The 131,467-nt window shown below is 44.9% G+C and overlaps 2 protein-coding genes across 2 annotated transcripts; both read right to left on the bottom strand.

The window, feature by feature from the left end:
• Positions 1-13,459: 13,459 nt before the first annotated feature.
• LOC117355438 (lymphocyte antigen 6E-like) lies at positions 13,460-30,085 on the bottom strand. Its single transcript, XM_033933972.1, has 3 exons — positions 30,020-30,085; positions 17,659-17,781; positions 13,460-14,449 (listed from the first exon to the last, which is right to left on the bottom strand). Exons 1-3 carry the CDS (start codon positions 30,069-30,071, stop codon positions 14,274-14,276), a joined length of 351 nt encoding a protein of 116 aa, XP_033789863.1. The 5' UTR covers positions 30,072-30,085; the 3' UTR covers positions 13,460-14,273.
• Positions 30,086-77,299: 47,214 nt separating this feature from the next.
• LOC117355364 (lymphocyte antigen 6E-like) lies at positions 77,300-130,646 on the bottom strand. Its single transcript, XM_033933806.1, has 3 exons — positions 130,517-130,646; positions 84,531-84,650; positions 77,300-77,697 (listed from the first exon to the last, which is right to left on the bottom strand). The coding sequence occupies exons 1-3, from the start codon at positions 130,566-130,568 to the stop codon at positions 77,495-77,497; spliced, it is 375 nt and encodes a 124-aa protein (XP_033789697.1). The 5' UTR covers positions 130,569-130,646; the 3' UTR covers positions 77,300-77,494.
• Between the last annotated feature and the right edge of the window lie 821 nt (positions 130,647-131,467).

Genomic DNA, 131,467 nt, shown 5'->3' with positions numbered 1-131,467 from the left:
GCTGCTCCCTGTGACTCTGGGCAAGTCACTGAAATCCCTCAACCGACCCAATGTGAACTTCTAAATTCAAAAAAAAACTTTCTGTTTGGCAAAAATTTTAATTAAATTGAAAAGCCTCAGAGCATGGCTCAGGACTTGAACGTTCTCACAACCTCCCCCCCCCCCCCCCCCCCTGTTACCAAACTCTACTATAACTTAGTTCAATTCAAATCTTTTGAAAAGCTTAATTCAAGTCAATTCGACGGATGATTGAATAAGCTGACAACGTAAGTGAGGAGGCACTGATTAGGTTTGTGCGGACGTTCAAGTCCTGAGCCGTGCTCGAGGCTATTTCACCCCCCACCCACCCGAGTTCAATTTCATTTAATTTATAATTGTTCCAAACAGAATTAAGAAGTTTATATTTATTGCCTCATTATTATCTTTTACGTGCAATTTTGTTGGTTTAGTGGAGTTTCTATTTTCATAGTGATTTTTCAAGTCACTTAAGGGCTCCTTTTACGAAGCGGCGTTAGCGTTTTTAGCGAACGCAGCATTTTAACACACGCTACGCGGCTAGACCTAACGCTAGCTCAATGCTGGCATTAAGGCCTAGGGCAGGCAGCAATTTAGCGCGCTATTCCGCGTGTTAAAGCCCTAACGCGGCTTAGTAAAAGGAGCCCTTAATCCCCCCATTGCTCCTGGTACATTAAATAGAGTGTGATCCCACCAGGACAGAGAGGAAAAAATGGTTGAGTACCTGAATGTAAATAAATACACTTCTCCCTCCGTCTTCGCTGTGATAGGGGATTAACAGAACCGCAAATACAGAAAAAACGCAAATAACTTTTTCATATGTTATTCGCTGTTTGCTATTAAAAACCACTGTGAATATAGTGAAACCGTGAATAACATGGTGGGAGACCTGGTCTGTTCCTGAAGGAGAGGCAAAACACGGTGAAGAAAGTGCCGGGAATCATAAGAACATAAGAAGTACCTCTGCTGGGTCAGACCAGAGGTCTATCGCGCGGCGGCCCAACAGGTCCAGGACCTGTGTAGTAGTCCTCTATCTATACCCCTCTATCCCCTTTTCCTTCAGAAAAGTGTCCAATCCCTTCTTGAACCCTAATACCGTACTCTGTCCTATCACGCCCTCTGGTAGCGCACTCCAGGTGTCCACCACCCGTTGGGTGAAGAAAAACTTCCTAGTATTGGTTTTGAATTTGTCCCCTTTCAACTTTTCCGAATGGCCTCCCGTTCTTGTAGTTTTCAAAAGTTTGAAGAATCTGTCCCTCTCCACTCTCTCTATGCCCTTCATGATCTTGTAAGTCTCTATCATATCCCCTCTAAGTCTCCTCTTCTCCAGGGAAAAGAGTCCCAGTTCCTCCAATCTTTCTCTATCTCTCTCTATTTCTGTCTCTTTCCCTTTCTCTCTCTCTCTCTCTCTCTTTCTGTCCCTCTCTACTCTCTCTATGCCCTTCATGATCTTGTAAGTCTCTATCATGTCCCCTCTAAGTCTCCTCTTCTCCAGGGAAAAGAGTCCCAGTTCCTCCAATCTTTCTCTATCTCTCTCTATTTCTGTCTCTCTCCCTTTCTCTCTCTCTCTCTTTCTGTCCCTCTCTACTCTCTCTATGCCCTTCATGATCTTGTAAGTCTCTATCATGTCCCCTCTAAGTCTCCTCTTCTCCAGGGAAAAGAGTCCCAGTTCCTCCAATCTTTCTCTATCTCTCTCTATTTCTGTCTCTTTCCCTTTCTCTCTCTCTCTCTTTCTGTCCCTCTCTACTCTCTCTATGCCCTTCATGATCTTGTAAGTCTCTATCATGTCCCCTCTAAGTCTCCTCTTCTCCAGGGAAAAGAGCCCCAGTTTCTCCAGTCTCTCAGTGTATGAAAGGTTTTCCATACCCTTTATCAAACGTGTCGCTCTCCTCTGAACCCTCTCGAGTATCGCCATATCCTTCTTAAGGTACGGCGACCAATATTGGACGCAGTACTCCAGATGCGGACGCACCATCGCCCGATACAACGGCTGATGTCATTGGGGGGGGGAGGAGCCAGCAAGCTAAAAACCGCGAATGCTGAAACCGCAAATATGGAGGGAGAAGTGTACTGAAAATGCTGTAGAGAAATAAAATTCCCGTGTGTCTAAGGCCATCAGGAAGGGGTTATTTCAGGACAATCACCACTTCATGTTCACTCCCGTGTCAGGAGGAATTTAGTGCATTTCTTTTTGTCAACCACCCTGAAAGAGAATCAACATTAGCACAAAAGGTTTGTTCAGCCTCTCCCCGACTCCATGACACCTACCAACAATGGGGAACACCTTTATTGAGACAATGCGAGGGTTAGTAGGGGTCACCACTGTATCTCATCTACTTCCCTCAGCAATTAATATTCTTGTTCACTTGTTTGGTTTGGTTTATTTTTTATCCCTTGAATATAGATATATAGAAGAGAATTCTTTAACACAAAACCCACTCTTCTGTTGTATAATCTTACTAGCTGATGTCCCGGCGTTGCACGGGTATTTAATTATAGCAGTAACACTGTAAATGGATTCAAATAAAGATACTTTATAGTGGTGAATGAAATTATTGTTTTACAGCTTAATAAAAAGTACAATATTCAAATTATAATGTGAAATATTTGACAAAATGAATACAATACAACTAACGCAAAACGTGATTATAAACAACAATTTTAGTTTCACCTCCTGGAGCAAGAACATATAAATTCTTGGGTGAACCCACCCTTGAGCAAGCAACATAGAGTTGTGGGCCGCGAGACCCCCAGAACATATCACCCCAGGTAGTGAGGGATCTGCATACCAAGTTTCGTTCAAATCGGTCAAGCCGTTTTTGCGTGATCGCGGCACATACACACACACATACCTCCGATTTTATATATATAGATATATATGTATATATTGTGGGGATTATGGGTTCCTTTTACTAAGGTGCTCTAGCGTTTTTAGCGCACGCAGGAAATTACTGCATGCTAAGCTTCTAGAACTAACGCCAGCTCAGTGATGGTGTTATGATCTAGCGCGCAGCAATGCAGTGAGCGCTATTCCACGCATTAAAGCTTTAGCGCACCTTAGTAAAAGGAGCCCTATGTAATTAAGTTTAAGTTTCAAGTTTATTATTAAATTTGATTAATCGCCTATTCAAAATTCTAGGCGATGTACAAATAAGTAAAATTACAGAGTTAGGGGAAACAGACATAACTAACATAAAAGACTAAGTCTACTAAACATGATAAAAAACCAACTTATACAAACATATTAAAACATAGGAAAGAAATACAATCTGATTATAAAGAAAAACAATTAAGGTTAAAAAAAATAGGAAAGGGAAAGAAAAAACAAAAAATTTCGGGAAGATAAAAAATACAAAAAGCGTATAAGCAATTCATTTATTCATTGAATGCATCTTTAAAAAGAAAACTCTTAAGTTTGCTCTTAAATCTTTCCAAGTTTTTTTTCCTCTCTTAAGTAAATTGGAAGGGAATTCCATGTTTGTGGAGCTGTAACGGAAAAAATTGATTGCCGCCGTGTATTGATAATTTTAAGAGAGGGAATGACCAATAAGTTTTGGTCATTCGTAATCTGGATGTTCACAGCTGTCTGAGTTTGGAAATAATCCTGCCCCGTCAACCTATTGTGAACTATCACTGGTCTTAATTGTCTTTCTTTTAACACTCTTTTTTTGTATTTTGTATTTTTTAATTATTGTATTATTTTAAATAAGGTCTAAAGCAGGGGTGTCAAAGTCCCTCCTTGAGGGCCGCAATCCAGTCAGGTTTCAGGATTTCCCCAATGAATATGCATGAGATCTATTAGTATACAATGAAAGCGGCGCATGCAAATAGATCTCATGCATATTCACTGGGGAAATCCTGAAAACCCGACTGGATTGCGGCCCTCGAGGAGGGACTTTGACACCCCCCTGGTCTAAAGTGATAGAAATCTGTCAGCTACCACTCAAAACAGTACTTCTGCTTTCAGTTCATAACTAATATTGTTATTTATCAAAGCTTACTTATTATATGGAGCTTATGATGCTTAGCTTATGCGGTACTGCTATGACGATGGTGCTGGCAGTTCCTAGCTGTATTGGAAAGCTGTCAAAATGGCTCAGCTGATATTCACAGATTATAGCTGGGTCACTGATGTTTTAATTTCACTCTTTGAGCCCAAGACCACAAAGAGAGAGTGGTTGATCATTGGAACAAGCTTCCAGTGCAGGTGATCGAGGCAGACAGCGTGCCAGACTTTAAGAATAAATGGGATACCCATGTGGGATCCCTACGAGGATCAAGATAAGGATATTGGGTCAGTAGGGCATAGACAGGGGGTGGGTAAGCAGAGTGGGCAGACTTGAAGGGCTGTAGCCCTTTTCTGCCGTCATCTTCTATGTTTCTAAAGAGTGAAATTAAAGCATCAATGACCCAGCTATAATCTGTGACCTTTTTTACAATTTTCCAATACAACTAAGAACTGCCAGCACCATCGTCATAGCAGTACCGCATAAGCTAAGTATCATAAGCTCCATATAATAAGTAAGCTCATGATATGGAGATAGAAGAAACAGATTTGCCCAGTATGGAAGGAATGGAGATAAGTTCATCTTTTTTCATGATAAAGGAGGCTGGTAGAAACTGGATTGTTCACCAGATCAATGTAAGGCTGTAATTTTGTGGAACTCTTCCAGGCCACCGGGCAGCCATTTTTGTTAAGGGAACTACAGGAGAGGTACAGACAGGAGTAGAGGTAGGATATAGGAATAGTCAGGGACCACTGCACAGGTGATAGGCCTGATGGGCCGCCGCAGGAGCTGACCGCTGGGTGGGATGGACCTCTGGTCTGACCCAGTGGAGGCAACTTCTTATGTTCCCTTCCTTGGACCACTAAGCTTAATCCCAAGGGGAGTTGGGCCTGGCAAAAGAAAAGTTTGCAGTTTGGACAAGATATTTTTCTTTTCTGATATTGAGGGCTTGGAACTGAAAATTTTATTTTTCTGAATGCTGAAATGATACACAAGGGGACACAAACCTGAAAATCCCATCTGAAAGTTTGGTTATGATTTATGAATAATAAATGATAGAAAGAAACTGCACCATTGTTTTTGGAACTCTTTATTTATATCAATACCAAGCTACCAAAAGAACCCCACAAAACCGCTCAGCTGAGGTTTGTGTGCACTAGGGAAGGCCACTAGCTGAGCCAAGTTTGGCCACGCCCAGTCACACCATATTGATATCACTGGAAAGCTCAGGTTATTTGCTTCCATCTGCTGGTAAGGTGGTGTAATCGGCCATTCTGGTCTGGTCTGGTAAGATTCAAAGTAGTCACGGGCGGGCTTGTTCTGCCAAGTTTGTTTTCATGTATTTTAGCGGTGGATTATCAAAAGTGCTTACCAATGATTTTTCCGAGTTTTCCAGCAGTCTCCAATACTGCCATGCAAATGTAGTGCAATGAGGTCATTAATATTAAAATGATCACTCCAAGCGATTCTCTATAATTGCTGAATGATTCTCTAATCTCATTGTGTCACTTTTGAAGCCAAAATTTGCTGACAGATCTGAGCTGTCATTGTCGTACTTTCTGATCAGTGCCTGAGTGCTTATTGGCTTAGGGACTAACAGGAAAGTAAGGTTTGACAGCTCAGCCCCCCCCTCGCAATAATAATAATAATAACAAATTGAAGATTGGAAGGAGAAATGCCCACTTCCTCCCGCTGCAACGCACTCCTCCTCACCCCCCCCCCCCCCCCCGACAACTCCCGTACCTCCAACAACCCCCGTCACTTCTCCCTTACCTTAACCATGATGGCTGGCCAGAAGGATGCCTACTCTCTCCGGTCTGCTGACCTTCCTCTTCAAAATGATGGGCCTTCCCCTCCCCGGATGCACTGGGAAGAGTATAAAGCTCTTATTGGTCCAGACGCCTAAGGGCTTCCCATTGAAGGGTCCTTAAACAACCTAGGCCATTTTGAAGAGGCGGGCCAGGTGGCTGGAGGGAGTAGGCATCCCTACGGCCATATATCATAAGTAAGGGGAGGGGACAGGGGTCATTGGAGGCCCAGGTGTTTGTGGGGGAGGGATTGGGCAACTCTCATGCTGCCAGGTAGGGTCATTGCTTGGTGGCAGGAGGGAATGGGCATCTATCCCACTGCAGGGGGCTGTTGGGTGGGGGGTTGCTTGACTTCGGTGGCATTTTTTTTCATTTATTCTGCACATGTGCCCTTCGCTATCACCAATGATGGCACATGCAAATTTAGCGAACCTTTGCTACTCTCTGCCAACCTCAATTGCAGGAGCATTGTTTGTTTTTTAAAAATTGCTACAGTAAATGCTTGACAGAAGCCCATCAGCTTTTAACACATATGTTTGAGAATCTAGCCCTGAAGTAGCTATAGGCCACTGGCAGCAGTTTGTACATGCAGCCAGCAGCTGACCTAGAAGCCTTCCCTCTGACGTGTTTACGTTTTGCGTCAGAGGGAAGGCTTCTGAGTCGGCCACTGGCAGCATATAGGAACTGCTGCCGGTGACCTGAAAAAATGGGTACGTGGACTGGAAAGGGAGGGAGCGAGAGAATCTGCTGCACAGGCTGTGGGAGTAGGAAGGGAGAGAAAGAGAGAAATAATCTGCTGGACAGGCTGGGAAGGAGGTGGAAAAGGAGGGAAAAAGAGAAAGATGTCCTTCCGCTTTGGGCTCAGGTCCGCCCAAATTTGTTTGTCTGTCTATGCCACTGCCATGGAGAGAGTTGCAGGATCGAATCTCTGGTCTGGAGTTTAGATTCCTGATGCAATGGTTATTTCACCATCGTGGTGTAGTAAGGGAGGACAGGGGGGTGGACCGCCCCAGGCGCCATATCAGTGGGGGCACCGGCATCTCTCTGCCCCACCCTGTCCTGCCACATCACACAACACTCACATCATCCCTTCCCCCCACCCTATACCTCTGTAGATCTTCACTAGCGAAAGCTACTTTTCCTGCCTGTTGCTCACATCAGCCTAGTGCCCCTCTGAATCACTTCCAGGTCACGGGGTCAGGAAGGGATGTCAAAGGGAAATCCAGTACTGGTGTGAGGAGCATGCCGGAAAAGCCACTCATGCTGACGAAGATTTAGAGGTATGGGGAGGGGGAAGGGAGAGCGTGAGGGTGGAGTGAAGGGCAGGAAGGAGCGGGAGCATGGAGTGGAGGGTGCAGGGTGGCCCCATTGCCCCTAGCGCCACATACCCTTGCTACGCCACTGTTCACCATGAAATGCTGGCCAGAGTTGGGTGAACCTCGGCAGCAGTGTAAGGCCAAGCTAAAAATAAGTTCACCAATCAAACTATTTTTGAATTCTTTCCTATATCAGCAAATTAAAGGTTTTTGATTGAAGGGGCTTTGGGCACTTGAACATTAGACAAATTAAGAAGTTTTCTATTTTTAGAAAGCAGGCTAGGACCTTTTTATTTACCCAGTCACACTTTTACTGGGTCAGCATTCATATTTTCTCCCTACCTTTCTTCTGACAAGTGTGCACAGTTCAGCAGACCCCGGACCCAAATGCACAGAGACGATGCCTGTCTTGAGGACTCCCTGCAGTAACTGAAATGCTCAGAACTCTCCTTTGAAACTTGTCCCTTAAAAACCCATTCAGAGCAGCAGCAAGCAGTCCGGGGTCAGTGCTTCTTAAACCTCCCCACCCCCACCCTCCAGACTGTCCGCGGCATAGCATACGTCCGGGGGACTGAAGGAACTATAGTATAGGGCTCATAATCAGAACTTAAATATGTCTAAAAACACGCCCAAGTTAGCACTTGGATGATCTAAAAGACAGATCATCCAAGTGCCGATAATCGAAACAGCTTTTTGGACGCATCTAGGGACATTTTAGGCCTCTGAATTTCGCTGTGCGCCCAGAGCTGAAAGGGGCATTTTTGGAGGAGTGGTTAGGGCGTGATGTGGGCCGACCTAGACTTAGTCATCCTGCAGGGATAATCGAATGTTTGACGAGACTGCATAGACGAAGCTTATACGTTGTGAGTTAGACAATGTTAAAGCAGGTATAAGTGCCAAAAATGTATCCAAAGTGACCAGATAATCACTGCAGGGACAAAGTAAAGACCCCCACACACTCCCCCCCCCCCCCATGTTCACTGATTCCATCGCACTCCCACAAAGTTCAGAATAACATTGTTTGTACCTGCATCTGGAACATCAGCATCTGACAAAGGAAATCCAAGTAAAGCTGCACAGAGGTGGCTTAAGTAGTCGGGGGGGGGGGGGGGGGTGGAGGGGGGCTAGTGAACCATAGAGAGGAAGACCCAGGCCCTTAAGCCACTCTAACCACTACATTAATGGTGGAAAATGTGAGCCACCAAAAAAACACAAAACCATACTGTACTGCCATATAGGTGCCACCTGCAGCCATAGGAGCTTTGGGGTTGTGGACAGGTGGATATAGTGTGTTTTGGGGGGCTCACCATAACCTATAAGGGAGTTGTGGTGAGATGTTTATGTGGCATCCTTTTTGTGAAGTTCACAGCAATGCCCGGTAAGGTGCCACACTGCTTTGGTGCCATATCTGGGTGACCAGTGCGTCACAATTCTGGCCCCTCCCACATCCAAAATGTCTTGTTCTGGGCATTTGGGTCTTGGATGCAATTTTGGTTGAGAATGTGGTATAAAGATAGACATAGTGGTGGTCTGGACGATCAAACGCCAGGATGTACAGATAAGAGGATTTAATTAAAAAAAAAAAAATTCTAGTTGTACTTTTCGAGAATGGACATTTTGTCGCTGCCGACTTTGGCGAACTAGTGTCCTACATCCAAATCGGACTTAGATGTATCTTTTGATTATGGCTCTCCCACGTATCTGAAAAGTCAGTGATGAGAAGAGGACAGTTAAGACCAATGCAAATCTTAAATGAAATAAATATATACATTGTATTGGGTTGCACAATGCAAGTGAAAGAGAAAAATAGAGAATATAGTTCCTGTGTGACTGACATTCACTCTCTCTCTTTCTCTAGTTGCACAAATAAACAATTCATTGATCATATTTCTATAAAGCAAGGTTTCCAAGGACTTAGAAAAATGACAGCAGATAAAGGCCAAATGGTCCATCCGCAGCATCCACTATCCCCTCCTCTCCCTATTGGCTAAGGCTCTTAACATTTGCATCTCCTCTTCCTATAGGCTAAGGCTCTTTACACCTGCATTGTGAGGTCAGAGAGCTTTATGGTTATAGAAACATGATGGCAGATAAAGGCCAAATGGTCCATCCGCATCATCCACTATCCCCGCCTCTCCCTATTGGCTAACGGCTCTTAACATTTGCATCTCCTCTTCCTGTAGGCTAAGGCTTTTTATACCTGCATAGTGAGGTCATAGAACTTTATGGTTATCATAAACATAGTAAAATGATGGCAGATAAAGGCCAAACTGTCCATCCAGTCTCCTCCTCTCCCTAAGAGATCCCACATGCTTGTCTGGTGCTTTCTTGAATTCAGACAAAGGGTTCCTTTTACTAAGGTTCGCTAAGGCTTTAATGTGTAGAATAGCGCGTGCTACATTGCCGTGCGCACTAGTCCTTAACGCCAGCATTGAGCTAGCGTTAGTTCTAGAAGCGTAGTGCGGGGTGCGGCGTGCGGTAATTTCCTGCGTGCGCTAAAAACGCTAGCGCACCTTATTAAAAGGAGCCCAAAGTCTTTGTCTCCATCACCTCTACTGGCAGACTATTCCATGTATCTACCACCCTTTTTGTAAAAAAATATATTTCCTTAGATTACTTCTGAGCCTATCACCTCTGAACCTCATTCTACGCCCTCTCACGCTGGAGTTTCCTTTTAACTGAAAGAGACTCGCCTCATGTGTATTTATGCAGTTCAACTGATTTTTGGTTTGAAAAACTGGGAGCATATTACGCCATATCAGAAACTTCATTGGTTGCCGATTAAGGCCAGAGTTTTGTTTAAGTTTGCTTGTATTTGTTATAAATCAATGTTTGGCTTGTCACCTGACTACCTTCTTTCCCATTTTACTTTGAACCACTCACACAAGTTCACACGTAGAGTTTGTTTACATTTGCTTCTGTTAAATTATGTTGTTATAAGAGATTTCTTGAGAGAACTCTCTCTTTTCAGGCTGCTAAACTGAATGGTTGGTTTGGAAAAACTATGCTAGGAGCTTCCTCCTATCTTGATTTTATGAAAATGATTGAAGACCCAATTATTTCATAAATTTGTATCCTAATTGTATTCTGTCGTCTTTTTAAAAATTTTATGCATTTCTTATGTTTTATTATCTGATCAGTTTTTATTTGTTGTGAACCGCCTAGAACCATTCCTGGTCAGGCGATATATAAAAATAAAAATTATTATTATTATTAAACATCTCTATCATCATATCTCCCCTCTCCCGCCTTTCTTCCAAAGTATACAGATTGAGACCTTTAAGTCTGTCCCCAAACGCCTTATGACGAAGACCACACACCATTTTAATAGGCTTCCTCTGGACTGACTCCATCCTTTTTCTATCTTTTTGAAGGTGAGGCCTCCAGAATTGTACACAATATTCTAAATGAAGTCTCACCAGAATCTTATACAGGGGCTTCCGTTGAATACAGCAAAAATTTTAGCAAGTGCTTATCCATCTTTTCGTGGCCATGACTCCATAATGGTGGCCATTTTAAAACTGTATGCCTGTCCGGAGGCACAGGATTTACGCTAGCATTCCTTAATAGAATCTAGTCTCCCAGGTACATTAGATAGATTGTGAGCCCACCGGGACAGATAGGGAAAATCCTTGAGTACCTGATTGTTAAAACCGCTTAGATAACCTTGATAGGCGATATATAAAATCCTAATAAAAACTTGATGCCATTATAAAATATAAAATAGGTTCTCCCTGTGCTTACATCAGGGTGCTTACATCCAGGCGTTCCTTTTTACAATTGCCACCATATTGTCGGAACTGTGAGGCATATTTTCAACCCTACAATGTCATATAGTGGAGTTATTACATTCCATTAGAGATTTCTATTCCGCCATTACCTTGCGGTTCAAGACAGATTACAAAAGAGTTAAAGAGGGTGTTTTAGAAAAAGATTTCTGGTCCTTTTTGGGGAAAAAAAGAGTAGAGCAGGTTGATTTGGGTAGTTCTGTTTGAAAATTGACCCTTTTGTATTTGAATGCAAGAGCAGAAGACAGGAATGAAGACTAGGATTTTATTAAAAGCATTCTTATTGCCCAAAGTCAATCTGAAGTATCAAAAAACAGTCTCCTGAACCACCATCCCCTATAACAGAGGAAGTCAGTTTAGAATTTATTTATTATTATTTATTCACAATTAAAAATCACATTCTGTATTGCATTTCAGACAGATGTACAGGAAATTTAGGTCAACTGGAATCTATTTATCAAGCTCAGATAGATTAAAACAACTCCCTCTTAGGCAGAACATTTCTGTTTCAGAGACGAGAGCAGAAGAGGACATTTCTCTGTTTAAATACACATTCATTTATTCTGTGCTTTAACAATTTGGGGGATAAAAGCTAAATTGTAGGTTCCTTTATAAAGACATTTAGATCTTAAAAGAACGAACTTTACATAGTTTCATTAGTATAAAGGTCTTTTAGGATCAAATTCTAGAAACAGCACCATAAGTTAGGTAGCAGTGGGCACCCTACTGCAGTCTAACATAATTGCTTTAATTGGTTTTAATCGGCGTGGTAATTGACCTTGCCATTAAAAATCGCCTAACAGCTTTTTAATAAAAGTAGGTGCCAGTAGACGCCTATGAAGTCAGGCATGGTAACTGTGTTTATGTAGGCGCCTAGAGGTGCCTAAGGTCAAAGTAGACATGGTTATGAGCAGAGATGACCTTAGGCACCACTTTACATGATTCTCCATCAAATGTAGGTGCTCGTAATGCAGACCATTAAAACTCTAGCCTACATTACTAGTGTCTAAGTTTTTTTGTAGGCGTCGGTAACCATGATTCTGTAGATGATGCCTAAGCGTGATTGACACATGGACGGTGCCGTTTTGTTCGCCACTGTCCGATGTAGATGCCATTTATAAAATCTGGCCGTTATAGTTTTAAAACTTGAACTTTCTGCTAGAGATGGCCTCTGGCAGGCATATCAGGTTCTGACTTAGTCTTCATTCCCGCATACCCTCCCCATTTCCACCCATCCCTAGCTCATTTTTTTATTTAAAGTCTTAATTTATAATCAATTATTCTAATTAGGATAACAGAAGAACTATTTATTACATATTCTTATTACATTTCATTACTTGCTAAAAATCAAACACTAAAAAAAATCATACAATATAATCCTATACTAGTCTAATATTCATAGTACCTTAATAAGGTTTAATTAATCAGTTCAATAATAAGATGCAGACAGTAGCAAGAGGGGTGCTATCTAGTCTTTTGCATTGTCACACGTATGATTATCTCCCAGTTGGCAAGAAGTTATATGTGTGTGTCATTGCAAAGAGCTCCTAGCTCTCATAGAGCAAGTTTGTTCCCTTGAGGCTAGAGTAGCAGACATGGAGGAACTGAGGAAGACAGAGAGTACATAGAAGAGACCTTGTAGAGATCTTGTAGAAAAGTCCCACCTTCAGTCTGGGAGCCCCAAAACAGCCTTGGAGGAGAGAGGTCTCATAAAAAGAGAGCATCACCCTGGTTAAGTAGGAAATAATCCTATAGCCAGGACCTGCCCACCAGGGGATGCAATATCTTCTCACACTGAGAATTTGTCTCCAGGGGCTTCTGCCCAGGAGGAAAAAGTTAGGACAGCTTTTGTACTTGGTGATGTGATCATTAGACATATAGATAGCTAGGTGGCTGGTGGGCATGAAGACCACCTGGTCACTTGCTTGCCTTGTGCTAAGGTGGTGGACCTCACAAATCACTTAAGAAAAGAGACAGTTAAGAGGAGATATGATTGAAGTCTACAAAATCCTGAGTGGTGTAGATCGATATTTACTCCATCAAAAATTACAAAGACTAGGAGGGGGACACTCGATGAAGTTATAGAGAAATACTTTTAAAATCAATAGGAGGAATTTTTTTCACTCAGAGAATAGTTAAGCTATGGAATGCATTGCCAGGGGATATGGTAAGAGCGGTTAATGTAGCTGGTTTAAAGAAAAGGTTTGGACAAGTTCTTGGAGGAAAAGTCCATAGTCTATTATTGAGCCAGACATAGGGAAAGCCATTGCTTGTCCCGGATCTGTAGCATGGAGTGATACTGCTATTAGGGTTCTTGCAAGATACTTGTGACCTGGATTGGCCACCATGAATATGGGATACTGGGCTAGATGGACCATTGGTCTGACCCAATAAGGCTATTCTTATGTTCTTATTTACATAAACTGGAAGATTTCAGTGCAAATTTCTGCAGAATGTAGATAACAGGGATAACCAAGAGGAGGTCAGAAGGCTATTCCTGTTCAATTAAAATGCATCCCTTCTTATGGAACATTCCAGAAAGATCTTAAGACCTATTTATTTGAAAATTATGTAATAGGTATTAGCTGATATAAAGGTCTTTCATTCATGGTTTCAAAAATGTTTTAATTTTAAAAAACTATGTTTGTGTTCATTTTATCATGATGCGATTCCTGGTACTGACCAGTCTATTAAGGGTGATTTAAAATTGCATTGAATTCCTGTTTGGGATATACTAGTGATTCTTAAGAAATGATATAATATAATGTCAGGGTTCAGCAGCGAGGTATCCAGTTGAACAGAAGTTATCCAGTTGTCTTTAAGTGGCTATTCAGGCCACAGTTGGATCACCTTAGCCAGTTCATGCCGGGACAGCAAAGTTTTTCAACCAGGCTTTGGGCCTCTTTTACAAATCTACGAGTGCGAGTGCCGTGCGGCAAATGCTCCGATGCCCATTCAGTCCTTACAGGCATCGGAGCATTTACCACAGCGGCCCTCGCTATCGGGCTTTGTAAAAGACGGAGTTAATCAGGTAGATTTAATAAGATAGTTCTGATTGACCTGGTTAAAGTTAAACTGCGTTCCTCGCACACCTCTTGCTGCTTCTGTATTTAATTGGTTCAAATGTAGCGAGCCAATGAGTTGCCTAGATGCAATTTCAGGGCGGAAATTTCAGAGCGGGAAATTCAAAAGGCAAGTTTCATTTGGTAAACTCTCAAAGTTAATCAGATACATTGTTCTTTTTAAGGTCCAGATTTCTGCGTGTAAACCAGAGGTATAATACCAATTTGCGTCGGGAAAATCTCTCTGACACAGATTTTGCTCTTTGGGTGAAGACGATTAAACTGCTCGCAGCATGGTGCCGATGAAACCCACTGAGACAACCAGGGCCAGGTAGCTGATTTTCACGCTCGTAGCTCCATTCTTGTTACAAAGGTCAGTTTTGCAACACGAGATAAAAATATCTTTGTCAGGTGCAGCACAGGCACCACATGTTTTTTCCACTCCAGTTAAACCTAAAGGAGTAAGGTTGAAAGAATAAAGACCATTATTCTGAACACTTTGGTAAATTGCATCTACTATATCTCTCACCCCCCACCCTAAGGTCTTCAGAAAAGGCTCACTGCTAGGCCCAGCATTTGTCTGTGTGTGTGTGTGTGGGGGGGGGGGGGGGAGGAGATAGCACAGTTGCCCTGGGCCACACAGCTCTACGGGGCCCCTGTGAGCCATCCTTCCCTTCTCCCCGCCCAGTTCTGAAGCCCCCCTTCACCTGTAAAAATGCAAGGAGGTTGCCGGCATGGCAGCGTTTCTCTAGCACTGCTCCTTGCCTCCTTGGCAAAGTTCCTCTGCTACGGTTCGCCCCCCCCCCCCCCTCTGATGCAACTTCCTGTTTCCACTCAGGCAGACTGTGGAAGAGGAACAGTGCTGAGGAAGCTGCAGGCAGCACCAGATAATCGCTACTGTGCTGGAAACCTCCTTGCATTTTTACGGTTGATTGGTGGGGGTGGGGCTTCGGAATCAGCCTAACCTACACCGAATCACCATATATGGGACAAAAACCGTACAAGTCTGTCCAATACCGGCCTTAGTTCTTTCATTTATACCATATGTTTTCTAATTAGAGATCCTCTGTGTTTATCCCACACTTTTATGAATTCCATCACCGTTTTCCTCTCCACCACCTCCCTGTTAGGACGTCCAAAGTGCCGACTTAGGCTGGTTTTTGGACGTTTTAAAGTTTTGATGATGCCCCTCTAACCCTATACTCCTACAAACTCAAATGCAAACAAAAAAGCGGAAATAATGTTTATAGCAAAAAAAAACCAAAAAACCCCAAAATGTAAAATGGGTTCCAAGTGAAAACTTCCAATTTCCTGGGTATTTTATTAAATAAAAACCACACTGAGCCTAAGGTTGTTGTTTTTTAATAGCACATATAAGAGAATTTGGGCATAAACATATAAATCTTGGCACATTCAGTGGCAGTAGCCATTTTTAGTCAGAAATATACTGATTTTCAGCTGGTGGCAGGCTTTAACCGCACTCCCTGCTGCTGGCGCTGAACCTGGCAACTGGCATTGAATAGCCATTTTTATTTTTGGCCAAAAAAAGCAAATAAGTTGTGAGGAATTATTGGAAAAGGCTAAGAATATTATAATGCCTCTGTATCGCTCCACGGTATGACTTCACCTTGAGTACTGCATTCAATGCTGGTCGCCGTGCTTGGAAAAGAGACAAGTGAAGGGAGCTAAGATTGAAGTCTACAAAATTCTGAGTGATATAGAATGGGTACAACTGAATTCATATTTTGCTCCATCAAAAATTGCAAAGACTAGGGAACATTCATTACAGGGAGATACTTTTAAAATTAATAGGAGGAAATATTTTCTCACTCGGGGGAAATTCTATAACAAGCGCTTAAAATTAGGTTTCCATAGGTGCCCTACTGATGCCTAAGTAATAGAAAAATGCTCTCAGAAATGGCAGTGTTGAAGCACCTACCAATGCCTATATAAAAGGTGGCTGAAATGGCCGCTGGAATCATGGCTAGGTAGTTGCTTTAGGCTGCAGAACGCCAAAGTAGGCTTGGCCAATGCTGGAAGTGGCATTAGGCAAGCTAAAGCGGCTGCCCAGCCGCAATTCATGTCAATATAGACGGCTGAAATGTAGGTTTGGAAAACCCTGGCCTGCATTTTAGCTGCCTATCTTTACCACTAGACTGCAGCAGCTGATCGTGGCAGGGGAATTCCACCCCTTCCCCCATCAGCTGAACGGCAGGGATTCTCCAAAGCCGCGACTCTGCAACCTGCGCCCAAGTCAGATTGCCTGTCAATCATTCGAGGGTGCTGGTTACAGAATCGTGACTTTGGGAAGTTCCTGCCGCTCAGTTGATGGGAGAGGGAGGAATTCCTCTGTCGTGATCTGCTTAGTGGCTGCGGCAGAGAACCCCCAATCCCCACCACAAGTCAGCTGGCAGGAGGGATGCCCACTCTCTCCCGCTGCCACCCCAGACCTCCCAACCCACACTGTCCATGCAGGAGGGATGCCCACTTTCTCCTGCTGGAACCCCCCAAAACAACCTCCAGTAGGAGGGATGCCCAATCCCTCCTGCTCCACCCCTGAAACAATCCCCAGCAGGAGGGATGCCCACACTCTTCTGCCGGCAGCCCCTCCCTAAACTCATAACCGCCTAAACACCCTCCCTGAAACTCACCCGGACCCCCCTGTACCTTTATCTGCTGGAGGGATGCCTGGCAATCTATGTGGGGCGGTCTGGTAGGAAGAATTGGGTATCCCTCCTGCCGGCGATCTACAGGGGGTTTACCGACAGGAAGGATTTGCCATTTTTCTGGCCTACATTGTACGCATCTCCCACTGGCCTAGGTAGATGGGTACGGCCTCCTAGGTCTGCCTAGGGCTACTTCCAGGCCAAACCACACCCACACTGAGCCTTAGGCGAACTTAGGCGGGCTTGCACGCCTCCCTAGGCTCCCAGAGGCACCTCCAATGTAGGCGGCCTGCCTTGGGAGGATTAAAAAAAAAAATAATAAATATGCTTCCCGATTGGCTGGTTAGATAGCTGTAGGACGCCTACTACCGCCTAGAATCGGGACGCCGTTTATAGAATCCAGGTCCAAAGGCCTAGATGTAAATAGTTGAAAGTTGAACACTGCAAACGAGATTTCAAGTAAAGTTCAAATGATCAATTTTCCATCAGTCTTGGCTTCATTCCTTCTATTTAAATGACAGACTGTGTGGAGTGATCGAGCCACGGCTAAAGTTATCCTTTGGCCTACTAGAGTGAGGCCTACGCCCAGCTCGAACTCAGACTTTCTTTCTGTTTTGTTTTGGTTACAGACTAGTTGGTGCCCCGACACTGTGTGAGTGTGATCAGTTACACTAGTTTCAGAGACAGAGTAGGCACCTGGTACAAAGTCCAAGGGCTAAGGTATCCCAACTATCTTGACCCTTGACCCCTTACTGTGGTAGCATGGCAACTGAAGTGTGGACTCTTGCGTGTTTCCTTTCTATTTATGCTGTTGGATTAAAGGATCCCCCTTGAACATTGAGCAGTACCCCACAGCTACTTTCTTCTTCTGGGTTTTGGCCAGGTACTAGTGACCTGGATTGGCCACCGTGAGAACGGGCTACTGGGCTTGATGGACCATTGTCCTGACCCAATAAGGCCATTCTTATGTTCTTTGTTGGGAACGGTGCAACTTACCAGCTTCGCTATACGTCAACTTGGTCTGGCAGACGTCATCTGCACCTACGCATTCGGCAGTTGCTGTCTGACATTTGCTGTTACTCGTCTCACCTTTACAAGTGTAACATTTCAACGAGTGAACTGGAAGAGAGAGATTCATATCATGTTATCTATATGTACTGTTCCAATGAAAATTACAATCTGACAGAAACTCTGTCACCTCCCTCAATTTTCTGAGGTCTATAGAAAATCTGTCTTATTCTTGTTCAGGGATTTATTAGAGTTCCTTTCGTGAATAAGACAACAAAGCAGTTTACAAATGAAATAGAACTGACATGAAAGGGAACACCAAAAAGAATAATCTAGAAGTATCACAGGCTGCAAGTGGAAGCACAGTAAATCTGTCCACCCCATCCCACCCTTCCAGTAGAGCTCAAGGGATCTCACCCCATTTGTGGTTTCAAAGGAGAGTTGAATGAAGTAAGTTTTGACATTGTACAGCACTATATATTATTCAAAACACACCCGAGGGGGCTAATAGTCAAAGAGATTCAGATGAAGTTATCCAGATACTTGTAAATGGAAATTTATCCAGATATCTTAGGCTCACCGTATCTGCAGCTGACTTGTCCAGATAACTTGACCTGGATAGCGGCTGAAATTATTAGCTCCTATTCCCACTAATGTTCAAACATACAAGAGGCCACTGCAAAGTTCTCAGCCCAACCAAGAAGAGAAGGATGGGGCGCCATGAAACCTACCAATTGTTCCACACTTTTCTTGACACTTTTCATTTCAGTGAGGCAAATGCATCTAGTACATGGGCACAAGTATAGGGAAACCAAGCCATTGTGACATCACTGATGAGGTTGGCTCTTAGGCATTGGTGGAATGAGGCATTATGACATCACAATAGGAGGAGCCGCTGAAAAGTTCTCAGCCCAACCAAGAAGAGAATGATGTGGAGCCACGAAACACAAGTTATTCCACACTTCTCTTGACACTTTTTGTTTCAATGATATGATATGAAATGAAATGAAAAGTGTCAAGAAAAGTGTGGAATAACTTGTAAGTTTCCTGGCTCCACATCAGTCTCTTCTTGGTTGGGCTGAGATCTTTTCAGTGGCCCCTCATAGTACCATAATAAATGATGGCAGATAAAGACCTGAACGGTCCATCCGGGTGGGCTGGAGCTCAAAGTTAGTGGGCCTGTGTCCATCCGGGCTCCAGTTATATCTACACCACTGGTTTTGGGGGGGGGGAAAGGCATTGGACTAGCACATGTACTTTTGGAAGTCAAACATACACCTATGGCTTTCCTCACATCAACTCACCTAAATATGTTCACAAGAACATTTCTTTTTAATATGGCCAGAAGTACGGACATTATGGAAACTATGCAAACTTTGCACCACATTTTAGAAGAGCAGTTTCCTATCAGACTATTTGAAGAAGACAGTTGTATGTAGGTAGATGCATCATAAAATATAGACAGATAGATACATGTGAACAGTACGGGCCAGATTTTGAAACTGGCTCTGGTATCAGTCGGTACCTCCAAAGCTGGTGAATGTCAATCAAACACTGGTGCTGGTTGCAGAATTGTTGCCAGGTCAAACGTAGGCACCGGACATATAGGCCATGGTGTTGAAGGCCTACATGTTTGACGTGAATCATGTCTACAGAGGTGACTACCGGCACCTAAGGCGTTACCTATGCCTCCATCGACCTTAGGCGCAAGTTGGTGCCTTCGTGGATAGAAACATAGTAACATAATGGCAGATAAAGGCCAAATGGCCCATCCACTATCTCCTCCTTAACCTATTGGCTAAGGCTCTTTACACCTGCATTGTGATGTCATAGAACACAGTAACATGATGGCAGATAAAGGCCAAATGGCCCATCCACTATCTCCTCCTTAACCTATTGGCTAAGGCTCTTTACACCTGCATTGTGATGTCATAGAACACAGTAACATGATGGCAGATAAAGGCCAAATGGCCCATCCACTATCTCCTCCTTAACCTATTGGCTAAGGCTGTTTACACCTGCATTGTGATGTCATAGAACACAGTAACATGATGGCAGATAAAGGCCAAATGGCCCATCCACTATCTCCTCCTTAATCTATTGGCTAAGGCTCTTTACACCTGCATTGTGATGTCATAGAACACAGTAACATGATGGCAGATAAAGGCCAAATGGCCCATCCACTATCTCCTCCTTAACCTATTGGCTAAGGCTCTTTACACCTGCATTGTGATGTCATAGAACACAGTAACATGATGGCAGATAAAGGCCAAATGGCCCATCCACAATCTCCTCCTTAACCTATTGGCTAAGGCTCTTTACACCTGCATTGTGATGTCATAGAACACAGTAACATGATGGCAGATAAAGGCCAAATGGCCCATCCACTATCTCCTCCTTAACCTATTGGCTAAGGCTCTTTACACCTGCATTGTGATGTCATAGAACACAGTAACATGATGGCAGATAAAGGCCAAATGGCCCATCCACAATCTCCTCCTTAACCTATTGGCTAAGGCTCTTGACACCTGCATTGTGATGTCATAGAACACAGTAACATGATGGCAGATAAAGGCCAAATGGCCCATCCACTATCTCCTCCTTAACCTATTGGCTAAGGCTCTTTACACCTGCATTGTGATGTCATAGAACACAGTAACATGATGGCAGATAAAGGCCAAATGGCCCATCCACTATCTCCTCCTTAACCTATTGGCTAAGGCTCTTTACACCTGCATTGTGATGTCATAGAACACAGTAACATGATGGCAGATAAAGGCCAAATGGCCCATCTACTATCTCCTCCTTAACCTATTGGCTAAGGCTCTTTACACCTGCATTGTGATGTCATAGAACACAGTAACATGATGGCAGATAAAGGCCAAATGGCCCATCCACTATCTCCTCCTTAACCTATTGGCTAAGGCTCTTTACACCTGCATTGTGATGTCATAGAACACAGTAACATGATGGCAGATAAAGGCCAAATGGCCCATCCACTATCTCCTCCTTAACCTATTGGCTAAGGCTCTTTACACCTGCATTGTGATGTCATAGAACACAGTAACATGATGGCAGATAAAGGCCAAATGGCCCATCTACTATCTCCTCCTTAACCTATTGGCTAAGGCTCTTTACACCTGCATTGTGATGTCATAGAACACAGTAACATGATGGCAGATAAAGGCCAAATGGCCCATCCACTATCTCCTCCTTAACCTATTGGCTAAGGCTCTTTACACCTGCATTGTGATGTCATAGAACACAGTAACATGATGGCAGATAAAGGCCAAATGGCCCATCCACAATCTCCTCCTTAACCTATTGGCTAAGGCTCTTTACACCTGCATTGTGATGTCATAGAACACAGTAACATGATGGCAGATAAAGGCCAAATGGCCCATCTAGTCTGCCCATCCACATTAACCTTTATCTTTTTCTCTCTCTGAGATCCCATGTGCCTATCCCAGACCCTCTTGAATTCAGACGCAGTGCCAGAAATGTAGGTGCCTATCTTTTTGTAATGCAATTTTAATTGCTTTTAAATGACATAGCCAATTACCGTGTCGCATAAAGGCAATTAAACCAAATAAGTTAGATGGCGGCAGGGTGCCTCCCGCCTCCTCTCTTCCAGAATCAGGGCCAAATTTCCATGTGGTAGGACACAGATAGCTAAGACTTGAAGGATCCAATTCACTTGGACTTCTCTCCCCTTCAGAGTTTATGAGAGAAAAACTCAATCAATCAGGCCCTTAATTTGCAACAGCAATTTCTATTTATTTAGAAAATGATCACACGAGAAAACAGGGAAATTTTAAAACCCATTTATACATAGAGGGCAGAATTCAGTAAATTACATTAGAGATTTCTATTCCGCCATTACCTTGCGGTTCAAGGCGGATTACAAAAGAGTTTTAGAAGGAGGGTTACAAAGGAAGATCTCTGGTAGATCATGTAGTTTCGGGGAGTCGGGAAGTTGATGGGAAGAAGGAAGGAACTTGTGGTGTTAAGACTTTTTCAGGGATTTCTTGAAGAGTATACCGTAGTCTTTATTTCTTTTCTGAATATCTTGATGCCAAAACAGTTCAGTGCTATTTATTTATTTATATTCTTCTCTATATGTACTATTCAAGACAGATCTCATATACGCAAACAAATTCAAATAAAGATAAAATAAGAATAAACAGCACAGCATCAAAAATAAAATCAAAATAATAATACAAACATGCCTTATATAGAATAGTGTTTAGCATGGATCCTGTGCCTAGTTTTTGGGTGCTGGACTTACACCTGTTAAAACTTGGAGTCAGTGGCATACCAAGGGTGGGGTAGGAGGGGCGGTCCAGTTCGAGTGCATGCTCTAAGGGGGGGGGGAGGTGCACAGCTGGCCCACCGAGTCCGGAACCTCCCGCCCTACTCTGCCGTTGCTGCTGGTTCAGGAAAGCAGTCACGGCAGAGTAAACTTTAAAATCAGTCATGATGGAACCTTCCTGCACCTCACCGTGGTTGCCAGTCTACTTCCTCCGACGTCACTTTCTTATTCAGGAGCAGAGCCGGCAGCCGCAGGGAAGTGCAGCGAGGTCCCGCGATGACTGTGTTTCAGTTTACAGCTGATGCTGCTGATTTAGGAAAGCATACCGGGGTGGTGGGGAGGTGAGGGGGCAAGATACTTGATGGCATTGTTGTGGAGGGAGAAAGGAGCAGGAAGTTGGTTTGGAAGTGTGGTGGAGTGAGAGAAAGGGGGCACAAGGTGATGGAATTGGTGTGCAGGGAGGGGGATAGAGAGACAGAAAGGGGAAGGATACTGAATAGAGTGTTGGGGGAGAGAAAGGGGGCAGATGCTGATGAAGTGGGGTGAAGGGAGAGGGAAGAGGCAGATGCTGATGGAAGAGAGCTTTAGAGAGAGAGAGAGAAAGGGTAGACATTGGATGTTTGTGGGGAGCGGAAGCCTATGCTGGATAGAAGTGGGATAGAAGAGAGAAGGAAGCAGATGCTGGATGGAAGTGGAGAGAGGGTGCAGACACTGGATGGAAGTTGACAGAGAGGATGTAGATGCTGGATAGAATTGGTAGAGAAAGAGGGCACATGATGGAAGGAGGGGATAAATAAAAAAGGGCACATGCTGGATGGAGGGAAGAGGATAAAGTTAGTGAAATACTGGAGGGGGTGAGGAAAAAAAACATGGCAAGCTGTAGGTAGACTAAGTGAAAAGAGAAATTGAGGACTGAATAGTAAGAATTTAATCTAGACAGATGCAGAAAATAAAATAAGAACAATGAGGGAAGAAAAGGAAAGGGTGAAATGCCAGGCTATGAGGGTGTGGGAGAAGGAAGGGAAGGAGAGAAGAGGAGAGAGATGCCAGACCATTGGGGAGGAGAGGGAAGGAAAGAAGATGGATACCAGACCAATGGGAGTGGAGGGAGAGATGGAAGGGGGAGGCATAAAGTTTCTGGAAGGGGCATAGAAGGAGAGAAGATGCCATACAGAAGGGGCAGAGAGAGTGTAGACGGGGCATAGAAGGAGAGAAGATGCCATACAGAAGGGGCAGAGAGAGTGTAGACAGTGGATGAAAGGAAGAGAGTGACAAGAAGATGAGGAAAGCAGAAACCAGAGAAGACAAAGGTAGAAAAAAATTTCTATTTATTAATTTTTTTTTGCTTTAGGAGACATGTGTCACTATTTCTGTGGTGTTGCATTGTATGCAGAGTCCAGCTTCTTGGTGGTTCAATTTAACCTTTGTCTATGTATTTTTATTTTATCCCCCCCCCCCCCCCCCTTTTACAAAACTGTAGAGCGTTTTTTAGTGCCGGCTGTAGTGGTAACAGCTTTGATGCTCAGAATTCTTTGAGAATCTGAGCTGTTACCGCCATGGCTAAAAACTGCACTACAGTTTTATAAAAGGGGTAGGGGTTAGTTTGTGATTCCATATTCCATATTAGACAAAGGTGTTTTTTGTGTTCTGTGTGTACAAAAGGCATGGTTCTCTGTTAGCCTTGACTGTGCAGGAACGATCTGTACTAGTCTGGCTTGTTTTAGTTTTACAATGGGTGTACTAATGTTCTGCTGCTCACTGCAGAATGTAAGATGCTGCCTTTTCCGAGGTACGCTCTTGTGCGAAGTGTGGATTGTTACTAAAAATCATGTTTTTCATGTAGATGAAGGGGGTGTCAAAAAATGATGGGCCCCGGGTGTCGCATATGCTAGGTACGCCACCGCCTGGAGTAAATTCCAATGCCAAGTTTAGGCGTGGTTAGGCAATATGCTGTAACTGTTTGCAATGTCTTCTATGCCCCCTTTTGAGAATCGTGCCATGGGAGTTTGGTGCTGTTCTTTTTTTTTTTTTTTTGTAATTCTTTATTGATTTTCAATTCGAGTACAAAGTGCAAAAAATGTTACTAATATATATTTCAATTTCTATATTTTGAATACCATTCTCCCAGGAGAGCTCAGAACGGTTTACATGAGTTTATTCAGGTACTCAAGCAGTTTTCCCTGTCTGGCTCACAATCTATCTAATGTACCTGGGACAATGGGGGGATTAAGTGACTTTCCCAGGGTCACAAGGAGCAGCCTGGGTTTGAGCCCAGAACCTTAGGGTGCTGAGGCTGTAGCTTTAACCACTGCACCATTCTAGAAATCAAAATAGCAAAAGTGATCCAAGTGTAGGACAATCCAGCCATTGTGACATCACTGATGAGGTTGGCTCTTATTGGTGGAATGAGGCATTATGACGTCACAATACCAGCTCTGGCTATCAGAGACTGAAGCTGTTCACACTATTTATTTATTCCATTTTCTCTACTGTTCTCCCAGGGGAGCTCAGAAGGGTTTACATGAATTTATTCAGGTACTCAAGCAGTTTTCCCTGTCTTCCTGGTGGGCTCACAATCTATCTTATGTACTTGGGGCAAGGGGGGGGGGAATTAAATAACTTGCCCAGGGTCACAAGGAGCAGCATGGGTTTGAACCCACAACCCCAGGGTGCTGAGGCTGTAGCTTAAACCACTTCACCACACTCTCCCCCATTTTATCCACTCAAATAATAATACAAAATATATATTTTCTTCCCCCCGCACCCTCCCTCCCTCCCTTCCTGAATATGTGTGAGAATTAAATAGAAATTAAAAGCTTATACAATTAATCAGATTTAACAAATTCTGTTAATGGACCCCAAATAGCTTTAAATATTGTAATATGTCCCAGTATTTCCGAATTCATTTTTTCATATCTGTAACATTGACACAAAGTTTCCCACCAAAAGGAAAAGTTTAGCCTGTCCCAGTTTTTCCAATTCCTGGTGATCATTTGCATGGCAATCCCTGTCGTAATTATAAGAAGTCTGCTTTTATACCTGTCTAATGGCTTTTTAGCTTTCAACAATGTCTTTAAGAATAGCATGTAGACAGATGTGCATTCAAATTTTAACATGTGTCTAGAGAATGACACGGTGGCGGTTACCCGCGGCTAGCCGCGTTTAGCCGCGGGTAACCCGCCAAAATGGTGACCAAAAAAAAAATGGTCACCGCAAGTTCGGGGACAAGGCCATTCACCACCCCGTGGAGCGGTGAATGGTAGCACGGGGCGGTGAACAATCTTGAACGCGCGGTGACCGAGCGTTTGAACCGGCAGCCCACTCTCTCCCGCCGGCCATCCATGTATCTCCCTCCCTCCTTTTCCCTTACCTTTTCTTCTTAAAATGGCGATTTCTATAAGGCTACGAGCTGTATTACAGCCGGAGCCTTGAGGTCGCATTGCGTTGCCTGCTGGTAAAAGTCTCCTCTGACGCAACTTCCTGTTTCTGGTTGCATCGGAGGAGACTTTTCTAGCAGACAACCCGACGCGACTTCAAGGTTCCGGCTCTAATACAGCTCATAGCCATATAGAAATCGCCAGTTTCAAGAAGAAAAGGTAAGGGAAAAGGAGGGAGGGAGGGAAATGCATGGCTGGCCGGCGGGAGGGAGCTGCTGGACCGCGTGAAGGGTGCTGGGGGTGGGGGGATGGGGAGGAGAAGACGCTGAAGACGGGAACGGGGCCGGGGCGGTGAAAGAGGCAGCGGGGCGGTGACGGGGCGGTGAAGGTGACAGCAGAGACGGGGACGAGGCGATGAAAGGGACAGCGGGGACGGGGCGGTGCAGAGGATGGTGGTCCAGGGACGGGGCGGTGACGGGGACAGAATTTTTCCCCATGTCATTCTCTACACGTGTCAATATCAGTAACTGGTTGTCAGTTATTGATGGTTCGGAACTCATTATCCAATTTATTTGCACACGCATCATGTAACTGTGTCCCAAAGTTGGGTACTCAACTTCGGCTGCCATATATAGAATTCAGGGGAATAGAGCATCATTTTGAAAAAGCTTCCATCGTAGATTTAAATGGCCAACTTTCAAAAGACGAATGGCACCAATTCTGGTCATTAGGCCCCAGAGCTTCTATATCTTCACTGGGGAGTGTATGGCGCAGTGGTTGGAGCTACAGCCTCAGCACCCTGAGGTTGTGGGTTCAAAACCCACACTGCTCCTTGTGACCCTGGGCAAGTCACTTAATCCCTCATTGCCCCAGGTACATTAGATACAGTATGAGCCTATCAGGACAGATAGGGAAAAATGCTTGATTATCTGAATGCAAAACCACTTAGATTATAAGTGGTATATAAATACATAAATAAAGATTCATCAGTTAATCAATGTTCTTTGTACAACATCGAGCATTATGCACTGCAAGGAAAAACTAAATTCTATGCTTCATCAGCTATGCCGGTCTATGGGAACTCTTGTTCATCTAATACAGTGGTTCCCAAACCCTGTCCTGGGGGATCCCCATCCAGTCGGGTTTTCAAGATATCCCTAATGAATATGCATGAGAGAGATTTGCGTACCTGTCGCTTCCATTATATGCAAATCTCTCTCATGCATATTCATTAGGGATATCTTGAAAACCCGACGGGCTGGGGGGTCCCCCAGGACAGGGTTTGGGAACCACTGATCTAATATATGGATGTGACTTCTTGCAATTATTCTCGGCAGACGTTTGGAAAGTAATTCGAAAGATATTTAAAAATTTTCTGGAGACGTCAACATAAAACATGTCATTTAGAAATGTCTTGCATTACGGAGTGAGCTTTCTCCACCCGATAAAGCATTATTTGACTTTCTAATGTCAAAAGCGTTGAAACTCATCGCCAGCCACTGTACAAACCTGGTGGAACGGGGTCATTTTATTTCAGAAATACGAACAAAGCTTTAATAAAAATTGTTTAACTACAGCAGGCAAAAGGAAGTCTCTTATCTAATATAATAAAACGCTAGGCTGCGCATGCGCACTTCCTATGTGTGTGCCGGTTTTCCGTGAGCTGTAGCGACACATAGGAAGTGCGCATGCGCGGCTTACGGTCTGGCCTGGAGTCGGATGTCGGCCGCGGCGGCCCGAGTAGGATGTCAATCCGCCCCTTCTGCTGACCGGACAAGTCGCCCTGCTGCGTCTCTTCTCGGGGCTCGGAGGACACCTCTCAGGGTGGTCGGGGCCCGGGCTGCTCGATCCATGCGTCTGGCTGGCTCTCCCACCAAAGCCCCCCACGGTGGCTGCTCCTTCCGCATCCGGCCCCTCATCCAAAGCCTCCCCGAAGGCGGCAGCCCCCCAAAGAGCCGCACCAGCGTCGGAAACCCCTCCGACGTCACAACGTCAGAGACAAGGCTTCCGACGCCGGTGCGCCTCCGGAGAGAAGCCGCCGCCGCGGCCCCGAACAGCAACACAACATTTTCATGGGAGCCAGCCCTTGGAGAAGGCCAAGAGGAGACAACACCGTGAAAAGCTCCAACAAGGGAGCCAACCAGACCGCGAGTGCGGGGCCGCTGTAAGCGGGGATCGGGTGAGGAGCAGCCACTGCCTGCAGTTTTGAAATTTGGCAAGGGAGCTGGGCAGAATGGGGTGGGGGACTTCTAAAATGTAAGGCTGCATGGTTTACAGATAAGGGAGAAGGGTTCCTAATGGACAGTGGGGAACATACAAGTAAGGGAGAAGGGCTACTGCTGGACAGGGGGGGGGGAGCAGGAAGTAAAGGAGAAGAGATACTGCTGGATATGGGGAGCGGGAAATGGGGGGGGTGATGCTGAACAGGGGGCGATAAAAGGAGAAGGGCTACTGCTATATAGGGGGAGCAGGGAATGGGTGGGGGTTCTGCTGGACAGGGAGGAGGTAAAAGTAAGGGAGAAGGGCTGCTAGCACCCGTTAATGTAACGGGCTAAACAACTAGTAATGTATAACCAATGACATCTCTAAAAAACATATTCATTCATTCTGTATAATTTTATACAATAAACTGCAAACCTTGTACATGATGCAGGCAATAGTGTGTGAAAAGTCCTTCCAATGTTGAGCCAAGGGCGCTGTTAATATCTCTCTTAAAATACAACTTCTATGTTCTATAATCCTTGTTTTAATCTATTATATTACCTATTTATTTTATAATATATCTTTCCTTCCTTCTTTTCTATTTTTTAAATTCTTTTTAATGGAATAATTGGACCATTATAGTAATTAATATATTGATACATTTGATAAAAAATTTTTTTAATATATTGTATTTCTAAATATGTTGGTTTTAAATATTGTATTTGTACTTATTAGGACCCCTGACGAAGGTTAGTCCGAAACACGGACCGTGTTGGGTCCCTTACCTGGTAAAAGGTTTTTAATCAAAGATTTACTTGTCATAATAAAGTCTGCCTGCATCGTGTACAAGGTCTGCAGTTTTTTGGTTTGTTTGTTCTGGATTGTTTTACACTGCAGACAGTTGAACCTTGGTTTCCTCCTTGGTTTTGGTTTGTTGCCTTAATTTTATACAATCACATCTTTTATTTTCCAAACTAACAGAATTATGGAATGGAATCCCCCTTACTTTAAGGGTCTCTAGCTCCATTCAAATTTTTTTTTTCCGCAAATCTCTAAAAACAATTCTGTTTGCAAATCATTTTGGAAATCGCTCTTTTTCTCCTTGACTTATTGGATCTATCTTTCTTTCTGTTATCATCCTGTATTTTTTTTTTTTTAATATTGTTAACCAAGCCGAGCTCTTTGTTTGGTGATGACACAGTATACAAAGTTAAGCTTTAGTTTAGTTTAGTTTTACAAGCAGCTCAGATTACTTCTTGGAACAAGCTTATTGTTCACCTTTGTTAAATCTGTTATAGCTGCTTATTTTTTGTTAGAAATGTTTATTGCATTGTGTTCATTATTTAATAAAAATATATGCAAAAAAAAAAAGCTTCCTTCATGCAAAGCACATAGAAGCAGGATCTTGTAAAATTGTACAGAGGTATATAAGCATAATTGCAACTATTTTTATGTGGTCTTGTGCAGGTGTGCCCAGGGGCACTTGGGCACAGAGGCGATTATGTGTGCATTTTCTATAATCCCATGAATACAAAAAACTACTTCTCTGAAAATGTGTCACCAGAAATCTACACTGTGGTGTGCAAAAGAGGAGGAAAAGCCTCAGAAGTTAAAATCGACACCTATTTTGTACGATCACTTGCATAATATTCTCCTGTGGACAATTAACCCAAACGCGATTTGATAGTGAGAATTTACTTCACTTGTAAATGTGTGCTGGCACTTTCCAGGGGGTAATTTTGAAAGGTAATAGGCATATAATTTCTCTCAGAGAATTGGTGTAAAAATTGCTCTAATAATGTCCTTGAAAGAGATGAACAAAACAATATCCTCAAATCTCTTTCACCTGCATGCATAGGACAATGTATTGAAGGAAATAGGGACAACCAGAGTCACACCATTAAGAATTATCGGCCCCTCCAGAGAGAAGTGTTGGTCACTATCACCTCCCTCAAGTGCAATATTTTACACTAGTGAAAATAGATATAAAAACCAAGATAATTAGAAAAATATTGCCAACTAGTCCTCTAGACCAGTGGCCTCAAAGTCAAACTCTTTGCAGGACCACATTTTGGGATTTGTAGGTACTCGGAGGGCCTCAGAAAAAAATAGTTCATGTCTTATTAAAGAAATAACAATTTTGCATGAGGTAAAACTCTTTATAATTTATAAATCTTTCCTTTTGGCTAAGGCTTAATAATAATATTGTCATTTATAGCTAAAGAGACGTATGATCGAGAAACTGTTTTATTTTACTTTTGTGATTATGATAAACAAACCGAGGGCTTCAAAATAGTACCTGGCGGGCCACATGTGGCCCCCGGGCCATGAGTTTGAGACCACTGCTCTAGACCCAGGAAGGTAAAAATGAATATAAACCAGGATAATTTAAAAAAATATTGCCAACTAGTCTAAGTTATCTTGTAGACCCAGGAAGGTAATCAGAGATGTTGCTTACCTGTCAGCAGGCACAGGGCTACCACCACAAGGGAGATCAGAAACGCCTTCATTTTCACAGGTTCCTCTGAAGCTGTGGGGCTGTTCCTCAAGACCTTTATATCCCCTGAATTTGTTTTGGGTTGCTATGACTATTCTTTAAAACACCGTGTCAACGCACACATGCAAAAAAAAAACCCAATAAATTTGTTTGTTGAATCTGACAGGCTGCCACTGAATGTCACTTCCCCTGTGTCTATGGACAGTCTGTACAGTAGGGAGGGATTATTTCAGGACAAACACCAGTTCATGTTCAGTCACATATCAGGAGGATTTATTGCATTTCTTACTGGAAAGCACCCTGAAAAAGAATCAACATTAGCACAAAAGGTTTGTTCAGCCTCTCCCTGACGCCATGACACCTACCAACAAGTCACGAGGCAGTGGCCGGTAAAAGCAATGGGGAACAGCTTTTCTGCTCCGAAATGTTATTGAAATTTTATATACGTAGTAACGTACAATAAAGCAGTTGAAACATATCAGACAAATTGCTCATAACACCTATTAACACAAAGCTTAGGATATTATAAGACGAAATCCTTGAAATCCATTTGCAGAGGGTGAAAAACCAACATCCATCCACATCTCCATTCTTTCACTATAGTTCAACTATTATCTGCAAACTCTTGTCCGGGCGCCCATAATGATCTTGATGTGGCCCCTTGACCTCTCTTCTCCGTTATGACCGCCTCATATTTCCCAACTAAACCCACTGAATTCCACCCAAACTGGAAAGACAACAAGGATGCATTTTTTCCAGGTTTTCCAAATGGTTTGGATTGCTACAGCAGTCTTTACGAATATTAGTGATATCAACAGACGCAAAGAGGTTAAAGATCACTCCAGATTTGTCAAGGGAACATTTATATGTAAATATGTCTTGAATGTGATGTTGGCAGAAGTTATGAGCCGTAGGACAATAGAATAACATACGATCTAGCCTTCCTTTTCCTTGTCCACAAGACCAACATGGAGGAGAATATTCTGAGTTAATTTTGTTCAGTCTAACAGGAGTCCATATTACACGTTGGATTACAAAAAATAGTGATTGGTTCATGGAGGCAGATTGACAACATCGGATGCGTTTAAGGGACATGAATTGCCATTGATCATCAGATATAGACACCATTAGTTCCCGTGACCATATGTTACGTAAACCATCAACGTTTCGTTTTCTTTACTCTAAATGTACCAGTATTTTATACCAATTTGATGCTTCGTGACCTAAACCCAATATTTTTTTTTACATATTGAAGATCTAAAGGTGAAAAAACAGTGTGACAAGGCAGTGGCTGCTGCCAGAAGGATTCTGGGCTGTATAAAGAGAGGCGTAGTCAGTAGAAGAAAGAAGGTGTTGATGCCCCTGTACAGGTCATTGGTGAGGCCCCACTTGGAGTATTGTGTTCAGTTTTGGAGACCGTATCTGGCGAAAGACGTAAGAAGACTTGAGGCGGTCCAGAGGAGGGCGACGAAAATGATAGGAGGCTTGCACCAGAAGACATATGAGGAGAGACTGGAAGCCCTGAATATGTATACCCTAGAGGAAAGGAGAGACAGGGGAGATATGATTCAGACGTTCAAATACTTAAAGGGTATTAACGTAGAACAAAATCTTTTCCAGAGAAAGGAAAATGGTAAAACCAAAGGACATAATTTGAGGTTGAGGGGTGGTAGATTCAGGGGCAATGTTAGGAAATTCTACTTTACGGAGAGGGTGGTGGATGCCTGGAATGCGCTCCCGAGAGAGGTGGTGGAGAGTAAAACTGTGACTGAGTTCAAAGAAGCGTGGGATGAACACAGAAGATTTAGAATCAGAAAATAATATTAAAGATTGAACTAGGCCAGTTACTGGGCAGACTTGTACAGTCTGTGTCTGTGTATGGCCGTTTGGAGGAGGATGGGCAGGGGAGGGCTTCAATGGCTGGGAGGGTGTAGATGGGCTGGAGTAAGTCTTAACAGAGATTTCGGCAGTTGGAACCCAAGCACAGTACCGGGTAAAGCTTTGGATTCTCGCCCAGAAATAGCTAAGAAGAAAAAAAAAAAAAAAATTTTTAAATTGAATCAGGTTGGGCAGACTGGATGGACCATTCGGGTCTTTATCTGCCGTCATCTACTATGTTACTATGTTACTATGTAACACTTGGTTCTGGTGAATTTAACGGGATTTTTGAACTAATCATGGTTTGTCTAAGTTGCAACCATATGAAGCTATGCGAAAATCTAATTGGATGACTATTACATAATTTTGAAAATGGCTTCAAACATCTTGATTGCTCTATGGCTGATAAGGCGTATATACCCAATTCTTTCCACCCTTTCCATATGATACGTTTCCCATCAATACAGCTATTCCCATTACTCCATAGAGGACAAAGAATTGATTTCCCAAAAGGGGTATCCATCTGAGAATCAATTTCAGCAAGTGCCCTCTGAGTGGACTTTATAAAAGGGTTTAATTTCAAAACTTGTGGGAGCATAACGCTGATTGCAACCTAAGTACATTTTGCTCTAATATACACCAATGCGAGAGTTAGTAGGAGTCACTACAGTATCTGAAAGGGGGACAGAAGAGCAGAGTCTAGTGGGGTGCACACTTTATGAGTAAATCTAGAAAGCTGGGCTGTGGCTGAAAATTTCCTCTACGATATTAATCATATGAGCAAAGGAATTTGATTCCCATATCCTTAAGAAACCAGTAATTTAAAATGAGGAAACGATGAGCAGAAAATCTAGTCGAGCTCCACTGGGAGATGACCCGGTATATAAACCATAGATTAGATTAGATTAGAAAAAGGAGGCGGGATAGTGATGTTGGAACTTGATCATTATATAAATCAGTGGTCTCAAACTCGCGGACCGCCAGGTACTATTATGAGGCCCTCGGTGTGTTTATCATAATCACAAAAGTCAAAATAAAACAGTTTCTTGATCATATGTCTCTTTAGCTATAAATTATAATATCATTATTAAGACTTAGCCAAAAGGAAAGATTTATAAACTATAAAGAGTTTTACCTCTTGCAAAATTGTCATTTCTTTAATAAGACATTAACTATTTTTTCTGAGGCCCTCCAAATACCTACAAAATCCAAAATGTGGCCCTGCAAAGGGTTTGAGTTTGAGACCATTGATATAAATGAAGCCAGTGGACAATTATAGTGGGGGAGTAGCTGCGAGGGTTCTGTCTTAGGACCTCTTCTTTCTCTACACTTCCTCCCTCGGTGCCCTGATTTCCACCCGTGGCTTCCAGAATCACCTATATGCTGATGACTCCCAGATCGACCTCTCTACACCTGAAATTTCACCTAAAGTCCAGGAAAAAGGCTCTGCTTGTTTGGCCGACATTGCTGCCTGGATGTAGAGAGCTGCACGGGAATGGGGACGATGGGAATCCCACGGGACCCACGGGCATCCCGCGGGTTCCCCCTTCGGGTCACGGGGATCCCGTGGGGACACCCCCTAGGGTCACGGGGATTCCATGGGGACGCCCCCTAGGGTCGTGGGGATCCCGTGGGGACGCCTCCGAGGGTCACGGGGTTCCTGCGGGGCTGGATGTACTCAGTCGCGCGGCTCTTCTTCTCCCTACCTGCTCTGCTTGCAGCACAGAGCCGAACGGAATTCTTCCCGACGTCAGCGCTGACGTCGGGAAGACTTCCGTTCGGCTCTGTGCTGCAGGCAGGGCAGGTAAGGAGAAGGAGAGTAGCCTCGCGGTTCGAGTGGCTACCAAGGGAGGGGGGCGGTCCGCAGCAGCTGTAAGAAGGTAATTTAGATTTGCGGTTAAGGGCAGGGAGGTTTGTTGGACCGGGGCTGTTGTCGGTCGGTCGGGGAAGTGCCACAAAAGTAAGGGGACCTGGCCGGCTGTGCTGCACCCGGGGCGGTAGAGAAGGAGGAGGGAGAAGGACGCTGAAAGCACTGAAGACAAAGGGGTGGAGAAGGACGCTGAAAGGCCATGGGAAGGGCGGGGGGGAAGGACTCTGAAAGCACTTGTGGAAGACAGAGGGGGGAGAAGGATGCTGAAAGCACATGGGGAAGACAAAGGGGTGGAGAAGGATGCTGAAAGGGCATGGGGAAGACGGGGGGGGGGGTGGTGGAGAGGGACGCTGAAAGGCCATGGGGAAGATGGGCGGGGGGGGAGGACTCTGAAAGCACTTGAAGACAGAGGAGGGAGAAGGACGCTGAAAGCACATGGGGAAGACAAAGGGGTGGAGAAGGATGCTGAAAGGCCATGGGAAGGGCGGGGGGGAAGGACTCTGAAAGCACTTGTGGAAGACAGAGGGGGGAGAAGGATGCTGAAAGCACATGGGGAAGACAAAGGGGTGGAGAAGGATGCTGAAAGGGCATGGGGAAGATTGGGGTGGGTGGAGAAGGACGCTGAAAGGCCATGGGGAAGACAGAGAGGGAGAAGGACGCTGAAAGGACATGGGGAAGCAGAGGGGGGAGAAGGACACTGAAAGCACATGTGGAAGACAGAGGGGGGAGAAGGACGCTGACAGGACATGGGGAAGATGGGTGGGAGAAGGACGCTGAAAGGAAATGGGGAAGAGAGAGTAGGGAGAAGACACTGGCAGGGAAGAAGACAGATGCCAGACTATGGGGGGAGCGGAGAGAAGAAGATGGGTGCCAGACCAATTTGGAAGGGGGGAGAAAGGGAGAAGCACAGTAACAGAGCAAATGGAAGACGCAGAGAGAAGAGAGATAGTGGATGGAAGGAATTGAATGAGAACATGAGGAAGGCAGAAACCAGGCAACAAAGGTAGGAAAGGTAGGAAAATCCAAACCCCCAGAATCCTGACACCTTGTCCATCATCCAACCAGAAAAACATTCTCACAATCTGGGGAAAAAGACCCCCAACAAAACCTAAGACAAGACCACAAAAACTTCAAACACCTTCCAGAACACTAATCAATACACTAACTACTCACCCTCTCATAAAATTCACATCAATAGCATGCGCATATATGAATATACGCTCTATCAACCCAAAGACAGAACTAATCAAAGACTGGCTGATCAAAGATAATCTAGGTTGCCTCTTCCTAGCCGAAACCTGGCTCACTTCTGACTCAGACCCTAGCATTACTGAATTCTGCCCAAACGGATACAAACTAAAGCTAGTATGTAGAGAAAAGAGAAGAGGAGGAGGTCTAGCAATCATTGCAAAAAACAACTTCAACATTAAAGTCCTAGCCATGCACTCCACCCCCCACCTAGACCTTCTAGCCTGCCAACTTTCTGACAACACTCTCACAGGAACTCTGAACTGCCTTCTCTGCTATGTCACACCAGGAAAATGGAACACCTCTAAACAAGAACTCGAAGAATTTATCCTCCAGCATTCCCTCTCCTCCACACATAACCTGATCCTAGGAGACATCAATCTCCACTTAGAAGACCACACCTCCAAACAAGTAGCGGACATTCTTTCATACCTCAACACCCTATCTTACCAGATACTCAATCCCGAACCCTGATATAGCCGCTTACACTTCCCCCAACCTTAACACACAAAACATCCACATCACCAACGGCTCATGGCATCCCACCTTATGGTCTGACCATTACAAGTACACCTTCACAATTAACTGGGTGCAGAATAACAACAAACCCACGCCACACACAACAAGCTTCAAGTCCAGAAAGAAAATCGAACCTACCACATTCTGGGACACAGTAGACCCAGAAATAGACCTAAACAATCCCAAAGGATTCATAAACACCTGGCACTCCACAAGTGAATCCGCTTTAAACAAACTAGCACCACTAAAAACAAAAAATAAAATATGCAGACCATCAGATAAATGGTTTGACGCCGAACTCCTACACCTAAAAAGACAATGCAGACAATTAGAAAGGACATGGAAAAAACAGAAACAAGACCACACCAAAACAGAATGGAGACACCAAATCAAACAATACAAAATCAAACTGAAGGAAAAAAGAACAGACTACTACTCCAAACTCATTGGCACCGATAAACCGGACACAAAAAAACTTTTCAACCTTGTCAGAAATCTCACTGATACCAAACCCCACCTCACCACCCTAGGAAACCAAACTCCAACAGCCTCCCAACAGCGGACCATTTCAAACAGAAAATCATCACAATCAGATCCACATTCAACAACTCTCGAAACATCTTAGAAGAGATACTAACAAAACCCACAAAAGACGAAGCCACCTCAGCAGATAGGATCTGGACCGACTTCCCAACGACACAATGGTCAGACCTAGACCGGCTGTATAAAAAATACAGCAAATCTTCATGTGATTTGAACAATTGTCCTCCTTATCTACTAGCTACAGCGTCCACTAAATTCACAGCTGGTCTCACGCTATGGCTGCAAACCACCCTAAGGGAAGGTCAGTTCCCCCCAGAACTTGGCAAAATCATAATTACTCCCATACTAAAAGACCCCAAAGGCCCAATAGACAGCCCAACAAATTATAGACCAATCGCTTCTATACCTCTATACGTCAAACTCATAGAGGGTCTAGTAGCACAATATCTCGCCAATTACCTAGAAGACCACCACATCCTACACCCTACTCAATCCGGATTCAGAACCAATCACAGTACTGAAACACTTCTGGTTTCCCTACTAGACATAGCCTGTCAGCACCTCAGCAAAGGAAATAAGTTACTAATCATCCAACTCGATCTTTCAGCAGCATTCGACTTAGTTGACCATTCCATACTACTCCAGATACTAGATGCCATAGGAATATCAGGTAATATTCTCAACTGGTTCCAAGGATTCCTCAAAACAAGATCATAGAGAGTCAAGTCAAATGATCTTCTATCCGACTCATGGTCAAACCCCTGCGGAGTTCCACAAGGATCCCCTCTATCGCCCATACTTTTCAACCTCTTCATAGCATCCCGAGGCACGGCCCTAGACGCCCTAAACATTACATCCTTCAGCTATGCGGATGATATAACCATCCTCCTCCCCTTCGACATCCAAGACCCCACCTTCAACGGACGCCTGAAAACAACATTGGAAACTGTAGAAAAATGGATGACGAACCACAAGTTAAAACTGAATGCGGAGAAAACCAAATTCCTACTACTAGAGAAGGAACAAAAACCATCCCTAACAGAACTAGATGTAAACACAATCAAATATCCAATACAGAATACTCTCAAAATTCTGGGAACACACCTAGACAGAGGCTGCACAATGCAAACACAAATACACAAAACCATAAAAAAAGCATTCTTCACCATGCGAAACCTAAGAAAAATAAGAAAATTCTTTTCCAAAGAACACTTCAAGATCATTGTACAATCCCTCATACTCAGCTCCTTAGATTACTGCAACAGCCTCTACCTACCTTGCCCAAATACTATGATAAAACAACTACAGACTGTTCAGAACACAGCTATCAGACTCATCTACTCGCTCAGCAAATTCGACCACGTCACACCCGCCTATGTAGACTCTCACTGGCTTCTGATAAAAGCAAGAACTCAATTCAAACTCTACTGTTTACTTTTCAAAGTAACCCATGGTATGGCCCCCAATTACCTGAACAACCGTCTTTGCCGCTACCGACTACCCAGATCAAGAAGAACTCAGAATCTTTTCACCTTCCCCCCTCATAATGGTACCCGACGTAAGAAACTTTACAACAGCCTTCTAGCAACTCAGGAAGCGAAAATTGACCCCACCATCACCAAACTGATGATCAAAACAACAGACATCAAAGTGTTTCGGAAAGAAATCAAAACATTTCTTTTCAAAAAACACGTCCTTACTTAATATTCCCCTCCCCAATCGCACATGCACTCTCCCCAGCAAATAACACACTAGTCATCCCCTTGAACCTCATTTACGAAAAATATCCAAACTCCTAAATAAGCATCTTCCTTAGGTATCCATTTAACCTTCTCCTAAATAAGCATCTCCCTTAAGGTATCCACTTAACTGATTCCTTCAAAGTTAGGTATGTTTCTTCAGTTGCCTATATTGTTTTCCCCACTGAACCTTGTAACTATTTGAACCCTGTCAAGTTATTCTATCGATAAATCCAGATATCTTATACTTGTATTTCTATACCACAACATGTAATTTACTTAAATCGTTGTAATGTAATTCTCTCGGTAATGTCCTGATCTCTTTTAACTGTAATCCGCTTAGAACCGCAAGGCACAGGCGGAATAGAAATCACAAATGTAATGTAATGTAAAATAATTCTATTTCTTTTTTTTTTGCTTCAGGATAAAGTAGTATATTAGTTGTGTTGATAAAAATTTATAAACATTAGAGGCTCTGGTAGAAACCCGTTTACAAAGTATGTATTCTTCCCAATTAATATTTTCAAATTAATAAAGTCTTTTTGCTTATTTGTAAATGGGTTTCTACCAGAGCCTTTAATTCAGTAGCATAATTAAATGAAATAACTATTTCTGAAGTTTAAAGGGACAGGCAGGGATGGAGGGGATTCCTCACATGAGCGGTGAGTAAGGGGGGGGCGGTGGGGGAGGGACTGTGCTGGATGTTATCTTGGTGAGGGCGCAGGAACCTGTGCTCTTCTTTGCCCCCCCCCCCCCGCTCATTCCCCTGCCCCCCTCCCCACTGCCATGCATGCGCACCGCTTCCCTTCCCCCGTATGTCTGTAACGTTCCTGGCACGAGCAGCGACCCCAAACCTGCTGTCGTGCCAGCAACGGCTCTTCCTCTGACATCACTTCCTGGACCCGTGCCTAGGAAGTGACATCAGAGGAAGAGCTGACAGCAGCTTGGGGGTTGCTGCTTGCGTGAGGAAAGGTATAGAGTACCGGAGGAAGGGAAGCGGCATGCGCATGGCAGGAGGGGGGTGGGGAAGGAGCCGGTGGTGGTGGGCGGGCAGAGAAGAAGACCGGAGAGGGGCGCCACCTCCTCCGGGGACCTCTCACCCTCGCTACGCCACTGTTTGCAGATAACTAAGGATAATTTTAGTGTGTGCGTTCCTGCAGTGCGTGGATGTCTCTATAAGGCATTTTTGCATCGAACAATTGCATATCAGGCTGGCAGTCGGGATTCGGAACTGCGTATTTTGTTTGCTTCTTCGATTTCATATATGCACTTCCGAAAACCATTGAAGACTTCCCTTTTTGAAAGATTTCTAGGAAAGTAAGGAAGATGAGATTTCTTTTGTGGCGTACAGTTTTTTCTTTTTTTTTCAAATTCTTTATTAATTTTCAAGCTTTGACAGTGTATTACAATCAATATAACTTTAACAGATTGCATAAAATACACCATATTACACACATTATTAAAGAAAACATCAATTTTCCCCCCTCCTCCCAATTATTAATATATTAAATCATATTATTTATTACAATATTATATTTAAATATTTTTACTCTTCCAAATACTTTCCCCTCCCCTCCCCCCACCCTGGATGTGTACGGAAATCTAAGAAATAATATATCTTTATTATTGTATGTTAACAAATGCAGTTAATGGGCTCCATACTTTATTAAATGTATTGCTAAGACCCAAGCATTGCGCAGTGGCGTACAGTTTCTTGATGACGTAAACCGTATTGATCAGGAAGGTATTGCGGTCTAGAAATGTAATTGTGTGTAATCAGGGGGTCTACTATAGCCCTTACTGTGACTTGTATGTACACGAAACAATTTGAAAATTCATTTGTCCTCTCATCAAGATTTAGCAATTACGTGATATCTTGGTAACAATATATTGATAATGTGTTCCTGGTTTGGTCTATGATACTTCATCCATTACAAGATTAATATATTTTTGCTTTAGGGTTATAATTTACCCACAAATTATGTTTCATTGAGATCGTAGAGTTGGGCCCGGAACAGGGAAGTCTTTTTGTGTCATTAACTCAAGGAGCAGAAGATGAACAAATATTGAAATAGGGAAGGGCTGGAGAATGAAATGAAAACCTCCACAATATATAAACTGTGTCTCACAAATTCTAAATGAAAAAAGCAGACTTGAAATTTATGGAAAGTATAAAAAAGTGTCAGAATTCCTTCAGCATTGGATGAAAAGAATTGGACGTCGAGTGCTGTGTAGAGCAAGAAATGTCCGTAAGATAACTCGACCGATAGTAAGTATATATCACTCAGGGTTGTGAAGGAAGGAAAAGTTCTCAGTAATGCTAGCGTTGGTTATTTATTCAACCTCCGGGCCATATAGCACATGATCATTGATCAGAAAAACCTTCCATATACTACCTATGTCCTTTATGCACCATATGTGATTAACCTGTTATATTTTTATTTATTTTTTTAATAAATACTTTTGTAATAAAATACTCTTTACATTATGACACAGGACCTACTCTTACTGGAACATTGGTCCTCAACTTGGCAACTAAGTTTTAATGCCAAAAAGTGTAAGATCATGCACCTTGGCAGCAGAAATCCATGCTGAACTTACACCCTAAATGGTAAGACCTTAACTAGGACTAAAGCAGAACGTGACTTAGGAGTGATCATTAGTGAAGACATGAAGACTGCCAATCAAGTGGAGAAACCTTCATCCAAGGCTAGACAAACGATGGGTTGTATCCGAAGAAGTTTCGTCAGCCGGAAGCCCGAAGTTATAAGGCCATTGTATAGATCCATGGTGAGACCTCATCTAGAATATTGTGTACAATTCTGGAGACCACATTATCAAAAAGATGTGCAGAGAATTGAGTCGGTTCAGTGAATGGCCACCAGGATGGTCTCAGGACTCAAGGATCTCCCGTATGAGGAACAGTTGGGTAAGTTGCAGCTATACTCACTCAAGGAACGTAAAGAGAGGAGGGACATGATTGAGACGTTCAAATATGTCACGGGCCGTATTGAGGTGGAAGAGGATATCTTCTTTCTTAAAGGACCTACGGCGACAAGAGGACATCCGTTGAAACTCAGGGGTGGGAGATTTCATGGTGACACCAGGAAGTATTTCTTCACCGAAAGGATGGTTGATCATTGGAATAGTTTTCCAGTGCAGGCAATTGAGGCCAGCAGCGTGTTGGACTTTAAGAGAAAATGGGATAAGCACGTGGGATCACTTCAAGGAAGAAATTAGGGGGTGGGTCATTAGAGTGGGCAGGCTTGTTGGGCCGTGGCCCTTTTCTGCCGTCATCTTCTATGTTTCTATGTTACTCCCCCAGTATTTGCGGGGGTTCTGTTCCAGGAACTCCCGCGAATCTTGAAAAAATGCAAATACGTTTTTTAGCGGGGGAAACAGGAGAGGGCAGCCGGAGCGCCGCGAGTGCAGGAAATCACTCGCGGTACACTCCGATCGCCTCTTCCTGCACTAAGTGGGGCCTTATCCAATCAGGAGCTATGTGTCAAAGCTCCTGATTGGATAAGGCCCAACTTCGTGCAGGAAGAGGCGGTCAGAGCGTACCGCGAGTCATTTCCTGCACTCGCGGCTCTACTACTACTATTTATTATTTACTACTTATTATTTCTATACCGCTGAAAGGTGTACGCAGCACTGTACATTTTAACACACAATGGACAATCCCTGCTCAGAAGAGCTTACAATCTAATTTAGACAGGACATTTCAGGGTTGTGGAGGTTATAGTGGGTCTAGGTATCTGACAGCAGTTAGGGGGAGTTAAGAGTTGAAGGCAGTTTCAAAAAAGTGGGCCTTTAGCTTGGATTTGAACACTGCCAGGGGCGTAACGCGACGTATTGATTCAGGCAGACTGTTCCAGGCATACGGTGCCGCAAGAAAGAAGGGACGGAGTCTGGAGTTGGCAGTAGAAGAGAAGGGTACAGATAAGAGGGGCTTGCCCGATGAGCGGAGATCACGGGGGTGGGGGGGAACATAGGGGGAGATGAGTGAGGAGAGATATCGGGGGGCTTCAGAGCGAATGCACTTGTAGGCCAGCAAGAGGAGTTTAAACTGTATTCGGAAATGGACGGGGAGCCAATGAAGCGACTTGAGGAGAGGGGTTATGTGAGGACAGCGGCTCTCACGGAATATGAGTCGCGCAGCAGCATTTTGAACGGATCGACGAGGCGAAAGACAGGCACGCGGGAGGCCCGAGAGTAGAGGCTCTGGCGCTCATAGAATTCCTAAGAGCAATTATCTCACCGACCTGCGCTTAAAACCTCTGGTGCAGTTTGATAAAAGGGGGAGGGGGGTTAGTTATTTCATTATATAAGTAAACAATATCAGCCCCCAAATTGCCTTCTTATACAGAACCAGCGGTTAATTATCTGGATCTACGGACGCTCCATTTCGCTGTACAGTATGTTTCACCTGGAGACTTGACTTGCCAGCTGTGAAGACTCGTTCATTTGCCGAAATGGAATTCCTTTTGCATCGAATGCATGCTTGTCTGCTATTGGTCGAGTTATGTTACTGAGATGTTTGGAAGTTATTTAGCCAAGACAGAGCAAGAAGTATGACAGCGACATGTTTGCACATGGACTTTAAAAGGGATCTCCGCCTATCGTTCATGTTGCCCCACTGATTTAAGATATGCATATGGAAGTCAAGTTTCAAGTTTAATGGTTCTTTTGATTAATCGCTTAATCATAATTCTAAGCGATGAACAATTTAAAATACATTCAGTGGGAAACAATACAATACAAACTTTAAACAATAACATAGGGTTAAAGATTAGCTCATCATATTCATAACATAAGGTAAAAAGGGGATGTGAAATACAATTCCATATAGAAAAGCAGAACAAAAAAGGAAGAGTACACGAGGGAAACAAATAAAAGCATAATAATACAGTAAAATCAGTGGCCTAAGGGTTATAAGATTAAATACCAAAGGCATCTTTAAAAATAAATGTTTTTAGATTACTTTTGAATTTTCCCAGATCCTGCTCCTTTCGTAAATAAATTGGAAGGGCGTTCCAAGTCTGTGGAGCGGTTACCGAAAAAATAAACTGCCGTTTTGTATTGATAATCTTAAGCGAAGGAATAGTTAGTAAATTTTGTTCATTAGATCTTAAAGCTCTGTTTGGATTGTATGGAATTAAAAATTTATATATAAATGCTGGAGTTTTATTGAAAAGAGAGTTAAAGATGAGCAAGCAAAGTTTATATGTTATCCGATGAATAACTGGAAGCCAATGCGCGTTTTTTAGAAGAGGTGTAACATGATCAAACTTTCTAGATTTGGTTATAAGTTTAATGGAAACATTTAGAATAATTTGAAGACGTTTAATTTCATTCAATGATATTCCCTTAAAGAGTGCATTGCAATAGTCTATTTTAGAAATCACCAAAGAGTGAATAAGAATATTTAATGATTTTGGACATAGAAATTTTGAAATTGATTGAATTTTACGTAATCTATAGAAGGTAGTTTTAACAATATTACTAATGTGATCATGAAAATTCAATTTGCTGTCAAAAGTCACCCCTAAAAGTCCACTATAGTTTATTTCAGGGTTGCCCAAGTCCGGTCCTTGAGATCTACTGGCAGGCCAGGATTTCAGGATATCCACAATGAATATGCATGAGAGAGGAGGTTTGCATACCAAGAAGGCATTGCAGGCAAATCTTTCTCATGCATATTAAGAACATAAGAACATAAGAAATGCCATCTCCGGATCAGACCTTCGGTCCATCAAGTCCGGCGATCCGCACACGCGGAGGCCCTGCCAGGTGTACACCTGTTGTAATTTATAGTCCACCATATCCTTACATGCCTCTCTTAAGGAGATATGCATCTAGTTTGCTCTTGAAGCCTAGGACGGTCGATTCCGCAATAATCTCATCTGGGAGAGCATTCCAGGTGTCAACCACTCTCTGAGTGAAGCAGAACTTCCTGACATTAGTCCTGAACCTGTCCCCCCTTAGCTTCATTACATGTCCTCTAGTCCGTGTCAAATTGGACAATGTAAATAATCTTCTCTGCTCTATTTTGTCGATTCCTTTCAGTATTTTGAAGGTCTCGATCATATCCCCACGCAGTCTCCTTTTCTCAAGGGAGAATAATCCTAGTGTTATAAGTCTGTCCTCGTATTCCAGTTTTTCCATACCCTTCACCAGTTTTGTTGCTCGTCTCTGCACCCTCTCCAGCAGTTTTATATCCTTCTTTAGGTAGGGAGACCAATGTTGGACGCAGTATTCCAAGTGTGGTCTGACCATTGCCCTATAAAGCGGCATTATAACTTTCTCCGATCTACTCGAGATTCCTTTCTTTATCATGCCCAACATTCTATTTGCCTTCTTTGCCGCTGCCGCGCATTGTGCCGACGGCTTCAGGGTCCTATCTATCAGTACACCCAGGTCCTTTTCTTGTTCACTCTTCCCCAGAGTTGCACCTGACATTGTATACTCGTATTCCTTATTCTTATTGCCTAAATGCATTACCTTGCATTTCTCCACATTGAACTTCATCTGCCATTTCTCCGCCCATGTTTCTAACCGACACAAGTCGCTCTGGAGTTTCTCTCTATCCTCATGCGATCTGATCGCCCGGCATAGTTTTGTATCGTCTGCAAACTTGATGATCTCACTGGATGTTCCTTCCTCCAGATCATTGATATAAATATTAAAAAGGATCGGCCCAAGTACCGAGCCCTGGGGTACTCCACTAGTCACTTTCTCCCAGTCGGAGAACTTCCCATTTATGCCCACTCTCTGCTTTCGGTTTTCCAGCCATTTGCCTATCCATCTTTGTATATCCCCCTCTATGCCATGGCTTTGTAGTTTCCTGAGAAGTCTTTCGTGTGGAACTTTGTCGAACGCTTTCTGGAAGTCCAAGTATATTATGTCCACCGGCTTCCCACTATCAATTTGCTCGTTCACGGTCTCAAAAAATTGGAGTAAATTCGTCAAACATGATTTCCCTTTCCTGAATCCGTGTTGACTGGGTTTCATCAAGTCGTGTGCGTCCAAGTGCCGGACCATGCTATCCTTGATCAGTGCTTCAACCATCTTGCCGGGGACAGACGTAAGACTCACAGGTCTATAGTTGCCCGGTTCCCCTCTCGATCCTTTTTTGAAAATTGGGGTGACGTTCGCTATCCTCCAGTCGTCCGGTATCTGTCCAGTTCTGATTGTCAGGTTTGCAAGTTTTTGCAATAACTCTCCGATTTCAACCTTCAATTCCTTTAAGACTCTCGGGTGAAATCCATCCGGTCCAGGGGATTTGTCACTTTTAAGTTTGTCGATCTGATAGTATATCTGGTCTAAGTCCACTTCAACTGTGGTGAGGCTGTCTTCTATTTCTCCTGCAAACACTTTCTCCGCTTCAGGTATTGTTGAGGTGTCCTCCTTCGTAAAGACGGACGCAAAGAAGGAATTTAGTTTGTCTGCGATTTGTTTATCTTCCTTGATGTACCCTTTTCTTCCCTGGTCGTCCAAGGGTCCGACTGCCTCTTTTGCAGGTTTTTTCCCTTTCACATATCTAAAGAAGGGCTTGAAGTTTTTGGCCTCCTGGGCTATTTTTTCCTCATATTCCTGTTTTGCATCCCTCACCGCCTTGTGACATTTCTTCTGATCATCTTTATGTTTGTTCCAGGCTTCGGTTGTCTTTATGTATTTCCATTTTTTGAAAGAGTCCTTCTTTTCTTTTATGGCTTCCTTCACCTGTTTGGTAAGCCATGCCGGTTCTCTTTTGCTCTTTGATCTCCGATCTTTGGAAATCCTCGGAATGTAGAGATCTTGTGCTTCTGTGATAGTATTTTTCAGTAGGGACCATGCCTGATCTACCGTTTCAAGTTTGTCCACCTTCTTTTCGAGTCGTTTTTCTACCATGGCTCTCATGCTATCGTATTTACCCTTTTTAAAGTTCAATGTGGAGATCCTGAAAACCTGGCCTGCCAGTAGATCTCGAGGACTGGACTTGGGCAGCCCTGGTTTTTTATTTGGTAGACTGCAAATATAAACAAAAGTGAAAATCTGTGTGGTTTAGAACTTTACAAAAGGGAATCAACTAAAATCAATAATCATCAAAGTCAATGAACTAGACCAGGGGTCTCAAAGTTCCTCTTCGAGGGCCACAATCCAGTCGGGTTTTCAGGATTTCCCCCAACGAATATGCATGAGATCTATTTGCACGCACTGCTTTCATTGTATGCTAAAAGATCTCATGCATATTCAGTGGGGAAATCCTGAAAACCCGACTGGATTGCGGCCCTCGAGAAGGGACTTTGAGACCCCTGAACTAGACCAAGGGTGGGCAACTCCGGTCCTCAAGAGCCGGAATCCAATCGAGTTTTCAGGATTTCCCCAATGAATATGCATGAGATCTATTTGCACGCACTGCTTTCAATGCATATTCATTGGGGAAATCCTGAAAACCCGACTGGATTCAGGCCTACCCCTGAGCTAAACTTACAGACAACACAGTGCGAATCCAACAATAGTGGCGATTTACATTCGTAGTACGCTAGGAACAAAAGGGAAAAGTTCTGCTCAGGAATCTATGAAAATCAGGGATTAAGAGTTTGTAAGAGATGTATTGACATGAGAACATAAGAACTGCCATAATGGGACAGACCAAAGGTCCATCAAGCCCAGTATCCTCTTTCCAACAGTAGCCAACCCAGGTCCCAAGTACCTGCTAAAAACCCAAAGAATAGCAACATTCCAGGACTCTTATTGTGATGTCATAATGCCTTATTCCACCGATGCCTAAGCGCGAACCTCATCAGTGATGTCACAATGGCTGGATTGTCCTATACTTAGCTCACATAAGAACATAAGAATAGCCATTCTGGGACAGACAGAAGGTCCATCAAGCCCAGTATCCTATTTCCAACAGTGTCCAACCCAGGTTCCAAGTACCTAGATAGATCCCAAGTAGTAAAACTGATTTTATGCTACTTATCCTAGGAATAAGCGGTGGATTTTCCCAAGCCATCTAAATAATAACCTATGGAATTCTCGTTTAGGAAATTATCCAAACATTTTTTAAACCACGCTAAGCTAACTGATTTCACTACATTCTCCTGCAATGAATTCCAGAATTTAATTACACATCAAGCCCAGTAGCCCATTCTCACAGTGGCCAATCCAGGTCCCTAGTACCTGGCTAAAACCCAAGAAGTAGCAACATTCCTTACAGAATTCCAAGGAGTAGCAAGATTCTAGAATCTCAAAGAGTAGCAACATTCCATGCTACCAATCCAAGGCAAGCAATGGCTTCCCCCATGTCTTTCTCAATAACAGACTATGGACTTTTCTTCCAGAAAATTGTCCAAACCTTTCTTAAAACCAGCTATGCTATCCGCTCTTACCACATCTTCAGGCAATGCGTTCCAGAGCTTACCTATTCTCCGAGTGAAAAAATATTTCCTCCTATTGGTTTTAAAAGTATTTCCCTGTAACTTCATCAAGTGTCCCCTAGTCTTTGTAATTTTTGATGGAGTGAAAAATCAATTCACTTGTACCCGGTCTACTCCACTCAGGATTTTGTAGCCTTCAATCATATCTCCCCTCAGTCTTCTCTTTTCCAAGCTGAAGAGCCCTAACCTTTTTACTCTTTCCTCATACGAGGATTAGCAGAGTTGTAGTATTTGTTCTGTGCATAAAGTCCTACAAGGTATTAGGTTTAAACAGTGGTGTACCAAGGGGGGTGGACCGCCCAGGCTTCCAGCTATTAGGAGGGTGTTCCCAGCCTTGGAGTCATGATCTGGCCGGGAACTTCCCCATCTCTTGGCCCTTCTCTCCTGTCCGGTCCGATGTCCCTGTACCTTCCGTCAAGCTGAAAAATCTGCCGGTCATGTCAGTGATTCAGCGACGTTGCCGAGGGGATGGAGAGGGAAAAAAGAAAGGCGCCAAATCTCTGGGGCAGGGAAGGGAAGGACAGAAATGCCAGACCATGGTAGGCAATAGGAAGAGGAGGAGGAAAGAGAAGGAGAGAAGAGGAGATACCAGACCACAAAAAGGGAGAAAAGGAAGGAGAGGAAGGAGAGAGATAGAGAGAGTCCAGATGAGGGTAGGGAGGAAGAAGGAAGGGAAGGAGAGAAATACCAGATCACATGAAGGGGGAAAGGGAAGGAGAGAGATGGACAACAAAGGTAGGAAAAATGATTTTATTTTCAGCTTAATGATTGAAATATGTTGGTTTTGAGAATTTACATCTGCTGTTTCTATTTCTCTGGTGTTGTACGACATGCATGCAGAGTCTGGCATTAGGGTTTTGTTTGTGTATTTGAGGACTTTTAATTTGTGTTCCTCTATTTGCATAGGGTGGATCGGTGTTCTGCATGTGTCATCAAGGCCAGAAATGTTATTGATGTCATGGCCCCAAATAGAAACATATTTGTCTGCTCTCCGTCACCCTTTCTGGACTCAAAACGGTCCTTACTTTATGGAAGCGGGGCGCAGACTTTTTTTTTATCACCAGCTGCGGCGATGTTAGCTCCGACGGTCATAGGAATTCTATGAGCTTCAAAGCTGTTACGCTGTGACCAGTGCTAAAATCCATGATACGATTTTGTAAAAAGGGGGGCAGGGAGGGGGTAGTTTGTGATTCCATATTCCATACTGGGCGAAGGTGTTTTCTGTGTATGAAAGACATGGTTATCTGTTATCATTGACTGTGCAAGATTGATCTGTACTAGTCTGGCTTGTTTAGTTTTACAGTGGGTGAGTATATAAGATGCTGCCTTTTCCTAGATACACTCTTGTTATGCAACATGTGGATTGTTACTAAAAATCATGTTTTTCATATAGATGACGGGGTGTTAAAAAAAAAAAATGATAGACCCCAGGTGTCACATATGCTCGGTACGCCACTGGGTTTAAATCTTTTGAGGAGTTTGGATGAGAGCATTGCTTTTGGCGGTTGTAGGTGAGGCATTGTCTTCAGGATTCAAGTTTGGTTGAATAGCCATCATGTATGGATTGTTACTAAAAATCATGGTTTTCATATAGATAAACATAAGAACATAAGCAGTGCCTCTGCTGGGTCAGACCAGAGGTCCATCATGCCCAGTAGCCCGCTCACGCGGCGACCCATCAGGTTCAGGATCTGTATATTAATCCTCTATCTATACCCTTCAATCCCCTTTTCTTCCAGGAAAACATCTAATCCTTTCTTGAAACCCAGTACCGTACTCTGTCCTACCACACCCTCTGGAAGTGCATTCCAGGTGTCCACCACCCTCTGCAATGAACTTCCTAGCATTGGTTCTGAATCTGTCCCCTTTTAATTTATCCGAATGCCCTCTCGTTCTTGTAGTCTTTGAAGGTTTGAAGAATCTGTCCCTCTCCACTTTCTCTAAGCCCTTCATGATCTTGTAAGTCTCTCTCATGTCCCCTCTAAGCCTCTGCTTTTCCAGGGAAAAGAGCCCCTGCTTTTCCAATCTTTCAGCATAGGTTTTCCATACCTTTTATCAATCACGTTGATCTTTTCTGAACCCTCTCGAGTATCGCCATGTCCTTCTTAAGGTACGGTGACCAATATTGGACGCAGTACTCCAGATGCGGGCGCACCACCGCCCGATACAATGGCAAGATAACTTCCTTCATTCTGGTTGTAATACCTTTCTTGATAATACCTACCATTCTGTTCGCCTTCTTAGAGGCCGCTGCGCACTGTTCCGACGGTTTCATTGTCTTGTCTACCAGTACCCCCAAGTCCTTTTCTAGGCTACTTTCACCCATTACCAGCCCTCCCATCGTGTAGTTGTACCTCGGGTTTCTGTTTCCTACGTGCAAGACTTTACATTTCTCTACATTGAACTTCATCTGCCATCTTGTCACCTACTCCCCTAGTTTGTTCAGGTCCCTTTGTAAATCTTCGCAGTCCTCTTTAGTCCTAGCCCCATTAAATAGTTTGGTGTCGTCTGCAAATTTTATTACTTCGCACTTCATCCCTGTTTCTAGATCATTTATAAATACATTGAATAGCAGCGGTCCAAGCACCGACCCCTGCGGAACACCACTCGTGACCCTCCTCCAGTCCGAGTAGTGGCCCTTCACTCCTCCCTCTGCTTCCTACCCGCCAACCATTTCCTGATCCATCTGTATACGTTTCCTTCCACCCCATGGTTCTTCAGTTTCCGAAGTAGGCATTCATGGGGTACCTTGTCAAAGGCTTTTTGGAAGTCTAAGTATACGATGTCTATGGGGTCCCCTTTGTCCATCCGTTTGTTAATTCCTTCGAAGAAGTGCAATAAGTTCGTCAGGCACTATCTTCCCTTGCAGAAGCCATGTTGGCTTGTTATCATAAGCTTATTCCTTTCTAGATACTCCTCGATGCTATCTTTTATCAGTGCTTCCGCCATTTTCCCCGGAACCGAGGTCAGACTTACCGTTCTGTAGTTCCCCAGGTCACCTCTTTAAAGATGGGCGTAACATTGGCTATCTTCCAATCCTCTGGGATCACGCCTGTTTTCAGGGATAGATTACAGACTTGCTGTAGTAGTTCCGCTATTTCCTCCTTTAGTTCTTTCAGTACCCTAGGGTGGATTCCTAGCCTCTCTTCATATTCTCTTTTTGCTTTCCTAACCACAAGGTGACATTCTTTTTGATACTTCCTGTGTTCTTTCCAGTTCTCCTTGGTTTTGCCCTTTTTCCATTTCTTGAAAGAATTTTTCTTATCACCTATCGCTTTCCATACTTCTTTAGTTATCCACGCCGGGTCTTTTATTCAGCTCTTTTTGCACCCTTTTCTGAATCTGGGGATATACAGATTTTGCGCCTCGATCACCGTGTCCTTGAATAAAGACTAGGCTTGCTCTACAGTCTGCCATTTCTTTGTGCTGTTCCTAAGTGTCTTCCTTACCATTACCTTCATCGCTTTGTAGTTTCCTTTCTTGAAGTTAAAGGTTGTCGCTGTGGTTCTCTTTCTCTTCGATATTCCTACTTCAACTTTGAACTTGATCATATTGTGATCGCAGTTTCCCAAAGTAAAGTGCTGGATGATGGAGATGCAGGACCTCTTAGCCCATTAAGGATTAGATCCAGAGTGGCATTCCCTCTCGTCGGTTCTCTGACAAGCTGATCCATGAAGCAGTCCTGTATAGTCCCCAGGAATCCGGTTTACCTGGCGCATTTTGAGTTTCCATGACTCCAGTCTATCCCGGATAGTTGAAGTCTCCCATAATGATCGTGTTACCGCTTTTGCATTCTCGTTTCATCTCGGCTTCCATTTCTTCATCGGTAGCTTCGGTTTGGCCAGATGGATGATAGTACAGACCCATCTTTATCTCGGGCCCTTTCCTTCCAATCTTATCCTCCTCTTCTGAATCAGTCAACTCCTGTGTTTTGTCCGTTGTTTCTTCCCAGCATTTTTCCCACTTAGTATCTTCATGGGATACCTTCTTCCGAAACGTTGACTCTTGGTCGACTGTCAGCTTTCCCCTTCCTCTTGGTTTAAAGCCTGTTCTATTCCTCTCCTGACGTTGTTTGCTAGAAGTCTAGTTCCCGCCACGCTGAGGTGCAGTCCATCTCTCCTGAAGAACTTGCTCTTGCCCCAAAATGTTGTCCAGTTCCTTACGAAGTGGAACCCTTCTTCCTCACACCATCTCCTCATCCATGCATTTATTGATTGTAGTTCTGTCTGCCTCTTCACATCTGCCCTCGATACTGGTAGGATCTCTGAAAACGCTATCTTCTGAGTCCTCATCTTCAACTTCCTTCCCAGAATCTTGAACTGTTCTATCAGTGCACTTCTACTGTAGTCCCTCCTGCTAACATCATTTGTCCTGATGTGGATCATCACTGTAGTCTCTTCCATCTCTGCTCCTTCTAGGATCTTTCCAATTTTGTCCACAATGTTCTTTGTTCTCGCTCCTGGGAGGCAGGTCACCAGTCGATCCTCTCTCCAACCTGCTATGTGGCTGTCTACTTGCCTAATGATTGAGTCTCCCACTAGGATTGCAGACTTTCCCTTCTTCAGTTTTCGCTCCGGTCGCCGGTCTATGTCCTCGGAGTGCTTCGCTGGTTCTTCTTCTATGTCCTCGGTGGGCTTAGCTACTTCTTCTTCTGGGCATCGACTAGACCATTCCACACCTTCCTGCGGAATTCCTCTGTGGGTATCTTCCTTGGAGTCATCCTCCACTTGTTCTCCCTTCCATGTTGGTGTGTCTTCATCTTTCCTCTGATATTCGTGTTCTTCCTCCCTCCTCCTGTAGGCCTCCTCAATGAATTTCTCGAGTTCTCTGACTTCTTCCTCAATGTGCCTTCCTCTCATGAAGTCCTCCGCTGGCCTGAGTGGGTCTTCTGTGATGTAGAGTCCTTCCAATTCATGAATCCTGTCCTTCAGTTGCCTGACTTCCCTCTTCAAGCTTTTCAGCTCCTGACACCGACCGCATACATATGACTGCCTCCCTGAGGGGAGGTAGTCATACATATGACAGACTGTGCAGAACTAGGTACGCCACTGGGTTTAAATCTTTTGAGGAGTTTGGACGAGAGCATTGCTTTTGGTGGTTGTAGGTGAGGCATTGTCTTCAGGGTTCAAGTTTGGTTGAACAGCCGTCATGTATGGATTTGGGGTTAAGGGAAGAATCAAATCTTCACCATTTTAAAATATGGGAGAGCTTGGGGGTGGGCATCCGGTGGAAGGAGGATGTGGGCATCCCTCCTGCTAATTTTTTTTTCTTTACATAGGTGAGCGGGGAAGGGGAGAGGAGGAGTCATTTGGGAGGCCATGGTTAGAGGGGGGGGGGGGAGTTAGTGCGGGGGATGGCTTCACAGTAGCAGGAGGAAGTGGGAAATTAAAAACATTTCTTTTTCTTGATGCTTTCGAGACCTAAATGCCCTTTTTAGGGCTACGTAGTTTTATTCTACTTTTAGATACCCTCCCTTTTGTCCTTTCCCTATGGGGTCCTTTTATCAAGCTGCGGTAGGGGTTTAATACACGTAATACCGCGCATTAAACCTCCTGCCGCGCTAGCCGCTAACGCCTGGATCGAGCAGGCATTAGTTTTTTTAGCCAGCTGCGGGGGTTAGCGTGTGATGAAATGTCCGACGCACTAGCCCCGCTAGTGCGGCTTGATAAAAGGAGCCCTATATGTTCTCTTTCTTACTTGATAAATTATAGTTTTATCCTTCTTCCCTTTTTTGTTCCTGTTTGTTTTGGTATTGTTTTTAAATGTTTTAAATAATGATTTTTGTTTAAAGGATATATAGTTACCCCATATATGTTTTTTAACATAACGTTTACCGCCCAGAAGGCCGGTTGGGCGGTTTATACAATTTTGAAATAAACTTGAAACTTGAATTAATAGGGAAGGCTAAGAAAGCATCAACAGAATCGAGAAAGGTAAAGTTCAAAAGAGCATACAGGTGCGCTGCATTGGAGAAAGTTTGGGAGCATGATTAGGGGGAGGGATTTCCGGAGGCGGTGCTGGGGATTTTTTGGCTAGGAGTGTGTAAGCCTTTCTTGTCAGCATCAATTATCAGTCTTTATCTTATTCAGTACACAGGGCGTGATGGATGCCTTTTAAGGTGTCAGAATGATCTGAGAGATGGCCACGTTTGTGCAGAGCCTCTCAGGGCTAGATGCACAAAGCAGTCGTTAAGACCTTGGGAGTCGCTGCTGGCTGATTTTTATGGCCAACTCTGGAACAGCGATTGATGCTCCAACAACTTTCCATGCAAATGATTTGCATGGAGATTCGCCGTAATTAGGGTTACCAGATTTTCCAAATGGAAAATCCAGACCCCCCTAGACCCTCATCCAGGCCCACTCAGTTCCACCCATCCCTGCCCCGTTACGTCCCAGCACCACCCTAGCTCCACGCCAGACTCGCCCCCCCCCCCCCCCCCATTGCCTGCTCCTGCCGGATTTTGAAAAGCCGTCTGGACGTCTGGTAATCCTAGCTGTAGTCCCGTCCCACTGAGAGAGACTTGGACACATGCACAGAGCCGCTTTGGGGAAGCCCAAACGGCTGAGTGGCAGGAGAAGCCCCAAAGCGGCTTCCTGTTACTCAGCTGTTAGGGGGGCTTTTTCTCTCTCTCTCTCTTTTTTTTAATGGCACAGATGTTGTGCGTGTGTTACAAATTCACAATATTTGCCCCATTACAAAAAAAAAAAAGAAAAAATCCCCTCATGATGCCCCCCCCCAAAGAACCCCCCAAACCATCAATATGAGAAATGCCCACTTCCTTATGCAGCCGCAAAGCAACACCCCTCTCCAAGGACCCCTCAAACCATACCCACTTCCTCCTGCTACTGTGAAGCCATCCCCCGCACTAACTCCCCCCCCCCTCTAACCATGGCCTCCCAAATGACTCCTCCTCTCCCCTTCCCCGCTCACCTATGTAAAGAAAAAAAAATTAGCAGGAGGGATGCCCACATCCTCCTTCCACCGGATGCCCACCCCCAAGCTCTCCCATATTTTAAAAATAGATAACTGAACCAATTACGACCTTAGGCTCCTCCCCCTTATATCCCAGGATAAAGAGTATACAGGGGAGGGTCCTTTGGCATCTGAGCCAATCAGAGCCTTAGGCCCCTCTCTGTGCATCCCAGGATGCACCAGGAAGGGGAAGACCTCTTTTTCAGTGGTGGGTCTGGAGAGCAGGAGGTACTGGACATCTCTCCTGCTGTTTATTTTTAATGTATGGGGAGGCTCGTGGTGGGAGGGGGGGAGATCTGGGAGTCATCCTGTGGCAGGAGGGTGTGGGCATTCCTCCTACTGATTTTTTTTTTCGAAGAGGAGCGGGGTAGGGGAGGGGATGTTTGGGGGAACATGGTGAGGGGGTTCAGGGCGGGGAGGTTGCTTCACGGTGGCAGGAGGGAGTTGGCATCCCTCTTGCCAATGGTTCATGGGGTCCTTGAAAAATGGTCCAGTATGGGGGTGCTTCATCGCAGAAGACGGGACTAGGCATATGTCCTGCTGATGGTTTTAGGGGGGTCCTTTGAAGAGGGGTCAGTATGGGGGAGTGTCATGACAGAAAGGAGTGGGCATACCTCCTGCTGATTTTAGCTGATGCAGGGGGGTTCGCAATGGCAGGAGGGAGTGGGCATCCCTCCTGCCTCTGGTTCCAGAGTGGGTCATCAGTATATAAATACTAAAAATCAATGAAATTTGCCTGTGTCTAAGGCCAGTTTATACAGCAGGGAGGGACTATTTTAGGACAATCACCATTTCATGTTCACTTCCGTATCAGGAGGATTTAGTGCATTTCGTTTTGGAAACCACCCTGAAAAACAATCAACATTAGCACAAAAAGGTTTGTTCAGCCTCTCCCCGACTCCATGACACCTCCAAACAAATCAGGAGGCAGTTACTGGTAGAAGCAATGGAGAGCAGCTTTATCGAGACAATACGAGGGTTACATTATATTACGTTACATTTCGAGACCGCAAAACCTCGCGGTTCGACGCGGTTCATAAAAATAGAAAACTGGGGCATTCCCAGAGAACTAGATCCCTACTGTATCTCATCTACTTCCCTCAGCAATTAATATTCTTGTTCGCTCGTTGGTAATTAGTACACTTGAATATTGTAATTCTCTATATTATGGCATCAGATGTCATTTACACCTAGTTCAAAATACTTCTATAAAATTAATAACTGGGGAAAAGAAATTTGATCCCGTCACTCCAGTGCGAGATTATGGATTGATCTTCTGGACCGCCCTGAAGCAGCTGAGAAAGCTAATATTGACTCACAGACCCATAGGCTAATATTGAATATTGACATATAGGCTCATAAGTGTACGCAAAGGAATGGCAGGTCTAAATTGATGAAAAAATATATACGTGGGAACCAGCTATCACTGGTAGCTTCAATTCTCTACTAAATACAAAAAAAAAAATCACATATACTTAATGAATAATAATAATAACTTAATTTTTATATAGCGCCATACCACAAACAGTTCTAAGCGGTTTACAAGGGAAGAGACTGTCTACAAATAGCGACATTACAGAGAACTTTCAAAATTACATTGGCATCTTAATTTTAGTCAGGTTTATCTGGAAATGTTTTGGAAGTACATCAGGTTGAAGTGGGGTCAGAGAAATTTGTCAAAGAGATAAGTTTTTATTGGCGTCCTAAACATTTGGTACGAAAGTGCGTTTGAGATGAAGTTGGTTAAACATTTGTTCCATTTGCCTGCTTGGAATGATATAACAAAATATAAGTAAATACACATACAATAATAATCTAATATCAGAATAAGACATATAACACAAACCTGGAACCACCCACCCGTTGTAGAAAGTGCATAAGTGCAATCGCCCATAAAAAGTGCATACACCAATAAAAGTCCTCGAAAAAAAAGTTCTTCTCTCCGTTTCCTTCGATGGCAACTGGTCATTTCTTCTGCTCTTTTTCTTATAAATCGTTTTCATCACTTGAAACCCAGTCTTGCTCTACACTTGACGGTGTTTCGTGGGAAGCGTCTTCAGAAGACAAGACTTATGGATAGAGGGCTCCGGAGCTATAGTCCTATAATTATGAATCTATTATACGTAAATACATGCGCTGAGAAAACTAGGATACAAGACATAATCCTAATAATAAACATACCTTATGCATAAATATTGATGACAACCATCAGGAGAGGAAAATCAGTGCCCAGCTGTCGGCTAACCGGAAGCAGACTTGACTGAGTAAAGTAGAACGGGTACAAGTGGATCGATTTATCGCTCCATCATAAATGACAAAGACTAGGGGACACTTGATGAAGTTACAGGGAAATACTTTTAAAACCAATAGGAGGGAAAAAAAATTCACTTGGAGAATACCTAAGCTCTGGAATGCGTTGCCAGAGGATGTAATAAGAGTGGATAGAGTAGTTGGTTTTATGAAAGGTTTGGACAAGTTCCTGAGGAAAAGTCCATAGTCCGTTATTGAGACAGACACGGGGGAATCCACTGCTTGCCCTGGATCGGTAGCATGGAATGTTGCTACTCCTTGGGTTTTGGCCAGGTACTAGTGACCAGGATTGGTCACCGTGAGAACAAGCTACTGGGCTTGATGGACCATTGGTCTGACCCAGTAAGGCTATTCTTATGTTCTTACGTGAGCCAAGTATAGGACAATTAAGCCATTGTAACATCATTGATGATGCTGGCTCTGAGGCACTGTGGAATGAGGCATTATGACATCACAATCTTAGCTCTGGAATGTTGCTCTCATTGGGGTTCTGGAAACTTGCTGATCTTTGAGATGCCGGAATGTTGCTACTCTTTGGGTTTTCGTCAGGTACTGGTGACCTGGATTGGCCACCGTGACAATGGGCTACTTGGCTTGATGGGCCATTGGTCTGACCCAGTAAGGCTAGTCTTATGTTCTTATGAATGACTCTACTACTGCAAGCTCCATATTTAAACCAAAAAGGCAGGATTATTTAACCTAGCAGCTGGCATCGAGTGTCCCCTAGTCTTTGTAATTTTTGACGGAGTGAAAAATCGATCCCCTTGTACCCGTTCTTCTCCACTCATTGGCATAAATGCCTGTAACTAAATGTTAATCAGGCGGATGGGTTCTATGCGTGATTCTGTAAACCACACCTAACTACGGAGCACCCACCTTGTTGGAACGGATTTTCTAGGCAACGTAAATAAAATTTACCCTTATCTGTGCACTCAAAATATTTTCAACATTTTTTAGGGGGTATGTCTTGAGGAAGAGAGTAGTGTTTTAGTGCTGATCAGTTACGGCACCTACATTAGGGAGATGGGACTTGATACACTGCTTTTTCCTGTGGGTTTACACGGGGCAATGAAGGGTTAAGTGACTTGACCAGAGTCACCAGGAGCTGCAGTAGGAATGGAACTCACAGTCTCAGGGTGCGGAGGCAGCTGCTCTAACCACTAGGCTACTCTTCATACTGCACAATAAGGCCTTGATTCTATAAATGGCACCTAACGCAAAGTCATCTGCTATGAAATTGCCTCTAGCCCCTAAACTGTTGCAACTTTATCAAACCTTTATGGATACTCAGACTAGTCAGGGCACCTTCAAGGAAACAAGTGTTATTGTATTTCTGAAATCGGGTCGAGACCCTCTCCTTACCCAAAATTATAGGCCTATTTCACTTTGTAAAATTTATGCCAAGCTCTTAGCGGATCGTTTAGCTTTGCTCATGCCTGCTCTCATCAATACGCCCCAAAGTGGGTTTATTTGAGGTTGCATGGCTTTGGATAATACGAGAGTCTTTTGCCATGTTCACTATGCCAATAAGGCTATAATTCCTATGTGTTATGGTGTTAGATGCGGAAAAGCCTTCAACTTAGTTGAATGGCGTTACCTTTTTGAAACCCTCTGTTGGTTTAATCCAGGAGACCATTTTATTAATATGGTAAAACTTCTGTATTTTCGTCCCCTAGCGAGAGTATCCATTGATGGTAACATGACTTCCTCCTTTATGTTATTGCGGGGGACTCGTCAGGGTTGCCCTTTATCCCCCCTTACTTTTTAACCGGGCACTTGAGCCACTTCTATGTATCCTGCAATCTTCTTCCAAATTTCTTGGTATGCCTGTTGCCTCCCATGAGGCTAAGGTTTCAGCCTTTACTGACAATATTCTCCTCTATATAAGCCATACCACTCAAACAGTGCCTGCAGTTCTATCCATACTTAAATCCTTTGGTACTTTATCCGGTTATTCTATTAATCTAATATAATCTTCTATTTCTGCATCGCACATACCTAGGCAGGCTCAAGGCGACTTACAAAGAGAAGAGAGAGGGGTGGAGAGGGAGGGGAAGAGATAAAAAGGGGGAATATTTGGGCAGGGGAAAGTCTGAGAAGTTCAAGTGTCAAAGAGGTTGGTTTTCATTTTTTTCTGGAATGTGCTGTAGTTGGGTTCTGTTCTAGTTGTTTCAGTGAGGTCATTCCAAGTTTTCACTCCTAGGAAGGTAAGCATGGAGTGAAAAATTTGTTTGTATTGGAGATTCTTTGTTGAGGGAAGGTTTAGTAGTATCCTGTTAAGGGTTCTGTGGGAGGTAGACCATGCCTTTGAGAAGAGTTGGATGAGTGGAGCTGCTGAGTTTCTGTGAATTATTTGGTATAAAATGCATGAAGTTTTAAATTTTATTTATGATGGAATGGGTAACCAGTGTAGTTGCCTGATGAAGGCTGATATCGAGTCGTATTTTTTCAGGTTGAAAATTAGTCTTACAGCTGTGTTTTGTATGAGTTGCATTTTATGGATCAGTGCGCTGTTGATTCCCATGTAGGCAGAATTACAGTAGTCCAGTTGTGGTAGGATCATCGACTGTATAATCAGAGCAAAGTGATGTTGATGAAAGTATGGTCTCATGAGTCTTAGTTGCCTCATGGTGAAGAGAGACTTTTTCCGAATATTAGAGATTTGAGCTTCCATGGTTAGTGTGGAATCAAGAATGCAGCCTAGGATTTTGGAGGTTTTATCGACAGCGAGGGTGTGGCCCGAATGGAGAGTGATGCTTGTCGGTGCTGTCTGTTGAGCTGTGTGGAAGTATAGGACTTTGGTTTTGGTTTGGTTTAGTTTTAGCTTGTTGATTGTTGCCCAATTTTGGATTCTTTCAATATTGATTGAGACATTGTTGATGACATCTGATTGGTTGTTGGTTGTGGGGATGAGGAGCAGAATGTCATCTGCGTAGGACATTATGCTTTCATCATCAAATCTGATGTTTCCGAGGGAGCTCATGAAGAGGTTAAACAGGATGGGGGATAAGATGGAGGTCTTGCCTTTAAATCACTACTACTCTAAAGATATGTTGACCCCCTTTGGTATCCACTAGTGTTCTACTGAACTTAAATACTTAGGAATGAAACTTTGCAGTACTTGGGAAGAAACCTTGAATTTTAATATTCAATTGCTTCTGTCCCATTTGTGTCATTTATCTATTACATGGTCACCTTTTTGGCTTACTTGGTGGAAACATTTAGAGGCAATTCAGATGATTATGACCCCTCTAATTTTATCTTCAAATGCTTTCCCCTGAGTTTTCCTACACATTTCTGAAGAGGATGGTCTTTATCAAATTTCTGTGGAACAATAAGACCCCTAGGATCTCCCTCAAAACTCTTAAAAAATCTCATGCACGGAGGAGTTGGATTTCCAGACTTTCATAAGAATGCACTAGGGGATATTCTGCAAGCCAGGTTTGGGCTAGCACCAACATCTTTCTTTCAATATCTTCAACTTCGCAACTGTTTGTCTACTCTGAAGACTTCTTCCTTATGTTCACCTTGAAACAGCACCCCAGATCTTATACGTATGTTAGAGGCAGACTTGATGGTTCCACATTTTACAAATTTCTCCTATCCAATCCTCCTACTACAGTACAGTCAATTTGGGAGTACGAGTTAGATTTTACAATCTATGTATTATTTAATGCATAAGTCTACGAAGACTCCTCTTAAAAGCAAGAAATGTACCAATAACACTTCTTTATCTTGTTGGACTTGTAATCAACAGTCTAGTACGGTACAACATTACTCAATGTTAGCAGAATGTTTGAGATGATATTACTCAGTTTATTTGTTGGTTGTCACCGATATCATATCAATGGATTATTTTAAGATCCTCTTCAGTGTCTCCCACTTTTCCCACAGAACATTCAAAGTGGTGTTACAACATTGGAACAACACTGCAGTAGACACAGTCCATCAGTTCATTATGTTTGTCTTATTGCCGCTTATGAATTCCATTTAGCAGAGCAACATCGTGATAAGTTTAGATTTTTTTTCGCACTTTGGAATGCTCTACTCTTGACTGTAATTTACTGACCATGTCCTACTCTGTAAGTCACACTCTAACTCATATATATACTTTCCTAATATTACTTTTTCATTGTATTGTTGTTGCATTGTTGACGTAACCTCCACTCTGGATTGGTCGCTTAGGAGAAACCTGTATTAGCACTGTTGTTTGTGATGGCCTATTATTCATACGCAACGTACTTCATTAAATGTTCCTTTCCTGGCTGTATTTTGTGTATACATATATACAAATGCTAATAAAAATGATTGAACTACAAAAAAAAAAAAAAGGTAGAAGACAAACAAGCCTTTCAGGGGCTGAAAAATAAGCAAATAAACTGTTGAGCGAAGCCTCTCCTCAATCATTTTTGGAACACTAATACAAAAGTAACTATAAACAAGCTCCTAGAAACTTTATGTCATTTATAGCATTCCACGCATGAGATAAGCAGGGCGTGCATCCCAGGTAACTTCAGACACAAAGCACGCACTGTGCAAAAATACTTAGGTTTGATTGTTAGTCACCTCCAAGCTGAACTTCACTAAAGAAAAGAAGGCTTTGCTTGTCTGACAGTTAATAATAACTTGTGGTTTGGCTAATTTCCTGAAAGAGAAGTCCATAGGCCATTATTGAGATGGCTTGAGGAAATCCATTGCTTATTCCTAGAATAAACAGCGCAAAATCTGTTTTACTACTTGGGAATCTAGCTGGGTACGTGGGAACAGAAAACTGGGCTAGATTGACAATTGGTCTGACCTAGTATGGCTGTTCTTTTGTGAGCCAAGTATAGGACAGTCGAGCCATTGTGACATCGCTGCTGAGGTTGGATCTTACGCACTGGTGGAATGAGGCATTATGACATCACAATCTCAGCTCTGGAATGTTGCTACTCTGAGTTTCTGCCAGGTACTTGGGACCTGGGTTGGCCACTGTTGGAAACAGGATACAGGGCTTGATGGACCTTCAATCTGTCCCAGTATGGCAACTCTTATGTTCTTATGTGAGCCAAGTATAGGACAATACAAGCATTGTGACATCAATGATGAGGTTGGCTCTTAGGCATTGGTGGAATGAGGCATTATGACATCACAATCTCAGCTCTGGAATGTTGCTACTCTACTGGGCTTGATGGACCTTCAATCTGTCCCAGTATGGCAACTCTTATGTTCTTATGTGAGCCAAGTATAGGACAATACAGGCATTGTGACATCAATGATGAGGTTGGCTCTTAGGCATTGGTGGAATGAGGCATTATGACATCACAATCTCAGCTCTGGAATGTTGCTACTCTACTGGGCTTGATGGACCTTCAATCTGTCCCAGTATGGCAACTCTTATGTTCTTATTGCATGAAGATGAAATATGTGTTTAAACTATGTTGTAACACTTCAAGGATGATGGAAAATCCTGCAACATGGTCTCAGTTGGATGTAGATGTTCCAAATTGTCTATAAGTCAGCAAGAGTACATATAAATTGAGAGGGGATGGCCATAGGTGCTCTATATAAGGCGAAGTCTCCCCTGTCCCAAGCACTAACTTCACTTCCTTGCATGAGTTTGTGGCTGCAAGCACAAATAAGCTGATCTTCCTTTGCCTGCCATTGTCTTCTCAACTTTGGAAGATGTAAAAAAAATTAAATCATGCACAGAGGAGGAGGAGGGAGCTGAGCAGAGCAGGCAGTGACATGCACAGGGGTTTGGCCCGGAGCATGATTTAATTTTCTTTGCAGTCTCCAGAGTTGGGGAGAGAGTGGCAGGGAAGGAAAGATCACCCTTACTATTTGCTCTTGCTAAGGTGGACACATGCAGGCAAGTAGGCCGAGGTATCAGTGAGTGAAGGGAAGGGTGGAGGGAGAGAAAGAGATGGAGTGAGGAGATGGGATGGGACTCACTTGAAGAAGAGAGACAGGTGATGGTGGAGGGAGAAAGACAGGGGGCAATGCGGCCCAAATATTTTAACTTGTAACACCACACTCCACCTCTGGACATGGTGCTAGTGGAGAGTGGACTAGAGTGCAAAGGTGCCCAGGACGGCTAGTGAATGAGACTGAAGGCTGATAAGTGAGGTTGTTCTCACAGTGCATTACTCCCCGCATACACTCCAACCCCCCCCACCCCCACCTCCCTCTCCCCCCCCCCCCCTCTTCTGGTTTCCCACTCCCTCCTTTTTATCTTCTAACCCAACTATGATAAACCTGTGCTAAAACTACTTTGCCTCCTTCCGCGCTACCTGCAATTCCGACAAAATTTTTGTAAATCCGTGTTCAGACCGGATCCTAATGTAACGGATGTGAACTGCCTAGAACTCTTTGGGTATGGCGGGATATAAGAACCTAATAATAATAATAATATAAATTTGGCATGGTGGTGAAGGTTCTGAAGCCCAAGGAAGGACTGATGGCTACATATTGATAAGTAATGCCTTCACGTGCACATAAACTTGGTTATTTCAAGCACTTAACACTAAACCACATTCACATCTATAGAAACAATTAAATTGTACTTAAGGAGCCCTTGAGAGAAGGGCATTTTCAAAACCCAAAAACATCCAATAAAGCATATTTTGCTCAGGAAAATGTCCAAGGGCCAATTTTCAAATGAAAAATCTTAGACGTTTTGTGGGACGTTCACCCTCCAGAACATCCAGAAGAACAGCCTTACTGGGTCAGACAAATAGTCCATCAAGCGCAGTAGCCGTTCTCACGGTGGCCAATCCAGGTCACTAGTGCCTGGCCAAAACCCAAAGAGTGGCAACATTCCGGAATCCCAATGAGTAAGAAGATTCTAGAATCCTAAAGAGTAGCAATATTCCATGCTACCAATACAGGGCAAGCAGCGGCTTCCCCCATGTCTTTCTCAATAACAGACTATGGACCTTTCCTCCAGGAACTTGTCCAAACCTTTCTTAAAACCAGCTACGCTATTCGCTCTCACTACATCCTCTGGCAGCGCATTCCAGAGCTTAACTATTCTCTGAGTGAAAAAGTATTTCCTCCTCATGGTTTTAAAAGTATTTCCCTGTAACTTCATCGAATGTCCCCTAGTCTTTGTATTTTTTTGACGGAGTGAAAAATCGATCCACTTGTACCCGTTCTACTCCACTCATGATTTTGTAGACTTCAATCCTATCTCCCCTCAGCCGTCTCTTTTCCAAGCTGAAGAGTCCTAACCCTTTTAGTCTTTCCTCATACGAGAGGAGTTCCATCCCATTTATTATCTTAATCGCCCTTCTTTGAACCTTTCGTACTTTTGTTATATCTTTCTTGAGATAAGGAGATCAGAATTGAATGCAATACATCAGATGAGGAACATATTAAAGTCAACTACAAACTATCCAAAACACAGCACTAAGACTCATCTACTCACTGAAGAAACATGACCACATTACAGAAGCATATCTCCAATCGCACTGGCTTCCGATCCCAGCAAGAATACAATTTAAATTCTACTGCCTACTATTTAAGACTTTATACAGAGACAGTCCAAACTACCTGAATAACCGCCTCATCCACAACTCCGCAACCAGACATAGGAAAACTCACACCCCATTCTCATACCCCCCAATTAAGGAGGTCAAACAGAAAAAACTATATGATGGCCTCCTGGCCACTCAAGCAGCCAAAGTAGACAACCAAATCGCCAATCTACTGACGGCATCCCTCGACTACAAGACTTTTAGAAAAGAAATAAAGACCATACTCTTCAAGAAAACTCTGAAAAAAGAAATAATACTGCAAGTCTCAAACTCCACCTCTCACTAAAGCCAACTACCCCAAACAAATAACCTTACCCATTTCTTACTCTTTTTGAAAATGACCAAGTTTGTTGTTGGGTTTTTTTTTGTAAGTTCTTGTTGTAATACATCTTGGATAATTCTTTTGTAATCCGCCTTGAACTGTAAGGTAATGGCGGAATAGAAATCCCTAATGTAGGGGGCGTGGCCTGACTACCGCGGAGCCAGCACGTATGGCATAACTGCTTCTCTTCACCCACACTCAAAACGCGATTAAAAAGTGCTTTTTTTCGCAAACTTTTGCGATTTTCGCTGCGATCTTGATGCCAGGATCCCCTATGTCGCCTCCAAAACCGGCAAAAAACGACATCGCTTCACCCGCGCCCCTCGGAGGGAAAAGGCTGAAACCCGATCCAAGCACGCCGGAGAAAATGGCGCCGAAAACTGACGAAGCCTCACTAGACCTGCTCCTGAAGGAAGTAAGATCGATCAGGGGCATAATACAGGAGCAGGTTGAAGAAACCAAGTTGTTAAGGGGAGAAATAGAGGCACTTAACTCACAATTCGTGGATGCTCGTCACAGATTGGATGCACTGGAAGAAAAAACGACTGCCATTTCTTCACTGCAAGAAACATGACAAACTGATTACTACTTTACAGAGAGACTATGAAGATCTCTCTAATCGCAGTAGAAGATCTAATATAAGAATTATTGGGCTATCTGAATCATTGGAGGGCTCTGATATGGCTTCTTTTCTTTCTACCTTCCTGCCTGCTACCCGGGGCTTGTCTTTTCACCTCCATTAGAAATAGAGCGTGCTCACCGCGTGCCATCTCACCTCTCTCCACATGCCACTTCTCCCAGACCCATAGTGGCTAAGTTACTCAGATTTCAGCACGCGCTGCAAATTCTCACAGCAGCAAAATCTAAATCCCAGCTCTTGCATCAAGGCAGGAAGTTTTTCATTGTGCCTGATCTCGCAAAAACCACAGCTTTGAAGAGAAAAGCGTTTCTTTCCCACCGGCAGGAGCTTAAAGACATTGGAGCTAAATATGGTCTTATGTACCCTGCCAGGATGAAAGTAACTTACAATAACCGTACTACCTCCTATACTGATCCTGAGGAATTGGCTGCATTCCTGGACTCTTTGAAAATGAACTAGCATGCTGGGCTGCGGATTTCTTTGTTTACCTCTATTTCTGATGTTATAAATCGCATATATTCAATTGTATAATTCACTGTTACTTATTGTTAATGCGGATAAGCACGCCACTTTCAGGTTCCTCAAAATTGAGTGGGTGTGGAGTATTGCAAGGTGTTCCATATGTGTCATTTCTCCGTGCTCACAGGAGCACCCTTAAAATGTTTCATCTCATGCATGATAGCATGGTTTTTCTCTTTTCTGACCCTGCATCATGCTTTCATTGCTAGTCTACTTACTCTTACTCTTATTCTTATCCTCTCTCTATCTCTTCTCTCTGGCAGAAGTGTCTACCTGATATCCTGGTTACATTATTTGTCCTTTTCCCAAAAAGGTGATATTTACTATGTCTTAATACTGGTTGCAACAGAATATGGCTGATTTACATGTCTTTTCTTTTAATGTGAACGGTTTGAACCACCCCATTAAAAGGAAAAAGATAGCTAATTATGTACTCAATAAACACCCTGATGTGGTTTATTTACAGGAGACCCACCTCCCGCCTGCTGCCGCCTCAAAATTTAAGTTGAAGGGATATTCCACTCATTTGTATTCCCCTGCAACCCATGGGAAGAAAAATGGGACATCAATACTTCTCAGTGACAAATTATCCCCAGTTATTCATTCTGTTAAAACAGACTCTGACGGAAGATGGTGTCTGGTACACGCTGCGTTGCACTCAGTAGATTTTGTGCTCCTTAATGTTTACGCTCCTGTTTTAGATCATCCGGACTTTTTCAAAGATCTTCAGCTGGCGTTAGTTGACTATGGTTCTTGTTCTCTGATAATAGGAGGTGACTTCAACCAAATTCAAGACATTTATATAGATCGATCATCCTCTTGCAGAACCTCAAAGTCCAGATCTTTCTCAGCTTTACATGCTTTAATAGAAGCCTTCTCCCTAGTAGACCCATGGCGTTTATTGCACCCGAAAGGTAGAGAGTACTCTCACTTTTCATCACCACACAACACTTATTCAAGAATCGATTTCTTTCTTCTTTCCCCCTCACTCATTCAAGAGGTAACAAATACTATCATACATCCAATCTCTCTCACAGATCATGCAGCCATTTCCCTGCACTTAACTATCTCTGCCCCGTGTAAAGAATCTCCCTCCTGGCGACTTAACAATGCCTTACTTTTAGACGATGCAATAGTGGACAAAGTCAAATCTTTTACCACGGAATTTTTTGAAATCAACACTAAAGATTCAGAAACCTGTCCTGCTATTGTTTGGGAAGCTTACAAAGCTTCTCTCAGAGGCGAATTGATTAAACTTGCTTCCTGGAAAAAAAACCAATCCATACAAAAAGAAAAAGAATTGGAAATCGCTATCAAAAATTTAGAACTACAACATATGTCCACCCATTTGCATGATCCCTCCATATTCCAACGCATTCAAAATCTCAAATATGAATATAATACTCTGGTCTCCCATACAGCCAGGCGTGACATCTTCATTTCCTCCTCCAGTCACTATATGGGAGATAATCTTATGGGTCGCCCTTTAGCTAGGTATCTTAAAACTAAATCAAAACGCTTGCGCATCTCAGCTGTTCAAGACTCATCAGGACAATTAGCTAAAACCAGATCTCTGATTTCTTCCCAATTTGAAAAATTTTATACTGCTCTATACCAATCTGAGCTCTCTGCCCCTGAATCGGACATGGACTCTTTTCTTGCCTCGGAATCTATTAAAACAAAACTGGACGCTCCCATCACCACGTCCGAGATTGAAACTGCTATATCCTCCTTACCCACTGGGAAAGCCCCAGGTCCGGATGGCTTTACTAATGAGTTTTTCAAAAGTTTCCGAGCTCTCTTGGCGCCTCAGCTCCTCACATATTATGATTTTCTCCACTCCACTCTGGATAAACAGTTTAATTTTGCTGAGGCCACTATTGTAGTTATTCCTAAACCAGACCGCGATGCTACCTTGGTTAAAAATTTTCGCCCTATCTCTCTCCTTAATCTGGACTACAAAATTATGGCAAAACTATTAGCATTAAGACTCTCCACAGTGATTTCATCCCTTGTACACAAAGATCAAACAGGATTCATCCAACAAAGATACATTGGAGATAATTTACGCTTATTTCATCACATCAATGCCCACGCTAAAACACTGTCGGATCCTGTGATTGGTCTGGCCATTGATGCTGAAAAAGCCTTCGACCGAGTGGAGTGGCCATTCTTATTCCGAGTACTGAAGTGGTACAATTTTGGTCCTTTCTTTACAGATTGGATAGAAACACTGTATAGACAACCCACAGCCCGTATTCTGATTAACAATTCTCTCTCCAACAAATTCTCCCTTCATAGAGGCACCCGTCAGGGCTGTCCCCTATCACCATTGTTATTCGACTTAGAGTTGGAACCTCTCCTGTCAGCTATCCGACAATGTCCCCTAATTAAAGGTATCCCCACGTCCAGTCGAGACATTAAATTAGCAGCTTATGCTGACGATGTCCTTCTTTTCCTCAGAGATCCCCTTGCCTCCTTGCCCCATCTTATTAATATTATCTCTCAATACTCTCAACTATCTGGATATTCTGTTAATTGGGAGAAATCAGAGATCTTTCCTCTCAATGACCATATCTCCTCCTCAGATCTGGCTCAATTTCCTTTTTCATGGTCACAGGGAGCTGTGAAATATTTGGGGATCCTAATTCATAAAGATCCAGTACATGCCCAAGAACTTAACATTTCCAAAATCAAAACATTAGTTTCAAACACTACGACTCGTTGGTCACCACTTTATTTGTCATGGTGGGGTAGAATAGCTTCTATTAAAATGACTCTAGCCCCGCAAATTAATTATACCCTTTCCATGCTTCCCCTCCTATGCCGGAAAACATTTTTTCACTGGCTTAATATGAAACTCTCTGAATTTATCTGGAACAAGAAACAACCCCGTATTGCTCTCGCCAAACTGAAGGCCTCTAGGATTAATGGCGGATTAAATCTACCAGATTTTTACTATTACTATATCGCATCTCTAGCTAAATATGGAGCTCATTGGATTGTTGATTCTAATCTTCAGGATCAACCAATATGGTTCGAAATGGAACGCTTTTTATGTGCACCATTGCACGTTTCCTGCTTTCTTACAATGTCAATACCTAGACATTTGAGAAAGTACTCTTTGCTGAGTGCAACGCAATACGCTTTTCATCTTCTAGACGCAATGGCTGAGATCTCTATTAGTGAAAGCCCACTCATGTCCCTTTGGAATAACTCTAAAATTCAGAAGAAAGGTAGATCCCTCTCATGGAAGAGGTGGCAGCGGGCGGGAGTTGAGTTTGCTCATCAATTGGTCTCCTCCACCTCATTCATTCCTTTTGATATTTTTTGTTCTACATACTCACTCCCACCCTCTATACATCCCCAATGTCTTATGCTTACTGGAATACTGTCTAAAGTGCATATGCGTCTTGACTTTATGACCTCTATCCACACTGTTCGTCACTGGTCTACTCTGGCCTTAATGAAAGGTAGAGCGATATCTCTCTTCTATAGTATTCTAAGGGATCACTCTTTTACCTTTTCACCTCAATCAATGAACCATTGGGACTCGATTCTGCAGACTGCACTTTCTGACATAGATTGGGAACTTTTCTGGTCTTCCACAAATCGTCCTCTCCTATCTTCCAGAGTATCGCAATCAATGTTCTTCGTTATGTGGAATGCAATATGGACCCCATTTCGCATGTGGAAAGTGAAACTAAAACAAGATTCTACCTGCTGGAACTGTTTAAAAGAATCTGGAACTCTTGATCACATGTTTTTTCATTGCACTATGGTTCACTCCTTCTGGATTCGTATTTGGGACACTATAAAATCTATTACTAAGTGTTCAGAAGAGATTTCCATGGACATTGTAATTCTTCGTTCTCAACACCCTTGTTTCGCACAAACAAACTGCCCACCTAAGCTCATTGATGCCATGTTTGTAACTGCTCTTATGCATATTCTAAAAAATTGGAAATCATCCTCGCTACTTGACTACACCTTTTGGTGGAACTCTCTAAGCATGTATCACAAATTTGAATCTTATGCATATGAGAAGAACATGATTTCTCGAATCTCCACGAACATGGTGAAAAAAAAATCACCTTGGTCATTCTTAGATTCATATGTTCATTCTACCCCATAGACACTTCTGCCTCTTTATCTATTTATCTATCTCTCTCCTTATCTTTATTTCTCTCTCTCTCTCTCCTTTTCTTTTATTCACTCTTCTTGCTTCTCTGCCTTTCCTATATTTTCTATTAGCAGTTGCACATACCGTGCATTCTTTTATTAATCTGGTTGTATGCTAATGACTGTAGACATGGTCTTATTTTATACCAATGTTTCTTATTCAGATTTTATGTGTGTGAACTGCTATCTGTATATTTCTTAAAATTTTCAATAAAAAATTATTGAACTAAAGAAATCCCTAATGTAATGTAATGTAATGTTTACTGCGGGCTGTGGTCCAGCTTAGACTTGGACATCATGTAGGGATGACACCAGGAAGTTCTTCTTCACCGAAAGGGTGGTCGATCGTTGGAATGAACTTCCGCTTCAGGTGATTCAGGCCAGCAGCGTGCCGGATTTTAAAAGGAAATGGGATACACATGTGGGATCTCTAGGGAGGTAATAAAATGTAGAGGGGATACACACGTGGTATCTCTAGGGGGGTAAATTCAGGGGGTGGGGTTGTTAAAGTGGGCAGACTAGATGGGCTATAGCCCTTTTCTGCCGTCATCTTCTATGTTTCTATGGATAATCAAACCTATTGGAAGACGCCCTGGATGGAACTTAGATGTTTTGAACTAGACCTCTTTTAGAAGCTTCTAAGTGCCAAAAAGGTCCCCAAACTGACCAGATGACCACTGGATGCATGAAGGTATGATTCTCCCCCTCTCCCACACCCCAAATATTTGAATAAAACAGTACATACCTGTGCCTAGAACAGCAGCTCCTGGTTTGGGAAAGCCTAATAGAACTCCATACAGCAGCCAAGTGGGTGGGCTAGTGTATCGTAGAGAGGAGGAGCCAGGCACATAAGCCACTCTAACTACTAGATTTATGGCGGAAACTATGAGCCCACCAAATCCCTACTCTACTTCCAAATAGGTGCCACCTGCAGCCATAACGGCTTTGGGGGTGGTAGACAGGTGGGTATGGTAGGTTTTGGTGGTTATGGTGAGATGTATAGCTTGCACCCTTCATGTGAAGTTCACAGCAGTGCTCTCTAAGGTGCCCCGCTGCTCCGTTGGCATGTGTATGTGGCCAGTCCTTTGCAATGGTGGCCCCCTCCTAAGTCTAAATGGTGCCGATTTGGACATTTATAACGTGGGACATGTTTGTGGTCAGGAAGTTATCTGGATGCCACGTAACCTGTTCTGGGCTCCCTGGGGAGGACAGGACATAAATTAATCAATACTGCCAATATCCAGTGCCAGTAACCAGATCGCTATCTAGACAAGCTGGAGCTATCAGTGCACCAGCACCTCCTTCTGAGAACATGTCCGGGGGTCCGGACGGCTTCTCAGAACCCGGCACTTTGTCCAAAAAGCTTTCCTTTGGGTACGATGGCATCCGCGCGGCATCATTACGTCGCATCCACATATGCATGGATGTCTTGCCTAATGAGAGCAGGCAGTGGGGTTGAGGCGGGGGGAATTAGAGGTGGGGCCTGGGTGGGCTTGGGGGCGTGACGGGTGGGACTGGGCGGGCCTGGGGGGTGGGTCCAGGGGTCCGTATTTTCCAGACGGAAAATCTGGCAACCCTACCGTATTGGTGGTGCTGGATAACTCCCAGCTCGGCCTTTGCTCTACTCTGGACCACCTCGGCACCAAGGCACTCTGTGCAGGATATTCAGTGGCCATTCTACTATTAAGTGCCATTGAATATGTGCTCCAGACCTGGCCATCGGACATAAGCTGCTCTACCTAATTAACTCACATTGATATATTGAGACCTAAGAGTATGAATCAAAGAAGAGAGTGGTGAGAGGGAAAGAGGCACTTACCAAAAGCTGTGGTGTGTATCTCAAACTGTGTGCCAAGGCACAGATGTGCCATGGTACACTGGGGGAGGAGGAGAGGCGCCAGCTAACCGCCTCCAGGATGTGCCTCTCATAGCGAGAGGCACGCCCTGTAGGCAATCAGGGAGCGCCAGCACCTATCCTGCTCTCCGGCCCTCTTCCCTTCTGGCCCCTCCCCCTGGCATCCCACACACGGACATCGACATGATGATGTCACGCGTACGCCCGATGTCATCATGGCGATATCCGTGCACTTCCGGGTGCCTCGAACCACGGCCACTGCCTTCAGTGTGCCGTGGCTCGAGAAAGTTTGAGGGACACTGCCCTAATTCAATCAGCAAAGAATCGTAAAGGATGCTTGAGAACCCATCTGGATTGTGAAATGCTTTGAAATCTTGTCTGGCCAGCAGCCTGTTTGACTTACTGCTCTTTGTGCGACTCTTTTGCAAGGAGCAAACAAATCTCACTCAGGCACCTTGGAATAGGTGTAATTATATGCTTAGCTCTTTATTATCTGCAGGAGAGAAATCTGGAAGCAATTAGAAGACAAGCACGTAGATCTGGTAAAGCCAACAAGCGTCAGGCACAGGAACAGCAGAGGCTTTCGCTCCTCAGCCCCTAGGGCAGGGCTGCCCAAGTCCAGTCCTCGAGATCTACTGGCAGGCCAGGTTTTCAGGATATCCACAATGAAGATGCATGAGAGAGATCTTCCTGCACTGCCTTCTTGGTATGCAAATGTCTCTCTCATGCATATTCATTGTAGATATCCTGAAACCCTGGCCTGCCAGTAGATCTCGAGGACCGGACTTGGGTAGCCCTGCCCTAGGGAATGCTAAGGCAGAGGCAGAATACAAACAGCAGCTCCAAAATCACATGGCCCTGCAAAGCTCTTAGCGTTAGTGACTGCACGCAAGAGGTTTCTCAGCAAACTGTCCTAAATAAAAGTCTTAGTGAAAAGTCCCAGCAAAGTGTCCCAAAGGTAAGAAAATATGAAGGCAGTTTGAAACGTTTGGGTCAGGGGTGTCACAGTCCCTCCTCAAGGGCCGCAATCCAGTCGGGTTTTCAGGATTTCCCCAATGAATATGCATGAGATCTATTTGCACGCACTGCTTTCATGGTATGCTAATAGATCTCATGCATATTCATTGGGGAAATCCTGAAAATCCGACTGGATTGCGGCCCTCAAGGAGGGACTTTGAGATCCCGGCACTAAATCAATTAGCACACCTTAGTTAAAGGACCCCTTAGAGCAGGGGTGTCAAAGTCCATCCTTGAGGGCGCAATCCAGTCGGGTTTTCAGGATTTCCCCCAATGAATAAACATGAGGTCTGTGTGCATGCACTGCTTTTAATGCATATTCATTAGGGAAATCCTGAAAACCCGACTGGATTGTGGTCCTCGAGGAGGGACTTTGACACCTCTGCCTTGGTGCATGTGTTTAAGAACTGCATGAGAAAATATGTTTTTTAAAGATAATATTTTGGATAGAATCAAGACTACGAAGGACAAAAAAGAAAGGAAAAAGAGAAAAAAATAGAGCATAAAATTAACTAAAGGGTTTTTTTGCCCGTGACTGGGAAAGGAGCATAGTGGTGTCATTACTTTTGAGACCCCGTTGCAGGGATGTCAAAGTCCCTCCTCAAGGGCCGCAATCCAGTCGAGTTTTCAGGATTTCCCCAGTGAATATGCATGAGATCTATTTGCACGCACTGCTTTCATTGTATGCTAATCGATCTCATGCATATTCATTGGGGAAATCCTGAAAACCCGACTGGATTGCGGCCCTCGAGGAGGGACTTTGACACCCCTGGTTTGGGTAAATTTCCATGAGATTGTGCCACAGTCCATTAAGTCAGTGGTCCTGGAGGACCACTAGGCCAATCGGGTTTTCGGGATAGCTCTAATGAATACGCAAGGATCAGATTTGCATGCCTGTCACTTCCATTATATGCAAATCTCTCTGATGCTTTTTTTTTTTTTAATATCTTTATTAAGTTTTTCAATAAACACAATACAAAGTAATGCAGAAGAAAAAAAACCAACCAGACAGATATGATAAGCAAGTACAAAATTACCATAAATAACTCCCTTGACCCTCCCCAAATCCCCCCCTACCCAAGCCAAAAATAAAGGATAACACAGAATTATGTAGAGTGTCGTCTCCATCGAACATACGGGTCCCACATCTTAGAATAGTTTACCAAGGTATTGTGCCTTAATGCAGTCAACTTAGACATCAGTTGCAAGTAGTCTAAACGAGAATAAACTGCCAGAAGATTTGGCATCCCAGGAGTACGCCAACATTGCGCCAAAGCAAGGCGGGTCGCGGTAAACAGACAAGCTGCCAATTTCTGTTCAGGGGGGGTAAACCCAGGGACTCCCATTTTAAGTAAACAACGTTCCTTCAGAACACAACAAGATTTTTGAAAGATCTGGACCCTCTTCCTTAGGGCTATCCTGAAAACCCGACTGGCCTGGTGGTCCCCCAGGGCAGGGTTGGGAACCACTGCATTAAGTCACCGATGACGTCAATGAGTAATTTTTTTCAGAGTTTGACAAAACCTATTTTTCCAACGGGATCGAAAAAACTGGAGACTTGCTGGGCTAAGTGTCTAGACCTCGATGGAGATTGTGTTGTTGAAAGCTGACTGTGTGGCTGACTATCCTGCTGTCCACGGAGAACCTACGTTACAGGTAAGTAACTACACTTTTTTACCAAACCACCCTTGTATACTAATTATTATACACTTTGTATTCGGGGGGTACAAGCTATTGAAGCCAGTCAGAAAGTACAGAGAAATTTTTTAAAATCCGGTGGATCACATGTGCATGAGTTAGATATGCCTTGCCCATGAGAGTGAAGTTAGATCTGCGTTTCCCAGAGGAGGAAAATTTGAGGTTTTCTCTAACTGTGCTTGCTACTTGCTACTGCCAAGAGAAAGATTCAAAGGAAAATATACTTTTCTTGGAAATCTCCTTCGAATGCAGAAAATATGTAACAAATATGTGCTTTAAAATGACAGCATCAGATAGGCTCTAAGCCTAAATTCCACCGTACCTCTTACCTCTTCGCCGGCGCGAGCAGCGACCTCAACCCGCTGCTTACGCCAGCGTTGGCTCTCCCTCTGATGTCACTTCTGGATCCCGCAACCTGGGAAGCGACATCGACGGGAGAGCCAACGCAGGCAGTGAGTTGGCGATGCCGCTCGTGTGGGAAGTTAAGAGGTACGGTATCAGGAAGGGTGCATGTGTGCGAGGGAAGGGCGCCGCAGCCCCAGGCGCCTCTCACCCTCGCAACGCCACTGGTTGTAAAGCAGAATCTCTTCGAAAATCACATTAGACTAGTTAGACTTCTCCATAGCAAGATTTCCCAGACTTGTTTGGGAGACTCTCCAGACCAGAGCTTCTCAACCTTCTCCTGGAGCCCCCTCCCCCCCATCTCCACCCCCCCCTCCCTAATTGAGCTTTCAAGATTACCACAGTGAATAGCAGAGAGCCTTTGCACTACGCAACAAATTTTAACTTTTTATCTGGGGCACGAAGAAAATGAGGTTCACTTTATGGAATTTGGCCTCCTGTGTATGAAAATCGCCTCGGTTTTCTCCTATCGCGTATAGTTTTTGAGCAAATCGCAAATATTTATAGCGTGAGAAGTCAGAATGTAACGCATTGCGCCGATTTAACTAAGAAGCAAAAACCCTGACACAAAATTGACGATTTAATCTCAGCTGTGCTGATGAAGCCGATGATGCAATAGGCCTACAGAGAACTGCGTATTCCAGCTCCGCCTCCTTACCCATAATAATTTTATTATATAGCACATTATTACATCATCGTTAAAATGAATACTTTGGCTTAAAACTCTAATTTGAGGCAAACAGTTTAAATATGTCAGAGATTGTTATAACATTTACTCCAGGCATTAGACAATGTAGCGAAAATGTTTTTTTTTTTGTATTATAATGCTCTTTTTCCTAAAATCAGAGGATTATGCTGAAAAATTAAGGTCAGTTTTGAATTCAGCGACCCCCCCAGATCACTAGAGAACACCCACTACAATTCATGCCCCAAATTCTCTGTTGCACAGTGTTATAAGCAAATCTCTTTCATGTATATTCATTATCGTGGTCCTGATAACCTGACTGGCAAGGTGCGTCTCCAGGTGAGGGCTACGAAGCATTGCTCCAGAGAGTCAACTTTTCACACCGAACGTGCACGACAGAAACTTAAATTCACTAGATGAACATGCAACGTATTTTTCTCACACATACTCAGCATGGCGATCTTGAAAACTTAACTGTATGTCAGTTTACTGGGAAGGTCTGGGATATTCTGCTACAAAGTTTTAAAAACTCTTATGGAAACGGCATCTTGAATGCAGTGGAACCTTGATTTGCGCGCATAATTCGTTCCAGAAGCATGCTCGTAAACCAAAGTGCTCGTGTATCAAAGCGAGTTTCCCCATAGGAAGTAAGGGAAACTCGCATGATCCGTTCCACATCCCAAAAAGATCCCCCCCAGGCCACTGGCACGCTTCTACCCTACCCCTGTGAAACGGCGTCGGCCCCCGGTGTCTCCGAGAACCTCATTAGAATCTCGGAGACAGCGGGAACCAGAAGGCTTTGAGCATGCACAGATGCTCAAGACCCAGCAGAATCAGTGGCAAGCGGCAGGCTTTTTGGACACCGGCACGTCCTCTGGGTTGGTGCTGCGTGCCGGTGTCTGATCACGGTAAGAGTTTGGGTGGGCGGGCAATGCCGGTTCACGGGGGGGGGGGGAGGGGGCGGAGGGGGCGATGCCTTGCATATCAAGTGAACGCTCGGTTTGCGAGGCAAGACTTGCGAGAATGTTTTGCTTGTCTTGCAAAACACTCGCAAACCGAGGATTGACTGTATAGATATTTGTTTTCGCTCAAGAAAAGGTATCAGGGAAGGGGTAAAACGTGGACCTTACGGACCTCGCGGATCTAAACCCGCAAGTCCTTAAGAGTCCGCGCCGCTTTTCAGGTCCGTGCCACTTTTAGGATCCGTCTGAGTTAAATTGTCATAGAGCTCTGTCAACGCCAGACTGCAAGTGCGCGGACCTCGGATTTTTAAGGATGTGACGTGCAGTTCAGATCCGTGAGGTCCGCGAGGGAGTCGGGGGCCTGAGCTGAGCTGCAGGGAAAGCGAAGGCGGACTTCAGATCCTCCCGCAGTTTGGGTTGAGGAAAGAGAAGCCCCAGTTTGGGTGGATTGGCTTATTGTTGTTAATGGACAAACAATGGACACATCTGTCCTTTCTTTAGAAACCTAAAATGCTCATCCTCTTCAATTTTGTTCCCTCGTTCGGCTAATGGTAGAAACTAGTAATCAGTTTTAAAAGAACTAATAACATCTGTGTATTCAGCTAGATCACCTCTGTGCTAAAAACAGGCAAAAAAGGGGGGAGGGTTTCTTTGTTTCTACCACCAGAACTGGCTGTCGGGAGGATCCTCTGAACAATCTATTCGTCCCCTTCAACAAATCGTTCAGGGCTCCTACACAACAGGACCTCACGGATCTGAACTGCACCTCACATCCTTAAAAATCCCAGGTCCGCGCCACTTTTAGTCTGGCTCTGACAGAGCTCTATGACAATTTAACTCAGTCGGATCCTAAAAGTGGCACGGACCTGAAAAGTGGCGCGGACCTCGGATTTTTAAGGACGTGCGGGTTTAGATCCGCGAGGTCCGTAAGGTCGGTGAGGTCCGCGTTTTACCCCTTCCCAAGGTATCACAACCTACAGTAGATCCAGTTTTTTTTTTTGTTACAGGATTGGTATAGCTAGTCGAATGCTTCCACCTGAGGTTTCTGCATTTGTAGCCGACACGGGAAGCAAGACTTTTAGAAGAGAGTTGGTTTACTGAGGGCCGTAATTGCAGTCTTGGTTCTGGTCACATTAAAGCCCAACTCGGAGAAGGATGCAGAGGACAGCTGCAGCCACCGCCATGACCATGTGGCTGACTTTCACGTGGGTCGCACCGCTGATGTTACACAGGAAAGAATTGCAACACTTCGTCGACGCGCCCATGACCCACAAGTTGACGTCAGTTGCAAAGCAAATTGGAGAGCATCCTTTGCTGATGTAGGAAGTTGTGGAGCCTAAATCATCAAAAAACAAGGAACAAGAACAAAATCAGGCAAATCTGGTGCAATGCTTACCAATACATTAAAGCTATTTCTTGAAAAATGATTACAGTGGAACCTTGGTTTACGAGCATAATTCGTTCTAGAAGCATGCTCGTAAACCAAATTGCTTGTATATCAAAGCAAGTTTCCCCATAGGAAGTAAGGGAAACTGCTTTGATTGGTTCCACCTCCTCCTCCCCCCCACGAGGCTACCAGTGCTGCTCCATTCTCCCCCCCCCCCTTGAGGAATCCGACACTGTTCCAAACCCCTCCCTGCGATCCAGCTTCCCCCCCGCTCGCGGTGCCTCCCCCTCCATCGCGATCCTACTTTCCCCCCTCCCGAGCAGCCAATGACACCCTTTACCCGACTTGGCACCAGTGCCGGTGCCCGAAGATCCTCCCTCTTCTGGCGTGGCTGGGCGATGCGTCGGAGATCCTCCTTCTTCTGGTCTGGGCTGGGCTGGACTGGCTTTGAGCATTTGCGCATGCTCAAAGCCTTCTGGTCTCGCTCTCTCCGAGATAGAGAGCGAGACCAGAAGGCTTTGAGCATGCGCAAATACTCAAAGCCAGTCCAGCCCAGCCCAGACCAGAAGAAGGAGGATTTCCGACGCACTGCCCAGCCCTGGCAGCGCCAGAAGAGGGAGGATCTTTGGGCACCGGCACTGGTGCCAAATCGGGTAAAGGGTGTCATTGACTACTCGGGGGGGAAGTAGGATCACGGTGGAGGGGGGCAACGCGAGCGGGGGGGATGCCGGATCGCGGGGGGGGGGCACTCGTACTGCGAGGCAAGCTCGGTTTACGAGGCACCAAGTTTGCGAATGTTTTGCTCATCTTGATAAACACTTGCAAACTGGTGCACTCGTAAACCAAAGTACCACTGTGTTTCCAGTAAATAACAAGGCACTAATTGGTTGTATTTGTGGCGATTAAAACAAAAGTGTAAAAGGTCAATGTTCCAAGTGATGTCAGTGGGCAGACGAGGCCCCTTCCGGCCACTGATATGTTGCTTCATTTCTTTGAAGGCATGAATAAACATGTGGATAAAGGTGAGTCAGTTGATGTAGTGTGTCGAGATTTTCATAGAGCTTTCGACAAAGTCCCTTATGAGAGACTCCTGAGAAAATTAAAAAGCCATGGAACAGGAAGCAATGTTCTGGTGTGCATTAGGAATTGGATAATAGAAAACAGAGGGTAGGATTAAATGGCCATTTCTCTCAATGGATACTGAAGGGAATAGACTTAGTAGATAAGGACAGGTTGTTCACCCTCTTCAAGGTAGGGAGAATGAGAGGACACTCTCTAAAGTTAAAAGGGGATAGATTCCATACAAATGGAAGGAAGTTCTTCTTCAACCAGAGAGTGGTAGAAAACTGGAATGCTCTTCCGGAGGCTGTTATAGGGGAAAACACCCTCCAGGGATTCAAAGAGGGAAAACACCCTCCAGGGATTCATAGAGGGGAAAACACCCTCCAAGGATTCATAGAGGGGAAAACACCCTCCAGGGATTCAAAGAGGGAAAACACCCTCCAGGGATTCAAAGAGGGGAAAACACCCTCCAGGGATTCATAGAGGGGAAAACACCCTCCAGGGATTCAAAGAGGGAAAACACCCTCCAGGGATTCAAGACAAAGTTGGACAGGTTTCTGCTAAACTGGAAAGTACCAGGTGAGGCTGGACTCATTTAGAGCACTGGTCTTTGACCTAAGGGTCGCCGCGTGAGCGGACTGCTGGACACGATGGACCACTGGTCTGACCCAGCAGCGGCAATTCTTATGTGCTTGTGTAACTGCATGGTACCACGAAATATTAGCACTAAGACCCTGATACTATAAAGTCTAGCTAAAGTCAGGTGCCGATATCAGAGTGTATGTGAATATACAGGGGAGAGACTGGTATTCTCTGGGGCTCTTTTCACAAAAGTAGTAACCGAAAAAAAGGTGGAAAATTAGCCCCCTCTTTTACAAAGGTGTGCTCAGCTTTTTAGTGCACGCTAAATATTAGCGTGTGCTAAACGCTAACACGTGCATGGTATCCTATGGCAGTGATTCCCAACCCTGTCCTGGAGGAACACCAGGCCAATCGGGTTTTCAGGCTAGCCCTAATGAATATGCATGAGAGAGATTTGCATATGATGGAAGTGATAGGCATGCAAATTTGCTTCATGCATATTCATTAGGGCTAGCCTGAAAACCCGATTGGCCTGGTGTTCCTCCAGGACAGGGTTGGGAACCACTGTCCTATGGACACATTAGCAGTTAGCGCACGTGTTGATTTAGTGCACGCTATATCCGCGCTAAAATGCTTAACGCGCCTTTGTAAAAGACAGCCTAAATCCCAGTAAGCATAAGAACATAAGAGCTGCCATATTGGGACAGGCCGAAGGTCCATCAAGCCCAGGATCCTGTTTCCACCAGGGGCCAACCCAGGTCCCAAGTACCAGCCAGAAACCCAAAGAGTAGCAACATTCCAGAGCTGAGATTGTGATGTCATAATGCCTCATTCCACCAATGCCTAAGAGCCAACCGCATCAGTGATGTCACAATGGCTCCATTGTCCTAGACTCGGCTCACCTAAGACCATAAGAGCTGGCATACTGGGACAGACCGAAAGCCCATCAAGCCCAGTATCCTGTGTCCAAAAGTGGCCAACCCAGGTTTCAAGTCCCTGGCAGAAACCCAAAAGAAAAAAAAATCATATTTTATAGTGCTTATTCTAGGAATAAGTTCAAGTTCACTTTGTATTAAATATACAGCCCATTTTCTCTATCTGCCTTGGGGGGTTCATAATCCAACTATGGTACCTGGGGCATGGAGGGTTAAGTGACTTGCCCAGGGTCAGAAAGAGCAGCACTGGGCTTGTGCTCCATCCCTAGCGGTATTCAATTCCAAGCTAAAAGCCCACTTTTTTAAAACGGTTTTCAACTCAACTCCCACTCGCTGCTGTACCATTTCCTTTACCATAATCTCCCCAACCCTGAAATGTCCTGTCTAAATTAGATTGTAAGCTCTTCTGAACAGGAACCGTCTATTGTATGTTAAAATGTCAGATACCTAGACCCACTGTATCATTTCCTCTACCATAATTTCCCCAACCCCGAAATGTCCTGCCTAAATTAGATTGTAAGCTCTTCTGAACAGGAACCATCTATTGTATGTTAAAATGTCAGATACCTAGACCCACTGTATCATTTCCTCTACCATAATCTCCCCAACCCTGAAATGTCCTGTCTAAATTAGATTGTAAGCTCTACTGAGCAGGGACCGTCTATTGTATGTTAAAATGTACAGCGCTGCGTACGGTTTTGAGCGCTATAGAACTAATAAATAGTATTAATAGTAGCTCTAACCATTCGGCCTCCCCTCTACATCTGTCGCAACAATGGCCTATTTGGACTTCTCTTTTAGGAAGTCACCCCAACCTTTTCAAATCCCGCCAATGGCTTTCAACACATTCTCTGGCAAAGAATTCCAGAGCTTAATTACACGGTGAGTGAAGAACTATCTTCTTTTATTTGTTTTAAATCTACGTGGTAGCTTCATCGCAGGCTCCCCAGTCCTAGGATTTTTGGAAAGAGTAAACAATCGACTCACATCTACTTCTTAGACTCTACTCAGCAATTTATCGACCACTATCATATCAGCCCTGAGCCATCTCCAAGCTGAAGGGCCTTTCCTCATAGACAAGTCATTCCATCCCTTTTATCTTTTTCGTTGCCCTTCTCTGTACCTTTTCTGATTCCGATATATATATATCATCATCATAAAACCCTAAGCGCGCATGCGCACTCCTATCTGCGTGTTCCATGATCCTCATGTCCGTGGCAGGTAGGAGTGCGCATGCGCGCTTCAACTTCCCCCCCCTCACTCACTGTAACGCAGTTTGTCATCATTGCTTCCCCCCAGCACACCCCTCCCCGGCGCACCTGAACCCCCGTTGACCCTCCCATCTGACCGTCCCATCACGAGACGACCACAAACCTCCCGGCTCCAGCAGCGTCCGCAGCACTCTAAACACACTGCTTCGTGGCCTTCTACTGCCCTGATTTCCTCTGCCGCGTCCCTGATGACATCGAGACAGAGATGCGGCAGAGGAAATCACGGGCAATAGAAGGCCGCAAAGCAGCGTGTTTAGGGTGCTGCCGATGCTGCTGGAGCCAGGAGGTTTGTAGGTCGTCTCGCGGTGGGAGGGTCAGATGGGAGGGCCAGTGGGATCTGCTGCAAGGCAGCGGTAGTGGTGGGGGGGGGGGGAGGGGGAGATGGAAACATGCTGCTCAATGGTTCTACTGCACAAGGGGATGGGAGGGAGGTAGGCAGGCTGGCTTCGGGGGGTGGGGGGTGGGACAAAGTCGAAGGCAGTGAGGGGGACATAGGAAGGAGGCACTGGGGGCACTAAGGACATAAGAAGGAGGTACTGAGGGCACTAAGGACATAGGATGGGGCACTCTGGACATAGGAAGGGGGCCAAGGAGAGACAGGCAGGCAGGGGGCCAGGGAGACAGAGACAGAAAGAAAGACAGACAGACAGGGGGCCAGGGAGAGACACAGACAGAAAGAATGACAGACAGACAGCGTCCAAGGAGAGAGAGACAAAGAAAAAAAAAAAAACCAGACAGACAGACATCTACTCTAGCACCCCTTAATGTAACGGGCTTAAACACTAATTTTTTTTTTTTTTTAGATACGGCAACCAGAACTGCACACAGTTTTCAAGCTGCAGCTGTACCATAGAGCGATGCAAGGGCATTATAACATTTCATTTCCATTTTTCATTCCTTTCCTGATAATTCCTAACATTCTATTTGCTTCCTTAACCACCTCACGCTGAGCCAAAGGTTTCATCATATCCTCAACGATGACACCTGCTAAAGGAAAGGATAGTGAACTTTTTGCAGTCAAATAGGTTGCAAAAGCAAAGGTAATTTGTGTCAGGTCAAGTTGCTAGAGAGTGTGGCATAGTGGTTAGAGCTACAGCCTCAGCACCCTGAGGTTGTGGGTTCAAATCCCCATGCTACTCTCTGTGATCCTGGGCAAGTCACTTACTCCTCCACTGCCCCAGGTACATTAGACAGATTGTGAGCCCACCAGGAAAGTGCTCGAGTACCTTAATGTAAACCGCTTTGAGTGTGGTTGTAAAAGTTCCCAATCCTTTTTTTGAGATTTAGACTATCCTATTTTGGATTTATATTATATTTTCATTGAGATGTTTTCATTATATTTTGTAAGACATGTTAGGAATATTGGTCTTATTCTTTTGGTCCTTTCGTACTAAAAAGAATTATTAATAGATAGAAACTGACCTGGATTTCTCCGCTCTGAACTCAGATCACGTAGGATTTTAATTGTTGAACAAACAAACCATTAACAGCAGCTGCACTGTAAGGATGGTTCATAGACAAATGCGCGCAAGACAATCGTGCGCGGACAAAATCGCGCAGACAACCGAGCGCGAGACAACTGAGCACAAGACAAATGAGCGGAAGACAATTGAGCGTTAAGACAAGTGAGCGCAAAGACAACCGAGCGTGAGACATTTGAGCGCAAGATAATTGAGCGCAAATTATTTTCCGAAATATGCACGAGCGGGACAACTGAGCGCAAGACAACTGCCTCTAGTGGCGCGCTGAATTATCATTGCGCTGAGTTATCTTGCGCTAAATTGTCTTGCGCTGAGTTGTCGCTGCGCTCAATTGTCTTGCGCTGAAATGTCTTACGCTCAGTTGTCTTTGCGCTTACTTGTGTTGCGCTCAATTGTCTTTGCGCTGAGTTGTCTGTGTGATTTTGTCCGCGCGCGATTGTCTTGCGCGCTTTTGGCCTGTCACCGGTTGTCTTTGCGCTTACTTGTCTTGCGCTCAATTGTCTTTGCGCTGAGTTGTCTGTGTGATTTTGTCCGCGCGCGATTGTCTTGCGCGCTTTTGGCCTGTCACCGGTTGTCTTTGCGCTTACTTGTCTTGCGCTCAATTGTCTTTGCGCTGAGTTGTCTGTGTGATTTTGTCCGCGCGCGATTGTCTTGCGCGCTTTTGGCCTGTCACCGTAAGGATATCCTGATCCAACATCGAGGTCGTAAACCTTCTTGATGATAAGGGCTCGTGAAGAAGATTGCGCTGTTATCCCTAAGGTAGCTTGGTTCGTTGATCAAATATATTGAGTCTAAATGTAGATTTCTAGTGCCTTATTTTGTTTAGTTTAGCTTATGTTTCTCGGAGGATACGTATTCTCCGTGGTCGCCCCAACCAAAGTTAGTATTTCAATTATTATTCATAATATGTTTAAGTGTAGAGATAACTGAAGGTCCATAGGGTCTCATTAAGAGAGTGAGCTGATAGAGAAAACATTACTGCGGGATAAACATGGCTTTAGTGCGGGGTTTCCTGCAGAAGGGGGGTTCCAGCCTGGCCGCTAACATGCAGAAATCAACGCCTCATATAACGGCAATCGCACATGCGATTACTGAACGGCTGCTGTGCACGCACGCAAACGCCACTGCTAGGCACCCCCTTGACCTGCCAAGGCCTCTCCGAGGGTCACGGCCCTTGAAGCCGTGCACGATAGATTTTGTGTGCGCAATTTTTAGAATAGTAACTAAGGGCAGTTACAAACATAAGCGCTAATTAGTGCCAGCACCAATTATAGATGATAATTGGCTGTTAATCTAATTAACATGTACTGTAATTATTATATAGTGATGCACGCAGCTTTGCATGCTATGTGCAACATCGGATGCGCAAGTTTATAGAATTAGAGGGTGAATTCCGCCTGTCGAAGACACACGGTACCCGTAAAAATGGAAAGTATCCCTAAGAGTCTTACCAATGCCTGCAGACTGCACCGAGGTCACACATTGGTCATTCTCATTCGGGCATGTGACTGGTCTCAGGCAGTTCCAGTTGCTGGTCTCTGACTCGCACTGAAAACACATCAAAGAATGAGCTGCAAATTAAACAAATGAGGAAAAAAAAAGAGTCATTTGTAGATATCAATCGGTTTACATAGAAACATGACAGCAGATAAAGGCCAAATGGCCCATCTGCAGCATCCACTATCTCCTCCTCTCCCTATTGGTTAAAGCTCTTAACATTTGCATCTCCTTTTCCTATTGGCTAAGGCTCTTTACACCTGCATTGTGAGGTCATAGAGCTTTATGGTTATAGAAACATGATGGCAGATAAAGGCCAAATGGCCCATCCGCAGCATCCACTATCTCCTCCTCTCCCTATTGGTTAAAGCTCTTAACATTTGCATCTCCTTTTCCTATTGGCTAAGGCTCTTTACACCTGCATTGTGATGTCATAGAACTTTATGGTTATAGAAACATGATGGCAGATAAAGGCCAAATGGTCCATCCGCAGCATCCATTATCTCCTCCTCTCTCTATTGGCTAAAGCTCTTAACATTTGCATCTCCTTTTCCTATTGGCTAAGGCTCTTTACACCTGCATTGTGATGTCATAGAACTTTATGGTTATAGAAACATGATGGCAGATAAAGGCCAAATGGTCCATCCGCAGCATCCACTTTCTCCTCCTCTCCCTATTGGCTAAGGCTCTTAACATTTGCATCTCCTCTTCCTATTGGCTAAGACTCTTTACACCTGCATTGTGAGGTCATAGAGCTTTATGGTTATAGAAACATAGAAACATGATGGCAGATAAAGGCCAAATGGCCCATCCGCAGCATCCACTATCTCCTCCTCTCCCTATTGGTTAAAGCTCTTAACATTCGCATCTCCTTTTCCTATTGGCTAAGGCTCTTTACACCTGCATTGTGATGTCATAGAACTTTATGGTTATGGCCAAATGACCCATCCAGTCGGCCCATCACCAGCATCCACTATCTCCTCCTCTCCCTATTGGCTAAGGCTCTTAACATTTGCATCTCCTCTTCCTATAGGCTAAGGCTCTTTACACCTGCATTGTAATGTCATAGAACTTTATGGTTATATAAACATAGTAACTTGATGCAGGGCCGCCATCAGGGCAGTACTACCAGTCCTGGATTCAGGGGCCCGGAGCTGACAGGGGGCCCGCGCCAGTAGCGTACCTAGGGGGGGGGGCGGTGCGCCCCGGGTGCACACCCCAATGGGGTGCACAGGAGAGAGAGCTGAACGGGGACGATGGGGGACCCGCGGGGTTAAATATAACACGAGCCGCGAGGCTCGTCTTCTACTCCGACTGCCCTGCCGCTCACACAGCCGATCGGAAGTCTTCCCCGACATCAGCACTGACGTCGGAGGGAGGGCTTAAGCAAAGCCCGCCCTCCGATGTCAGCGCAGAAGTCGGGGAAGACTTCTGGTCGGCTATGTGTGCGCGGCGGGACAGGCAGGAAATAGAAGACAAGCCTACGTGGCTCGAGCTACATTTTGCTGAGAAAGTTGCTAAGATGGGCTGGGAGGCAAACGGGGGTCACAAAAGGGGGAGGGAGTGCGTTTTGGACACAAGGCATGGACTTGGGAGAGAGGAAGGGAGGGAAAGAGATGCTGAGGTGGGGGATGGAATGGGTTTTTGGACACAGAAGGCATGGACTTGGTAGAGAGGAAGGGAGGGAAAGAGATGCTGAGGTGGGAGAGGGAATGTGTTTTTAGACACAGAAGGCAAGGACTTGGGAGAGAGGAAGGGAGGGAAAGAGATGGTTGTGTACACGGGGAATAGAAGAAAGGAGAATTTTTGGTCATAGGGAGGGAGTGAGGTAGAGACAGTGGCATACCAGGGTGGGGATGGGGGAGGTCTGCCTCGGGTTTACGCCTCAAAAGGGTGCACAGCTGGCCACCCTCCAGTGTTCTCCCTAGGCTGGCAAACTGCGTCTCTTTAGCCACTTGAGTGCCACCGCCACCATTGGGAACAGGCCGGTGCCAAGTTCTCCCTGCTTTTCCCTGTGGGGCCGACCAACTCTCACCACCCGCCTCAATTCTGATGTCGGAGAGGACGTTCTGGGCCAGCGAGAGTTGGTCGGCCCCGCGGGGAAGAGAAGCAGGGCAAACTCGGTGCCGGCCTGTTCCCGATAGCAGCAGTGGCAGCCTATTCTCCAGTGGCGGTGGCAGCATTTTCCCAATGGTGGTGGCATAGGGGAGGGCAAGGAGAAAGAAAAAAAGGGGGGGGACAGGGAGCCAGAAAAAAAAAGAAATGGGGCTGGATGAAACAAAGAAAAAGACAGACATACAGAATGAAAGGAGGTATGGAGAGAGAGAAAAAGAAAGAAGGGGGCAGGGTGAAACAAAGAAAAAGTTTGGGGAGGGAATGAGGTCTGGAGAAGAGGAAGCATACAGGAGGCTGAAAGAAGGGAAGAAATATTGGATATACAGTCAGAAGAATAAAGTGCAACCAGAGACTGATGAAATTACCAAAGGTAGGAAAATGATTTTATTTTCAATTTAGTGATCAAAATGTGTCCGTTTTGAGAATTTATATATGCTGTCTATATTTTGCACTATGGCCCCCTTTTACTAAACCGCAATAGCGTTTTTTAGTGCAGGGAGCCTATGAGCTTCAAGAGCAGCGTGGGGCATTCAGCGCAGGTCCCTGCGCTAAAAACCGCTATCGCGTTTTAGTAAAAAGGGAGGGGGAATATTTGTCTATTTTTGTATAGTTGTTACTGAAGTGACATTGCATAAAGTCATCTGCCTTGACCTCTTTGAAAACCCGCGGAATATAAATGATAATTAACATTTTCTTTGCGTACAGCGTGCTTTGTGTTTTTAAAATTTTATTGTTGGGAGATCATTTTGACTTGGCCACAAAGGTAAGGGGGAGGGAGGGGAGCTGCTGAAAGAGTCTACCTTGACGTGGTTGCAGGCTTACAAATCTTTTGGTCAAAGAGTGCGGCGACAGAGAAAAGTATGTGTGTATTCGGCCCATGGAAGAAGGGGGGGTCGGGGGGGAAGGGGTGCGTGGGGGGCCCAATAGGATTGCTCAGTAAGGGGCCCAGAAATTTCTGATGGCGGCCCTGACTTGATGACAGATAAAGGCCAAATGGCCCATCCAATCTGCCCATCCACAGTAACCATTATCTCTTCCCGGGCTTTCTTGAATTCAGACATAGGGGTCCTTTTATCAAGGCGCGGTAGGGGTTTAATGCGTGGAATACCGCGCGTTAAACTGCCTGCCGCCCTAGTTGCTAACGCCTCCATTGACAAGGCATTAGTTTTCTGGCTTGCCGTGGGGATTAGCGCGTGATGAAATGTCCAACATGCTAACCCCCATAGCGCGCCTTGATAAAAGGAGCACATAGTCTCTGTCTCCATCTCCTCTTCCGGAAGATTGTTCCACGCATTTACCACCCTTTCTATAAAAAAAGTATTTCCTTACATTACTCGAGTCCATCACCTCTTAACTTCATCCTATGCCCTCATTCCAGAGCTTCCTTTCAAAATAAAAGACTCACTGAAAAATCAGCACTGAAAAAAAAAAAGAGTACAGTACTAAGCTCTCTGAATTAGGCACTGCTTATAGAAGAGCCTAGCACCGGGATCCATGCCTACCTTTTCAGCGTGAGGATTTATGCAACACCAAAATTAGGTATGGATCAGGTGAATTCGGCAACAGTGTGCAAAAATCCTTGGAACGCCTAGGACCCACCCGGGCCCCTTCCATTCAAAGCCCTCTTTTTGGAACTACACACAAGAATTTATGCACCATCTGTACGGAACAGTGCCTAGCAAGACACATGAGGAAATTCAAATGATTGCCAGTTACCACCAATAGTTGGTTTATTAGCAACTAATTACTGGCTCATTACTCAAGTAAAATTGGCCATGCACCCTAATTTGCATGCACAATTTTGTTTGTCATATATAGAATCAAGTGGGGGTGGGAAGAACTTAAGAACTGCCATATTAGGTCAGACCAGGAGTTCATCAAAGCGCCTGGAATTAAGTTAAGAGGTGATAGGCTCCGGAGTAATCTGAGGAAATACTTTTTTACAGAAATGGTGGTAGATGCGTGGGACAGTCTCCCAGAAGAGGTGGTGGAGACAGAGACTGTGTCTGAATTCAAAAGGGCCTGGGATAGTCACGTGGGATCTCTTGGAGAGAGAAATAGATAATGGTTACTGCGGATGGGCAGACTGGATGGGCCATTTGGCCTTTATCTGCCATCATGTTTCTATAACCATAAAGTTCTATGACCTCACAATTTAGGTGTAAAGAGTCTTAGCCAATAGGAAGAGGAGATGCAAATGTTAAGAGCCTTAGCCAATAGGGATCTCTCAGAGAGAGAAATAGATAATGGTTACTGTGGATGGGCAGACTGGATGGGCTATTTGGCCTTTATCTGCCATTATGTTTCTTTAACCATAATGTTCTATGACATCACAATGCAGGTGTAAAGAGCCTTAGCCAATAGGAAGAGGATATGCAAATGTTAAGAGCCTTAGCCAATAGGGAGAGGAGGAGATAGTAGATACTGCGGATGGGCAGACTGGATGGGCCATTTGGCCTTTATCTGCCATCATGTGTATATGATTAACACAATCAAAACGGCTTACATGGGGTAATGAAGCGTTAAGGGCCATATTCTCCATAAAGCGCCATAATTGGCAGCCAGTTACCAAAGCGGCACCGACTGAGTGTCAATGGCACAGTTTGGAGAATTGTGGCTCTGTGAAACACAGGCACTGGAATTGTAAACTAGAGTTTTTAAAGGCCCACTTTCCTGAGAATCGCATCGGCAGAGGCGCCCAAGGCCACTTTCAGTGTTAACCACTTCTGGGTATTTTAATAGCTTTTTAGAAAATCGGTGCAGCCGATTGAACCAATTCAGTTAGGCGGCAGTAGGGTGAACATTATAAAAACATAACATAAAATCAACTTATAGACCGCATAACTGTGAGGATCGATGCGGTTTACAAAAGATTATTTGATTTAGTTTCTAGACCGTTCTCCCAGGAGAGTCAGAACGATTTACATGAATTTATTCAGGTACTCAAGCATTTTTCCCTGGTGGGCTCATACTCTAATGTACCTGGGACAATGGGGGGATTAAGTGACTTGCCCAGGGTCACAAGGAGCAGTGTTGGATTGAATCCGCAACCTCAGGGTGCTGAGGCTGTAGCTTTAACCACTGCACCACTCTAGAAATCAAAATGTAGCAAAAGGGATCCAAGTGTAGGACAATCCAGCCATTGTGACATCACTGCTGAGGTTGGCTCTTATTGGTGGAATGAGGCATTATGACATCACAGTTCCAGCTCTGGCTATCAGAAGCTGAAACTTTTCACACTATTTAATTTTCTGTATCATTCTCCCAGGAGGAGCTCAGAACGGTTTACATGAATTTATTCAGGTACTCAAGCATTTGTCCCTGTCTGTCCTGGTGGGCTCACAATCTATCTAATGTGCCTGGGGCAATGGGGGATTAAGTGACTTGCCCAGGGTCACAAGGAGCAGGTGGGATTGAACCCACAACCTCAGGGTGCTGAGGCTGTAGCTTTAACCACTGCACCACTCTAGAAATCAAAATGTAGCAAAAGGGATCCAAGTGTAGGACAATCCAGCCATTGTGACATCACTGCTGAGGTTGGCTCTTATTGGTGGAATGAGGCATTATGACATCACAGTTCCAGCTCTGGCTATCAGAAGCTGAAACTTTTCACACTATTTAATTTTCTGTATCATTCTCCCAGGAGGAGCTCAGAACGGTTTACATGAATTTATTCAGGTACTCAAGCATTTGTCCCTGTCTGTCCTGGTGGGCTCACAATCTATCTAATGTGCCTGGGGCAATGGGGGATTAAGTGACTTGCCCAGGGTCACAAGGAGCAGGTGGGATTTAATCCGCAACCTCAGGGTGCTGAGGCTGTAGCTTTAACCACTGCACCACTCTAGAAATCAAAATGTAGCAAAAGGGATCCAAGTGTAGGACAATCCAGCCATTGTGACATCACTGCTGAGGTTGGCTCTTATTGGTGGAATGAGGCATTATGACATCACAGTTCCAGCTCTGGCTATCAGAAGCTGAAACTTTTCACACTATTTAATTTTCTGTATCATTCTCCCAGGAGGAGCTCAGAACGGTTTACATGAATTTATTCAGGTACTCAAGCATTTGTCCCTGTCTGTCCTGGTGGGCTCACAATCTATCTAATGTGCCTGGGGCAATGGGGGATTAAGTGACTTGCCCAGGGTCACAAGGAGCAGGTGGGATTGAACCCACAACCTCAGGGTGCTGAGGCTGTAGCTTTAACCACTGCACCACTCTAGAAATCAAAATGTAGCAAAAGGGATCCAAGTGTAGGACAATCCAGCCATTGTGACATCACTGCTGAGGTTGGCTCTTATTGGTGGAATGAGGCATTATGACATCACAGTTCCAGCTCTGGCTATCAGAAGCTGAAACTTTTCACACTATTTAATTTTCTGTATCATTCTCCCAGGAGGAGCTCAGAACGGTTTACATGAATTTATTCAGGTACTCAAGCATTTGTCCCTGTCTGTCCTGGTGGGCTCACAATCTATCTAATGTGCCTGGGGCAATGGGGGATTAAGTGACTTGCCCAGGGTCACAAGGAGCAGGTGGGATTTAATCCGCAACCTCAGGGTGCTGAGGCTGTAGCTTTAACCACTGCACCACTCTAGAAATCAAAATGTAGCAAAAGGGATCCAAGTGTAGGACAATCCAGCCATTGTGACATCACTGCTGAGGTTGGCTCTTATTGGTGGAATGAGGCATTATGACATCACAGTTCCAGCTCTGGCTATCAGAAGCTGAAACTTTTCACACTATTTAATTTTCTGTATCATTCTCCCAGGAGGAGCTCAGAACGGTTTACATGAATTTATTCAGGTACTCAAGCATTTGTCCCTGTCTGTCCTGGTGGGCTCACAATCTATCTAATGTGCCTGGGGCAATGGGGGATTAAGTGACTTGCCCAGGGTCACAAGGAGCAGGTGGGATTGAACCCACAACCTCAGGGTGCTGAGGCTGTAGCTTTAACCACTGCACCACTCTAGAAATCAAAATGTAGCAAAAGGGATCCAAGTGTAGGACAATCCAGCCATTGTGACATCACTGCTGAGGTTGGCTCTTATTGGTGGAATGAGGCATTATGACATCACAGTTCCAGCTCTGGCTATCAGAAGCTGAAACTTTTCACACTATTTAATTTTCTGTATCATTCTCCCAGGAGGAGCTCAGAACGGTTTACATGAATTTATTCAGGTACTCAAGCATTTGTCCCTGTCTGTCCTGGTGGGCTCACAATCTATCTAATGTGCCTGGGGCAATGGGGGATTAAGTGACTTGCCCAGGGTCACAAGGAGCAGGTGGGATTTAATCCGCAACCTCAGGGTGCTGAGGCTGTAGCTTTAACCACTGCACCACTCTAGAAATCAAAATGTAGCAAAAGGGATCCAAGTGTAGGACAATCCAGCCATTGTGACATCACTGCTGAGGTTGGCTCTTATTGGTGGAATGAGGCATTATGACATCACAGTTCCAGCTCTGGCTATCAGAAGCTGAAACTTTTCACACTATTTAATTTTCTGTATCATTCTCCCAGGAGGAGCTCAGAACGGTTTACATGAATTTATTCAGGTACTCAAGCATTTGTCCCTGTCTGTCCTGGTGGGCTCACAATCTATCTAATGTGCCTGGGGCAATGGGGGATTAAGTGACTTGCCCAGGGTCACAAGGAGCAGGTGGGATTGAACCCACAACCTCAGGGTGCTGAGGCTGTAGCTTTAACCACTGCACCACTCTAGAAATCAAAATGTAGCAAAAGGGATCCAAGTGTAGGACAATCCAGCCATTGTGACATCACTGCTGAGGTTGGCTCTTATTGGTGGAATGAGGCATTATGACATCACAGTTCCAGCTCTGGCTATCAGAAGCTGAAACTTTTCACACTATTTAATTTTCTGTATCATTCTCCCAGGAGGAGCTCAGAACGGTTTACATGAATTTATTCAGGTACTCAAGCATTTGTCCCTGTCTGTCCTGGTGGGCTCACAATCTATCTAATGTGCCTGGGGCAATGGGGGATTAAGTGACTTGCCCAGGGTCACAAGGAGCAGGTGGGATTGAACCCACAACCTCAGGGTGCTGAGGCTGTAGCTTTAACCACTGCACCACTCTAGAAATCAAAATGTAGCAAAAGGGATCCAAGTGTAGGACAATCCAGCCATTGTGACATCACTGATGAGGTTGGTTCTTATTGGTAGAATGAGGCATTATGATGTCACAATACCAGCTCTGGCTATCAGAGGCTGAAGCTGTTCACACTATTTATTCAATTTTCTATACCGTTCTCCCAAGAGAGCTCAGAACGGTTTACATGAATTTATTCAGGTACTCAAGCATTTTTCTCTGTTTGCCCCAGTGAGCTCACAATCCATCGAATGCACCTGGGGCAATGGGGGGATTAAGAGACTTGCCCAGGGTCACAAGGCGCAGCATGGGTTTGAACCAATAACCTCTGGGTGCTGAGGTTGTAACTTTAACCACTGTGCCACACTCTCCTCGTTATCCTATAAATCACAACTGAAACTGTTAACGAAGCTAGTTACCCAAGAATCCGGAAAACAAATAAGTCTTTAGATGCCTTCTGAAATCCAAGTATGAAACAGAGAAAGAGAAGTTTGCTTTGCTTTATTTATTTATCTCACTCACACACAGAAATATAGCTACACATACAATACAAAACAAAGAGAATGCCAGACAATATAAAAAGACGCCTTACTGTCATTAATCCCTATTCTTCCTTGTTTATTGAATCTCACGCCCTGCCTTTCATCAGACAAGCAGTCTCTTGAAATTTTGTATATTCTGTTGTTGAAGAGTGTATCCAGGGAGGTTATTCCGCTCCCTGGGCCCAATACAATGGGAAATCCTATTCCTGGAAGATGTGAAGGAGTCTGGGACTGCTTTTCCTGAGTCTTGAACTAAGTTTTCTCCTTAATAAAATGCTGAATTGTATTTAGCTGCAGATCTAACTTATCTCATGTTCTAGCCTGCCTGCACTGGGTGTTTTAGCTTCTTATCTTTCTGGATAGAACTTTCGCATACCAAGCAAACAAACAACACTGGCTAGACAACTACATTAATAAAGCTAGACTGACCTACAACGCTTTTAGAAAACTCATAAAAACTGCCTTATTCATAAGAACATAAGAACATAAGCAGTGCCTCCGCTGGGTCAGACCACAGGTCCATCCTGCCCGCGGCGGCCCGAACAGGTCTCGGCCTGTCTGAGTCACCAGAAGGGGCTCCCTTGCCACCTTGGTTTCCCATTGAGTCTTATCTTCCCATCGAAGTCCTAACCCTCCGGTCTTGCACATGCACGACCTGGTTGGGTTTCTATACTTATTACCTGGTTAGCTTTCTATACCTGTGTTACATCCCAGCACCTCTCTCAGTATCCCACGATCCCTTTATCCCTCAGGAATCCGTCCAATCCCTTTTTGAATCCCTGTACCGTACTCTGCCTGATCACTTCCTCCGGTAGCGCATTCCAAGTGTCCACGACCCTTTGGGTGAAGAAAAACTTCCTTGTATTTGTTCTGAACCTATCTCCCTTCAGTTTCTCCGAATGCCCCCTCGTGCCTGTTGACCCCTTCAGCCTGAAGAATCTGTCCCTATCCACCCTCTCTATGCCCCTCATGATCTTGAAGGTCTCTATCATATCTCCCCTGAGCCTCCTTTTTTCCAGAGAGAAGAGCCCCAGCCTATCCAACCTCTCAGCGTATGGGCAGTGTTCTAGCCCTCTTATCAGTTTCGTTGCTCTCCTTTGGACTCTCTCAAGTACCGCCATGTCCTTCTTGAGGTACGGCGACCAATATTGAACGCAGTATTCCAGATGTGGACGCACCATAGCTCGATACAATGGCATGATGACTTCCCGCGTCCTGGTTGTTATGCCCCTCTTTATGATGCCCAGCATCCTGTTGGCTTTTTTCGAGGCTGCTGCGCACTGTGCAGATGGCTTCAGTGATGCATCCACCAGCACACCCAAGTCTCTCTCTAGACTGCTGTCTCCCAGCAGTGCCCCCCCAATTTGTAGTTGAACAACGGGTTCTTTTTCCCTATATGCATGACCTTGCATTTTTCCACGTTAAAGCGCATTTGCCATTTGTTTGCCCAGTCTTCCAGCTTGTCCAGGTCCCTTTGCAGGTCCTCACACTCCTCCCTAGACCTAACTCTGCCGCACAGTTTGGTATCGTCTGCAAATTTTATAACCTCGCACTTTGCCTCTTTTTCCAGGTCATTGATAAATATGTTGAAGAATAACGGCCCCAGCACCGATCCCTGTGGCACACCGCTCGTGACTCCCCACCAGTCAGAGTATTGTCCCTTTACTCCGACCCTCTGAAGTCTACCCGACAACCAGTGCTCGATCCATCTGTGCGCATCCCCTCCCAACCCGTGGTTCCACAGTTTCCTAAGCAGCCTTTCATGTGGCACCTTGTCGAAAGCCTTTTGAAAATCAAGGTAAATGATGTCTATAGGTTCCCCATTGTCCACCCGACTGCTTATTCCCTCAAAGAAGTACAGAAGGTTCGTTAAGCATGACCTTCCCTTACAGAATCCATGCTGGCTTGTTCTCAGTAGGCCATTTCCCTCGATGTGCTCGCAAATACTGTCCTTGATCATAGCTTCCACCATCTTCCCTATAATTGAAGTCAGGCTCACCGGCCTGTAGTTCCCGGGGTCACCCCTCGATCCCTTCTTGAAGATAGGCGTGACATTCGCCAATTTCCAGTCCTCTGGTACCTCTCCAGTTTTCAAGGATAGGTTGCAAACATGCTGGATTGTGCCCGCTATTTCTTGTTTTAGTTCTTTCAGAACCCTTGGGTGGATCCCGTCCGGGCCCGGCGATTTGCCGCATTTTAGCCTGTCTATCTGTTTGAGGACATCCTCCTTACTTACCTCTATGTGTTCTAATTTTTCAGCCTGTTCCCCACTCATGAGCTCCTCTGAGTCCAGTATATTAGATGTGTCTTCTCTCGTGAAAACCGACGAGAAGAACGTGTTCAACCTCTCAGCTACCTCTTTATCCTCCTTGATCACTCCCTTCCTATCCCCATCGTCCAACGGCCCCACCTCCTCTCTCGCTGGTCGCTTCCCCTTTACATAACTGAAGAATGCCTTGAAGTTTTTCGCCTCCCTGGCCAGCCCCTCTTCATATTTCCCTTTTGCTTTTCTAACCTCTCGGTGGCATTCCTTTTGGCATTTCCTGTGCGCCTGGTGATTTTCCTCCGTTGGGTCCTTTTTCCATCTCCGGAAGGACACTTTCTTGTCGTTTATTGCCCTCTTTACTTCTGTTGAGATCCAAACCGGGTCCTTTGACCGCTTGTTCTTGCCGCCTTTCCTGAAACTTGGGACGTACATTCTTTGTGCTTCCTGCAGGGTGTCCCTGAATAGGGTCCAGGCGCTTCCTACAGTCTCCATCTTAAGGACGTTTTTGAGCTTCCTCCCCACCATTTCCCTCATAGCAACATAGTTCCCTTTCCTGAAGTTGAGCGCAGTTGTTGCGGTCCTCTTTACTGTGGGTGTCCCCCTTTCTAATGTGAATCGGATCGCGTTGTGGTCACTGTTGCCTAGTGGTCCTCCCACTTCTACCCCTCTTGCAGGCCCCCCTAATCCGTTTAAGATGAGGTCAAGAGTAGCACTCCCTCGCGTCGGTTCCTTGACTAGTTGCTCCATGAAGCAGTCCCTCACAGCTTCTACAAATCCTGTTTCTTTAGTGCAGTTGGAGTGACCCGTACTCCAGTCAATCCCCGGGTAGTTGAAGTCCCCCATCACTGTTACACTTCCAGTCCTGCATTCTTGTCTCAGTTCAGCTTCCAAGTCGTGTCCGATTTCCTCCGGCGTACCAGGTGGGCGATAGTACAGCCCCAGTTTTATGCCTGTACCCTTGTTTCCCGGCAATTTGACCCATAGCGATTCCAGCCCCTCTGCCTTCTTTGCCATATCCATCCCGACCGAGTAGATAGAGTCCTTTATATATAGTGCTATGCCTCCCCCCTTCTTGTGGGTCCTGTCCCTCCTGTAGAGCTTGTACCCTGGCAGCGCCACATCCCATTGATTCTCCTCTGTCCACCATGTTTCTGTAATTCCAATTATATCCAGGTCCTCCCCCTTGGCTACGACCTCTAGTTCACCCATCTTGGCCATGAGGCTTCTTTCATTGGCGTATAAGCACCGCAGGTCCCGTCGTTTTTCCTCCACCTCCGTATTTACCTGGGCCGCCTCCCCTTGAATTTCGGGCAGTTCTCCTGTTCCCTGTGCTTCTGCTTTGCTCTTAGCCTTTACTCTCGCAGCTTTCGGTTTCCCCACATTTCCGCCACCCCTCTCCCCAGCTTCTCCTCTGGGTTTTCTAGCCCTACCGGTCTCCTCCTGGGCTATCATCCCTTGAGGCTCTGTTTGATCCCCCTCGCCTTGTGGCACCCCTATATTGCCCTCAGTTTTTGCCCTCGTGCCACCCAGTCCCCCTGTGTCTCTATGCCCCTTAGTCTCCTCCCAGCAAGCTCCCTTTACCTGGTGTTTCCCTCGCTGTCTGATCATAAGATTCACCGGTCTCTCTACTTCCTCCTTGCGCAGTCAGCCCGTTCAGCATCTGTTCTGGATACTGTTGTCCGAAGCGTCAACATCAGATCAGCTGTCGGCTTTCCCCCTCTCCTCAGTTTAAAGCCCTCTCGATCTCCTTCCTCACATTTGCTGCCAGTAGTCTAGTTCCCGCTGTGCTCAGGTGCAGGCCGTCTCGCCGGTAGAGCTTGCTCTTTCCCCAGAAGGATGTCCAGTTCCTCACAAAGTGGAAGCCCTCCTCCTGGCACCATCTCCTCAACCATGCGTTCACAGCCTGGAGGTCTGCCTGCCTCTTTGCATCTGCTCTCGGTACAGGCAGGATCTCTGAGAATGCTATCCTCCGGGTACTCCGCTTCAGCTTCCGTCCCAGGGCCCTGAACTGGTCAGTCAGTGTGGCCATGCTGAAGTTCCTCCGGCTCACATCATTCGTTCCGATGTGGATTATCACCGCAGTCTCCTCTGTCTCTGCTCCGTCCAGGATCCTCTCGATCCTTTCAGTGACATCTCGTGTCTTGGCCCCTGGGAGACAAGTCACTAGCCGGTCCTCCCTTCCTCCAGCTATGTGACTATCTACCTCTCTCAAGATCGAGTCTCCCACCACAATAGCAGACTTCCCTTTCTTCAGCAACCTCCTCTGTCTCAGGTCTGTGTCCTCAGTGTAATGTGGTGTCTCTCCCTCGGGGTCCCGGTGGGTCACGGTCTCCTCCTCTTGCGTGATTCCTCCGCTGGGTCCTTCCCTGGTGTTGCCTTGTGGATCCTGGGTCTCGTCTGCCGACATATGTCTGTGCAGCTGATGGTCCTGTTCCTCCACCTTCCTCCTATAGGCCTCCTCGATGAATCTCTCGAGGTCCCTCACCTGGTCCACCATGGGGTCTGCTCCGTCTGTGTCCTTGGTTGACCAGTTCGTCTCCTCTGTGTTGCTCAGTCCTTCCAGTCCCTCGAGTTCCTGGACCTTGACCCTCAATCTGCCGACCTCCATCCTCAGGCTTTCCAGTTCCTGACACCGACTGCATATGTACTCCCGCCTTCCCAAGGGGAGGTAGTCGTACATATTACACTCTGTGCAGTATACTGGAAAGTACCTCTGGGTTCCTGGGTCCTCCATTGCTCTCGTGAAGTGCTGGTGTGCTCCTGCTGTGTGTAAGAGAGAGAAAATAGAAAAGGAGAAAAGAGAAAAGTGAATTACTTGGCGTTTCTGGTTCCCTCGCAAGGCTCCTTCGCAAAGGCGCTCTCGCTAAGGCGAGCGCCTTTGCCGCTCGCCTTCGCCGCGCGCCGAACGGCCGCGCGCCGTTGGCTCGCCCCCTTTTAAGGGGGAGTCTGGGCTTGCCGACGCTGCTGTGACGCTGGGGGGTGGGCGGAGCTTCCTCTCGCCGCTACCCCACGCTGTCCTCCTGCCTTCCGACCTGCCTGCCCTCGCCCACGCTGCTCCTCTCTCCTCTCCGCTCGCCTCCCGGTGCCTACAACCACCTGCACCAGCTAGCTACAGAAAGAAAAAAAGAAGAAACGAAGCTTCCCAGGCTCAGCCTTTTCCTTCCTAAACAGAATCTTCACCGAACACTTTTTTCTTTTCTCGCGTAAATACGGCAAGATACACCGGAGTCCAACAGCAATTTGCGGAGCGGTACTAGGTACAGATTGAATAATGCGGCCAACAAAGCAGACCCCCCCCCGGGGAACCCCAATCGTAACCTCTCTGCACCGTGACTGATTTCCATCTTCCATCTAGTTCCTTAAAATCGTTATCCCAGCCAGCGGAATGATATGAAAGCGTATGTTCATGATATCTTTTAAACTTGCGAGTCTTTACTAAAGGGTAAATGAAAAGAGCATGAGCTTTGCAAGAGTGTTTTAGGTTAGAGACCGTGAATACGTCCAACAGATAGGAAGGAGCCTGACCTGTTATAATTCTGCAATAGATACAACCAAACTTGGAAATAACCCGGGCCTCCATGGGCAGCCAATGCCATTCACATCTGAAAACCTGGCTTTTCTCAAAAAATGTAAGTCTCCCGCCAACTTAGGAATCAAGGAAACTCTTATATCTTGGCATCCCAAGTCCTCTAAATTTTCTTCACACTTCTACTTTATACAGATGTATAAAATCATGAAAGGCATAGAGAGAGTGGAGAGGGACAGATTCTTCAGACTAGCGGGGACAACAAAAACAAGAGGTCATCCTGAAAAACTAAGAGGGGACAGATTCAAAACGAATGCAAGGAAGTTTTTCTTCACTCAGAGGGTGGTGGACACCTGGAACATGCTTCCAAAGGAGGTAATAGGACAGAGTACATTACTGGGGTTCAAAAAGGGACTGGATGACTTCCTGGAAGCGAAGGGGATTGCAGGGTATAGATAGAAGGTTACTCTACAGGAGAAAAGCGAAAAGCGTATGTGAGTTTTAGGGTAGGAGCACTTTCAGGTCCTGGACCTGAGGGGGCCGCCACATGAGCGGACTGCCGGGCACGATGGACCTCCGGTCTGACCCGACAGAGGCAATTCTTATGTTCTTACCTCTAACCCTCTGTTGTAGTTCCTTCCTATTTCTGCTATTGTAAACCGCGCCGAGCTCTACGAACGTGGAGATGATGCGGTATACAAACCTAAGGATTAGATTAGATTAGATTAGATTCACGATAGAAGGGGGAGATATGTGATCGCGTTTTTCTAGACCATAAATTAATCTCACCGCTGTGCTCTGTATGAGTCACAGTCTGGAAATATTCTTCTTTACCCCCCGCTAAATAGACGATATTGCAGTAGTCTAGGTCAGTGGTTCCCAACCCTGTCCTGGAGGAACACCAGGCCAATTGGGTTTTCAGGCTAGCCCTAATGAATATGCATGAAGCAAATTTGCATGCCTATCACTTCCATCATATGCAAATCTCTCTCATGCATATTCATTAGGGCTAGCCTGAAAACCCGATTGGCCTGGTGTTCCTCCAGGACAGGGTTGGGAATCACTGGTCTAGGTGACCTAACACCAGCGATTGCTCTGGTGACTTTAAATGCAGAGATATCAAAATAAGCTCCGAGAGTCCGCAGTGTGGAAACCCTTGCAAACTACCGCATCAACTTGTTTCTGCAAAGTCCAGATTCTGATTTAAAATAACGCCCAGAATCAGGGCCTACGTGACCTGCCCGGAGTCACAAGGAGGGGCGGTAGGAATTGAACTCGCAACCTGCAGGGTGATGAGGCAGTTGGCCTAACCCCTCCCCCACTCAAGCCCAGTATCCAACAGCGGCCAATCTCGATAAAAAAATCAATCCATCCCTTGTTACTTAACCCCAGGAAGTACACCTGGCTCATAATGATGTATTGACTTTTCCACTCGAAACTTAACCTAAAATCTTTTAAATTCGGCTACGTTAACCGTTTTCTCTACAGCTTCCAGCAGGAAATTCCACAGCATAATACTGCGACGGCTGAAAAAGAACACTTCTTCCAAACAGGTTGAAAAAGCGCCATCTATTACTCGCCTGCTCTGTCCCTCTCATGATTTTATAGACGTCAACACCCTAATTCTATAAAGGGGCGACTAGTGCAAAAATGTGCACTGGCAAGTTAAAAGAATGAGGTCAGTTGCGTGCATAACCTAATTTAACACTGAGCCATTAATTGGTGTTAGTTGGCACCTACCGTGTTTCCCCGAAAATACGACCGTGTCTTATATTCATTTGGGGTCCAAAAAAGGAACTAGGTCTAATTTTTGGGGTATGCACATGATCATCTCTCCCTTCCTCTCCTTCACCCCAATTCTTCCTCCTTTCTCTCCCCCACATGTGCAGCATCTTTCCTCCCCTCCCATCCATTGTGCAGCAGAACCCTTGAGCACCCTCTCCCCGCCCCCCACCGTGCAGCCGAACCCCTGCTGACCCTCCATCTTTCCCTCCCCGCCGACCACGAGCGAGCCCTACCTTGATCCGAAGCGTCGGGCCGGCAGCACTCTAAACGGGCTGCTTCGGCCTTGTCCGTCGGGGATTTTACTCTGCTGCGTTACTGATGACGTCATCCCCGACGGACAAGGCCGAAGCAGCCTGTTTAGAGTGCTGCCAGCGCGACGCTGCTTCGGATCAAGGTAGGGCTTGCTCGCGGTCGGCAGGGAGGGAGGGTGGATGGTCAGCAGAGGTTTGGCTGCACATGGTGGGGGGGGGGGGAGGGGGTTTGAAGAGTTGCTGGTGAATTCCAGGACTAGGGCTTATTTCGGGGGAAACACAGTATTAGAAGTTACACCACAACTGCCCTTGGTTGGCATTCTATATGTTGCGCACTTGAATCCCAGAATGCATAACTTCAAGGTGTAGTAAGTGGGGGAGGGGAGGCAGACCGCCCCAGGCGCCATCTTGGTGGGGACACCGGCACCTCTCTTCCTCTCTGCTTCCCCTCTAATCATTCTCACCCTTCCCTCACCTTGCGCACCTTCTTTCTCCCCCTTCCCCCTCCCTCTAGCACTTCACAGGTACGAGCAGCAGCTCCAAGCTGCTGATCGCGCTGGCCTCAGCTCTCTCTCTCTGATGTCACTTCCTGGTCACGGGCAGCAAGTTGGAGATGCTGCTCATGCTGGGGAAGTTAAAGAGGTATTTATTTACTTATATACCACTTATAGCCTAGCATGATTTACATTCAGGTACTCAAGCATTTTTCCCTATCTGTCCTGGTGGGCTCGCACTCTATCTAATGTACCTGGGGCAATGGGGGATTAAGTGACTTTCCCAGGGTCAGAAGGAGCAGCATGGGATTGGAACCCACAACCTCAGGGTGCTGAGGCTGTAGCTCAAACCACTGTGCCACACTCTCTTCCAATATCAGAAGTGAGCCAAGTATAGAACAGTGAAGCTGCTGAGGCATTGGTAGAATGAGGCATTATGACATCACAGTCTGAACTCTAGAATGTTGCTACTCTTTGGGTTTCTGCCAGTCATTATGACATCAGGAGAAAGGGGCTGGGACTTGTATAACCACACTCAAAGCAGTTTTACATACAGGTCCTTCAAGCATTTTACCTGTCTGTCCTAGTGGGCTCACACTCTATCTAATGTACCTGGAGCAATGGGGGATTAAGTGACTTGCCCAAGGTCACAAGTAGCATGGGATTTGAACCCACAACCTCAGGGTGCTGAGGTTGTAGCTCTAACCACTGCGCCACTCTAGAAATCATAATGTAGTAAAACTGAGCTAAGTACTAGACAATCCAGCCATTGTGACATCACTGCTGAGGTTGGCTCTTAGGCATTGGTGGAATGAGGCATTATGACATCACAGTCTGAACTCTAGAAAGTTGCTACTCTTTGGGTTTCTGCCAGTCATTATGACATCAGGAGAAAGGGGCTGGGACTTGTATAACCACACTCAAAGCAGTTTTACATTCAGGTCCTTCAAGCATTTTCCCTGTCTGTCCTAGTGGGCTCACACTCTATGTAATGTACCTGGGGCAAGGGGGGATTAAGTGATTTGCCCTGAGACACAAGGAGCAGCATGGGATTTGAACCCACAACCTCAGGATGCTGAGGCTGTAGCTCAAACCACTGCACTGCACACATGGGAGAAGGGAAGGGGCATGCTTGTGCGGTGGGGAGAGAGGGTGGGGAAGGAGAGGGTGGGAGGTGCCACTGTCCCGGATGCCTCCCACCCTCGCTACGCCATCGCAGTTTTGCACATGGGTTATAGAATGATGCCATATGTGCATCTAATGTCCTCTAGCTGGGTGTGAGGACTGGCATAAGTGCTCTCACCTAATTTTAAGCAGATTAATGTGGTCTTACACTAGTATTCCATAATGGCAATTGTGCACACAACTGCCCTGATACTATTCACACTGAATGAAAATCTGGATCCATGGCCCCGCCCCCAGGCCCAACCCATTCCTCCAGGCCATGCCTGTTCTGCCCCTGAGCCCTGCCCCCCCCTCAACCTGTTTGCTCGTCGAGATGGCATCTGCGTAGGCGCTGGTGTGATGCTGTCACCGTGTTGCATGCGTAGATGTCATCCTGACATCACTCATTGCTAGAACGGGGGAGAGTGTGGCGCAGTAGTTAAAGCTACAGCCTCAGCACCCTGAGGTTGTGGGTTCAAACCCACGCTGCTCCTTGTGACCTTGGACAAGGCACTTAATCCCCCCATTGCCCCAGGTACATTAGATAGATTGTGAGCCCACCGGGACAGACAGTGAAAAATACTTGCGTACCTGAATGCATTCAAGTAAACTGTTCTGAGATTCCCCTGGGAGAATGGTATGGTATAGAAAAATGAATAGTATGAAAAGTTTCAGTGTCTGATAACCAGAGCTGGTATTGTGATGTCATAATGCCTCATTCCACCAATAAGAGCCAACCTCATCAGTGATGTCACAATGGTTTGATTGCCCTTTACTCAGCTCACTTTCACTACATTTTGATTTCTAGAATGGCGCAGCGGTTAAAGTTACAGCTTCAGCACAAGGTCACACTGCTCCTTGTGACCTTGGACAAGTCACTTAATCCTCCCATTGCCCCAGGTACATTAAATAGATTGCGAGCCCACCGGGACAGACAGGGAAAAATGCTTGAGCCCCTGAATAAATTCCTGTAAACCGTTCTGAGCTCTCCTGGGAGAACAGTTTAGAAAATTGAATAAATAAATACGCTTTTCAGAATCTGGACAAAGCCCCTCTTCTATTAACCTGCGCTTGGAGCTCTATGAGTGTCAGGAGCAGCGCAGGCCATTCAGCGCAGCTCACCGCGCTAAAAACTGCTAGCGCAGTTTCGTAGAAGAGGGGGGAAAGTGTCAGGTTTTGAAAAGCCTTCCGGACCTCCGGACATGTCCTCAAAGAGGAGAACATGTCCGTAGAAATCCGGACGTCTGGTGACCCTATTCACACTTAATGATCATCAACTCAGTGCCTAAATCATCTCTCAGCTCCTTCAGCAAACAGATGAACCCTACATTCTTTATCCATTTCCCACAGGGGAGCTTTCTCGTCGCCTTTTCTATTTTTATCACCTTTCTCTTTCCAGTTACGTGTTTCAGGCTGTTGGGGAGCGATCGCCCATCTGTCTGACCACTTGTATGCAAAGGCTTGTCTGCACTTGCAACAGACAGAAAGAGCTGCCACCCCACCTTCCGGCAGGGACCCAACATTTGCTGTGTACGAGAGGCCCTGGAAAGCCACCGTAGCAGCAAACAACTTAGGCTGGGCTGTGGCGAAATCTACATTTGTCTGACGCTAGGAGACAAGCTGTGGCAGTAATGAAGAAGGACACAAGGAAAAGAAAGAGTTTAGAAAAAGGAGAGAGGAGGAGGTTGAACAAGAGTAAAAGGAAAGAAGGGAAAAGAAGGAGTGTGAATGAGGGGGATAGAGATGAGGGCATGATAGTGCAAGGGCAAGGGGGAGAAGGGATAAAAGGGTGGAAACTAGGGTGCAAAGGAGAGAGGTAGAGGTAAAGGAGAAAGAGTGGAGGGGGGGGAGCAGAGTGTGAGGAGCAGTGGCAGAGGGGATGGAAGTAAGAACATAAGAGTTGCCATACTGGGCAGATCGAAACGCCATCAAGCCCAGTGTCCTGTTTCCAACACTGGCCAGCCTAGGTCACAAGTACCTGAGAAGAGCCCAGGAAATAAAACAAAATTTAGGCTGCTTATCCTAGGAATAAGCAGTGGATTTCCCCAAGTCAATCTTATCCAAACCTTTTTAAACCCTGCTAAGCTAACTGCATTCATCACCATACTCCCTCTCCCCTGCAACACATACACATTTCACCCACCCCACCCCATCCCTATCTTCCACACCATCCCTCTCTCTCTCACACACACACATATACACACATTACACTTTCAAGATAGACACAAACATACACAAAATAGCCCATCCTTCTCATACACACATACCCTTCATCTTCCGGCATGGACCCAGCATTGCCTCATCCCTACCACTGCCTTCCATACCCTCTCACACACACCCTTACACTAACAAGACAGACAAAGACATAGACACATAATACCCCACCCTTCTCACTCCCCCTACCATTTTCCTTGAGATTGCTTCATTTTTCCTAAACTATTCTGATCTGTGAGGGAAGGTTATGGACTTTGAATTCTAGTCAAAAAATGTATTATGTTAGTCTAATAAGGTGGTAAAATCTTATTTTTCTTTTAAAATATCGCACTATTGTATATCCATGTTGAAAAGCAAAAGGGGCTGCAGTACTATCAGTGGCCACAACGTGTCAGTATGCAATAGACAAAATATATGAGTATTATAAATAACTAGTTTTTAAGCCTGTTACATTAACGGGTGCTAGAATAGATGTGTCTGTCTGTGTTTCTTTATCTCTCTCTCCTTGGCCGCTGTCTGTGTCCTTCTGTCTCTCCCCCCCCTCCCCCCTGAGCAAAGCTGTCTGACCCCAGCACACACCTCCCCCCAAAGAAGCCCCCTATCCTTCTCCCTAACTGTCTCTCCATGGCCCTCTTCTGTCTTCCACCCCAGAGCAAAGCTGTCTGTCCCCAGCACACCTCCCCCCCAAAGCAGCCCCCTTTCCCTCTCCCTATCTCTCCATGGCCCCTTCTGTCTCCTCCCAGAGCAAAGCTGTCTGTCCCCAGCACACCTCCCCCCCAAAGCAGCCCCCTTTCCCTCTCCCTATCTCTCCATGGCCCCTTCTGTCTCCCCCCCAGCACACCCATCCCCCCAAAAGCAGCCCCCTTTCCCTCTCCCTGTCTCTCCATGGCCCCTTCTGTCTTCCCCACAGAGCAAAGCTGTCTGTCCCCAGCACACCTCCCCCCAAAGCAGCCCCCTTTCCCTCTCCCTATCTCTCCATGGCCCCTTCTGTCTCCTCCCAGAGCAAAGCTGTCTGTCCCCGGCATACCCCCCCCCCCAAAGCAGCCCCCTTTCCCTCTCCCTGTTCTTCCATGGCCCCTTCTGTCTTCCACACAGAGCAAAGCTGTCTGTCCCCAGCACACCTCCCCCCCAAAGCAGCCCCCTTTCCCTCTCCCTATCTCTCCATGGCCCCTTCTGTCTCCTCCCAGAGCAAAGCTGTCTGTCCCCAGCATACCTTCCCCCCCCAAAGCAGCCCCCTTTCCCTCTCCCTATCTCTCCATGGCCCCTTCTGTCTCCCCCAGCACACCCCTCCCCCCAAAGCAGCCCTCTTTCCCTCTCCCTCTCCCCCTGGCCCCCGGTATTGATCCCCTTCTTACCCTCCCTCCATCCTGGCGTCTTCTGGCCTGCTCCTCTTCAAAGCAGCCTGCGATCTTGGTGGCCGGCTTTAGCAAACCTCGCAGGCCGCTCTCCAACTTGGTAGCAGTTCCCTCTGACGTGATCCTGTGCGTCAGAGGGAACGTGCTACTGAGGTTGGAGAGCGGCCTGCGAGGTTCTTTAAAGCTGGCCACGATCACAGGCTGCTCTGAAGAGGAGGATCAGCGGTGGTGGCAGCGGCGGCGGCAGCGGCAGCAGCGAGTGAGGGCGAGAGGTGTGTTCCCTGCCAAGGACGCGGGCAGGGAGAGAGCTTGCCTGTGCTTCCAAATGGTGAGTGAGGGTGGGAGGAAGGGAGTGGCCAGAATGTTCTCTGCCGCCGGGTTCTAAAATGGAACACGGCCACGGATCACACATCACAGCGGCAGGGAACACGAAACCCTAAGTGCGCATGCGCGCTTAGGGTTTTATTATTAACTAATATTAATTTTAGATTGTAAACAATTTTTATTGACTGAAAACAGGCGGAACCATAGAAAAACAGTTGTATACAAAAGACATCAAATAAAGGCGGGATATCCGCTAGAACAAAGCAGAACATTACAAAGTCATATGTCATTTATATCCACCCACGAATCCCAGAAATCCCAAAAATCTCTTCCAAACCGCCCTGCTGCCCCCCCTCACCCTGCAAACATGGAGAGGGATGCGAAGATATCTCCTGGGCGCACGGGAGGTCAAAGACCCCCGTAGCATGAAAAGCCCCCAAAAATGGACCAGACGTGCCAGTCCCAGGAAAAAAAAAAAGGAAAGAACAAACATGATTCCCCCATGGTCTGGACTCTGATGACCCCAGGGCATTCAGCAGGGCTAATCACCCCCTCCAAAAGACAGACCTCCCTCTCCCACCATCCCCATCCCCCCAGAGCAGAGAGATCCGAACATCCAGAACTGACCAGGGCACACCCAATGGTTAAGTTAATAATAATAATAATTTTATTCTTTTATACCGCCATTACCAAAAGTGGTGTCAGGTCCAAAGCGCACCGGGACAAAGACGCGCGCAGCCAATTGAGCGCAGCGCGGAGGCGCGCGCCGCAGAAAATTACTGTTTTTAGGGCTCCGACGGGGGGGGGGGGCGTGGGGTGGAACCCCCCACTTTACTTAATAGAGATTGTGCCGCGTTGTGGGGGTGTTGTGGGGTTTTGGGGGGTTGTAACCCCCCACATTGTACTGAAAACTTCACTTTTTCCCTGTTTTTAGGGAAAAAGTTAAGTTTACAGTAAAATGTGGAGGGTTACAACCCCCCAAACCCCCCACAACGCCGGCGCGATCTCTATTCAGTAAACTGGGGGGGGGGCTCCCCAACAAAACCCCCCGTCGGAGCCCCTAAAAACTGTAATTTTCTTCGGCGCGCACCTCCGTCTTGCGCTCAGTTGTTGGCGCGCGCCTTTGTCTTTCGCGGGGTTGTCTATGAACCCCAAAAGTTCTAGGCAGCTTACACCAAAAGAAACTGGACAGTCAGCGAAATACATTCATACCATAAGAATAAAATTGTACAATAAAAGTTAAAAATATGGTTACAATCATAAGAATACCCAATTAAGTCATAAATTTGTCAAACAGAGAAGACTTACATAGAATATGAAACATAGAATATGACGGCAGAAAAGGGCTGTAGCCCATCAAGTCTGCCCACCTTAATGACCCACCCCCAGACTTCACCCTGCTAGAGATCCCACATACATATCCCATTTCTTTTTGAAATCGAGCACGTTGCTGGCGTTAATCACCTGCAATGGAAGTTCATTCCAATGATCGACTACCCTTTCGGTGAAGAAATACTTCCTGGCGTCGCCATGAAATTGCCCACCTTTGATTTTCAGCGGATGACCTCTTGTGGTTGAAGGTCCTTTAAGAAAGAATATATCGTCTTCCACCTCGATGCGGCCCGTGATATATTTAAAAGTCTCAATCATGTCCCCCCTCTCTCTACGTTCCTCGAGCGAGTATAGTTGCAGTTTATTTAGTCTTTCCTCATATGGGAGGTTCTTGAGTCCCGAGACCATCCTGGTGGTAATTCGCTGAACCGCACATCTTTTTGATAATGTGGTCTCCAGAATTGAACACAATATTCAAGATGAGGTCTCACCATGGATCTGTACAGGGGCATTATAACTTCGGGCCTCCGGCTGACGAAACCTCTACGGATGCATCCCACCATTTGTCTAGCCTTGGATGCAGCTTTCTCCACCTGCTTGGCAGTTTTCATGTCTTCACTAATGATTACTCCCAAATCACGTTCTGCTTCAGTCCTAGCTAAGGTCTCACCATTCAGAGTGTAAGTTCTGCATGGGTTTTTGCTGCCTAGGTGCATGACCTTACATTTTTTGGCATTAAAGCCCAGCTGCCAAGTCGAGGACCAATGTTCCAATAAGAGCAGGTCCTGCTCCATACTGTCGGGTAAGGTGCTGTTATCTACTATGTTGCATAGTTTGGCGTCGTCGGCGAATAGTGTTATTTTACCTTGAAGCCCTTGAGTCAGGTCTCTTATGTATATGTTGAAAAGGATCGGTCCCAAGACCGATCCCTGTGGCACTCCACTGGTCACCTCCGATGTATTGGAGGGGGTACCGTTAACCACCACCCTCTGGATTCTACCGCTTAACCAGTCATTGACCCATGTCATCAATATCACTCCCAATCCCATCGAAGTCATCTTGCTCAACAATCTGCGGTGCGGGACGCTATCAAAAGCTTTGCTGAAGTCCAAGTACACGACGTCTAGAGACTTCCCCATATCCAGTTTCCTTGTAACCCAGTCAAAGAAGCTGATCAGATTGGATTGACAGGACCTTCCCTTTGTGAATCCATGCTGCTGGGGATCCTGTAGATTCTCCTCGGTCAGGATCGTATCTAATTCTTGTTTAATAAGTCTTTCCATGAGTTTGCTCACTATTGAGGTGAGACTGACCGGTCTGTAATTTGCAGCTTCCATTCTGCAACCTTTTTTGTGCAATGGAATGACATTAGCTGTTTTCCAGTCCATGGGGACTTTTCCGGTACTTAGGGAAAGATTGAACAGCACGGATAGTGGCTCCGCCGCTAATTTGACTAATTTTCGAAAAGTTAGGGAATTGAGTATGAGGCTTTGCCCCCTAGGAGTCCATAGAGCTCAAATAAACACGCACAGAAAATACCGATGTAGCAGGCTGTCAAAATGCTCTTTTCTGGCTAGTCTGCTCTAGAAAAGTTAGAGTAGGAGAATGTCTATTCTGAAATAGTCAATATCACTATTTACTGTATATTCTGATACTCTCTAGGGCAGCAGTCTCAAGCTCGCAGCCCACGGGCCGCATGCGGCCCGCCGGGTACTATTTTGAGGCCCTCGGTCTGTGCGCGATTGTCCACTCCAGAAGTGTCTGGCGGTCGCTGTCACCTCACGCAAGCGCTTTCCTGCGTCTGTACGCGATTGTGAGGTGGAGTCCAGTCGCGTGCAGACGCAGGAAATCGCTTGCGTGGGGTGACAGCAGTAAGGCGGGCAACGTTCCCGAACGTGCAGCATGGAGCAATGGTTGGAGGCAGCGCAGCTTGTGCGCATGTCCGATGCCGGAGGAGGTGAGAGCTGTTGATACTTTTTCACTTTCTGCATGTTGCACGTGTATAGCTGAAATTATCTGAAGCAATTAAGGAAATATAAACTATAATATCGTTTATAAATCTTTCCTTAATTGTTGCTGATAATCCACATTTTGGATTTGTAGGTACTTGGAGGGCCGCAGAAAAAATAATTAGGGGGGCCCCTGCGGTAAAAACTAGCGTGTCCATAGAATCTAACGCAGTTGTTCCCAACCCTGTCCTGGAGGACCAACAGCCAGTCGGGTTTTTGGGATAGCCCTAATGAATATGCATGAGAGAGATTTACATATAATGGAAGTGATAGGCATGCCGATCTGCTACATGGGATAGCCCTAATGAATTTGCATGAGAGAGATTTGCATATAATGGAAGTGATAGGCATGCCGATCTGCTACATGGGATAGCCCTAATGAATATGCATGAGAGAGATTTGCATATAATGGAAGTGATAGGCATGCCGATCTGCTACATGGGATAGCCCTAATGAATTTGCATGAGAGAGATTTGCATATAATGGAAGTGATAGGCATGCCGATCTGCTACATGGGATAGCCCTAATGAATATGCATGAGAGAGATTTGCATATAATGGAAGTGATAGGCATGCCGATCTGCTACATGGGATAACCCTAATGAATATGCATGAGAGAGATTTGCATATAATGGAAGTGATAGGCATGCCGATCTGCTACATGGGATAGCCCTAATGAATTTGCATGAGAGAGATTTGCATATAATGGAAGTGATAGGCATGCCGATCTGCTACATGGGATAGCCCTAATGAATATGCATGAGAGAGATTTGCATATAATGGAAGTGATAGGCATGCCGATCTGCTACATGGGATAGCCCTAATGAATATGCATGAGAGAGATTTGCATATAATGGAAGTGATAGGCATGCCGATCTGCTACATGGGATAGCCCTAATGAATATGCATGAGAGAGATTTGCATATAGAAACATAGAAACATAGAAAGATGACGGCAGATAAGGGCTACAGCCCATCAAGTCTGCCCACACCATTGACCCACCCTTATAAGTCTACTGGCCCCCTTAACTCTACTGACCTGCTCTATTAAGTCAATATCCTAGCAACCCTATTCATTGGTATGACCCTCGCAGTGATCCCACATAGGTATCCCATTTATTCTTGAAGTCTGGGATACTGCGGGCCTCGATCACCTGTACTGGAAGCTTGTTCCAATGCTCTATCACTCGTTCCGTGAAGAAGTACTTCCTGACGTCTCCACGAAACTTCCCTCCCCTGAGTTTGAGCGGATGTCCTCTTGTGTTCGAGGGTCCTTTGAGAAGAAAGATATCATCTTCCACCTCGACCCGTCCCGTGATGTACTTAAATGTCTCAATCACGTCTCCCCTCTCCCTACGCTCCTCGAGAGTATAGAGCTGCAATTTGTTCAGTCTTTCTTCGTACGAGAGACCTTTTAGCCCCGAGACCATCCTGGTGGCCATCCGCTGAACCGACTCAATTCTGAGCACATCTTTACGGTAATGTGGCCTCCAGAATTGCACACAGTATAATGGAAGTGATAGGCATGCCGATCTGCTACATGCTATATTCATTAGGGCTATATAATGCTATATTCATTAGGGCTGTCCCGAAAACCCGACTGGCTGGTGGTCCTCCAGGACTGGGTTGGGAACAACTGCGTTAGATTCCATGGACACGTTAGTTTTTACTGCACGCTAAATCGGCTAGCTCGCCTTAGTAAAAGAACCCTAACTATTTTTTCTGCGGCCCTCCAAGTACCTACAAATCCAAAACGTGGCCCTGCAAAGGGTTTGAGTTGGAGACCGCTGCTCTAGGGGAAGCTTTACAGCTATTAAGCAAGTAATTGACACATTTAAACTGAAACTTAATAAAGAGTAAACTAACCCCCCTCTTCCTTTTACAAAACCGTAGCACAGTTTTCAGCATCAGCCGCAGTGTTGGAGCTGCAATCGCTGCAGCGAGCGCTAAAATCCGCAGTATGGTTTTGTAACAAGGGAGGTAGCTTTTTGATTCGTAGGGCCTTTTTTATCAAGCCGCGGTAGCCGATGCTGCGCTTTCAATCTGTATAGGCTTCGCTGTATTTACCGCACTGGCCTGTGCTATTCAGCTTGATGAAAGAGGTCCTTAGTTATCTAACATCTTCAGTAATAATATTTATTACTAGCTGATGCCCCGGCGTTGCACGGGTATTTAATTATAGCAATAACACTGTAAATGGATTCAAATAAAGATACTTTATAGTGGTGAAAGAAATTATTTTTTTACAGCTTTATAAAAAGTACAATATTCAAATTATAATGTGAAATATTTGACAAAATGAATACAATACAACTAACGCAAAACATGATTATAAACAACATTTTTAGTTTCACCTCCAGGAGCAAGAACATATAAATTATTGGTGAACCCACCCTTGAGCAAGCAACATAGAGTTGTGGGCCGCGAGACCCCCAGAACATATCACCCCAGGTAGTGAGGGATCTGCATACCAAGTTTCGTTCAAATCGGGCAAGCCGTTTTTGCGTTGGCAGCTCTTTACATTTTTTCCATTGACATGAATGGGTGAAATCTGATTTTATGTTTGTAGCTCTGCCCACATGTGCAGGTGGGCCGTGAGACCCCCAGAACATATCACCCCAGGTAGTGAGGGATCTGCATACCAAGTTTCGTTCAAATCGGTCAAGCCGTTTTTGCGTGATCGCGGCACATACATACATCCATCCGATTTTATATATATAGATTTATCTTTTTTTTAAATTATATCCCGCTTAAAGCTAAGGGGGTTGGAAGTAGAAACCAATATCTCAAATATTTCACAACTTAGTAAACCGTTAACTTAGTTGCCAGATTTTTCCAATCGGAAAATACGGACCCCTAGACCCAGCCCTCATCCTGTAATGCCCTAATCCTGCCCCCAATTCTGCCCTAGCTCCGCCCCCCCCCCCCCCCTGCTGTGTGCGTGGACTTTCTCCCTGCCTGATGCGATTCGAGGGGGCTTTTTAAAACCCGGACAAAGTGCTGAGTTTTGAAAAGCTGTCCGGGGAAATCCGGACGTCTAGTAACCCTTTGTTAACTGCAGTAACGCTACTAAACCAATACACAGTACATCATATCCAGTACAAACTGTTAGCTGCCAGCACCTCATTTCAATCATAAAAGAAATATGTGATATTATAATAAATGGTATTAAATACGTATTAGAATCTAAACTTAAGATTTGGGGCACTTTTTTCAGTTCTTTTTTTTACATTGGAACATGTTCAAATGTCAAACTGTGAAGGTTTATAAACACTGTGAAAACTTATGGTATAAAGGTCAGATCAACATTTTGACCCTGAAACCTTCCAATTCCAATTGACTACTGCCAATGTGGTATATTTGAACTACAATACAACCAATTTAAAAAATATTACCATTGTCCCACAATGAGACCGCTGCAAAGATTCATTGGATGTGGTTGCTACGGCAGGGCACCTTTGGATTTTGGCAATGCCCCCACACTCCTCCAAAATTCTTAAGAACATAAGAAATGGCTTCGCTGGATCAGACTCTAGGTCCATCCAGTCCGGCAACCCGCACTCGCGGAGGCCAAGCCAAGTGTTGCCTGCTGAGAAGGTGTGCATCCAACTTGCCCTTGAATCCTCCTCCAGGAGAGCGTTCCAAGCGTCCACCACTCGTTGTGTGAAACAGAATTTCCTGATATTTGTCCTGGGCCTGGTGCCCCTCAGTTTCAGTCCATGACCTCTTGTCCAAGTCACATTTGACAGTGTGAATAACGACGTTTCTTGCTCTATTTTGTCAAATCCTTTTAGTATTTTAAAAGTCTCTATCATGTCCCCTCGCAGTCTTCTCTTCTCGAGGGTGAACAATTCCAGTTTTCCGAGGCGTTCTTTGTAGCTCAAATTCTCGATACCTTTAACTAGCTTCGTGGCTCGCCTTTGCACCCTCTCCAGTAGGGTTATATCCTTCTTTAGGTAGGGAGACCAGTGTTGGATACAGTATTCCAAGTGTGGTCTGACCATTGCTCTGTAAAGCGGCATGATGATGTCTGACGATCTACTCATGATTCCCTTCTTTATCATGCCCAACATCCATTTCTTTGTTGCCGCTGCGCACTGAGCCAATGGCTTCAGGGTCCTGTCTATCAGTACCCCCAGGTCCCTTTCTTGTTCGGTCTTGCCCAATGTCACACCTAACATTTTATATTCATGTTCCTTGTTTTCATACCCAGGTGCATCACTTTGCATTTTTCTATGTTAAACTTCATCTGCCACTTTTCTGCCCATTTCTCTAGCTGGTTCAAATCTCTCTGGAGTTCTTCTCTGTCCTTTTGTGACCCAACTACCCTACATAGTTTTGTGTCGTCTGCAAACTTGATTAAATTACTTATTGTTTCTTCTTCCAGGTCGTTTATGAAGATATTGAACAAGATGGGCCCAAGGACCGAACCCTGGGGTACACCGCTTGTCACCTTTTCCCAGTCCGAGAACTTCCCATTTATGCCCACCCTCTGCAATCTGTTTTTCAGCCATTTGCCTATCCATCTTAGTATATCTCCTTCTATTCCATGGCTTTGTAGTTTCTTCTCTCCCCCTCTTCTTCCTGTAGTGTCAGGAATCTCAGCTTGACTGCCCGTAGAGGCCCGCATCATTTCAAGTTTGGTTGTATTATAAAATCATTAGAGGTCAGGCACCCTCATATCACATCAAGTGGCATTATGGGGCAAAGATCTGGAACAAATGCTCACGCCTACTACTTATGGGGAATTTAGGAAACACCTAAAAACATGTCTGTTCCTGAAGTATTTAGGCAGCTGACCTTACAATCCTACTCCACAATAACTGATCTCTAGTGCTGTTAATAACTAGCGTCTAACCTTGTTAATTCTACTTAATTTGTAACATCTTTTAACCATTGTAAACCGCAAAAGATATCACGAACATACTCTGTCCTATCAGGCAGCTCTTTGGGATAAAGATTTTAAGCAACTATTCTTATTATCTATGTCAAACCTGGAGTTCAGAATGCATTTGAAGACTTATCTATTCTCTAGATTTCTGGGTAATTAATTTTCTTCAGAGTTCTATTTGTAATAAAGGTTAATCTTTTGTAAACCGCATAGATCCTTATGGTTACACGGTCTATAAGTTGATTTTATGTTATGTTATGCACTTGGGGAGGGGGGGAGCCACCCCATACTCCCCTCAAAAATTCTTCCCTCACCCTCTTCTCCCTATCCATGATCCACAGTCACCTCTCCCTTCTCCTGTGTCCTTGGCGACCGGAAGGGGACAATTCACAATCCAAGCACCTCTCGGGCAATGCCCCCCCACATTGCCCCAAAATTCTTCCCTCCCTCTCTCTTCCCTGTCTGCTATCCGCTAGCACCTCTCCCTGCTCCTATGTCCACGGTGGAGAGAGAAGGGAGCAATTCAGCATGGCCATTTTTTTTGTAGCCGCATTGAAACAGCCACAATGAATCATCCCATTCATTGCTAATTTGCCTCTAGGGTTGATTTTAAGCTTTGTACCTTAGTATTTTTGATTCTATATGGCGTTGCACCAGAGTATACTGTACGTTGCCATTGTTAATTTATCTACTAGAAAAACAGGAGTTGAACCTAATAATTTACTACTATTTTATCCGAGCAAGATGCAAAACTGTTTTCTTTGTTGTTTGCAAATCATGCTGCCAGGTGGTGCAATTCTTTACCAGTTACTTTGAAATTTATAATGGAGTATGGGAAATTTCATAACCATCTGAATTCATTCCTCTTTCAAATATCATTTGAAATGTAATGTAATAATGATGATGCAAATGACCCAATGGCACTGAAGCCTGAACTTCTGGATGGAAGCTTTCAGAGCTTTTCAAAGGAGGAATACCCTAATGGTGAATGCAGTGGACTGAGATCCTGGGCAACTGGGTTCAGTTCTCACTGCAGCTCCTTGTGACCTTGGATAAGTCACTTAACCCTCCATTGGCCCAGGTACAGAAACTTCGATTGTGAGCCCTATAGGGACAGACAATATACTTGCATATAATATGTACAGCAGTGCCTGTGTTGGTTTTTTACACCTCACCAACTTCTTTGGATCTTTCTTGTCTAGCAAAGATTTCACTTTGGCTGACAGATCATCATATGGTCCTTAATCACGAATAAACACTACATGTTGGATAACAGGTGAAAAATCGATTTCTACATTTTGGAATAAACAAATTCAGGTAGTTGATTCATTCCATTATCTGGGAATAATTATCGATTCCAGTTATCTTTCACTGTACAGATATCAGCTGTGGTTAAGTCTGGGTTTTACGCCCTACGGAGACTTAAAGCAATTCAAAACCTTGTGTCCGAAGAATCATTGTTCACACTTTTCTAATGCATTTATAAATCCAAAATTAGATTACTGTAATGCGATCTATGCGGGTCTGCCAAAATCACAACTAAAACGTCTTCAGACATTACAAAATACGGCAAAATACACTTAAATATGATCATGTAACTCCTTAATTAAAACAGTTACATTGGTTACCTATTTATTTTCGGATACAGTTTAAAATATTAGCTGTGACTTACAAAACTTTATACTCGGGTGTTCCAGACTATCTGGCATCTTTAATTGTTCCATATTCTCCATCAAGGGTTCTCCGATCTCTTTAAGACAATAGACTACTGATTCCGCATTCCTCAAAAACAAAATGGAAGAGAACCAGGAACTCAGCATTCTTTGCAGTTGCCTCTATTTTAAAGAACTCTTTACCGACTAGTTTACGCTTGGAATCTTCATAGTCTCGGTTTCGAGTACTTTTGAAGACTTATCTCTAATAACGTGCTTTCTTTTAATCTAGCAAATTAATAGAGAACACATTTTTGCAGTGATGGACAGTGAAAGGTTTTATGTTTCTGCATGAAAGTAGTGTACTATCCTATTTTCAATGGCGTTCCTTTTTTAATTTATGTTTCATTTGATGTATTTTGTTGTAAACCGCCTTGAATTGTGCTGCAACTGAGGCAGTATATTATATCAAGTTTAATAAAACGATAAATGATAAACGATAGTCATGCTACAGAAATGACGGGTAAGAAGTGTACAACTCTGTTTTAAAGAATGAACTTTGTCTCTTCCCCCTGGAGACGGTCCCATTAGAAGCATATAGGAACAACCCCTCTCAGCCTTCACTCTAGGGCAGGCTTCTCCAACCCTTTATCAGGGGCCACATTTTATATTTTGTAACATTCATAGGGCCAAAGTACACACTAAGAACATAAGAATAGCCTTACTGGGTCAGACCAACCATAAAAACATGACAGCAGATAAAGGCCAAATGGCCCATCTAGTCTGCCCATCCGCAGTAGACAATATCTCTTTCTCTCTCTCTGAGAGATCCCACGTGCCTCTCCCAGGCCCTCTTGAATTCAGACACAGTCTCTGTCTCCACCATCTCTTCTGGGAGACTATTCCACGCATCTACCACCCTTTCTGTAAAAATGTATTTCCATAGATTACTCCGGAGCCTCTCACCTCAACTTCATCCTATGGCCTCTCATTGCAGAGTTTCCTTTCAAATGAAAGAGACTCGACTCACGTAGGTATTTAAACGACTCTATCATATCTCCCCTCTACCGCCTTTCCTCCAAAGTATACAGATTGAGATCTTTAAGTCTGTCCCCATACGCCTTATCACGAAGACCACGCACCATTTTAGTAGCCTTCTTCTGGACCGACTTCATCCTTTTTATATTTTTTGAAGGTGCAGCCTCCAGAATTGTAAACAATATTCTAAATGAGGTCTCACCAAAGTCTTATACAGGGGCATCAATACCTCCTTTTTCCCACTGGCCATACCTCTCCCTATGCAACCTAGCATCCTTCTAGCTTTCACCGTCACCTTTTCAACTTGTTTGGCCACCTTAAGATCATCGCATCCGATCCCACCCAAGTCCCGCTCTTCTGTCGTGCACATAAGTTCTTCACCCCCTAAACTGTATCGTTCCCTCGGGTTTTTGCAGCCCAAAAGCACGACATTGCATTTATTAGCATTAAATTTTAGCTGCCAAATTTCAGACCATTCTTCAAGCTTCACCATCTAGCTCAGTATCCTGTCTTCATGGAAGCCAATTCAGGTCACAAGTACCTGGCAAAAACCCAAATAGTAGCAGCATTCCATGCCACCAATTTTGCTGCATGTTTCATCAGATAGTGACAATATATGATGGTGCATTGTTTCTTCCCTGACCTTCACCCAGTCTCCCTCTCTCTCATATAGGTGACCTGTCAACAGCACGCAGGACTTTGGCGCGCCGACAATCCCATGGCAAAATTTGCATGCAAGACATATGCGCACCACCACTTCCGCAGCTTTCATGCCTTTCTGTTAGCGTTGTGAGGGGGTGTGGGAGGAACCCCCCATTATATTTACAAGTCCTTGTGCTCCAGTTGGGGGTGGGGTGGGGGAACAAACCCCTCCCCAACTACAATGAAAATTCCCGAACAGCGAATACAGAAAGGAGAACGGCAATTTTCAGTGTACTTGGGAGTGCAAAGACTTGTAAATGTAATGGCGGAATTCCCCCCCACACACTCCTCACAGCGCTAACGGGAAGGCACGCATATGTCCTGCACGTATATGTTGCCGCAGGATTGTTGTCGTGCCAAAGTCCTCCACACTTTTGACGGTATACCCTCATATGTACTCCCCCAGCCTTCACCTAGGGTTACCATATTTGTGAAGACAAAAATGAGGCACATGACCAGACCCACACTCCTCCCACACTCCTCCCATTTTCTTCAGTACTGTTTTAGTGTTTCTCACTCTCCTTTCCTCCTAACCTTCTCCCCCCACAGATGCTTCTCTCTCTCTCTCTCTCCTCCCACCAGCCAGGAACAGCAATGAGGTAAGCCTACTGGCGCTGGCCTGCCCCAGAAACCGCCTCTCTGCAGTGACTTTCTGTTCCCACATAGGTGAGACCTGCAGAGAGGTGGCTTCTGGGGCTGGTCGGCGGCGGCAGCATGCTTACCTCAATGCTGCTTCTGGCTGCACAAAGACTAAATTACAGTGGGACTAAACCGGGACAGACTCCCCCATTAAAAAAACCCCAAAAACATTCAGGCACCCAGGCAGTCCTCTAAAGAGAGGACATATCTGTGTTTTCCCAGATGTCTGGTAACCCTACCTTCACCCAGTCTTCTCTCTCTCTCTCTCATATATTCCCCTCCCCAGTCTTCATTTGGTTTCAGCCGCAGAAAAAACAGCGGGATTCCCGCTTCCCACTGTGACACAGCTCTATACAAGCTTGAACTACATGATGCCGGAAGTTCAGGTTGGTCTCATCAGCCTTGAAACCACAAGACCAATCTGAACTTCTGGCGCTGCAAGGCTCAAGCTCACTGAGAGCAAAGTCACAGTGGGGAAGCTGGAATCCTGGACTGCCAAGCTTCTGAAGAACAGAGAAAAGCATTTGGTGGGCCGGATTCTGGGCCATAAGTTGGACAACCCTGTTCTAGGAACAACGGAGAAGGAGGAGAAAGAACCAAGGCAGCTAGTCTGGTCCTCAGCTGTCCCCTAATGCTTAAAAGGAGGCGAGTAGCGTGTTCCCATAGGATCACAGTTTCTTAGTCTGATCCACAGCAGTTCCCTGAACACAGAGGGGTCGATGCCAAAAGCAGTTGACCGATGACTGAGTGTGCAGCTTCTAACATCAACAGTAAGCTAATTAGATCAAATTCAATGCATGCAGAATTTTGCAAACTGGTCAGGGAAAACCTGCTGGACACATAAGAACATAAGAATAACCTTACTGGATCAGACCAATGATCCATCAAGCCCAGTTGCCCGTTCTCGCGGTGGCCAATCCAGGTCACTAGTACCTGGCCAAAACCCAAAGAGTAGCAACATTCCATACAGAATCTCAAAGAATAGCAAGATTCCGGAATCCCAGAGAGTAACAAGATTCTAGAATCCCAAAGAGTAGCAACATTCCATACAGAATCTCAAAGAATAGCAAGAATCCGGAATCCCAGAGAGTAACAAGATTCTAGAACCCCAAAGAGTAGCAACATTCCATACAGAATCTCAAAGAATAGCAAGATTCTGGAATCCCAGAGAGTAACAAGATTCTAGAATCCCAAAGAGTAGCAACATTCCATAGAGAATCTCAAAGAATAGCAAGATTCCGGAATCCCCAGAGTAGCAACATTCCATACAGAATCCCAAGGAGTAGCAACATTCCATGCTACCGATCCAGGGCAAGCAGTGGCTTCCCCCATGTCTTTCTCAATAACAGACTATGGACTTTTCCTCCAGGAACTTGTCCAAACCTTCCTTAAAACAAAGGTTCTGTAGTAAGGGTAGCTTCACAGTGCACGTGTCTAAATGAAAATGCCAGCACATGCGAGCGCATATGTAATCCAGAATGTTGTTCTCTGAATAAATATTAGCCTTACAAAAATGTCTTGCACCTAAAATTTATGGTAGGCTAATTATGTGCAGAACATTCCGGGCTGTGCGGAGATGTGTGCTGGCATTTTCTTTCTTTGGACATGTGCACAGAGCCGTTACCTGTTGTCTTTTAAAAGTCCTTTTACTTACGTTCGTTAAGCCCTTAACACGCAGAAAACAGGTACCGCATGACCATGTTAAGGGATTTTCAGGTAGTTGCCCGTTTCCACGCGTTAAATTGCTAAACGTGCTGACTGCATTTTTCAGATGTTTTGTTCCTCAGGGGGGCGCGGCACGGTCAGAGAGAGGGCGTGGGAGCATTAGCCAGCTAGTGTGCTACACTTGCTCCAGGCTAACTGGCTAACGCAGAGTTAACTGTCCCAATAACACACTCTTCGAAGTGAATCAGAAACCAAAACACTAAATACAAAACATTAAATCTGCTAAGTGCTGCTGATTAAAACAAGAGAGGAAGGAAAAAGCCTCCGAACCACACCTCCATTCAAACAATACCAACGGTATGGATTTAGAAGTAAACACCTCATCGGCATTTAACAAAAAAAAAAATCTTTCTCCAGCTCGACAAGCTGGGCAACGCAAAACATGAACATAAAATCCAGATATAAGTAGACAGACTTATCTGTACAAAATAAAGCAACACAGAGTTAATGCCAGTCTACGTAGTACCTCCTACCCAAATTATTGGTGGCCCATGTAATACGCTCAAGACATACACGCGCAGTCAAATACACGCAGACAATTAGGCGCAGGACAATTATGTGCAGGACAAATATGCGCCAGACACATGCGTGCCGGACACAAGCACGCCGGACACATATGCGTGCCACATGCGTGTGATATTATGTGGCACATATGCATGATCCCCAAAAAGCCGACATATGTGCGCATGCGTACATTTGAACCAGAATTGCTTTTGTGGCGCATGTGCATGAGGACATACGTGTGTGCCACATGCGTGCAACGCTTATATGTGGTGCATGCGCATCATCCCCCCCCCCAAAGCCGACATATGCACTCATGCGTATATGTGAACCATAAGTGCTTTTGTGGTGCATGCGCATGACCCCAAAGAGCAGACATAGACGTGCACGCACGCTGTGCGCATTTGCCATGCGTGCAATTGTCCCATGCGCAATTGACCCACGTGCAATTTGTCATGCACGCATTTGATCCATGTGCATTTGACACCGTGTATTTGACTTCGCATGTTTCTCTTGCGTGCAATTGACGGTGTACCAAATTATTGGGGGGGGTGCCCGATATCCTCCCTCCGCTAGCCACCACCAAGAAAGAAATAGTCTTACATTTTGTTGAACTTGAAGGTTCATCTCAAAACTGGGATGATACTGAAAGGTCACTTGGACACAGTCAGAGGCGTGAAGAAAGTACAAGAGGTTTATTACAGCATGCTGGACTCTAGTGCAGTGAACAGCCTGCCTACTAGAGTGTTAGAATCAGGAAATGCATGGACTTTTATGCCCGTTTCACTAAACATATGCAAACTAATACATGCAAAAACTACAATTTTCATTTGTTACTTCTATAACTTTTCTACAATTATTATTGGTCCTAAGCCAGCACTTGTGATAGGTTCAGGGCTACAACTTATAGTCCTATAGAAAACTAGCTCATTTCTCCGCTTATCTAAATCTTACAGTTCTAAATGTTACATGTACAGAAGGGCAGGGTACATCATGGCTCAAACTCTTATCTGTTTAGCTTACAATGTGGTAAGGTAGGGACATACATTTTAGGCAGATGAGGTCAGTAGATTGTACACTGTTTTCAGCTATGTAGGCCAGAGCAATATTTTACACAACAGTTAACCATTTCATGACCCTACAATACTACAAAAGTCTAGTGCACCGAGAAGCAGCAAATTCTTACGCTAACGGCCACAGTATCCTGCAAAAACACACTTAGAACCTATAAATCACGCTTGTCATGTCGTTACAGAACTGTGGGCAAGATTCTCAGAAAAAAGCGTTAAAAAGTGGCGGTCTGCTAACGCAGCCGTTTTGATAGCGAATTTGTAAAAAAGCGAGACATTCTCCAAAAATCTCGCATGCAAATGAAGTCAGCGGACAGCAGGGAAGATTCGCTATATTTACATGCGTTGAGTCGATGGTGACAGTGAGCGGCACATACGCAGAATGTACAAGGAAAGAGGCGTGAATGTGCGCCTGTCCCTGGAAAGCAACGCAATCAACACATGCGTTGTTTGAGCATAGAATATAGCTTACATCGTACGCGCAGACACACGTGGCAGTAGCAGTCGGTCGCAAAAGCTGTGGTGTCGCAAAACCAGATATTCCAGCGCGAGCCGTTGCTATTGCAAACGCGTGTATAGTAAGCGTCGGTCCTTGTTAATCCAACGTTTTACGGTGAGTATAAAAGCTGGGTTTGCAGTTTTATCAGTGATGGTCAGCGGTGTGTCAATCATACGCATACAAGAGCTATTGGACAAATGGGAGAGGTGGGGAGGGGAGAAGTAACGTCGACTTTTATCAATCACACATTAAACATGCCTTTCTCTAAAAAAAAAAAAAAAACTACCCTAATTCAGGTAAATCTTGTAATTTGTTTTTTTATGTAAAATTTAATCATGACCCACAGCCAGAAACACACAAGACAAGAGTATCATCACCGTCATTTTTCTATCTTAGTTCAATCAATTATATTATCTCGTCTTGATTACTGTAACGTTATCTACCTCGGCATTACAAAAATTTGTCTTCATAGATTACAATTAATTCAGAATACTGCTGCGAAGCTGATCTTTGGAAAACGTAAATTTGACCATGTGACCCCTTTGCTTCAGAGCCTTCATTGGCTCCCGGTTTATTTTAGAATTCAATTGAAATGCGCTTGTATTTCTTTTAAAATTCTACATGGTGTCTTTAATCCTCTTATTCCTTTATTTTGGAACGTTTACCGATTCTCCTTTGTGAGAGGTATCCAACCATTTAAACTCTCCCTTCCTTCTAAAAAAGGGATTAAAGGCGTCAAGATCTTCAGTCAAATCTTTGATCTTTAAACTCTCTCAACTCTGGAACGATCTCCCCTTTTTTTTTAAGGAGTTTCAGTTCGTTTCGATTTTTCCGTAAATCTTTAAAAACGACTCTATTTGCCAAACATTTTGAAAATTAATTCTTTTGAAATTTTGCCGTTATCTTCTATTTATCATTTGTAAAACATTCCCTGTTTATTTAATTGCTGTAAACCGAGTCGAGCCTTCTCAGAATGACGACTCGGTAGACAAAATTAAGCTTTAGTTTAGTTTGGTATCATACACACGCTCAAGAAGATACATTGGCTTTTAAAAAACCCACATGAAATATGCCTGTCGCTCCCATAAACTCAAAAGAAGTGTGATTTTACTACCCTCCACTTATAAAATATATAGATACACTTTTTTTTTCATTAGCCACAGTCAAAGCACAAGTGCTGGCAGTGTAACGGCACTCATGGACCACTCACTGCTTTTTGTCGCCAAAAACCGATGCCGCTCTTTGAAAATGCCTCGGCGATTTTTAAAAATGTACTGGAGGGCTCATTTCATTGTTAAAGAGCACATTTGCATTTGCCATTGTCGGAGGCTGCTTGAAACCTTGCTAAAGGCAGAGACAGTCCGTTTTGATAATCCGCCGCTAAAATGCACGCAGGCTAAACCACCGGAAAACTGTTTAGTGACCACGTTAAAGTTTTGAGAATCTTGCCCTGAACGAGCTCAAACAGCAACCCTGTCTAAGAAGAGGCAGCACTTCACTTATCACCCTGAGATCTAGAATACCAATACACCATCGCCCCCTATGGGGGAAACAGCATAAGCTGCACTGCTACCATAACAGATTCTTCAACAAATACAGAATAAGTAACTACAAATTTAAAAGTACAAATATGCAGACAAAACCTGAACCCCAGGAAGACAAACCTTCTATGCAATAGAACACTGGAAAAATAGAAAACAGAAATGCATTTCAAGTTTCAAGTTTAATGGAGATTTGATTAATCGCTTAATCATAATTCTAAGCGATGTACATAATAATCAAATTACAAAATGTGGGGAACAATACAATAAATAACAAAAATCAGGTCTGACAAGACTATTGACAAACGTAACAAAACTAAGAACATAAGGGAAGAGAGGGATAAGAACTACAAGTTATTTAAAAGTTAAAGAAACATATAAGGGAGTTACAGAAGGAAAGGGAAGTTAAAAATTACTTCAATAAAATTAGAGAGAAAAAGTAAAATTGGTTGGAAGACTAAATGACTAATTTTCAAAGGCGTCTTTAAAAAGAAAGCTCTTTAGTTTACTTTTGAATTTTTCTAAGTTGTGTTCTTCCCTCAAATGAATAGGAAGTGAGTTCCAAGTTTGGGGGGCTGTAACAGAAAAAAATCAATTGCCGTCTAGTATTAATAATTCTAAGAGAGGGAATCGTCAGCAAGTGCTGTTCAGTAGATCTTAACGTTCTATTGGAAGTATATGGAATCAATAACTTATAAATGAAAGCTGGAGTTTTGTAAAGAAGGGATTTGAATATGAGCAAACATAGTTTATATGTTATCCAGTGAGCAACTGGAAGCCAGTGCGCTTTATTGAGAAGGGGTGTTACGTGATCAAACTTCTTGGCTTTGAATATGAGCTTGATAGAAGCATTCTGAATAATTTGTAGACGCTTGATTTCATTTTGAGCTATTCCCTTGAATAGGGCATTGCAGTAATCGATTTTGGAAATCACGAGAGAGTGGATACGAATATTGAGGGATTTAGTGCAGAGAAATTGTGAAACTGAGCGAATTTGGCGAAGCCTAAAGAAAGTTGATTTGATAATGCTACTAATGTGATCATGAAAGGATAGTTTGTAATCAAAAATAATCCCTAGAATCTTAATATTACTTACTGGTTGTAAGGGAGAGCTCTTGATAGAGATTGGAAAATTCAGTTTTAAATTATCTCCTCCTCTCTACTGTGCAAAATATGAGAAGAGACGCACATTCCCACATTCCAGAAAAATCAAAATTAAAAAGGCTTTCTATCTATTCTTCTTGTCTGAACATTAGTTATACATATTTTCTTTTTCAAATTCAATAAGACTTTGGGCTCCTTTTATCAAGGCACGCTACAGGGGTTAGCGCGTCGGACAGTTCATCACATGCTAACCCCCGCGGCAAGCGAAAAAACTAACTCCTCGTCAATGGAGGCGTTAGCGACTAGCACGGCAGGCGGTTTAACGTGCGGTATTCCGTGCATTAAACTCCTACCGCGCCTTGATAAAAGGACCCCTTTCAGTGGCATATACCTAATATATTTGAAACTTGGGGGCCGATCATTTTTAATACCTCCTCCTTTATATGAAAAAAATATTTTTTAGAAATAATCCATGAGTCATACAAGGGTGGAACTAGGAAAAGGCATCATCGTAAACACTGCCGTGAGCACTAGAACATCAATACACTCGTTGTAAAACTAAACAAGGCAGATTAGTACAGAATGGTCCTGCAGAGTCAATGCTAACAGAAAACCATGCCTTTTTCATTCATGCAGAACACAGATACGCCCAGCTTTTTGTGAAATGTGTATGAGAACATCAGCAAATACATGTGGATTTGCCAGCATGTTTATTGAAAGGGGACTTGTATATTGCCTTTTTGTCACTTTGGCATACAGAGGTGGAGGGGCATAATCAAAACAAACATCTAAGTCCATTTTGGACCTAGGGCACTAATTGCAGCGTCCAAAGTCCATTCTCAAAGAATATGTCTGATCATCCAGACTGCTAATACATCTATCTTTATACCACATTCTCGTCCAAAAAGTCGTCCAAGTCTGAAACACCTAGAACCAGACCTTTTGGGCATGGAAGGGGCCAGCAAAGTGATGGACTGGACACCCAGACATGGCAACAGAGTAGTGGGGCACCTTACAGCAGTGGCATACCAAGGGAGGGCGGGGGGGGGAGGTCTGCTCCGGGTGCACAGCTGGCCAGGTCCGGAAAATTCCTGGGCTGCAACGGCAACGGCACTCAGCGGCATCGGCGCCCTCCCCCCTGCGATGGCACTCAGTGGCATCAGCGCCCCCCCCCCTCCGCAATGGCACTCAGCGGCATCGGCAGCCCCCCCCCCCCCCGCGACTGCACTCAACTTTGGTCTCCTTCTCCCGACATCAACAGAACTTCAGATCGGCAACAGGTGCTCAGTCAAAAGCTTCCCTCTGACTCAGCTTCCTATTTCCGCCCAGGCAGTTCAGTCAGAGGGAAGCTTTTGACTGAGCACCTGTTGCTAATCTGAAGTTCTGTTGATTCTGGGGGTAGAAGGAGGCCCGTTGCCGATCTTAAGTGTCATCGCGGGGGGGGGGGGGGGGCCTTGCCAATCTTGTTGCCAAAATCGGAAAGGTGAGGAAGGGAGAAAGATGGGCCTGTGGTGGATGGAGAGATTGAGAGAAGGGGGCAGATGATGGAAGTGGGGAGAAAGAAGAGGGCAGATGATGGAAGTGGGGGGAAAGAGAGAGAAGGGGCAGATGATGCAAGTGGGGAGAGAGAAGAGGGCAGACGATGCAAGTGGGGAGAGAGACATTTAAATACCTCCAGGGATTCAAGACAAAGTTATTCCTGCTGAACCAGAATGTACGCAGGTAAGGCTAGTCTCAGATAGGGCACTGGTCTTTGACCCAAGGGTTGCTGTGGGAGTGGACTGCTGGATACGATGGACCACTGGTCTGACCCAGCAGCGGCAATTCTTATGCTCTTATGTACGTAATGTAAATGTGCATGAAGAGGTGGTAGAAACGGAGACTGTGTCTGAATTCAAGAAAGCCTGGGATATGCAAGTGGGATCTCTTAGGGAGAGGAGGAGATAGTGGATGCTGAGGATGGGCCATTTGGCTTTCATCTACCATCATGTGTCTATAACCATAAAGTTCTATGGCATCACAATGCAGGTGTAAAGAGCCTTAGCCAATAGGAAGAGGAGATGCAAATGTTAAGAGCCGTAGCCAATAGAGACAGGAGGAGATAGTGGATGCTGCGGATGGACCATTTGGCCTTTATCTGCCATCATGTTTCTATAACCATAAAGTTCTATGACATCACAATGCAGGTGTAAAGAGCCTTAGCCAATAGGAAGAGGAGATGCAAATGTTAAGAGCCGTAGCCAATAGAGACAGGAGGAGATAGTGGATGCTGCGGATGGACCATTTGGCCTTTATCTGCCATCATGTTTCTATGTTTCTATATTCTTCTAGAGAGAGAATCAAAAACAATTAATTTTATAATGAAAAATTTTTAATACGTCACATTAAATAACAACTAACACTATTTAAAAATAAGTGCAGGACTCCACCTCCATAAAGTTCTATGACATCACAAAGCAGGTGTAAAGAGCCTTAGCCAATAGGAAGAGGAGATGCAAATGTTAAGAGCCTTAGCCAATAGGGAGAGGAGGAGATAGTGGATGGATGGAGTGGATGGGCAGACTGGATGGGCCATTTGGCCTTTATCTGCCTTCATGTGTCTATGTTTCTGTATTTAGCTAAAGCTGCTTATGTATGATCTTTGGCATGGAGGCTAGCACTGTGGGTGAGGAGCGAGTGCCTTCACTGGCTTCAGGTGTTGTGTTTAGCATTGCTAATCCTTATGCAGAGTTTGTGCGTAGGACATATTCAGTGTATTGATACCAGTGATGTCCCATCACTTGTGGTTTAGGGAAAGGGAACTGAAGTCTGCCTTTGGCTTATAGGAAAGTGAGATCCACCCACCCCCCCCCCCCCCAAACACACACACCAACTGAGAGGGAGCCAGAGAGGTGGCACTGATGGGAAGAAGTGGGGGAAGGAGCACAGCTGGGGTGCCAGAGAGAAAAGAACTCAGGCAAGTCAAGTTCCTTTTCTGGCACTGTTTAAATCTAGGCTAAAAGCCCACTTTTTTCGAGGGTGCTTTTTAACTCCTAACTCCAACTCGCTTGTAACGAATCCACATCTCTTTGCCACTCACTCTGTAATTCCCTATCCCAATCTGTCCTGCTGTCTGTATGATTAGATTGTGAGCTCTGCCAAGCAGGGATTGTCTCTTACGTGGTCAATACAATGTACAGATCTGCTTTCATCTGGCAGTACTAGTAGTAGAAAAAAAGGACCTAAATGCCCTAGTGCCCCCCAAGTGGTCAGACAGGATATTCAGTGCTTTGTCATATCCAGTTTCCAATTTTGACTGCAATACTGTAACTTAACTGGTTAAGCTGATATTCAATGCTTAGCGGTTATAGATAGGCCTATTTTTGCGGTTGTGACAGGGCTTCAAGATAGGCTTTACGTGATTCAGTAATTTCACAGAACTTTATTGCTCTATTTTCTTGCCTGGATATGCGAGCTAAGCATTGTGGGCAATGTAGTATGACATATGCTGCAGTCACTCCTGTCTGCCTGCGGTCCTTCTCCTAAGACACCTGGAACGCGCTTCCAGAGAGAGTGATAGGACAAGGTACGGTATTGGAATTCAAGAAGGGATTGGACAATTTTCTTAAGGAAAAGGGGATAGAAGGGCATAGATAGAGGGCTAGTATACAGGTCCTGACCTGATGGGCCGCCGCGTGAGCGGACTGCTGGGCGTGATGGACCTCAGGTCTGACCCGGCAGAGGCACGGCTTATGTTCTTATGTTATGTTCTTATGTTCATTCATGGAGAAACATGTGCACCCCCCAAAAAAAACCCCAAAACATGGGTGGCACACGGGCCTCCCAGCCCCGTTTTACTCTACGCCCGTCAAGACAAGCTCTCGGGCTACATTCAACATTCCAGAGCTGAGATTCCACAGTGTCTCAGAGCCAACCTCATCAGCGATGTTACACTGTCCTATACATGGCACATGTAAGAACATAAGAATAGCCATACGAGGTCAGACCAATGGTCCATCAAGCCCAGTAGCCCATTTTCGCAGTGACCAATCCAGGTCCCTAGTACCTGGCCAAAACCCAAGGAGTAGCAACATTCCATACAGAACCCCTAGGAGTAGCAAGATTCTGGAATCCCAAGGAGTAGAAACATTCCATGCTGCCAATCCAGGGCAAGCAGAGGCTTCCCCATGTCTTAATAACAGACTATGGACTTTTCCTCCAGGAATTTGTCCAAACCTTTCTTAAAACCTGCTACGCTATCCCACTATTTACCCTTCTCCATTCTGAATATTGACCATTTCAACCTACTCTCTCTTTTTTCTGTCTTCCAACCAGTTCTTAACCCATGATAGGGCATCACCTCCTATCCCGTGAATTTCTAAGAAGTCTTGAGGCACTTTTTCAAATGCCTTTTGAAAATCCAAATACACAATGTCAGCCGGCTCACCATCGATGTATTGTAAATTGCTTTGGGTGAATCTCTTTCATGAAAAAGGCAGTTAATAAACAATATGGCAAATATGACCACTATTAACATGAGGGAATACATGAAATTTTGAGTTTTCCCCTTGTTATGTCGTGTCATTGTTAACCTGAAATAATAGGAGAAAAAAAAGGACATGATTTTTTTCCCCTGTGTTGTCGAACACTGCACAGTATTCATCACATTATCCTTAGAAACAAACAAACAAAAAAAAGAAAAATCAGGTAAATGACCCGAGGAGCTATGCATTTTGGACCGTCACTTTGTGAGGGGCTGCAGCCCCGACTTAGAATGTGGGGTTAGGGACAAGCTAGGCTTTGGAAAGGCTTCTTAGGCGTTTCATGCAGAGGCCAGATGCTGGAAATCCGCCTTTAATTTGCATTAAATAGCTGGCATCAGTTTGAGACTATGCTAAGGTAATCTATAAACCCAAAATATTAGTGTACAGCTGTGAAGTCCCTCTGATCCTATAAAGATTCTGATCTATTGTCTTCATTGATGGAAAAACACTGGGAAGGGCCTCCAACGCATTGTTTACCCCTAGTCCTCCTTTCTCCCAGAGGGGTTTAATAAAAAGCATCTGTAAACTAAGAATAAAAGGCTGAAAGAGGCTTGATAATTAAATGCATCTCTTACCCGTCTGCACGGAGAGGGCTGCAGCCATCAGGCAAAGCAGAGACACGGTCATTTTCAGCTGATGCTTTCAGAGACAGTGAACACGCAGTCACTCCAAGCAGTTTTTTATATGCTCGCCAAAGGATGCTCGCTTCACTTGCCTTACATAGGAAGGGTGTGATCTAGGTTCCAAGAAAACAAAACTAGGTGGTTTCAAGATGAAGACTCTCTTCTCCTCCCCGCCACCCACCCACTGGCTTCCAAAGCCCGGAAAATGCACCACTCCCTCTCCTCGCCTGGCTCAGGGAGACAAAGGCAGGGTTGCTTTCTTGGCATGCTGGGCTGGTACCCACAGTCACAGCCCGGTCGGTACCGTTACTCCCTCCTCCTCCTCCTCAGTTTCAAAGCCAGGTCTCCGGAGAAGCCCCCACAGCTTCCAAACGATCCAGCTGCAGAAGGGAAATAGTGGGCCACTCCTGGATTTCTGCCCATCTCATCCTGATGCATTATGGGACCTGCAGCACTGATAACAGAGGGTAGAATCAGGGACTACAAATCCCATACTGCTTTGGGATGCATGTTTAAAAACCAGGACTGGCCCGAAAGTCTCTCTCCTGGAGCTGGGTGCCTTGGCAGCTCTGGAGCCCATTTCGGTGTGCTGGGCTCTTCAGCAGGGCCAATGTGGGTTGTGAGACTGCACCAGGATACGGTTACCATATAGCTCCAGAAAAAGGAAGACGGCTTGAGGCATCCGGGTTTTACTTCCACTGAAAGCAATGGAAGTAAAACCCGGATGTCTCGATCCATCTTCCTTTTTCTGGAGCCACAGCACAAGCCCCTGGATTGTCACAGCTAAGATCACCTCCCCCATTTCTTATCCGCACCCAAGAGTTTTGATTCCCAGATTTCAGTGGCCACTATAGAGGATTTGAACCTGGATTTTTAGGGAGAACGTCTCCCAAGAGGGACCAC

This window comes from Geotrypetes seraphini, chromosome 2 (assembly GCF_902459505.1).
Source record: "Geotrypetes seraphini chromosome 2, aGeoSer1.1, whole genome shotgun sequence".
NCBI classification, from domain to species: domain Eukaryota; kingdom Metazoa; phylum Chordata; class Amphibia; order Gymnophiona; family Dermophiidae; genus Geotrypetes; species Geotrypetes seraphini.
Note: the sequence above shows the minus strand (reverse complement) of the source record. Positions and strands in the feature narration are given on the sequence as shown.

Excerpts from the sequence above, each read along its gene's own strand:
- LOC117355438 (XM_033933972.1), bottom strand. The coding sequence starts at position 30,071 with ATGAAGGCGTTTCTGATCTCCCTTGTGGTGGTAGCCCTGTGCCTGCTG. Across the intron at positions 17,782-30,019 it reads AGCCCTGTGCCTGCTGACAG|TTCACTCGTTGAAATGTTAC; the intron begins GTAAGCAACATC and ends TCTCTCTTCCAG. Across the intron at positions 14,450-17,658 it reads GTTGACGTATAGCGAAGCTG|GTTTAACTGGAGTGGAAAAA; the intron begins GTAAGTTGCACC and ends TTACTCCTTTAG.
- LOC117355364 (XM_033933806.1), bottom strand. The coding sequence starts at position 130,568 with ATGACCGTGTCTCTGCTTTGCCTGATGGCTGCAGCCCTCTCCGTGCAG. Across the intron at positions 84,651-130,516 it reads AGCCCTCTCCGTGCAGACGG|CTCATTCTTTGATGTGTTTT; the intron begins GTAAGAGATGCA and ends TTTAATTTGCAG. Across the intron at positions 77,698-84,530 it reads GGTGCAGTCTGCAGGCATTG|GCTCCACAACTTCCTACATC; the intron begins GTAAGACTCTTA and ends TTGATGATTTAG.